The sequence below is a fragment of the Melanerpes formicivorus genome, unplaced genomic scaffold, assembly GCF_026170545.1.
Source record: "Melanerpes formicivorus ecotype bairdi unplaced genomic scaffold, bMelFor1.0.p_v2 SCAF_4, whole genome shotgun sequence".
Lineage (NCBI taxonomy): Eukaryota > Metazoa > Chordata > Aves > Piciformes > Picidae > Melanerpes > Melanerpes formicivorus.
The window spans coordinates 5,786,734-5,927,986 of NW_027142356.1; the positions used below are offsets into that span (position 1 = coordinate 5,786,734).

Below are 141,253 nucleotides of genomic sequence, written 5' to 3' on the forward strand. Positions count from 1 at the left end.
TAAGCAACTTGCCGTGCAGGAACTGTTCAAACATTTTAGTGCTGTAGTGTTGCCAACACAATTATCATTCAGCACAGCTCAACAATGCTGGGCAAATCCTCTGAATATAAAACAGGCAAAAATAAAGCCCTTCAAAATTGACACAACATAGGGCAGAAATCATGCTTTATAAGCCAGAAGTGTCTGTACAGAACTCCCTACAAATGCCCAGCATTGCAAGGCACAGCAGCTGGGAATGGGACAGCTGCAAACAGCTCACACTGCCAAAGCATTTTGTTCTCTCCTTGAGATGTGCCAATACTGCTGCAAAATTCCAGCAAGCGCTTCCTTCAGGAGCAGAAAGGCAGACCCAGGCTACAGTTAACACTTACCTATATCATAATGACTGTATACAAACACCACAGTATTGCAGAAAAGCCAGGTCTCTGCTCTTCAAACCTAGAGAAACTATAAAACAAAGTCAAGGAGCAGGACTGAGCTGCCTCATGGTAATTTCCCTATAGATGACCCTTAACTGTACTTCAGTGAGCTTAAGATGTAGCCTCAGGAGCATAAATAAGGCAAGGTTGGTTGGGTTGTGTTCGGTTCAGAATTAATCATTTTCAGACTGAACATCTAGAACTTCACATGAATACTCAATCCTGGATTGTATCACAGTATTAAAAACTCTGCAAGTCACAGGGTTAGAGCAAGAACACTAGCTGCACTAGAACCAGGAGCATGTAATACAAATATAGCTGGAAGAAACACCTTGAGAGGGCAGAAGTAAAAACATCATCTCTCAGTCCTGGAGCTCTCTGAAGGTTGCACTTGTAAGCAAAAACCTACAGAATAGAAGCAGCTTGCAGCTGATGAAAGCTGCCTTAGGGTATCCTCTCCACAATGACCACCATTCCCACTGCACACCTGCAGAGCAATGTCTGAACATCAACCAAAAAATAAATGTCCAAGAAAAAGCATCAAAACTGATTGAAAAATTACATTCTTCCTTTTTTCATCATTTTCACATTTCACTCAACTGTGACAGAAGCATGGGCTGGTTGAGAAGTCATCTACAATCCAAACAAGTGGGGGCTCTTGCAGTACCTTCCCATGACAGCTCACTGCTGTTGCAACTTATGACTTGTCTGCACCATGATTACAGACCCCAAAAGTATCACTAAACCTCCAGATTCATGAAGGTAAAATGAGACAAACCTATATGAACCCAAGTCACATTCACAAACTGGAGAGCATTGGAGGATTTGGGGCTCTTTTTGCAACAGTTAAATACCAGTTCCTTGCAACAAAGCAAATTGACCTTAAAATTACATTGCTCTTCAGCTAAACCTGTTGGTGCTTCAATCTCGCCTTCAATTTTTACTTCTCTTCAGAATACCTTGCAATAACCTTCATGGCCTGAAGAAAAACAAAATAAATCTCAGTTCTGCACTGCACTGCCCACCTCACCTCCCATCCCATTTCTGTATGCAAGGAAAATACACCTCTATTGATGAACTTAAGAGATAGTAAGCTTTGGGTTTATTTTCTTACCTCAATCAACCTCGAATGCATCTGTACCCCGCCAGCAGCCTCCATACATTTCTCCCTTGTCTTTAGGGAATTAAGGATGAAATTTTGCAAGTCCAAGGAAACTTTGAAGTGGTATCTCCACCTCTGGAAGTCAGTTCCTCACTATACAGGAACACTCTGATTTCAAATGCATGAGGTTAACTGAGGCCATGTAGTGCAGTGAGTTTACAGCAGTCAAGTGTCTGCTCTTCTATAAAAGACCTCCCGTGCAGAGCTGTACAATGATATAGCTACAGAGCTCCTTTCTGGCCCCAAGTCCGTAACAGACTGCACAGATGAAATGCTTCCTGCAAGGTCAAGGTAGTTTCCAGCTGCTAAGCATCAACGTCGTGGCACAGCTGAAACAGTTGCTCCCATCTGGAGACTATCTGCCATCTTCTGCTAGCTGGTACCACTGCATAGACACTGCTCATTCCTGCTGGGGAAGCTGAGGTAAACAAAGGAAGAGCAGCCACCAGTATTTTTGCAATCATTACAGAAGCTTTGTTGAGGGCAAAGCTGATCTGTAGGGGAGCTATACAAACTCCAAACAAAGCAAACATTTCAAACCAGTTCCGTACTCATTTCTTTTTGATTTGCATTTCTCTACATCCCATAGAGAGAGTCAAGAAGCTGAGACATTCGGTTCCTTCGAAGCTTTATTTTCATTCAAGCTACAGAAATGAAGTAGTACCTTCCAATTTCCCATTGTACTTTCTGCACATTTGCATGGCTCAGGGTCAGATGCACTAAGATCACTACCCTGTGGAGGAAGATAAGGCTCAAAAACTAGCTTTACTTCAAAGAATGCCAAACCTTACCTAGGAGGTTGGCTCCAATACCTAGAGATAACATTAACAGGCACAATGTAAGTAAAAAGGGATTGATCTAAACTACCTACTGTAAGCAAAAAAAAACCCCAGTAATTCATTACAGAAAGTCAAAGAAAACCTTTTTGAAATAACAAAACAGTTGTTTTCTACTTTGAAAAAATAGATGAGTAATTTTTGCTATATTTATATATGATATATTCACACATACTTTCAAGTATAGTTTTCACTATTATCATACTTACATGGCTAGAGATTAAAAAAAAGTGAAAATCCCATAAGCAGATTATATCACAGAAGAGTAACACACAGTCATTATCTGAGGATCAGCAACACCTGGAATTCTCCATGGCATCACAGTGACCAAAAAACAAAAAAGCAGTGACTAGACTCAGTGTTATTTTTCCCCCTTTATTCAACACATCTTAATAAGGCTTGTAAAGTATCAGGATTTAGGAAAATGAAGATGGGAAAAGCACAGGCAGTCCTAAACCTCACAAATTCATAGCTAAGCTTGTCACACACCAGCTACCAGCAGAAAATTAAAATCAAATGAAAAACAAAAGTCTGAGTTCTGTTTTGTTAGCAGGCAAACCATCACCAACCCACTGACCTCAGCAAGGAGGTTTTTACATTTAAGGCATCACACAACATAAGTTAATGCTAGGAAGCGTAACAATCATCCTGTGCTCAGCCACAACTCACATTTAGCTCTGCACACCAAAACCTGCTTTATTTTCAGAATAGGAAGGCTAGCAGGGCATCCCAGAGTCATTTGGGAAAGGGCCAAGCCATCCACCAAGCAAAGAGCAGAAATGACTGAGTTTTATCACAGGGGAAGGATTTAAGTGCTTCTTCAAAAGGCTTTGCTGCAGTGCCAGAGCTGGACACCTGCAAACAAATTCTGGTGGAATACGAAATTAAGAGCCAAAAGGCAGAAAGTCTCTTCAAGCAGCTACAGTGATGTGTCCTGCAAAGAGATCAAAATGGAAAGTCTTCCAAGATTTAACAGCTTCTGGAGCATTGAAATGAAGAGATGCATTTGACAGGACTGAGACTGGTTCCACACCGCTTGCTAACAGCTCTGCATGCCTGGTCTCCAGGTTTAGCTCAGATAGTTTATACACTAAGACATTTCATATCTGTATTTCCCTACTGGTGATGTAACTCCTGTCTGTTTCTTGCCCAGTATGAAAAGGCACAAATCCTGCATAAATTGTTGTAAGACTACTAAAACCCTCTCAAAAAAAAATACGTAAGCTACTGACTGTTTGTAAGAGGGCGATGCCACCTAAAAGTTAAGTGCTAGGCAGCCTGAAAACTCTATGGGTTTAACTGTTAAGCTCAACTGTTTGGTTTAGTAGTCCAGTGCAGGATGTTCTTAGAATCCAGTTTTAAAACCAAAAGGCTCAGCCCTAAAAGTAAACCTTCTTGAAACAAGGAGGTCATATATCTTAAAGGAAAGATCCAGTCACTTTACTAGGCTGAAATGCAGTGGTTTTTTGCTTTTAGTATGGATTCCAGGGAGACCAGAATGTGTTTTTCCCCAAGCCTTTCTGTAGGAAATCATTCCTTTAGATAGGATGGAAGTTTTAAGCTCAGTCCAAGCTTTGCTAAAAGCTACTGTTCCATTGAGTTACATGAAAAGTTAAGTTTCCTGAGCTAGAGACAGCCTGAAACACAAGACGGTGATGACACCGCAGGGCAAAGTGACAATGGAAAGCATTGCACAGTCTGAGATCTACAGGACATCCAGAAGCTGTTAATTCACAGCTATTCCTCATCTGTTAACCCTTCTTCCCAGGCCATATTTTGGCACATTCTTGCCCCTCTTTGAACACAGCAAGTTTCTGCTTTCTTTCCTTGTTCAGCTGGTTTTGTAACAAAAACTGCCTCCAAATGGATGCTTCAGACTTTAGTGTTCTCAGGCTTACTAAAGCACCACCTTGACAATGGCTACCTATTCAGCTGGCAGTTGGACACTAAATATTTTGTACCAGAACTACCTGAATTTAAACATTTACTGGTTTTTCCCCTCTTCTGAGCCTGTGACTGTTCTATTAATACACAGTATAGAGCTCTCAGCTTTCTTCCATAGTAGAACTAAGAACACAAACTACAGCACTTTAATCACAAGAACATTAGTATGCAGCACAAAGTCATCTGCAAATTGGAGTACACTAAGTTATGGTTACTTGCTTCTTCAATCTGTCAAAGACATAGGCTATATACTTGATACAGCAAGTATGCCTTTTAACTTTTACTAAAGTCTCCTAGAAGCATAACAATTTTGATTTGAGAGGCTCAAATCAACCTATTTGAAGTTTACATATTACAATGCAAGTCAGTTGGCTGCTTAAATGGGCTCAAAATCCTGAGCCATACCAAAAACTGTCAATCACACAAAATGCTGCTATACCCTGAACAATATTCTAGTCAGTCATGTAGTGAAGTTAAACAAAACCAAAATTAAGTACTTCTTACAACAGCACTTGGGTTAATCTTAACGCTCACTTCAGTGAACCTTGCCTTAGTGCTCCCAAATTAGGTATACAAAACCAGTCCCCACACAGGAAACTGATTCACTTTTACCTTTCCATGCATACAAGCATTACTGGTTTACTCAAATATCAAAGCCTTTGTAAACATTACTCAGCTTGAGGTTGGTGTTACTTCAAAAAGTTTAATTGTGAAGATGATTAGCTGAAGCAGTAAGCTGGGAGACAGGCAGAGACTGCTATATCCTGCTATGAATGGTCCTATTAAACAAACCCAACTCGCCCTGCAAGCCTGCAGATTCAGGGCAGGCAACCAGTTACACCAGAGTCCAGAGAAACCAGCACACAATCAGCCTAATAGCTCTCTCCACATCCACTGACCAAAAGCATAGTATCCTTAGATATAGATGCCTGTTGTAAATGTTTCTATTAGACATAATAATGATCCAGAAGTTAACATAATACCTTTTTGGTATAGCCTGGTATACTATTTACAACACACATTTGTTATAAAATGTGCAAGGAAGTGTTCAAGTCTATCTTAGGACACAGGAACACTTCAGTGCCTCCATCAGGCAGATTTAAAAGCCTGATGCAGCTGAAGCTTCACTGTGCAGTGACTAAACCTGCTTCTAGGATTTATCACAGAAGATCAAAACCCCAGTAAGCATCTGCATTTACATGTAGTTGAAGAAAGGCTATAGCCGTGGCAAGATCTTAGAAGCACATCACACTAAAACATAAGAAATCAGCAATAAAGCATGGGTTTTTGCTACATGCTCTACTTCTCAAAGACTGGAAAAGCCTCTCATGTTGTGCTCAAAACAAGAAGTCAGTGACCTTCAAACTTCTCCCCCAATCCTGCAAGTGAAGCAAGCTTACAGCTTGCAGAGTAACTTTAAAGCCAATGAAAATGTCATTTCCTTCTAAGGCATTACTTAATAGCAGGCTATCTAGATCCTCTCATACTTTTATTTTGTAGCCATGTCGCTAACATGCTTTACTTGCTGTTCTCAAAGGAATTCTATATTTGAAGTACAATCACTCAGGCACTTCTAGTGCAGCTCCTACCTGGATCTAGACAGCTTTCTCTGTACCTTTGACTTTCTTGATTGGCATAAGCAAAAGTCAAAAGAGAAGCAACACAACCCATCATCAGTTAGACCAACCACTAAGAACAGAAAACAAACAAGCATTAGCCACATCAATAGTTTCACTTTGACTTAGGGCACTATCTAACAGATTTATTAAAAGCTTCAACAGACTCAACTCCAGGCTTCGTCTTTCTTGCACGACACTACAACAGAAGCCACAGCAGACTGCCTTGTCACAAGAGGTACAAAATACTTGCTGTGTAGATGGAGAAATAAAAAGGACAAATCTAGTTGTCTAAAAGACAATTCACTGTACACATTTTATTTACAGTTTTGTACACTGTCTTAATACGAAGGGGACCGCTTTTCTACTTGAGCCATTTTAACCAAAGCAAAATCACCTAAGTTATACAAAGTGTTAAAATACAGCGTAAGGTTAAAAAAAAAAAAACAGACATACTATTTCTAGTAAGGAATGTAAATTATGGTGTTACATTTAAGAAAAAAAAAATAATAAAAAATCCACAATTATGTTTAGGAAATCACACCAACAGATCACTGATTCGACTTGAAATGCATAAGTCTGAGGCAAAGCTTTTGATGTTACCCAAAAAACCACCGAAAAGAATGCACAAAATTCATGTTTATTCCACCTTTGTCATATTCCCAGATTCTTCACCAAATGTTACAGGAGCAAAAAAAAAAAAAAAACAAAACCAAAAAACCAACCCCAAAAAACCCAACTGAGATCAAAACATCACTAATGTTATCAAATAGGGAAAACAAATAAATTAATCTAGCAGCCACCAGCATAGGTTTACAGCAAAGAGGATGCTGTATAAAAAAAATTGCTAGAAAACTGTATGCACCATACTAATTTCCAAACCAGCAAAATGTTACTGCATACAATGCAAATGTAAAACAGAGCAATTTCCTGCAGGTACAGAAATGCAACTTCTTTTCTGAATACTGTGGACAAAAAAAATTTATTATTATTATTTCTTTTTTAATCCTCTTAATAGTAAATGTTTCTATTGAGCTATTACAGAGTGGGCCAGAAAAGCATGTATGGATTCAGAGGGTGAAGTGTACTAATGTTCTGATTGGTAATGGTTACTTCAGCCAAAATAGGGGGGGGAAAAAATAAAATTGAACACAGAAGTACAAGACAAAGGCGAATAAGACTTCCCACAAATCTTAGCAACACTTAGATGGAAATCAAATTTAAATGTAGTCCACTCTGCTTTTGAAGAGGCTTTGGTTCAGCTCCCAAATCTCGATTGCTTGACGCAGTCTCCTAAGAAAGAATACTCAGAAGGTGTCTTCTTAAACAACAAACCTATTTTTAGTGGTGGAGCCGCTCTTAGTAGCTGTGTCTGCGTGGGACTGATAACCAATCACTATCTTTGGAGGAAGTCCTAATCTTTCCTTGTATACTCTCCTAGAGAAAAGAAATAAGAACAACAGTTTAAGCAAAGCCCTTAGGAAGGAATTAGGAGCAGGAGGAGGGTTCTCAAGCATTGCAGCAGACTGCCCAGGGCAGTGGTACAGTCACTATCCCCAGGGGGATTTAACAAGTGTGTAGCTGTGGTGCTTAGAGACATGGTTTACTGGGCGGGCCTGGCAGTGTTAATGGTTGGACTCAATCTTAAGGGTCTTTACCACCCAAAACGGTTGACTGATTCTATGATACCTGCTTTTAAAAATCTGCTGACATCTTCATGAAAAATAGTTGCCTGTTTAGAAACAATTTCTCATGTACTAACAAAAGACTTATTCTAAGATTTTCCTGATTTATTGCACCTAAAGTCAGCTTGTAGTTCTGTATTAACAATGGCATACCATATAAAATAGGACAAGCCCTTGCCAAAAAGTATTTAACAGGCCTACATAAATATGGAGCATAGGTATTCTACTTCATTAATGTAATTAATGTAATGTCATTAATATCAGTAAGCTATACTAGCACATATGGAAGCAAAACAGTTATGAAGAAGTCATGGTCCACAACTGCAGAACTACTGAGATAAAGTCTTTTGAACCAAATAAAACAGCAGTCCCTGAACCAGTCACTCTATTTTTATTACTACACATCAGCTGCACAGACTTGCTGTCTAACGACGGATAGAAAGCAGACCCCATCCCCTGAATTCATCATGGTACTGGTCACAGGCAGCTATCCAACTGAAGCTCTAAGAAAACTCAGCTTGGGTTGTACCCTTTAAGAAACAGCAGTACCTGCTTTACACACCATGTTCCTTAGAACAGTGAGATGCAAACCACTAATGGCATTAGGCTACAAGCTGTGACTAAACCACAAAACAAGCCTGTCCAACTGTGCTTCTTAACTACATAAACCTGGGGGTTTAACTTAATCATAAGGGAGAAGTTTAAAGGACTGCAGCCTGTCTCCATTGTAACTGTTAAATAAAAGCTTGATGAAAGCCTTTGGAGTTATGGCAATAAGACAACTACCTGCTGTCAACATAATTTTCCTTAATCATTGTGTTAGTTTGCTAAAGTCTTAACTCTTCTACAGTTATCTAATGGATCTATCTTACCTCCTTAGTTACTGGTTACTACCATTCTAAAACCGCTCTCTGATGCATACTAGCTTCAATGTAAGATTGTTTTCTACTAGCAAATGTGTACCAAAGTTCTGTTTCTTGTTAAACATCTTTCAAGTCTGAGCATGACTGTATAATAAAATTGCTAGAGTAAGGCAGACCTCATTAGATTCTTAAAGGTCCAAATGAGGACTATCAAGAGAGCTACCCAGGAAGTGAAAAATGTTAGCATGCTACTATACCTGACAGTTAAATTTGTCCTAAGATATGCTAAGCTTGAAAGACAAGCCATGTAAATATACGTGGGCTAAAATAAATGAATTCAACAGCAAGCAATTTTGAAGCATCAATACTGCTTCAGCATAAAGGACCCACCATCTTTAGCAATACTTGCTGAAAGGCAGAGCATGACATACATTTTCCATGAGACAGACTCATGATAATCTGGGATGATTAGCATTCCTTGCTGGAGTGGAGACGACATGCTACTACATACCTCACCTCATAAGCATTATTTTGATTTGTACCCAAGACAAAAAGGTAGCAAAACATCTCTGGAGTTTCGCAGCACATCGCTGTCCAACTTTTTTCAAGTATATGAATTGTTGTCAAGCTCCCATTTGTGAATTTAAGATTTGCAGTGCCTTCCCTCTTATTTGTAAGCATCACTCTCCTGAGAAAAGTCTTAGTAATGCTCTACTCTTACTGGTTGCCTGCCTTTACGAAGTGGCATGCTGCGACACAATATAATCCACAGGTCGTAACTACAATGCCTCCCTCACTGTGAAATTAAAAACTTTTGCCAACATTTGTGTTCATTGTTTTTGTTATTTCTAAGCAGCAAAGGTAGTGCAGTAACATGATAAAGTTACTAACAGAAGCTCATGAAAATACTACACAATGCTGCAAATAACCGGGCACTGAACACCTCAAACCTGACATACAGCTCTGCACAGGCTGCATTTGCCTGAAGCAGGGTCTCCATTCACTTGGCCTGCTTTAAGTACATTGTTGCACTGCATATCATCAAGATGCCCCCCATGTCACTTACCCTATATGCGTAACAGCATCCCTGTTTTCACATTCAGTTGTCCATATTGCTATTTTGTCACCCTTAGTTCTAACGTTAACAACAGCACCGCATACGTCATCACTGTAGTCATCGAATGACTCCCCGATAAGGCACAGCAGCTACAAAACAGAGAGTAACCATCAGAAGTGGCAGTTCAAAGGCAAACATTCACCACACTCAAAGGACAGAAATACTACCTTTTACTGGCTATAGCCCCATGCCATATAGTTTCCTGTTTATTGCAGTACCTTCTTGTAATTCCAAATGTTACAAGTGAATGTAAGCTCAGTAAGAGTTTTTCATCTCTTCTCCTGTCCCAGCAGCTGTAAATTATGACAATTATCTGTTCCTCCTACCCCATCTTCCCGATCCAAAACCAGTTAAGAATTAAAGAAATTTATTCTTCTTTTTCAAGTGCATTTATCACAAGTAGACAAATCCAAAAGTTTTTGCATTAAGTATCTAGAAGAACCTGGGAAGAACCATTTGGGCAATACATCAACTACATAAGGTCCAACTTCAATTCTTAAGTATATCAATTTAATGTCAAATTAAGGCTGCATTGAGTCCATCATCAGTAAATTTGTTGACAACATCAAGCTGGGGGCAGGAGTTGATCTGCTGGAGGGTAGAGAGGCTCTGCAGAGGGACCTCCACAGGCTGGACAGATGGATAGAATCCAAGGGCATGAGATTTAACACATCCGAGTGCCAGGTTCTGTACATTAGCCACAACAACCCCATGCAGTGCTACAGGCTGGGGTCAGAGTGGCTGGAGAGTGGCCAGGCAGAGAGGGACCGGGGGACACTGGTCGATGGTAGGCTGAACATGAGCCTGCAGTGTGCCCAGGCAGCCAAGAGGGCCAATGGCATCCTGGCCTGCATCAGGAACAGTGTGGCCAGCAGGAGCAGGGAGGTCATTCTGCACTGGTTAGGCCACACCAAGTCCTGTGTCCAGTTCTGGGCCCCTCAGTTTAGGAAGGATGTTGACTTGCTGGAACAAGTCCAGAGAAGGGCAACAAAGTTGGTGAGGGGTTTGGAACACAAGCCCTATGAGGAGACACTGAGGTAGCTGGGGCTGCTTAACCTGGAGAGGAGACTCAGGGGTGACCTTATCACTCTCTACAACTACCTGAAGGGAGGTTGTAGACAGGCTGATGATGGTCTCTTCTCCCAGGCAACCAGCACCAGAACAAGAGGACAGTCTCAGGCTGCACCAGGGGAGGTTTAGGTTGGATGTTAGGAAGAAGTTCTGTACAGAGAGAGTGATTGCCCATTGGAATGGGCTGCCCAGGGAGGTGGTGGAGTCACCATCACTGGGGGTGTTCAGGAGGAGACTTGATAGGGTGCTTGGTGCCATGGGTTAGTTGTTTAGCTGTACAGAACCCTGTCAAGCCTCACCTTGAGTATCTCCAGGGATGGGACCCCAAACACCTCCCCAGACAACCTGTTCCAGTCTTCCACCACCATTTTGCTAAAGAGCTTGTTCTTAACATCCAATCTAAATCTGCTCTCCTCTAGTTTGAAGCCATTGCCCCTCATCCTATGACTACAGGCCTTTGTAAACAGTTTCTCTCCATCCTTCTTGTAGGCCCCCTTCAGGTACAGGAATGTCACCATTAGGTCTCCCCAGAACCTCCTCTTCTCCAGGCTGAACCACCCCAGCTCCCTCAACTTGAACAGTGTGCAATGCAGGTGCAACAATCCAAGTATACAAGATTCTTCCCACAAAGATTTTTTAATGGTGAAACTGGAAATGTGCCAAAGCAGCACACTTCAGGAACATGAGATTCAGTTAGGTCATATCTCCTTACAACACAAAATCTCCAACTTGTAAACCAAGCAATTTTCAGATATTCAAAACTGAGAATTTCCTGTAATTAAGAGAGATCCATCTAGTCCATGCAGAATTAAAGAGATCCTTCTGCACACTGAAGTATTAGCCTCCAAATGGAGGCTGGATGACTCTACACTGTCATTATATTAGCTTTCTAGAATCACTTATGATGTTTGGAAATCAAACACACTTAACTTTGAGCAAAGCAGGTCTTTCAGTACTCATGAGAGCTGCAAGGCCTGACTTAAGGAGATGCAAAAAGGAAACAGTGTGCTACTGAGTAAATAACTATAACTGCACATACTTTAAATATTACACCCAATTGGAGGCTGCACACAGTCTTTAACAAAAGCTGTAAATAAGCTTAAATAAGCTTCAACCACTGGCAAACATTCTAAATACTGACCAACAGTTCAAATACAAGCAAAGATGACTACCATGCTCAAAGAAACACTAGCCAGGTACATTCTTCATGAATGCTGCACAACATGGGAAGAGAGCTGTCTCAAATGAAGTTCAGTTCACAATTAAGAACACTAAAGATAGATAGAACATAATAGCAATTTGTTTCAAAGAGGAGTGATAAAGGAAGAGGCTTTGAGTTTTAGTGGAGAAACTTGGTTAAAAATAATTACTGGAGGCTGGTTTAGAGCATGTATCCCAGTCACTGGGGTATTTGGGCTCTGTGTGACTGCTTGCTGCTGGACAAAATGCAGAGCCCTATCCACATGTTTCCAATCCAAATGTAATGACTGCTAAGAATGAGGACGACTCATACAGGAGGCATCTGGGTGGAGAGGTCAAATGCACACAGTAAGACTCATATGCAGTTGTACATCCTACAGGTATTATGCTCACAATCCTTTCTTCAAATCTCTACTACAATGATTAGAAAGGTCCTATTAGCTCTGGTATTTTGCTGACATCTGCTTTGATCTTGAAGGCCATTTCTCCTTTTCAAAGGGGTGCAATACTTCTTGGTTCTCACATAAACAGAGAAAGAGAGATCAGAGATTTGGTAAGAATCTTCTGCATTGTACTGTTTGCAATCTACGCCCCTAAAACCCAGGCTATGCTAGACTGTTTGAGGCTATTCAGAGTCAGCTTCTAGAGAGTAGTTGTATCCTTTTCTACAACACATTTACCTCAACCCACCACCTTTAGGAATGTATTTAAGAGTTAAAAAATCCAAGAGGTAATAGCCATGGAAAAAAGTATCTTTACAGCATACATATAAGGAAGACTGCTATTACTGGCCAACCCTACCTAGTGTTAAGTACAGGGGGAAAAAAAATCTGAAGCTTTTTTCAGCCAGACCAAAACATTAGAACTACTCACCTTTAATAAGAGCATTCCAGAAAAATTATTGTTACATTTCAGCAGTTAAATTTGGGAATTACATTCAAGACATTACTACTTTTCCCAGCAGCTCAACAGCTGTTCTGTATATTTCACAATAAAAGGTTAACCTGTCCTGGAGATTTACCTCTACTGCTGCCCATTGTAAGAAAGTACTGAACAGAATACAACTACATTGAGCATCACTAGTGAAGAAAAATCACGCTTCAAATACAGCCTGTTGATAAAAAACTTAAAAGGACACTACTTCCAGGAAGTTAGAAGAGGTACACCAAGAACCTATCAGTTAATGTATTAAAAACAAATGCAAGATTATTCAGTTGTAATTTGTAAGGCCATAGTGCTTACTGTCTCTAGCCAGAAGCGATCGAGGTCACTTCGTCTCTGCTGTTTGTTTAGTGTAATTAACCATCGTCCTCCTCGCTTGTTTTTTTCGTCTTCCCACATGGGTTCAATTCCATCCTGTAAAGAACAGCCAGAAGTTAAATCAGACTTGATCTATGGTTTTCCCCTTAATAGCCAGAAGGTCAGTGATAACTGAAATAGCAGCTAAGGGAAGTAGTGCATAGTTTAAGATCTGTACCTGTCTAAAAATACTGTCTCTCACCCAAGTTCCAGAACAGCCAAAGGTACCTTCTCTCATTTTCATTTCTACAGAATAATCACAGCTCAGGCAAGCCTTGGCTATACAACACTACAGAAAATAAAATCCTGGGGGAACAGGCAATGCCAACCATCCACTTCGCCCAGTGCAAAACCAGTTAAAGTAAGGGTTCCAGAATGTAGCTGCTAATTTTAAGTGTTGGACTCAGTGCAGCCATTGGCAGAGTGCTTTGCTTATGCATGAGGATTACTTTTGCTGAAACAGACACCCTGGCAGTCCCACTTGCTGACTTCCTGCACGCACAAGGTGAGAATATGAGGCCTTTAATTGTCAGTGCCACAAAAATCAACACATCATTTAGAAACCAGCTGCATTCTGATTCACCCTTTACCAATGGCCCTGCATTGAAACAAATGACCCTGGGCACACTGATACAGCCAAGCAGCCAGCTGCCACTCCCCTACCCACCAGCCATGCTGCACTTCAAAGTCAGTCATTACAAAAGCAGGTAACTGCCTAGACAAATTCAGTTAAGAACTGTCTATTAGAAGTCACACTACAGAAGTTTGTCTGAAAACTAATTAAGGGTTCAATGTGCAGGACAGAGCCATGTCAGCTCACTTTAACACCCTCACGGCAGCTGCAGAGCTCAAACTACATCACCTTTAAGAGGCACTCTTACAAGGTCACTATTGAAGGACAACAGCAGGAGACTGCTCAGAGGTCTGAAACAGTTGCCAATTCTGTACCTGTTCCATGTGTTTTTATTATTGCTGACTGATAAGCAACTGACAGAACACATACACATACTTACAACACAAATTTAGGATCCACGCACAAAACAAGTATGACCCACAGATATCCTGGAAGGCCTACAGCAATTTACTAGTAAGGTTTCTCAGTCACCTGTCATTACCTTCCCCAACACAAGCACCACCACCTCTCCACTGACTTAAGCTGCTGGGGTTTACAAACAGTCTAGTGAGGAGTCCTTGCCAGTAGCTGTTTCATGAGCAAAGGAACCAAGCATCAGTACTTAATGGACTACCTATGTATTTGAATCTAGAAAGGAAGCTGTATGTTAAAGCACTTTGGAGAGGTGAGGATTTCATGTAGAGCTCCACCCCAGATCACCACTCCAGCCGAGAGAGAATTTCACATACGCTTTCATCAGCATTTCCTATTCACTAGTTTGAACAATTCCTCATCGTGTTTTGTGAGTCAGTGTTGGGTACAATTTTCTGTTTCATACATAAATAATACAAGATTTAATTGGTGGTGTGAAAATTACTTGTACGAGCACTGTACACCTGGCTAGTTAGTAGCCCTCAAAGAATACTGGAGAACATTGCAGCCTCCCCCAGAACTTGGGCAATTTAACTCGTTTCATGTCACACCAAATGGCAGACATGGAAAAATTTTCCCATTATAAAAATTAAGGCTATTGCTTGCACAAAGATCTCAAGCAGAGAACAAAGGCAAACATAGTAACATATTAAAGCATACTGTCTGTGAACTGTGTTAAAGCAAGTACTTGCATTTTCAGAACTAGAAACCACCTCACTTTGAGGGCATGTGCTTGGGACTCCCTAAAAAGCCAAAATTAACACCTTCAAGTCATTCCCAACTATGTTCCTAAAGATCTGAAGTGAAGTATTTGGGCAGTGTCTTGCTTAGTCAGGAAACTATCAACATCCATAACTAAAGTAAATAATAAAATGTTAGCAAGCATACCTTAAAGAGCGAGTAGTCACAGCCAGGCATTAAATTACTAGAGAGCTGGATATGGTTGTATAAACTATGGGAGGGAAAAAAAAAGCAGGATTAAAAACTAAGCATTACTTTGAGGTACAAAATTCTTAAAGGATTTAAGACATATGACCAAAACACAAAAATGAAAAAGCATTGAAGTTCTCTCAGAAGCAATCCTATTTAAAGAATATTTTTCAGCAGTATCCAAGGTGTTCAGGCCTTAAAGCAGCAGAATAGACACTGGTTTATGAACACTTGCTGGGTTCCTAAATCAATGCTTCTTTTATATCTAGTATCATAGTATCAGTCAGGGTTGGAAGGGACCACAAGGATCATCTAGTTCCAACCCCCCTGCCATGGGCAGGGACACCCCACACTAGATCAGGCTGGACAGAGCCTCATCCATTCCAGGCTTAAACACCTCCAGGGACGGGGCCATAACCACCTCCCTGGACAACACATTCCAGGGTTTCACCACTCTCATGGGGAAGAACTTCCTCCTCACATCCAGCCTGAATCTCCCCGCCTCCAGCTTCATTCCATTCCCCCTAGTCCTATCACTACCTGAGATCCTGAGCAGTCCCTCCCCAGCCTTCCTGTAGGCCCCCTTCAGATACTGGAAGGCCACAATTAGGTCACCTCAGAGCCTTCTCTTCTCCAGACTGAACAGCCCCAACTCCTTCAGTCTGTCCTTGTAGGAGAGGTGCTCCAGCCCTCTGATCATCCTCATGGCCCTTCTCTGGACACTTCCAGCACATCCAGATCCCTCTTGTAATAGGGGCTCCAGAACTGGAGCCAGTACTCCAGGTGGGGTCTCACCAGAGCTGAGTAGAGGAGGAGGATCACCTCCCTCGACCTGCTGGCCACACTTCTCCTGATGCAGCCCAGTTACTAACAGTTACTAAAAACAGGTCTCATGGAACTCTTCATGGCAACATGCTCTGGGAGTGTGCTGTACATAAACATACACAGAGCAAGGGTAATTGTTGATATTTCTAAGGCTGTCCCCTCTGCAGAAAGAGGCTTTAGGGGAAAAAAACATTCAACTTTGCTCTTAAAACTTTCATCCCTGAAATCAAGTCTGACAATGCAAATTGAAATAAGGACTCAAAAGGCAAGAACAGATCACTGAAACAAAATATAAAATACACACTCCAAACTGAATTTACAAATATGCAATTCAGAGCAAGAACATAAAAATCAAGTATGTACACACTGTCTCCTCTAGCAAGAGAGAGGTTTTTTCCCTGCACTCTTATTTTCAGACTTCAGAAAAGGCCTGCAAATACTACACTAACCTTCACTTCAAGGCCAACTAACATTGGTTGGTTCAGCATTACAAAATGAAAGGAATTACTGGCATGTTCTAACAATTGGAAATGGAGTGTAGGAATTGACACAGCCAGGTACAGGTTTACCCACTTCCCTCCATTAAATTTACCTTAATATGCCTTAACAGAATAACACACTTATTCCCATCTGGACCACAATGGAGGGATAACTTCTCAATTGCTTGTGACTTATATTATACCTACACTGCAGACATCTGGATTAAGCATTTTTAATTACCCAGATCCTCCTGGTTATAGGAGCTGAAAACAATTTAGCCTCCCATTACACACACAGATGCAAACTATTGTTCAGTCATTGGTCACCCCTACAGTAAGAATGGGAAAGCTGGTTACAAGCACAGAATTCTATGAGGATTGTACTGAAAATACTTCAACATTTCAGTACATTTTTATCATCTCTGCTGGTGCTAATGGGTCCCTGATGGGTCTCATTCTCATTTGCTGATGAGGGTACACACCAAAACCCCCCAAAATCCTACCTCTCAATGTAGCACATAACACTAAGAAAGATCAACTATATAATGCAGCCAAACAGAAAAGGACCTGAGGGTACTGATTGACAGATGGCTGAACATGAGCCAGCAGTGTGCATCAAGAATAGTGTGGCCAGCAGGAGCAGGGAAGTCATTGTGCCCCTGTACTCAGCACTGGTTAGGCCACACCTTGAGTACTGTGTCCACTTCTCAGTCCCTCAGTTTAAGGAGGACATTGAGACACTTGAACATGTCCAGAGAAGGGCAACGAGGTTGGGGAGAGGCCTTGAGCGCAGCCCTATGAGGAGAGGCTGAGGGAGCTGGGAGTGTTTAGCCTGGAGAAGAGGAGGCTCAGGGGAGACCTTCTTGCTGTCTACAACCACCTGAAGGATGATTGTGGCCAGGAGGGGGTTGGTCTCTTCTCCCAGGCAACCAGCACCAGAACAAGAGGGGACAGTCTCAAGCTGCACCAGGGGAAGTTTAGGCTCCAAGTAAGGAGAAAGTTCTTCAGAGTCGTTCACCATTGGAATGTGCTGCCCAAGGAAGGTGGTGGAGTCACCGTCCCTGGAGGTGTTCAAAAGGGGATTGGTGCCATGGTTTAGTAGTAATAATAAAAAAACAGGTTGGAAGAGACCTCCAAGATCGTGTCCAACCCATCAACCAATCCAACCCACCTAAACAACTAACCCATGGCACCAAGCACCCCATCAAGTCTCCTCCTGAACACTTCCAATGATGGTGACTCCACCACCTCCCCAGGCAGCCCATTCCAATGGGCAATCACTCTCTCTGTATAGAACTTCTTCCTAACATCCAACCTAAACCTCCCCTGGTGCTGCCTGTGTCCTCTAGTCACGAGGTCTTGGGTGACAGGTTGGACTTCATAATCTTTGAGGTCTCTTCCAACCTTACTGATTCTATGATTCTCATGTACTTGCTATTTCCTCCATATTTCATTATTATGGCAGGCCAAAATCTTCCAAGTAAGCTTCTTGAATTCAACCACAGGGTACAGGCCTCCAAAAAGGCTTTTTTTCTTGTTGTTTGAACCTAACTGCTTTTGCAGACCTTCCTTTCAGAAGAAGGCAGTTTCCTCTATAACCTCTAATGAACTTCTTTCAAGGCTGCCACTAACCTGCATCAACGACCTAAGTACTTTGCTTCAGATTCAGGCAGTTGTGCATATCTGAGTGGGTCAGCTCTGAGAATTTAATGAAAGAGCCAAAGTTGGGGCTGCCAAAATGACAGCCAGCTGACTCCAAGAATTTACAAATCCATGTTACTAGTAAGATAGCTACTGCACAAATACAGTTCTCTAATTGCCTGCCACATACATATAAGCAGTGTTTCAGCGTTAGCACCAAGACAATGTGTATTTAAAGGATGAAGAACTTACCCAACCGCACTCTCAAAGGTTACATGCTACCACTACATTTTGATTCTCCAAACATTTTCAGATTACAACCAAAAAGTTGCAAAGCACTCCCTTTTTTTGACTTTGGCATTAGCCCTGCCAAGACATGCCAGGATTATTGGGGAGACTGAAAAAAAGAATCTTTACTTACGCCCAGAAATCTTCCACAGTATCAAACTTTGAGATAAGACGGAGATTTGCTTGCCAAGTTTTGCTCTTGTCATTTTTAAAAAACCAGAGTGCCCATCTAAAGGAAAACAAAAGAACAGCATATAGAATTTACAGCATATTATAAATAGAGTCAGTGGCATTGTTACACGCGAGCTAATTGCAAACCTTGCAGTAGCTATTAGCATGTAAGTCAGTTTTCATCCATAAGACATCCATCCCCCCAGCAGCTGGGACCAACCCAAACAGATTGAGGAAGAGATTTATTCCTGGCTTTGAGCCTGATGCCACCAGCGTAACTCTGGGGTTTTTGATCATAGGTGGGTTTACATGATGCTAGGCTTGCTGGCAGCAAATGGGGCACACCTCACCCTAAAGGGAAGAAGGGTTTTATCATGGGAATTGGCTGGACTCATTGACAGGGCTTTAAACTACATTGGCAGGTGTAAAGGGGAAGGACCAGGCTCTCTGGAGACAAGCTTGGAACACCTGTAGGATGCTGTGATGGCTCCACTGCTATCTCAGGGGAGGCAGGGGATAGTATGCCATGAGATAAGGAAGATGTAAGGGCCATTGATGAGCTATGACTCATAATAGTGTCAGGGAGTAGTATTCTACCCCACAAAAAGACATCAACTGAAGTATATCTGTGTCAATGCACACAGCATGGGGAACAAGCAAGAGCAACTCAAAGCTATCATCCAGGAGGAAAACTATGAAAACTTGCCCTGATGGAAACATGGTGGGATTAATCCCTTATCTGGAGTGCTGTGCTGGATGGCTATAGGCTCTTCAGAAAGGATAGGCCCAGAAGGAGAGGTGGTGGGGTGGCTCTCTATGTCAGGGAAGGCCTCAACTGTCTCAAGCATGACAATGATGACAGGTTGAATGCTTGTGGGTAAGAATCAGGGGAATGGCAAACAAGGTACACATCATGATGGGAGTGGGATTGAGTACCCCTTCAGTAAAATTGCAGATTACACCAAGATGGGTGGCTGTGTTGATCTGCTAGAGGGTAGGGAAGCTTTACAACAGGATCTGAACAGGTTAGATCAATGGGCCAAGGCTAACTGTATGAAGTTCAACAAGGCCAAGTGCCAGGTCCTACACCTGGGTCACAACAACCCCATGGTGAACTACAGACTTGGCAACATGTGGCTGGAAAGCTGCATCTTGGAGAGGGACCGGGGGGTACTGGTTGACAGTCTATTGAATGCAAGTCAGCAGTGTGCCCAGGTGGCCAAGAAAGCCAATAGCATCCTGGCTTGTATTAGAAACAGTGGCCATCAGGAGCAGGGACTTGATTGTCCCTCTGCTCAGCACTGCTGAGGCCACACCTTGAGTACTGTGTTAAATTCTGGGCCCCTCACAGGGTGAAGGACATTGAAGTGTCAGGACATGCCCAGAGAAGGGCATCAAGGCTGGTGAAGGGCCTGGAGCACATGGCCTACAAGGAAAATCTGAGGGAGCTGGGGTTGTTCCGTCTGGAGAAGAGGAGGCTGAGGGGACACCTCATCACTCTCTACAACTAGCTGAAGGGAGGCTGGAGTGACAAGGGGGCAGCCTCTTCTCCTTGGTGTTAAACAACAGAACTAGAGGAAATGGTTTCAAGCTGCACCAGGGGAGGTTCAGGCTGGATGCTAGGAAATACTTCTTCACAGAGGGTTATCAAGCATTGTAATGGCATGCCCAGGGCAGTGGTGGAGTCACTGTTCCTGGAAGTGTTTAAGCAGCATGTAGACCTGGTGCTTGGGGACATGGTTTAGTGTGGACCCCTTAGTGATGGGTCAAGAGTTGGACTGGATGATCTTTGAGGTCACTTCTAACCAGAAGCCTTCTGTGATACATGAGAAACCCAGCTTTCAAATCCAGCTCTTTGCAGATCAACATTTCTGTTCCCATTACAAGAATCACAGCAGATGTGATCAAACCATTTATATATTTCAAATACTTTGGGATCATTTCTAAGACTCTAAACCTTAAGTTTCAGATGTTTCTCCTTGCTGCCACTGCTAAGCTCCGATTCCCTACCACAAATAACTGCTTATGGACTAAAACACCACCAACTATTCAAGCTAGAAGCACAGCTCCCTTTCCAGAATTTTCCTTGTAAGGGTTACAAAAGCTGATTACATCAATCCAAAGCCACATAACATGAAAGCTTCCCAAGCACTTGCATTGTAAAAGGAAAGCCGTTTTAAGCTTACAAATGGCAACAATCTTAAACACCAAGTAACTGCTTCAAGTTTTAAACCTGTATACATGAAAACAAGACAAAATGAAAACATTTCCATCCAATAGTCTTCATCTCCACCAACTGTATCTTATCTTTACACACAATGCTGCTCTTTCTGAATCTAAAAAGCACTGGTTAAATTGATCAACAGGACATTTGATGAGGCATTTCACAAAACAGCCCTACTGCCACTTGTACAGGAGTGTCAGAAGCAGTTTAAACAAAGTGTTAAAAAGGTGGAAGTTGAAAGACAAGGGAAAATGGGATGCAGAGTATCTACAGTGCAGAATTGTTTTCCACACTTACTCAAAAGAAAAAAAGACCAAAGTGCAACTTGGTAAAAGATTCACTTTGGGGCAGTACCTACCTACCAATATTAAGTACTAAGCACTCCAACTCTTCAGTTCACTTTGAGAAAATGACTTCCTAGTTGCAATTTTTTCTGCATATGTATCCTGCTGCACTGACTTGTGTGCACTTGAAGGAACTCAACCTGTAAGCTCATAGCATTTTAGTGCAAGAAGGTAGTTCCAGTGCAGACTTTCAAGTAAAGCTTCCCAGTAAAGTCCTTATGTCTCTGTAGATCAGGAAAGTTTAGCAGCTTTAAAAGCTACTATTTGTTTCTGCTCAAACACAGAACTCACTGAGAGGCTTTTGATTTTTTTGTAACTTAACTATATTACTGTTGCATGTTTTTCTCATCCATCAAGAAAAGCAAAGTGCCTTACAGCGTTTTCTCCCAGTGACAGGCTGGTACAGATACGTGCATTAGCACTTTACAGGATTTCTTCTGCTGTGTTTCCTACAGATAAAGGAAACCAGCACTACTGTAGATAGCAATGTCATCAAGTCTAAAACTCTTTGGCTGATTAATGAAGCTTCTACCACTTTCAGTTCCAAATAGCAGAGGGAAAAAATGTAAGATATGAAGAAGTAAGACTGATTAAAAAGGTGCCCAAAGTACAAAGCAGAATGGAAGGTTCCCCAGTTCTGCTTGGCAGAAACTGGATCTGAGTGTCAGTATCTTAAAACACACCAGAGCAGTAAAAGCTCTGCTTGCCTCTGATAATTGCCTGCAATTACCTCGCAGCATTATGAAAAGTTGCAAAGATTTCCAGCTTCACTATGTGAAAAGCCTCTGAACTACAATAGGCTCCAATTCCATTTCCTCTAGAACCTAGCTGAAAAAAATCCTCAAAACCAGGACTCTCAAAATGTTGCTAGAAAACAAAGTATACAAGAACTGTAAAGCCACAAGCATTCTTCCATCTTTGGCAAAATCACAATCATGCTTCAGGAGTATTTACCTGTTTTGTAGTGGATGCTTAATGTACTGCTCAGGGCTGGCAACCTCCTGGCTAGGTGCTGGCTCAGTTTTCTCCTCTTCTGAAGGCTGAGGGTTGGGAGTGGTTTCCTGTTTGAAGAAAGGAGTTATTAATAGGTACCCTCTCAATTTTTATTGAAGTTATTTAGTTCTTTGAAGTAACTTTAAGAAATCTGAAGCAAAGAGTTCCTCTAATTCATCTTGGATTAGGGACTCAAAACACATCATGGAAGCACAAACTGTGTTCCTTTGTTCTTCAACACCTGAACAGGTCCTACAAGAAATACTAACTGCAGGAAATCACATCCTGCTGTTCAGTGATTTGCTTCTGTCATTCGTTTCCAGAATGCTTTACTTAACATATTTGTCTTATTTTGAAACAGTTCTGAGTTAAGAAATATACAGCATGCTGTGTTGTCTAGAATGTGCACCTCTAAAAATTGACTGCCAGAATAGTAATTTCAGAATCACAGAAGAAAGATTGTTTAAAAAACCAGTTTCTGACAAAGTCTCATTGGAAACTGATGGAATAACAGATTTGCCTAAATGCACAAGTAGGAGACGTGCCTACAGTTCTCAGGTCTGGAATCGGCAGTTAGAAACCAAACCAGTAAGTAGTTAGATGTGTAATATCACTACCCAAACTTCAGACACCTAACAGCACTATTGAAACTCATACCCATTCTCAAATTCCAAACTCAATGCAATTACCCCTTTTCCACAGATTAGACTGATTCCAAGTACTCTTTCAAATCATCTACAGAGATCAAATACACAAACACAAAGAAGGGATATCTACTCCCCCCGAATGCAAACCCCCTCAAGCTTGTAATTCAATTTGAGAAGCCACTGTGTCAGGTTTGAAATTCTAATGTCATTCCCTCAAACCATGGGACACAAAGATTTATTGTGAGGCCAACTGTCCCCACCAGTTACCATTGCTTTTCCCTAATCTGCAATCCATGCTAGAATACTAGAAACATGGGAGGGAGAACTACAGCTCATCCCCTAAAACTCAAACATACATGCAGCTGACCCCAAGAAAAGAAAAAGCACTTCAGTAATATAAAGAAATACTAACTTAAGCAGATATAAAACTCCAGACATTCCTATAGGCAGCAATACAGAGCACATCCAAGTGATGGGTTCTACACATTGGCTGCCACAACCCCATGCAGTGCTACAGGCTGGGGTCAGAGTGGATGGAGAGCGGCCAGGTAGAAAGGGACCTGGGGGTACTGGTCAATAGCAGGCTGAACATGAGCCAGCAGAGTGCCCAGGTGGCCAAGAAGGCCAATGGCATCCTGGCCTTGATCAAGAATAGTGTGGCCAGCAGGAGCAGGAAGGTCATTCTCCCCTGTACTCAGCACTGGTTAGGCCACATCTTGAGTCCTGTGTCCAGTTCTGGGCCCCTCAGTTTAGGAAAGATGTTGACTTGCTGGAACATGTCCAGAAAAGGGCAACAAAGTTGGTGAGGCATTTGGAGCACAGCCCTGGGAGGAGAGGCTGAGGGAGCTGGGGTTGCTTAGCCAGGAGAGGAGGAGTCTCAGGAGAGACCTTCTTGCTCTCTACAACTCCCTGAAGGGAGGTTGTAGACAGGTGGATGTTGGTCTCTTCTCCCAGGCAACCAGCACCAGAACCAGAGGACATAGTCTTAAACTGTGCCCAGGGAGGTTTAGGCTGGAGGTTAGGAAGGTATTCTTCATAGAGAGAGTGATTTGCCATTGGAATGTGCTGCCCAGGGAGGTGGTGGAGTCACCATCACTGGAGGTGTTTAGGAAGGGACTGGATGAGGCACTTGGTGCCATGGTTTAGTTGATTAGATGGTGTTGGATGATAGCTTGGACTCAAGGATCTTGAAGGTCTCTTCCAACCTGGTTTATACTATTCTACACTACTTAAATGTTAAACTTTGTAGTTTTCAGCGAACAAAGCACTTGGGGGGGTGGATTAAGTATAGTAAATCATCTAAATGAAACAGCTTACTCCAGACTTGCACTTTACTCAGTTTATCAAAGCTGCTGAAAATTGGAGTGGATTTAAAGTGATTACAAACACTGTTTAACCTTCACAGCCCCAGCTGGCAAGCTTCAGGTAACACCTAAAGATCTGTCTTAATAGATAGTATCTTTTCATTATCACTGTGTTTAGCATTATCACGTATTTCTGATTGGAAATAAGTAGTTTAACAGCTCACCTAAAAATCTTCTTTATATTCTGGAAGTAAACCAAGCAGTAGGTTTTGTGCTAAAGCCTGCTCTCAATTCACAGGACTCCACAGTTGAAATGTAATATATACAACTGATTTACAATTGATTTGCAAATGCTATTACAGTAAAGATTTTTACCGTTGAATAGACTCACTTGCCAAATGCAGAGTATCTTCCAAAAGAATTTCATTTGAGAATATCACTCATGTTTGCTCAGCAAATCACTTTCAATATACAAAGATCTAATTCTAGTCTCCCTGGGCAGTCTTCCAGGTGTACTCTAACTACAGCTGGAAGAATCAATGCAAAACTACTGAGCACATGCAGGGCTATGCCATTTCATAACTTCTAGCAGAAGACAACAGCAGAAAGGATTACGGTAGCACATCCAGACATTAAAGCAATGCAGTAAGCCTCAATACCTGCTAATGGCTGAAGTTCACATTAACTACATCAAAGTCCATTTCTGGACAAACGAAAGATACCCGACGCTGCACTAATGCTTTAGTTAAGCAGTCACAAGAAGAAGTGCCTTAAGATACTGAAAATTACCTAGCATCAATAAAATTCAGACTAACCATTATTTCAAGCTCCTATCCAAAGCAATACCTGAAAACTCGCCTCCAAGGCCCAGATAACTATGACTTTGACCCAGAATTATGCCACTCCCCTCAAAAACTAACCCAACCAGAAGAGTTGGTTTGGTTTTTTTGTTTTGTTCTGTTTTCCAACATCAGGCTGTCCATCAAGGACAGGCACAGCTGTACACACCAGAACAAACCTGGAAAAGGTGTAAAGTTGGAAGCAGAGCTTATTACCACAAGTGTTTTTCCTGGTCTTAGAAGGCTAAAGCAGCTTTCTTTCACTACCTTTTATTTCTGATTTCCACCAAGGAAAACAGGAAAAGCACTATTAATTTTTGGCTAGCTGTTCCTACCAACTCCTATTTTTATTCATCTTACCTTTATCTCACCACTCTGACCATTAAGCTGAAGTATTTGTGTCCCAAAGCACTTTTCAATGGCATGCTGTGATAGGACTAGGGGCAACAGATACAAACTTGAACACAGGATGTTCCACCCCAAAATGAGGAGAAGCTTCTTCATTGTGAGAGTGACAGATCACTGGAACAGACTGCCCAGAAAAATTATGGAGTCTCCTTCTCCAGGGACTTTTAAGACCCATTTGTATGTGTTCCCATGTGACCTGCCCTAAGTGATGCTGGTTTGACAAGGAGGTTGGACTTGTCTTTGGAGGTCCCATCCAACCCCTACCAATCTACAATTCTAGTATTTGACTAAAAATGAAAATCATAAGTACCCAAATTTACTAATTTTTATTACAAGCCTATTTCTTGCATGCAACCTCTATCCAGATACTGAAATTCTACCCTAGAACACAAGTATGCAGGTTTTAGATGATTATAAAGACATCACCAGTTAAAGTTATATTGTCCTCATTTTACCAGTTCACACCTTGAAATCTTGCAATTGCTACACTGGAGTCTGATTATCTCTACCAGCAGTTTTTGGACTACTAAGCTGAAAATACTTCATCATACTTTACTATCATTCATAATTAATGTGTTCTTTAACCTAAAATTGACTTGGTGTCAGTTTGACTAAGCCATCACTGGTTTTGCTGCTTTTAAAATAGATGTAATAAAATAGAGCAGTATTACCAGATAAACTGGAAAACTTTATATGGCTGATCCTATTCCTCACACACAAGACAGCAGGTAATTAAGTGACATTTATTCACTACCCACATTTTTGACGTAGGAATCAGCTTCCAGAAGTCCATGAAGCATTTGCCTACTCAGCACTTAATGACTGGGCACATCTGCATATTGCTTGCTGACATTTCTAGATTTAATTGGTGTTATTTACTCTTTCTTCACCACACATAACCAATGTAAAGAAAGGTCTGCGTGTCACCAGGACACAAACCAAACAGCAGTTACAGTAAAAAATGCTTAATCAAGTTTGTCTGTTAAAGAGAACAAGCAGCTTCACTAGGTTTCACTGAGTGTTTTCAGGTGCAGCCCAGACCACATTCATGTCATCTAATTGTGTGCAGAACTTGTTTAGGAAGTCCAGTTGGGGAGCATGCAACACTTATGTCTCAAAAGACCACAGCACTACCATACAATCTTGGTCAAAGTTAAAAGGATTAGAAGTGGCTTCCAAAAGATTCTTGCAAATGAAGTTACACTTGAGTTTCTACCTTCTTGTTTAGGGTTTCCACCAGAATGAGAAAACTGCATGATCCGGTTCTCAAATATCTAGGGAAAAAGCTTGTCAACTATCTGCTGGTCTTCATGCTTCTTGCAGAAAAATCCCATTACACTACAGTCAGAATGAACTCCTCACAGGCACAAAAAGAACCATTTATTTATGGACTGGAAAAAAGAGAATTAAGCCCAGCCACAAGCAAGCATTAGGTGCTGTGACAAACAAAAGCAATAATCTGATACACAGCTGAGGGATGAGCACACAAGTAAAAATTGTATGTAGTATGTGCAATACCAACTGAAAAAAGAGGTACCACCAGCCACCTGTTACCAATTAGCATTAAAGTCTTCCAGACAGGAGGACAGAAAAATTTTTCTGGACATGACATAGCTTAATACAGAGTAACCATCCTAACTGCATACATTATTACTTAGAACATCACAGGATTTTAGAAAGGCATTCACTATCAGAACACAAACATGGGGCATGATTTTGAACTGAGTGACCAAATTAGAAGTGCAACACATGTACAGGAGGACAGGAAGAAGACTGAAGTGGATGAGCCACACGCTTACTCAAGGGTCAGAGGGGTAACATTTGGTTTGGTACGTTTAATCTCAGTGTTTAAAAGATGCAAAGAGTATTTACAGCCCTTTTAGCTCCTGAAAAATGGGTCACGTCCACTTGAAAGTACCCATTAGATTTTCACCATTTAACTCAAAGGTATGACTGGAATTAGCAAACAGGTTACAAAGTACATGAAAATGTTTCAGTATCTTTATGGTTTGTGCTGAGCTGCCCACACAGGCTGCTCTTGTGCTACCACTTCTCACCGCAGTGTGCATCCAACTCCTGCCTTTGCTACTGGAACACCAATCTACCTGTGACATAAGACGACTTTCTACGTCCAACATTGTTAGTTCTAAGGCACTTGGACAAGTAAACAGACTTCCCAAAACTGCTGAGGCTACTTCAGATAACACAAAGAACAAAACTCTGACCTCCCTGCATACTTCTACAGAACCGAAATAAAAACACTTACACTGAGCCAGCAACAGCAACAAATACTAAGCCAGCAAGAAATTCTACCCCTGAAGACACATTCAATCTTCAGAAAACAATTAAAAGCAGAAGTGTACCATGTATAGATATGCAATATGCTAGTCTTCAAACAAAAAGATAAAGTCCTGTACATATTACTTGCACACCCCATTACTATAAAGCATGCAATGTATACAAGCTACTTTGATAAACAGCACTGAACATGGGGGAAAACTGACCACCATTTAGAAGATTAATTGATGCAACTGCTCTGCACCTTTAGGAAAAAACCCTTTTACACAGTTAAAATTTTTCTGCCCTACCTCACTGTAAAAGAATCACTGCCACTTGTTGGCAGCTAACTCAATGTTCATTGTGCACAGTTCAATCTGTAGATCACACTTAGTACCTTCCTAAGGTGAACATTTTAAAGAGGAATCGGTTTTAGGACTTTAAGAATTGGGTGACTGCTTCAAGTTTCGAGGTTGCAAATAGTCTTTACAAAGTTTAAGCTATACATAACTGAGGTTTTACTGATGTATCTTAAAATGTGACTTTAAATTCACAGGAATTGCATTTGTGTAATAGCTGTCATGAAGTATAAAAAAACAAAATGTGATGCCTACTTCCTATTTGAATGATGAGGGATTGGATGCTCACATCTAAGTTACTTGCTTCCACATGACATTATACAGATGTACAAGTACTTTATGTGTCTATATTTTAAAGTCACCTTTGGTAAACTATTGTTTACTAAAGCATTACTGCTGGCTTTGTTGTTGACACTGTGGACTTTTGCATAGTGTTATCTGATCACATTTAATCCTCAAAGGATACAGTATGAGCACACTAATAGAACAGAACACACTTCCAGATTAATTTGTGAGAAGAGGCAGAACATTCTTAAAATAGAATCAATCCAGCTAGGACAAAAAAGAGGAGATCTTTAATTGTCTGTGCTGCAGAGGGTTAAGTTTTCCCTGCAATGAAGAAGTAGAACACCATACAACAGGTCTGTATTTACTTAAAATACTCCTACTTTTCTTAGCAACTTCCATGGGACTCTTTACAAAACTCTGAATTCAAGTTTCAATATGCCTAAAGAGGCTGGAAAAAATGCTTCAAACTAGCAATTCTTAAAACCTATGTTACCTTTTAGAACACAAAGTACCAGAAATATCGCTGATTTTGTAGAATTCTAAGAAAAATGCACATTCAGTCATGGTTCACCTTTCCTGAGGCACATTTTCACACTGGGGAAGCATAATAGATGACACCTCTACAAACCTAGGCCCAGATTTTGAAAGTCAGCAACAGAAAGCCTTTGCTATAATAAAGATGTAACCTAATCCCTAACCACACATACAATTAAATTGTTCTATTGAAAAGCATGCAGTTATTTCCACCAAATTAAGAATCTATGACCTCAGCCATTACACAAGTGACTGTGTAGTGAGAAACGTGAGCCACCTTAAAGGACAAACAAAAATTCCACTATTGAAATAAATTTGAAAATAACAAGAAAATGTGTCTTCTGAAGTGAAGCACACTTCAACTATGGCAGAACATTCAACAGCAGCAGTACTTAAGCTGTTGTGAGCAGTACCCTACCTTCCACTTCTACTGGCCCAACACAACTGTTTGCCACTACATAGTGAGCTGGATCTGGGAAATCAATCTTGCTGGCAGAAACAACTATTTACTTTTGTCTAAATTAAGCAACAACCAAAGCCAGCACCACAGCCAAGGTACCACAAAACCATGCCTTTAGAGTGATTTTAATTTCCAGTTGCCACGAGTACAATAAATAACTTATTACAACCCCTGCTAAGCTAGCTCCACAGTCATCACCAAACACTGAGTTGGCAAGAAGCTCTCACCCTCAGATATGTGGTCTACAGCTCAGAAAGATCAGCTTCTGTATGGAGAAAAAAGTGGATGGAGAACATGGGATGGGTGCTGCTGGGGGTACAGCTCACTGTGTTAACTTACGTTCTTCCTATTCAGAACTGCTTTAGATCAAGTGATCTATAGATGCTGATCAGTTTCAATCTCCTCCTTGTAAGTAAAGGGATGTTTATTGCTTTTGTTGTTGTTCACATAAGAAAATCTTACAAGGAGGATCAATGTCCCTTACTAAAAAGGGTAAAAATAATCCTTAAAAACAAAGTGATTTTCAAACTTAAATACTTTGTCTAAGTGTTATAAAGCCTCTCCAAAGTACATGTCGATCATTTATTCGGTTGTCAAGCAGCAACCAGAAACCAGCCTTTAAGTGATTCACTTCCTTGAAGCCAAAATAGTCTTCTGCTGTCCACCCCGCATGATACACAAGCACGCAAGATCAGAATAACAATTACACTTGGACCACTTCCAGCTGACTTAGTTCTTTGTAGAAATACAGACTGAGACAATCTATAAAACAGAGCATAAGATATTAAAGAAAGTAATGCCTAGAAAACAGAAAAAAATATTCAATTGTCACGAAAAATTATTTTTAAAAAGTGTCCTAAAAATACCTTTTTGGCCCAGAGAGATGACATGACCGGAAAAAGCCAATTTGGTTTGCAACACGCCTCGAGCCTTACCAGTCACAGTGTTTTCTTGTTTCAGCTGCCAAACTCTCCAGCAGCGCAACTGCTAACTTAAGAGATCCTCATCCCGGGTTAGCGACTCCGCGCCTCCTAGTCTCAAAGCCTCTCGGGCAGCCCATCTGCCTTGGAAACACACTTTCACGGCTCCCCGCCTGCCAGGAGGGCGCTCGCCGGCCGGCGAGGAAGAGCCGGCCCCTCGGTGACCGGCAAGTCTAATCCACCGGCCTCTACAGGCGGAGACCAACATGGCCACCTCCACCGCGCCACATGCGCCAAGGAGCCAACCGCCAGGCGGCCGGGCCGGCCCGCCGCGCCGCCGCTCAGGGCTGTTCTTCCTCGCCGCGCCTTCCGGCCCCGTCGTCCCCCTTGCCACCGTGCCGCAGGGCGGCGGGGGCCGCAGGCGGGGCGCGGCACAATGGGCAGGCAGCGACACCGGCCCTCGGGCCTCACTCCCGCCGACCCGGCGGGCCCTGCCCCCACCTTTCTCGCAGCCGGCCCGGCGCCCCCCGCAGCGGTGTGGTGAGCGGCGGTGCCGGCACAGCCCTCGGGCCCCCGCCTCTCCCTCCCCCCGCGCAGGCCGGCGCCTCCCGCTCCCCCTCCCCCAGCTCCGTCCCCCTGCGTGCGTGCGTTCCTCGCCGGCCTCGCCGCCCGCGCCCCGGAGCCCATCCACCTCCTGCCCGGCCCAGCGCCCACCATCTCCTCACCCGCCGCAGCTGAGGGAGCCGCGGCTCTAAAAGGAGACGGTGGCGGCAGACAAGTAAGAAAGAAGGAAGAAAAACGGCCGGGAGAAGGGAATGAAACACTCACCGGTTCCACCGTCGCCATCTTAGATCGATCTGATCGCAGAAGTGCTCGGGGGCGGAGAAGGGGCGGATAAGAAATCCAGGTTCAAACGCAGTTGGCCGCTCGGCGGTCACGTGGGCCCGGCAGCCGTTTGGGCAGGAGGAGGGGAGGTGCCGGCCCTCGGGCCCCGGGCAGTGCGCGGTGCCTACCGGGAGCTAGAGTCGCGGGCGACGCCGGGACGTGGTGAGGAAGAGAAGGGCAGCGCCGAGGGAGCGCGGACCTCTGGCGGCCGCAGCGAGGAGGTGCCGCCTGCCCAGAGTGTCCGAGTTGGGCGTGTGTGAGCACCGGGAGGATTCCGGGCGGTTTATAGCTCATTTTTGACCCCAGACGTGGGTCTTGGGGCCTGTTTAGTTCATCCATCCAGGAAGAGGCGGCTCAAGAGAGGAGGCTTCAGCTGGCTGCTGTTCCTCAAGGAAAAGCTGCCGGTGACCGAGTGCCGCTGAAACGCGTCACGGCTGACAATGACCGCAGGCGAGTCCGGTGTGTCAGATCACGCGCCTTATTCGTTTCATTTAACTCGATCTTTTGCCGATTCCGTATTTAAATGGCTTGGCTCTCAGACTGGACTGACACACAGCCGGTGATCTCGGATCACCAAGCAAGAAAAGGCAGTCACGGAGAAACCTGCTGCTTCTCGGCCCCGATGGCCAGCAGGCAGCTGCGGGTCGGTGTCGGGAACGCCAGCGCATCCAGAACGTCCGATTGCCCACCCCTGTGGAAAGGCTTCTGTCAGCAGAGGTATGCCCAGCCCATCGTAAGACTGCCTTTTTCTTGTGAAAGAATGCAAACATCGAAACCCATGCTACCCTCAGCCACCATGTCTGATTTCTAGGGTCAGCAGAGCTGGTTTGAGGCACCTAAAAGGGAGAGGTGTTCTCAGCCAAAGAAAGATTAGGCAGCTTTGATGATTAAGGGTGCTGAAGCTTTGAATGTTATGAGCAAACTGCCAAACACTTGAGACCTGGTCCAATCATCTCTATCAGAAACTTGGTTAAAATGTGCTGTAGATCACTCTTAGTGCAAGGGCATCAATTTTCTTCTTGTACCAGGGAAAGCAGTGAAAGTAATGCTTCCCAGCATGGATGCAACACCACCCGTGTGCACAGGCTGAGCAGGCATACAGCCCTACCACACACATGCTTTGGTTGTTGGGAAACACCGTATTCCTAAGCCTATCTGGCAGTTTAAATCACTGTGAATCTCACCTGGGCACACTGCCCTCTAGCCACAACACTCCTAATTCACAAAAAGGGTCTGAAAATTAAATGAAGCTATTTTAAGAAATAAGCTCTTCAAGCAGTACAGCAGAGATGATAGACTGCTATTCAAGCATATTCAAGTGTAGCACTATGCATAAGCTTTAAGCCAGTTCCAAGAGAAAAGGCTGTAGCAGTGCAGAATTCCTGCTTCTAGAGATAGGCGTTTCATTTTCCTTCTGAAATACTCCTGGCACAGGAAGTCTCATAGGGGTTCCACATGCAGACTCATTCTGTTTTACCTGCTAAAGAGATCATCAGCAAGCTGGGTGTTTTCAGCTCAGGTTTCAGTTCTCAGCTTTGAGACCAAGTTCATTCCTGCATTTATACAACATGATCTCTTCAGGGTGATCTAGAAATGGAGGCACAGCATGAAGAATGGAGGATTTGTAATATAGTGATTAAAATGCTTTCAATTTTCCACACAAATCTTCCTGGTAAAGTTCTCTCCCTGAGAGTACTTTCCAGAAGCATGACAGTATTGCTCATCTCATGACAGAAAGTCAAAGTTACATTCCTGAGAACCATGCACATTCTTGGACTGCCTGCTTTAATCCTGCCTTTAAATCTCTTAACATAAATAAAGATAATCCATGCAGAATCCTCTTCCTCTCTGGTCAATTTATCTTCAGCTTCTTATTGTCAATGAGCCAAGTGTGCACACCTACATTTTAGGGCTTTAAATGTCATTTTACTGAGAAAAACTGTGAGTAAGTGCTAACACCAAATGATAATGTCATATAGCATTTGGCTGGATTCTCATTTTTCTTGTGCAGCAGAGGGATAATTTCATAAAGTCCCCTCTAAAATGTGTACATTTACTGTTTAATAAGAGATGAACATACTACATCTGAGTTCTGAGCAGCGCCTACCTTATTACTGTACAAATAGGAAGTAAGCATGTATTGTGATTTAGTACACATTGCTCTTTGATTTGTTGAGTTACACAGGCACAAAGCCTCTAAAGATGACATCAGAAGTTACCCAACAACTTATAATAGCAATGAGAGGATTATGAGCTATGGTAATCTTTGAGTCACTGACAGGTAAGAAGGATCCTCAGAAATGAATGTGGCTGCCTTGGACATGGCATCATCTTCAAACCATCTCAAAAGAAAAGATAGAAAGAAAAGAGGTATCATTGATATATCCACAAACCCACAACTTTCAAAGTTATAGTGTGGGGATAAAAAAAGTATGGGATATGAAGTAAAGAAATTATGAATATCTCATCTTCAGTAATCCTTGCAAGCTTTAGAGCTCCATCAGTTTTCCGTGTGAATTTAAGATGATGTTAGGAACATCTTTCATTCTGTAAAGTGCAGCATCAGAGATGTGCAAATATAAGACCTAATTTATCTGCACAACTGCATCTCCCTGTTTTGAGGGGAAACAAAACAGGTTGTTCATATCAGTGACAGAACATTTAGAATCACTGTGGTTTATACAATTAAAAAATCTCATCATCTTAGTTTGATTTTGAGCCCTGAGTTAGTATTTTGCCAGCAGTAAGTCAGTTTTTGTTATGGCCTTTATTTTGCTGACAAAATCTGCATGAAGTCCCTGTTGATATCAGTAACATTCCCATGGAATTCACTGGGCCAGAAATTCACTCCGTTGACCTTTGTTGTGGTTCCATAGTAAAAAAGTTTTTTCACCTTAAGACACATTCATGGATTCTTTCAAATATTACAAGCTATGGAGTTTCTCTCTTTAAAGCTTGCAACTTAACTGGTTAAATATAATATTCATCACTTTGTTTAAAAAGACGCAGCTTGTTTTCTTTTGTTCTCATCCCATGATAAACAACCAGTTCCACAAGCATATATTGGAAAATGCTAAGATTTTTGGATACTGGAAGAGTACTTTTGCATCCAGAGAGAATTGTTCTTAAATCATAGCAGATATTTTGATCCACTGTATCAAGATGTATGCTACAAGAGGCAGAGCAGCTTGCACAAGCAAAACAAAATGAAAGAATGTGCAGGATCTTCCTTTCCACCACAACTAGAGAAAGCATGCTTGGAACCAGCTTTCAGTAAGCCTGCTCCAGTCTGGAGCTCCTGTGGCCTTAGCAGGCCTTTCAAGTTTAGTTTGTATGTCCACCTATGGGAGGAGTGATGTGAGTGGCTTACAATATATTGCAACCTCTCTTCACTCACAGAATCAGACTTTGAAATCTCATGGGGGTTTTTGTTTGTTTTAATAAAAAATGGAGACAGGTATTTCTTTAATGCAACTCTGCTCATTTACAAAGAATGTTTATAAAGTCTTCCTTGTCTTCCCCTGCTCCCTCCCTGTTCCCTCCCCCCCCCGCTCTTTTTTCCTTTGGCCATAGTAAGACTATTTTGCTTTGACCACAGATTTGTCTTTTTTTCTGGTTACTGTTTCCTACAAGGGCTCTCTTTCACTCTTATTATTAAGATCATGCTACTTTTTGTGCGTGTGGCCATGTTGGAGATGTTTGTCTTTGTGTGCATTTGTGATGGTTTTGTAGTTTAGCTTTTTTACATGCAGATGCAGACACACACAACCTACATAACTGTTGCATTTGGCATGAGGACCTCAGAATCTTGGCCATCTGGCCAAGCCATAATAGTGCACATTTACATGTGGTCCAGCTCCTGGGTGGTATTTTTGCATTGTTTCAGCTATTGCTAAACAAAGAGACATTTAATTGTGTCTTCAATGAGCCTGAACAGAAGACAGCTACTATATCCAAGAGCTTCACTGGGAAAGTGTGATTACTTGACCCCCACTGCTGCAATATACAGAAGCAAAGAAAGGAGAGGGACCATGAGCTAAGGCACTGTTAATTAAGTAATGTCAAATTCAGTGGCCATTTTCTTCCCAAACAGCAGCTGTCTTAGCTGCCAGCTGCTCTAGCCATTTTGCAGCAGCAGCTATCTGACCCGTGAGACACTGCTAATCTCACACACCCCCAGCCTTGCATCACTTTGGAGAAGTTGGGAGGACAGCAGGAACACAGCATTGACATAAATCAAGGATCATGAATGGGCTATAAAATTTCTGACTCATGCGACTCTCTGTGTGCATTTGTCTGTGATACAAGAGGACAGGCAGCTAGAAAGTGACATGAAAAGCCTGACAGAGAAAAAAGAGCTCTGCTCAGGGAAGGTCACAGCAAAGGTCAGTGAACTTCCCTGGTGAGCATGATTGAGCCACCAGATAATGGGAAATGTCAGTGCATGGACCTCCAGGAGGTGTGAATTGGTTCACTTATCAAATCAGAAAATCAAGGCCATACTGGGAAACATAAATATTGAAATACCACAGAATCCACAACATTTTTACTATGTGGATGATAATATAGGGCTGTTTAAAAGTGAAAACCATCACAACAACAACAATCTTAGGTCAAATCATGTAGTTTGTTTCTAGGTTGATCCACAAATGCAGTCTGTGTGGTTTCCAAATGCTGAGGACAAGTATGTTTGTTAATTCCTCAGTTAGAAGTTACATGTACTTTTAAATTGTTTAATTAATAGATGCATCATTTGCTTCTCCAAGTAAACATGGAAACAGTGTGGGTTTGTTTTGCACTTCAGAAATGGAGCGAATAAACAAAACTGAGTAGCAGAAGGAACCCTGTCATCTAGTTAGACTGGGAGTCTTCTTTTTTCTGGCCTGCATCATTGTCAACACTACAAAATGAGGACAAACATACACCAACATTGTCCCAGTAAGGATACTGAAAGACACACAGAGGAATAGCAGTGTGCCCAGGTGGCCAAGAAGGCCAAAGACATCCTGGCATGCATCAAGAATAGTGTGGCCAGCAGGAGCAGGGAAGTCATTGTGCCCATGCACTCAGCACTGGTTAGGCCACACCTTGAGTCCTGTGTCCAGTTCTGGGCCCCTCAGTTTAAGAAGGACATTGAGATACTTCAGTGTGTCCAGAGAAGGGCAACAAGGCTGGGGAGAGGCCTCCAGCACAAGCCCTACGAAGAGAGGCTGAGGGAGCTGGGATTGTTTAGCCTGGAGAAGAGGAGGCTCAGGGGAGACCTTATTGCCATCTACAACTACCTGAAGGGTGGTTGTAGCCAGAAGGGGGCTGGTCTCTTCTCTCTAGCAACCAGCACCAGAACAAGAGGGGACAGTCTCAAGCTGCGCCAGGGGAAGTTTAGGCTCGAGGTGAGGAGAAAGTTCTTTGCAGAAAGAGTTGTTAGCCATTGGAATATGCTGCCCAGGGAGGTGGTGGAGTCATCATCCCTGGAGGTGTTCAAGAGGCGACTGGATGTGGCACTTGGTGCCATGGTTTAGTCATGAGGTCTTCGGTGACAGGTTGTACTCGATGATCTTTGAGGTCTCTTCCAACCTTGGTGATTCTGTGAATAAATTGTAAAGTTATACTCAGACATGAAATTAAATGTGAATTAAATACTCATAACATTAAGTAAAGTATCCTAAATTATTAATGATGATTATTCTGAGAACTCATCAAGAGCGGATGATGACATTTGAGCAGGAGATACTGGACTAGATCAAGCAGTATGCTTCAGGGGTTTTTATACCATGGCAGTGACACCAAATACTTTGTAAACTCTGCTTAACCAGGTAAATGATGCCTGCAACTCCTTATGATTCTTTAAATGCCACAAAACAGCAGCTAAAGTGTATGAAGGTACCTGTCCTGCTCTGCTTGATGGCTTGATTTGTTGGTTACTTAGAGAAGGAGCAGATTTTCATGAGCTAGACACAGTGCAATACCTGCTAGCAGCATGAATCATTCAAGATTGATTCTGCCCATCCACTAACCTTTTGCTTTATGAAGGTTAAACCAAGCCTTTATTAATGACTTCGAATTGGAATAATGTAGAATCACAACCTCTAAATTTTACAATCTTCTAAAGATATTTCACAATGCTGTTTGGCAATTGGCTGCCTATCTTCAGAATTTTGACCTAAATGCTGTCACAGCATCAGGTACATGAATCAATATGTTGCTATTTCCACTCATTGAAGAAAACAATATTTGTAATCTTTCTATTTTCCAAGCATCCTAAAAACGTTGCCTAATTCACTCTCACAAGCGTTCTCCTTCTATGAACAATAGGCAGATACAAGTATTATTAACACTAGAAAACTGTCAGATAGGTAGCCACATGCAATGGCACCTCATCAAATTCCTTTGGTTGTTTGACCCTGCTAGTAAGTGTCTTTATTACACATGAAAACAGGACCAGATACTTTGTCATCTGTTGCCTTGGTCTCAGAATCACCTGGGCTACTAAGTTTTTACCAACTATCTTGTCAGAAGATTAGAATAGAATAGAATAGAATAGGTTGGAAGAGACCTTCTAGATCATCGCGTCCAACCTATGATCCAACACCACCTAATCAACTAAACCATGCAACCAAGCACTCTATCAAGTCTCCTCCTGAACACCTCCAGTGATGGTGACTCCACCACCTCTGCAGGCAGCCCATTCCAATAGGCAATCACTCTCTCTGTGTAGAACTTCCTCCTAACCTCCAGCCTAAACCTCCCCTGCTGCAGCTTGAGGCTGTGTCCTCTTGTTCTGGTGCTGGTTGCCTGGGAGAAGAGACCAGCCCCCACCTGGCTACAACCTCCCTTAAGGTAGTTGTCGACATCGATAAGGTCACCCCCGAGTCTCCTCTTCTCCAGGCTAAGCAACCCCAGCTCCCTCAGTCTTTCCTCATAGGGCTTGTGTTCCAAGCCCCTCACCAACTTTGTTGCCCTTCTCTGGACACGCTCCAGCAAGTCAACCTCCTTCCTAAACTGAGGGGCCCAGAACTGGACACAGGACTCAAGGTGTGCCCTAACCAGTGCAGTGTACAGGGGCAGAATGACCTCCCTGTTCCTGCTGGCCACACTGTTCCTGATGCAGGCCAGGATGCCATTGGCCCTCTTGGCTGCCTGGGCACACTGCAGACTCATGTTCAGCCTACCATCGACCAGCACCCCCAGGTCCCTCTCTGCATGACCGCTCTCCATCCACTCTGACTCCAGCCTGTAGCACTGCATGGGGATGTTATGAGAGTGTACTTGGTATTAGTCTGACAAGAATAGGGTTTATACTTTTCTGTTCTGAAGCTAGTAAGTGGAAAATTTCACTTAACATGTAAGTTTCGGAGATATTTAAATATTTTTGTAATTAAAGAAGACCATAGGGAATAGAACACAGTTGCAGAAAATGCTGACATTATCATTTGGATTTTGAACCCTGCTTTCTGCAGAGTTATCTGGATGCTAGGAAATGAGAATATTTTGTGTACTAAGATCAGAATGATGATTGGTGTAGTTTTACTGAAATCAATGACATTGAAGCATTAAGAGAGAATCTGATCCTGCAAAGTTTTGACTAAAATTATAGGCTGTGCCTGCCAGGTAGTGGGAAAGCAACTGAAATTTAAAGGAGTGGGATCTCAGCAATAATGGCTGGATCTAGCACATAGCTCTGAAATCTTTTGCAGCTATTCTCTTACACAATAGGCTTCTCTCCATGTTCTTTTAAAAATTTACTTCCTCCATTTGTAAACCAGTAAAAAGTGTCTTACAGTGATAATAAGTTAGAGATCTTTCAATACATATTTACAACAGCTTTGGCACTCGGAGAATATAAGCAGTTAGATTTATGGGCACAGGTATCTTTTTCATAGTCAACCCATGCAAACGGGAGGCATACAATGCATGTAATGATCACACTTATTTTTACAACGAAGCACCAGGATCTGATCTCTCTCTTTCCAAGGAGAAAACTAGTATCCTTCCCATGATAATGCCACTGTCAGTCTGCAGCCTATTTTTCTTATTTTAGTAACTGCCTTACTGACTATTGAATTTGGCATGGCTTTTTACCTCCTCCTCTATACGAGAAGTAAAAACAGAGCAAAAGAATTACTGTGAACTACATAGCTCTACAGGCCAACAGTGCACTTCACAATAAACAAGATATGCTTGAAAAATATGGGGTAATGATGAAAAAATGGAGTGAAGACCATGAACTTCTTCTGCAGAAGGTGGAAAGGTGTGCAGTTCAGCGCACATTCCAGGCAAAAAACCCACCGAGAATGTAACAGAATCATAGAAGGGTAAGGGCTTGGAAGGAACTTCTGAGATCATCTAGTCCATCACCCCTGTGCAGGATCACAGAATCACAGAATGTTAGAGGTTGGAAGGGACCTCCAGAGACCACCGAGTTCAACCTCCCTGCCAAAAGCAGGATCACCCAGGGTAGTCTGCACAGGAATGCATCCAGGTGGGTTTGGGAAGTCTGCAGAGAAGGAGACTCCACAACTCCCCTGGGCAGCCTCTTCCAGTGCTCTGTCACCCTCACTGTAATGAAGTTTCTCCCCATGTTGAAGTGAAACCTGTGTTCAAGTTTGAACCAGTTGTTCCTTGTCTTACTACTGTGCACCACCGAAAAGAGCTTGCCCCCCTCCACTTGACACCCACCCCTCAGGTATTTACAGACATCGATACGGTAAATAACACAGGAACACGTCCAGGTGAGTTTTGACCATCTCCAGAGATGGAAAATCCACAACCTCCCCTGCACAGCCTGTTCCAGGGCTCTGCCACCCTCGAAGTGAAGATGTTTTCCTCATGTGCACGTGGACCCTCCAGTTCTTGTCCATTGCCCTGTCACTAGACAGCACTGGGAAGGGTCTGGCTCCATGCGTGCATATTAGGACCTTGCTGAGTAACACGAGAACAAAAATGATCTTAAACACCTTTAACAAAGTAATTAATTGACAGCACGCCACAACGGCTTGAAGTAGGAAGACAGTGAATGAGGAGCTTGGTTTCGCCCCTTACCTCTGCCGCACGCCGGCCGGGTTGTCCTTTTGCCAGGCCGCTCCCGTTCCCAACCTCTCCTCCCTGCTCTCGCTGGGAAGTTACGGTCCTCAAGGACACCTACGGACCGTGGCCACCCCTCCGGGGCGTCAGCGGGCAGGGGAGCGCAGGGCACGGGCGCGGCGACGCGGTGGAAGGGCCGCTCCTCCCCTCCTCTCTCCTCGCCGGCCGGCCCGCCCGCCTCAGCCAGCGGCGCCTCCGGGCGGCGGCTCCTCCCCCGCCGCTCGCCGTGCCGCGCCTGTGGCAGCCGGGCAGCATGGCGGCGGTGGAGACGCGCGTCTGCGAGACGGCCGGCTGCAGCAGCGAGGCCAAACTGCAGTGCCCGACCTGCCTCAAGCTGGGTATCCAGGGTTCCTACTTCTGCTCTCAGGTGAGGCCACACAACCGCCTCCTCTCTGCTGCCCGGCGCCTCGGCTCGGCTCCTCTTCCCTTCCCCGCTCCCAGCCGCACGCCGCGGGCCGGGTTTTCGCTCGCAGCGCCGGCATATCGCTGTTCTTTCGCAGGGAGGAAATATGGGAGGGGTGGCGGGCGAGCCGTAATGAGGTTTCCAGTCAGCAAGTGGGACCGGGTGTGCGAGCGCGGGGTTCCGGTGGAGAAGTCAGCTCCCCTCGCATGCTCCCGGCCGCCCGGGCCCGGCCCTTTGCTCCCGGGTTCACTGCCCAGCCCGGCGAGATCCCTGCGAGCTTGGGCGAATAGGGTTCGCTGATTGTCCCCCCAGAAAGTTCGCCTGCGTAGGGTGTGGGAGGAAGGGGGAGTTGGAGCCTGAGGGGTGCCAGGCCTGTGGCCGCGGGGCGGGAGCCCCTCCGCTCCTCGTGGTTAGAGGTAACGCGGGAGGCTTCAGCGCTGAGGAGCGGCCGTCGCTTTCGTGAGGGGGTGCACGTTTTTCTCTCTGCCTGAAGGTTTAGTGGTCCGCTCTCCGCCTCCCCCCCACCCCCCCCCCCGCCACCTTTAAAATAAGGGCTTAGTGGGACTTAGTGAGACGTGCTCATCAAATTCCAGCATGTGCGTTTCAGAGTTTGCATCAGCTCTGCCTCTGGAGTTGCATGGTTGTGGCAAATGCCAGGAGACTTGTTGCTCTGAAAGCAGATTTACTGTTTCCTTTAAATACAAGCTTGTGGGGAAATTATTTGATGCTATTTTATATATATATGTATATACATATATATATATATATATTTAACACCCTATTTTCCAATGTAGATTCATAGAATGGCTTTCTTATGTATCACCTTATCTTTAGATATTTTAATTTAAAGGTACCAAACAAGAAGATTCAGGTTAGGCCAGTTGTCATGCAACCCTCAATTCCTGTCAAACCCATTCTGTAGGCCTTGCATATCCCCACTTAGTACCACAGTGGTAAGTAACACAGATTGGTCCTTGAATAGGAAGGACTGTCTGATAGCTGTCAATGGCCTAATGCTTTGCATTTTTTGTAGGTGTAAGTTCTGTCAGCATCAGTGAGGAAGTACCTGTTTAATTCTGAGGTTATCCTAGGATTTAATGGTGAGAATTATAATCCAGGGTAAAATCAATGAAGTTCTGTAGACAAAATCATTCAGTCACATCAGCTAGATTAATTTACTGATCAGACAGTGGTGTTTTTCTGAGCCAGAATGTAAACTGGTAGTTACAGTTCACATAGGACTAGGGAAAAACTTTCAAGGTGCATTAACACACTCGTTGCATGGTTTCTGGTACTTTCCTGTCAATTCTCTGGTGACAGATGCAGAGAGTTAATGCAAAATTAGATCAACTGCAACTCAAAATCACTTTGACAATTCTGTATCTCTAGTTTCCATGTGGTGCTTACAGCTGTTTTGGAGGACTGACTGCATTTTATTACCCATTTTGACACATCTGATATAAAACTCACCATAAATGAGTTCAGCATCTACAAATATTAGTTGACGGTGATTGGTTTGGTTAACAGACCAAAAATGCTTATGTGAGTAGCTCTAGTACATCACCACTGGCTTGATGGCCGCACCCAAAGAGTGGCTGTCAATGGCTCCATGTCCCAGTGGAGGCCAGTGACAAGCGGAGTCCCTCAGGGATCAGTCCTGGGACCTGTCTTGTTCAACATCTTTGTGGGGGACATGGACAGTGGCATTGAGTGCACCCTCAGCAAGTTTGCTGAGGACACCAAGCTGTGTGGTGCAGCAGACACGCTGGAGGGAAGGGAGGCCATCCAGAGGGACCTTGACAGGCTGGAGAGGTGGGCACAAGCCAACCTCATGAGGTTCAACAAGAGCAAGTGCAGGGTCCTGCATCTGGGTCGAGGCAATCCCAGGCACAAATCCAGGCTGGGCAGTGACTGGCTGGAAAGTAGCCCTGAGGAGAGAGACTTGGGGGTGCTGGTGGACAAAAAGCTCAACGTGAGCTCTCAATGTGCACTTGCAGCCCGCAAAGCCAATCAGATCCTGGGCTGCATGAGGAGAAGTGTGGCCAGCAGGTCGAGGGAGGTGATCCTCCCCCTCTACTCAGCCCTGGTGAGACCCCACCTGGAGTACTGTGTCCAGTTCTGGAGCCCCTATTACAAGAGGGATGTGGAGGTGCTGGAGCGTGTCCAGAGAAGGGCCACGAGGATGATCAGAGGGCTGGAGCACCTCTCCTATGAGGACAGACTGAAGGAGTTGGGGCTGTTCAGTCTGCAGAAGAGAAGGCTCCAAGGTGACCTAATTGTGGCCTTCCAGTATCTGAAGGGGGCCTACAGGAAGGCTGGGGAAGGACTTCTCAGGATCTCAGGTAGTGATAGAACTAGGGGGAATGGAATGAAGCTGGAGGTGGGGAGATTCAGGCTAGATGTGAGGAGGAGGTTCTTCACCATGAGAGTGGTGAAACCCTGGAATGGGTTGTCCAGGGAGGTGGTCGAGGCCCCATCCCTGGGGGTGTTTAAGCCCAGGCTGGATGAGGCTCTGCCCAGCCTGATCTAGTGTGGGGTGTCCCTGCCCATGGCAGGGGGGTTGGAACTAGATGATCCTTGTGGTCCCTTCCAACCCCGAATGAAACTATGAAACTATGAAACCACTCTCCTCTGTCCACCCTCAATTCAGCTAGTTTTATATAGGATAGAGATTCATGTTATCTATACATTAATTCTTTTGAAATGTCTGCTACTGTTGGAAGGTAAAAGGGGGAATACTAGAAATATTTATTAGTCTGTCAAAGTAGGCTTCTGGGTAACTGACTACACCCTTGTTAAGCTGTCCTGCCTAGAAAATAAAATACTGACCTGGGAATCCCAGTCATCTTACTTCTGAGTGACCTTGGATGTGTTGTTCTTCCTCACTGTATCTTGTGTCCTCTACAGTAGGTGAGTATAGTTATTCCCCATGTGAAAGGTGCTTTCAAGACTTTGGGGCACATGTGTTAAAGGAAAGGAAATTAACAGCTGCCCGTTCTCAAGACCTGCAAAAAACAGTGAGAGAAGAGTCCCTGTGTTCAGCCTGCAGTGAGGACCTTTAGCCACCCGTAGTACCTTCTGTGGGGCCCAGCACAGGCTGCCCTGAGGTTGCAGATCTCCTTATCATCAGGTATGCGCAGTGGAGGAGACTTGCTGCAGTGCATCACTGGTATCTTGCAAGCATGGTCAAGAGCGTAGGTGAGGTGCCCCTGACAACCTGACTGTGTTCAGATAGGCACACGATAGACAAAGTCTTAGAAACCAGGGAATTTTCTCTGAACTTGAGCAAGTTTCAGCTGTCAGTGCCAAAGTGGTTAGCATTTGTGAATCTTCCCCAAAGTTTGGTGATTTGGATACCATTGTGGTATTACATACATAAGCAGCTGTTAGATAAGCTAGTGGACCCTAGGATGTTATTCCACTTCACAACACAACCTGCATTACAGCTGGCAAGGTTGTCTTCCTCCCCTCCAAGGATGAAGGTTTCTACCCCTTCCATTAAGCTGGCCCCTGTGAGTCACTTCTGGGATTTTTAGGGTTTTCTTTTAATGGAGGAAAAGCAGTTGTGTTGCATTTTCTGCTTGTTGTTTCCCTCAAAAGCTGTGTGCTGCAGGATAAGAACACAGTGCTTCAGGAGCGCATGGCCAAAGAGCACTTGCCTGTTGTGGCCCAGTTTGGTATAGCCATAAAGTCAGCCTGTCCTTGGTGAGCACAGCAGTGTTAGTTGTGGGTATGCAGGCACCAGCCTGAGTGCAGGATGGGAGTGATGAGCTGACTGGTGTCTCTTTGAGGGGTAAGAGCATCTCTACAGATAGGCATTCTAGGTTAATTAATTTGTTTGGAAGCATATAATGACTTTTCATACAGCCAAAACTCCAGCCAAAAATAAAACCAAATTTCTCCAATGCTAAGAGAAAACAATAGGAAAGTGTGAACTGCTGTAGAAGGATAACCAGTATGGAGTAATGTATTTGGATTATAAACAGTAACATGCAATCCTTTGAGAAATACTAATGCAGGTAGTATAGGACTGAGAATCTCAGTGTAGTGAGGAGGTTGATTAAACGTTGGGTTTTGTCATTGCACATGGGGAACTGAACTTTTCAAGCAGATTGTATCATAGTATCAGTCAGGGTTGGAAGGGACCGCAAGGATCATCTAGTTCCAACCCCCCTGCTGTGGGCAGGGACACCCCACACTAGATCAGGATGGCCAGAGCCTCATCCAGCCTGGTCTTAAACACCCCCAGGGACAGGGCCCCAACCCCCTCCCTGGACAACCCATTCCAGGGCTTCACCACTCATGGTGAAGAACTTCCTCCTCACATCCAGCCTGAATCTCCCCACTTCCAGCTTCATTCCATTCCCCCTAGTCCTATCACTACCTGATATCCTGTATCAAGACAGCAATTTTCCCAGTAGATTTATTGTTTGTATTTCTCTTTTCCTTGAGAAAAGGTGGTGTTATTCTGGTCATTGCTTTTTCTTTTCCCCTGCTTTCTGCAGTACCAAGAGTACATCTCAACAATATGGCCTGAAAATGCTTATTCTGAAGTAATTTGACATCCTTTGAAATTCTTCTGAGCCAACACTGTTTCATTTCTGGGTGTTGTGCACCTTGGAAACTGGGTACAGCTGCTATTGAGTAACAGTTGTGCTTGTGGATCATGTGTAAAAATGGAGCCAAGGCGGAGCCAAGGCAAACCCGAGGCCTAGCATGGAGGGTTTGAACTAATAATGGAGATGGAGTAAGGATGGGTTTTAGTGGTGAAAGAGCTCTGAGGTGGTGTGTTGACTTCTACCCTGCCCCAGCAGTTTTTTGTATTTATTATTTCTTTCAGTCCAAGGTTTAATGAGAGGAGAATATTCTGTTAGGGGTTCTGCCTGCTTGTGCCCTTTAATAATATATTAATTTGGGCTAGTAAATCAGATACCGTCACTGCCAGCTACCTTCTTGCACTGTCTCACTTTTTCTTTTGCAGAGACTTCATAGACATATGTATGTCTATTATCTTTGACCAAATTACTGTATTTCACTTTATCCTGTGAGTGTGGAAATAACACAGATGCCCAGCATCACATCTCAATCACATTGTTCCTCTTACTAAGATGAATTTGCTGTTGTGAAATCTGCCTTTATAGATACCCTTCACTTGTGTGTAAATTCTATGTAGTATACATAATTAGTGTATTTAAACACACAATTTACATTTCTTCTATGACTTCTGCAAGCTGATGAATGATGAGCAGAGGGAAAGTAGTAACCGTTGTTGATATTTGCACTTACCACTTTTATATGAGCCTTCTAATTGTAACTCTCTATATTAATAATTTTGTGTTGCTGGCATGAAAACTTCCTCTCCTTATACTATTTATATCTGTAGAACAGAATAGAATAGAATAAACCAGGTTGAAAGAGACTCTCAAGATCATCGTGTCCAACCCATAATCCAACACCACCTAATCAACTAAACCATGCAACCAAGCACCCTATCAAGTCTCCTCCTAAACACCTCCAATGGTTGCAACTCCACCACCTCCCTGAGCAGCCCATTACAATGGGCAATCACTCTCTCTATGAGAATTTCTTCCTAACATCCAGTCTAAACCTCCCCTGGCACAGCTTGAGGCTGTGTCCTCTTGTTCTGGTGCTGGTTGCCTGGGAGAAGAGACCAGCCCCCACACGGCTACAACCTCCCTTCAGGTAGTTGTAGAGGGCAATAAGGTCTCCCCTGAGCCTCCTCTTCTCCAGGCTAAGCAACCCAGCTCCCTCAGTCTCTCCTCATAGGGCTTGTGTTCCAAACCCCTCACCAACTTCATTGCCCTTCTCTGGAATCGTTCCAGCAAGTCAACCTCCTTCCTAAAACTGAGAGGCCCAGAACTGGACACAGTACTCGAGGTGTGGCCTAACCAGTGCAGTGTATAAGTGTCTTGGACAAAAGAGAGTCTGGGGTTTTCTGTGGTGTGGGCTGGATGCTGGTGTAGAGGCATTTCTCTAGCCAGATTCAGAAATACTGATTTCTAGCCACATACTGGAGACATTTGCTTTTTATAAAGTCAGTGGCCTGGGCTGCATTATTTTCTCTGAAAAACAGAGGCCACAGATTGCTACGATAATAATCCTGAGTTACTTGAAGAGCGTGGTTGTTCCTTCTTGCTTTCTGTACCCACATGTTGTCAGTTTCAAAGAGGCCCATGTATATAGAATGATTGGGTTAGAGAGTCAAAAGTGAGGATTGTAACACGGTGTGACTGCCACAGATGAGCAGTGGTTGAACGTGTGGTTTACATATTTGAAGGGAAAACATTTCTCTGAATTGTATAGTAGGCAGCAGGCTCTCTCTTACAACAGTGGGTACCCACTGATGAGGCTCTTTCCATTTTAGGGTGGGATAACAACTGCTGCTCTGCTTCCTCGGTGGGTTTGTGTGCTGATGTACTTCTTTTTGTGAGACATATGTTCCTTGATACTCAGCCCTGGGCACTTGGCAGTTTTGGATACTCAAGGTCACAGGAATTTGTGAAAAACTGTGATCCTGGAACAAAAAATACTCTGTTGGCTCATGTCCCACTTTGTTTCCTTTCACCTTCAGTGTGTTGGAGGTGTGGAACAGGGAGCAGTAGACCTGGGTGAAATTATTTTTTGCCCTCTGTGGTGTCAGGCTGTAGGACATAAGTGCTATATTTCATTCTTAGTTTGCTGTTCTTTGCTGTGCCTAAAATAGGCTAAAAACACGCTGCTTGGATCCAACTGCAACACTTGAGGGTTTCTTTTGGTATAAGTGGCATTCTGCAGATACTGCCTTCTAGAAGATCTTTTGACAGATTCTCTTCACCAAAAGCTTGCATTTTTAATTGCCTATAAATGCTGTAAATACCTGTGTCAGTGGTAAATGCCTGGTTATTGCTGAGGCACAAAATCCAAATCCTTTGCTTCTGAAAGTAAAACTTCAGGTTCCTATAGGCAAGCTTTCTGAGCTAGTTTTCAATATACCTAAAGGATGGTCCAGTTTGAATTTTCCTGGTGTGTTGCTCTCTTGCTGCTCTCAGAAACTGCTTGTGTGTCTTTGCAAATCTTAATAGCTGCAAAGTGCAGTCCCTTGCTCAAAGGAAGGGCTCAGTCTTGTGGGACCCAGGAGTCTCTGAGCAAGAGGAGAAAACCAGTGTTGCTGGTACTAAGGTGCTGCATGTAGTTGGCTCTCTGGGATTTGAACCTGAAAATGCATCTTCAGCTCTTCAGAAGATCTGACTAGTCTGGTATGCTGCTGAGGCTACTTGGGAATTTTCTACTGTTTTACAGGCCAGAGGCTGCCTCTATGGGCTTGTACCACACCTGGGACAGGGTTCAACATGCTAAAAGGAGGCAATTGTTTTATTTCAACATCAAATACATTAACAGTTGCATTTCATAACATACTTGTATTTATGGATAAAATGTACAGTTAATTTATATTGTATTAAATATATCACTGACAACTTGGTGTTTTTCTTAAGCTAAGTGCTGTACTTAAGGGTTTTTATCTTCTCTCTTGCATACCTTCAGAATGGTTTGGCTAAAAAAAGTTTTCATTAAGCAAAACTACCTGATCTCAGATTAACCCCAGGACAATTTTACATTCCAAAGGATGTTTTTATATTTCATTTTAAAGATTGCCTAGAATGTTTTTAACTACAGTGTACTGTTTGGTACTGTTTCCTAGATGTTTGCTTATTACAATTCATGCAAAGAAACTGCCAGTCTGTCCCCACTATCTAGATTCCAACAGTCCTTCCCCCCCCCCCCCCTTTTTTTTTTCTGTAGAATATGTATTTTTGGAAACTCCTCAGAGTGGCTCTAAATTGCTGGGGTCGGAGTGGCTGGAGAGCTTCCATACAGAGAAGGACCTGGGGGTACTGATCAACAGCCGCCTGAATATGAGCCAGCAGTGTGCCCAGGTGGCCAAGAAGGCCAATGGCATCCTGGCCTGCATTAGGAATAGTGTGGCCAGCAGGAGAAGGGAGGTCATTGTGCCCCTGTACTCAGCACTGGTTAGGCCACAACTTGAGTCCTGTGTCCAGTTCTGGGCCCCTCAGTTTAAGAAAGGCATTGAGATACTTCAGTGTGTCCAGAGAAGGGCAACAAGGCTGGGGAGAGGCCTTGAACACAAGCCCTATGAGGAGAGGCTGAGGGAGCTGGGATTGTTTAGCCTGGAGAAGAGGAGGCTCAGGGGTGACCTTATCATTGCCCTCTACAACTACCTGAAAGGTGGTTGTAGCCAGGAAGGGGTTGGTCTCTTCTCCCAGGCAACCAGCACCAGAACAAGGGGCCACAGTCTCAAGCTGTGCCAGGGGAGGTTTAGACTTGAGGTGAGGAGAAAGTTCTTCACAGAGGGAGTCGTTCACCACTGGAATGTGCTGCCCAGGGAGGTGGTGGAGTCACTATCCCTGGAGGTGTTCAAGAGGGGATTGGATGTGGCACTTGGTGCCGTGGTCTAGTCATGGGGTCTGTGTTGATAGGTTGGAGTCGATGATCCTCGAGGTCTCTTATACTGTGATACTGTGATAAATTATGAGCAGGGTGAATGGAGGAGGGGTGGTTTTGTGGAAGTTGGACATGAATTTGAGTTCTCAGTAGCTGTACAGTGGGGTGGTTTTTGTATACCTGCTGATAGGTGTATTTGCAATGTTGAATGCCAGGTAGTATAAAGCAGCAGTAGGCAAAAGTGAAGGCAAGCCTGAGGAAGAGTGTCAGCCTTAAGACTGGAAATCACTGGCAGAGCTAGTTGTAAATGAGCATGCAAAGACAGTTGAGAAATACAATCAATGAGTGTGTTTGAACTTGATGTTGTGGTGCCTGCATAGGTTCCTCTACTAGGGTAGGTTATTTAATGCTGTGTTGGTTATATCAGTGCTCTACAGAGGTTTGCAGTGTAGTATTATTGTAATCTTAGTTGATTTGGCACCCTTCTGCTCCTCTAGAATTTGTAGCTGGCTGTGCTTTCCTACCTTTTATTCAGGTTGCATGGATAAACGAATTCAAAGAATAAGGAGTTCCCTGTTATTACTGTAAAGATGAGAATGAATACAGGAAAATAAAAATCCTTTGCTAAGTAGCTCAGTAACTGTTCTAAAGGGTTTGGTTTTGTTCTTTCAATGGCAGATCTAAAAAAAAAAGGCTAAGCTATTTGGTGTTGATTGCTGTGCTCATAGCATAAATGCAGCCTGCTGTAAAACAGTTTCTGCTGTCCTGCATAATTCTGTCAATATTCCAACCTGTAAAGAGATGTTGGGCTGAATCCTTAAGGTACAAATCATTTACAGAAATAACAGGGCTTACATGAGGTGATCCAAGAGGAATCTTTCCAATAAATGCAGAGGTTCTGATGAGCACTGTGTTGACCATGCTTGTAACAGAGGAAGAGGGCAATTGTCTTAGGGATGGCTTGAGGCCAGAAATGTTGTTAAAGATTTAAATATGCTGATGGCCTCTGCCTAAAAATCACAACTTTTTCTTGCAGACAGAGTAGTTGTACCCAAGATTGCTCTAAACAAATTGAGGATTACTCCTCCACCCTCTTTTTTTGCGTGTGTGATACATTTCACCTCTTCTTGAACAGCCCTCTTCATTGTTTCCAAGTCTGTCTTGATTGCTCCTTAAAACCACGTGCAATAAAAAGAAAAGTGCTTTAGGTGAGAAGGGTAGGAGTAGGAATGTCAGATACACTAATGGATAACCTGAAAGACATTGTAGAGAGGCTGGTGCTGGTGTCTTCTCACAGGTAATTAGTGATAGAACAAGAAGGAATGGCCTCAAGCTACGACTGAGTAGGTTTAGACTGGACATTAGGGAAAAAATGTTCACAGAGTGGTCAGGCATTGCCCAGGGAGGTGGTTGAGTCAGCAACCCTGGATGTGTTTAAAGGTTGTTTGGATGTGGTGCCTGGGAATATGGTTTAGGAGTGGACCCTATAGAGTAGGGTTAATGGTTGGACTTGGTGATCCTGAGGGTCTTTTCCATCCTGGATTCTTCTGTGATTATGTATTGTTTGAACTTAAATCATAGAACCAGTCATAGAATGGCTCAGGTTGGAAGGGGCCTCAGAGATAATGTTCTCCAACCTCCTCTGCCACGGTTTGGGATACCTCTCAGATAGACTTGGTTGCCCAGGGCCGTATCCAGTCTGGCCTTAAACACCTCCAGAAAGTCTTCCAAGAAACTTGAACCTAAATGCACATTATTCCTGTGTACTGGAGCTAGTTAATGTTTTCAAATGTAGCTGTGTAGGTCATGTATTTCTTTTTTAACTGTATCTGGAAGAAAAGAAAACAACTAACTCAAAACACCAACAAACCCTTTAATTTCTTAATTTTAATATTAAAAATCTCCTTTTATAATTTTTTCCTGGATTTTGTTTATTTAATAATCAGAAATTTTCTGTCCTGATCTGTACATGGCATAGAAACATGGAAGAATCATTAGAGGCGTGAATGATAATAGGAAGATTAAATGTCTCAGCACACAAAATCACAGAATTGTCAGGGTAGAAAGGGACCTCGAGGATCATCCAGTTCCAGCCCCCTGCCATGGGCATGGACACCTCACACTACATCAGGTTGCTCAGAGCCACATCCAACCTGGCCTTAAAAACCTCCAGGGATGAGGCTTCCACCACCTCCCTGGGCAACCTGTGCCAGTTTATAGAACTCTAGGGTTTTTACCCCAAACCACATTTCCCTTTGTACTTGCTATACACCCCCATGACTGTCCTGGATTTGGATGTGTCCTGGGGCTGCAGCAGCACTGATGGGCTGGGGGAGGCTTTGGTGCTGCTAACAGCAGAATATCTTCTTCTTTTGCTTGTGATGGCCCTGTGGGTCGTGCAGCCGCAAATCCTGCCCCAGTCTCCCTCCCCACCTAATGTACAGTAGTACAGCAGTAGGCTGAGAAGAGAAGGCTCAGTGACAAGCAGAATTTTCTCTGCAAAACTCTCCACAAAGGGGCACAGATGGAGAGAAAGAGTGGCTTTCTCCCATGGCTTGTCAGGAAGCATGCTGTACAGAAGGTGAGGCTGTTCAGTCTGCAGTAGTACATTGGTAGCATTTTGCCAGCAGAGCTGATTCTCCAACCTGTGAGATGACAGCTGCTGTGTTTTCCTGTGGAACTGCCAAGGCAGAGCTCTGCAGGCACCTGTAGTGAGGGGGGTGTGTACCTGATCAGTCCAGTGCTTACTGGAAGCATAGGACTGATCCTACACAAAAGACATGTTAGAGGTGGATGTGCAGCATATCCCTTGAGTGCCTTCCAAAAGTCTCAGCCTGAGAAATACCAATTGATTGTACACTGCATGTGCAACAGCCTGTGCTTACGGAAACACTTTGGACTTGCTGCGTGTGCTTGCTGCAGCTGATGGATGTGCATGTAGTTCACGTGTCTGGGGTGTCTCTGTACAGCTTCCAAGCTATGCTGCAGTAGTCCTGATGGAGCTGCTGTTCCTCTAGAAACAGGGGGCAAGTAAAATCTGGGAAACTTACTTGGGAAAACTCAGACACGTGGCAGCATTATGAAGGATCCTCTGGAGTTGTTTACAACTGCAGCGAATAAGAAGCCAAAATGGAGCCTGTCAGGTTACAATTCCATCAGCAGTGTGGTGTTTGCCTGGTGTTTTCTGCTTATGGGCTGGCAAAGAAGAAAGACTGGTGTTAGAGAAAGGAATGGTATGGGAGAATACATCCCAAAATTTCATGGGGAAGGAGAGAGTGAATTCCAATCAGTAATTCCCCCAGCGAATAGAATAGAATAGAATAGGCCAGACCAGACCAGACCAGACCAGGTTGGAAGAGACCTTCAAGATCATCATCTTCATTCCCCAAATGCTCCTTTATATCCTGAGAAGTGCATTCTACGTTTGCAGACTTGGTAGTTGCTCCTACTAAGTCCTTAGTTGAGTAATCCTTCTGCATTAGAACAGAGGACCGGTGTGTAAAAGGGGATAAAAGCCAGACTGGTGTTTCTAGTGCCCTTGAAATGGTTTTTTTAGCTTTTTTGTATTTTCTTAAAATCAGCCTCAATTGAAACCCATTCCTTTTCCCTCAGCTCTCGTGATGGTGCAGCACCAAGGCCTGAGTATCAGTGGGTTTTACAAGTGACAGTAAAACCTTCTCTCTAGTAATCTAAAGTGCTGGTTTCAAAGCCTTTCTTTGCCCTGGCCATTATGTAGCACCATGGCATGTCAAATGCCAGTCCAGAGAATGTGACAGTTTCAAGTATAGGGAGTAGGAGAGGAGACTGGGTTTGGTATTGAGGGAAATAACACACAACAGGGTCTCTTTAAATGTAGGCATACTTGTGCACCACTTCACTGTGGGTTTATGCATACAATCTGATAGCTGCTGGGTGCAAGACAAATGAGAAAATGGGGAGAGTATGACTCTACAGACGTAGAGAGTTAAGACTGCTCAGTAGCAACCCTGAAGCTGATTTACCCATCTGTCGTCTTGGACTGGGTTGGGTGTTGTACACATTAAGTTGAATGAGTCGTTGGCTTTGGATGGTAGTTTTACTATGATGATTCAGCATTAGTATTGTCTGTCCTTGTAAAGGAAAACAGTTTGCTTCCTGCCTCTTTCTTCAGAAACTCAGCTGGTATTGTAAATGATTGGAATTAGCTGTTTACTAATGGCTGTTTTCGGTGCACATAGACATTGAATTAGACTTTTTGCTACCAAACCCAAGTAATTGTGTAATCAGCACCTTAAAGGATCACCTCTAATGCTACCTCCTGCAGCTTTTCTACTGAAATCTCTCCTTTTCCCATGTCTTTCCTTCACCTTTCCTCTTCATCTCTCATCTGTTTCCTTCTTCCACTTTGTTGATTCATTGTTTGTTGCCTGAGCTGCCCTATTTGTGCTTGGGAAGAAGAGAACAAGACAAACTTCCTCTTCATAGTCATGCTGTTCTTGAGTTTCCATTTCTTTTTCTTTTGTGTGTGTGTGTCCTCATTTCCTATTTCCATTCCATAGCCCCTGCACCCTTTTGTTTAATTTGTTCACCTCTGGCTGTGCCAGTTGGCCTCTGTTGGAGGTCAGGAGGAAGTTTTACACAGAGAGAGTGATTGCCCATTGGAATGGGCTGCCCGGGGAGGTGGTGGAGTCGCCGTCACTGGAGGTGTTCAGGAGGAGACTTGACAGGGTGCTTGGTTACATGGGTTAGTTGATTAGGTGGTGTTGGATGATAAGTTGGGCGCAATGATCTTGAAGGTCTCTTCCAACCTGGTCTGGTCTGGTCTGGTCTGGTCTATTCTATTCTATTCTATTCTAGAGAAGGAGGTAGAAAGGACACAATTAGCAGGAGGAGATGGCTTCTTGTAGGAGCTAAGGGAGGACTACCCTGCCCACTGCAATGCTGTAAGATCTGGTATGGAGATAGACTGCATTTGAGCCAGCCTGCAGCAGCCATGGCATTTAGTTACTCATTAAAATCATAAGGGAACAATATTTACTAATATTAGATCAGTATGTTTCACTGAGATGGGTGCATCTGGCTATGCTCTCTGTTGTCTTCTGGCTCATCAGCTGTTGAATGTGGTGTTTCCTATTATGAAGACCAGCAGTTACAGTAGCATTTACAGTGTGTTGTTGCAAGGGTTAATTAAAGCAGCCTTCTGGTTTTCTTTTAAAAGACAGTTGTTTCTCCTGTCTTGTGGGGATGGCACGTCTGTCCAAGATCATGCTATTTAAATGCTGTTTTGCTTGCATTTCTAGGAATGCTTTAAGGGAAGCTGGGCCACTCACAAGTTACTACACAAGAAAGCAAGTAAGTATATTTTTAAAAATACATTTTAATATACTTTTGAATTTATTTTGTGCTGTGCAGACAGCTCTAGATGGCCTTGCTTGAGATGGAGATTGATTCAGATGACCTCCCAGAGGTCCCTTCCAGCCTCAGCTGTTCTGTGATTTTTATGTTTCTTTGATTCTGCGATAGAAAGCTAGGAGGAGTGGCTGACACACCATCAGGCTGTGCTGCCATTCAGCAAGACCTGGACGGCTGGAGAGTTGGTCAGAAGAGAACTAGTTCAGTTCAGTTAGGGCAAGTGTAGAGGTCTGTACCTGGGTACCTGGGGAGGAGTAACTCCATGCAGCAGTAAAAGCTGGGGATTGACTTGCTGGAAAGAAACTCTACAAGAAGGACCTGGGAGTCCTGCATGAGCCATCAGTGTGCTCCTGTGGCAAGAAGGCCAGTGGTCCCCTGGGATGCATCAAGAAGAGTGTGACCAGCAGGTCAAGGGAGGTTTTCCTCACTCTCTGCTCTGCCCTGATGACGTCAGACTTGGAGTATTGTGTCCAGTTCTGGGCTCCTTAGTTAAAAACAGACAGGGAACTACTGGAGAGAGTCTAACAGAGGGCTATAAATACAATTAGGGGACTGGAGTATCTCTCTTAGGAGGAGTGGCTGAGAGACCTGGGGCACTTTAGCCCAGAGAAGACTAAGAAGGATTCTTCTCAGTGCTTGTAAGTATCTAAAGGGCAAGGATGGGGCCATTCTCTTTTCGTTGGTGCCCAGTGACAGGACAAGGGATAACGGATACCAACTTGAACACAGGAAGTTCCACCTTAACATAAGGAAAAACTTAGTTACTTCAAGGGTGCCTGGAGCACTGGAACAGGCTGCCCAGAGAGATTGTTGTAATGGGTTGGGGCAAACCCCCTCCCCACCACGGGCAGAAATAACAACTCAGACAAACGGATTGCAGAAGTGATGGAAAGTTTAAATGAGAAAACAAAAACAACAGTGAAAGTTTTACAGAGAAACACAAGCACCATGACAAAAGGGAGAGAGATCCCAGAACATACCCAAGAATGCCCATCCCCACCTGGGGGTACACCCAAACCCCCCCAGGGTTCTTTCTCCCCCCCCAACCCAGCCTTTTTACCTAGGCAGCAGCAGGGGACGAATGAGGACGTGAAGACCCCACGCTGATGTATTATAGGGGAGCAGGGCATTATGGGAATGGAATACCTGGTTTCCTGTGACCACCCCCCCTGGGCTGGGCCCACCCCTTGGGACCTCCCAGGTGTGGTCTGTGCAGTGGCATCTGGGCCAACACGCAGCCTTAACCACCACAACTGTGGAGTCGTCTTTTCTGTAGTCTTTCAAAACTCACCTGGATGTGTTCCTGTGTGACCTGCCCTAGGTGATCCTGCTTTGGTGAGGACATTGGACGTGATCTCCAGAGGTCCCTCCAATTCCTACCATTCTGTGATTCTGTCTGAGAATGGTGCAGGTTTTTCCAAGATACCCGGTACGGGATTCCATGTATTTGGAGCTTTGTTCAGTTCCTGGTCATCTAAAGACCTGTGTAAAATTTCAGAGGCAGTGGTACAGAATTCTCTCATTCTGTTGTTTTCTGGTTGTGTGACACAGTCCTTGAGCAGTATTGCCAGGTATATGAATGTGGAAAGAGGTGTGCTGAAATAAAGGCCAAGAAAATGAATAAACTGTTATTAGAATTACGAGCATTGCCAGGCTTAGAATCATAGAATGGCAGGGGTTGGAATCCATGGATCACTGAGTCCATGTTCTGTCATTGCATTGTGGTGTCTGATGTAATGAAAGGCATTGAAGTAGGAAAGGTTCTTGTGAAGTCCCTGTGATTGGACACTTGCTGGAAGGCAGGTTAGGCAGTCGAGAGTGCAGCTGTTCTGTACGGTTAGGGTGTATTACTTGTGGGGGGAATAAATCTTTTGTACACTGATCCAGCCTTTGATAGCAGGTTATATCATAGCTAGGATTTTGCTGAGTTTAGTTGAAGGCAGTATGAGTATCTGAATGCCTTAGGTACAGCTGGTAGAGCTGGCACAGCTCTCGCAAAAAGAGAGCAGACTCGAGCTCTGCCCTTCTTGCCTCCTCCCTTCATGCTTCTGCTTATCTTCATCAAGCCCTGCTTAAAAAGGAGATAGGATAGAAAAGTAAATGGCATGGTAGAAAGTCCAATCCTCAAGTAATTTAGTTCTTCCTTTCCTAAAATCTAATACAATTCCCTTTTCCATGATAAATGTTTCATGGTCAGTTGGTTGGGGTAGCACAGACAATTAAAAATACTTTTCTCCTTTGTGCCTTCTCAGTACAAGGGTCTGGCATTCTCTATCCTATTACTTCAGAACTGCATGGATGTGAAACTAACTTTGTTAGCAGTTAAGTAATCCTGGTACAGTCTTCTAATGCCTTTGTTTATCTGACAGCAAATAGTTTTTTCACTATTCCACTAAATCCATGATCTTGTTGGCTTCCTGGATAAGTGCTGAGCTGGCTTGGTTTTGATAGCCCTCAAGACCTCATTGCAACAAACTGCTGAAGCATTTCGGGAGAATCCAAGACACCTGGCACTGGATTCCACATATTTGGAACTTTGTTAAAACTTTGGATTTTTAAATCCTTACCTGTCAGTAGTTCACCTGAACTGAGTGTCATGTGAGCAGATGGCTCAGATGTCGGCCACAGAGACTTTGGGGAACTCTGCTATGGCAGACCTTCTGCCACCTCTTCATTCTTGTGAGATTATAAAATGAGAAAGCAATCTTAGGTTATCAGCCTATGGGTTAAAGATTAATGCTGCTCTGTTGTTCTTAACCTTTGCATCTTCTTTCCAAGTAAGTATTTTTGCTTTTGGGGTAATGCTCATGATCTACTTGCTACAATCCATTATGTGAAACACTTCAAATCTGCCCTGTTAGGACAGTGTTACTTGTGAATGAAGTCGGTCACTGGACCACAGCAGACATGAATTTCACAAGGTTGAGAGAGCTGAGAACCTCCAGCAGTTTGGGACCATCTTGTCAGGTGCACACACTGCCTGTCCTGAAATGCACAAATGGGAGTGCTTGCAGTCTCTCTATCAGTTCTGGAAGGGTAGAAGGCTCCATATTATTGAAGCTTGGATGTATCTTGAAAGTTTGATACCCTCCTTCTCAGCTCAGGTCGAGTATGTCACTGAGTGCTAAGAGAAATTACAGAAAAGGAACATTCACCTAGAGTGCCAGAGTGTTAATAGAAGGGATAATGAGTGTTTCTGTAGAGATAAGCTTTTTTAAGAGAATGAAAACAAACACCTAACTATGTTTTAGAATTACTAATGAAGAGCAATTTGAACAATTACTACACTTGATCTGTGCATTCGGTAATGCTGCCCTGGCTCTCCTCAGTTCACTATTAAATAAAATTTGACAGAGTTGCCAGAAAGTGAATTTTGAATGGAAAAAACTGGAGGGCAATACAAAATGATAATTGCTACTTAACACTTTGATACATCAGTAGCTCAAACACTAGAAAGAGTTCAAATCTAGACTTAGCTTCTCAGTCAGTTTCTGGAACCCGCAGTTTTTTAGTCTTAATAGGACAGATTTTACTGCAGCCATTTAAAAAAATTACTTTTTTACAATTATTATTATTACAATTTTTATTTTTTCTTTTCAGAAGATGAAAAAGCTAAGCGAGAAGCTTCCTCCTTGGCCCTAGAAGGTTACGTTAACACAAATCCCTGGTCTGGTTATCGATATACTGGTAAACTCAGGCCACACTATCCACTGGTAAGCAAGAGGTGCCACTCTGTCCTCCAGTGCTGCTGCATTCTGTAGCAACTAATGGACCCATCCTGACTTGATTTTAGCTGAGGGAGGGAAGCTTCTCAATCTGAACCTGATTACAAGGTCATGTATGACTGTGTCCTTATTATAGTTCATTTTGATTTAACTGGATTTATCTCGTGGTATCATTAAGATAGTGCCTGTGGGGTAACATGCATCAGTAACAGGTTGAAGCCTTTGCCTTTTGGCTGTATGTTTTGATACTTACTCTGGAAAAATAGCTGCTTGTAGTTCAGGTGATGTTTTCTCCTAGCTTTTTACCGTTCTCACTGATAATCATAGAATCATAGAATTGTTTTGGTTGCAGCAGTCTGTTTCAGAAAAGCTCAGGTGAATTAATGTATAATTTAAGTAGATGCATTTATGTTATTTTATGTAAATGATTCGAAATAACCTGGTAAGTAAGCCGGTGAGCAGCTTGGCTGAAGGAACAGAAGGTGTAGTAACCTCCAGCACTGGGGTGAGGAATACTGAGGCCAGTAACATATTCAGATGAGAAAGGTAGATTTAGAAGATTACCTCAGTATAGCTGTATTTTAAAATTTGCATTGTATTTACATGTATCTTTTTCTAACTGGCCTGTGCTAGAAATGTCCCTGTGGCTTCCTCTATATAGCCTTCTCCATCTGTTACAGGCCCATCAGAGAACAGACTAACAAAGCCTGAGCCGCCTGTGTTTCTTAGTATCTTTGGAGAAGGGGTGTTTTACTATGTCACTGGCCAAGTAATTTAGTGGTGTTATCACTGAACACTTGCTTTTTGTCTTCTGACTGCTGTAGCATTGATGCAAATGAAGCTATAATAAAAAGTGCTAATGACTAGGATGATGATTAGAAATAACAATCTTGCTAATAGATGCTAATAAGCAGAGAGAGGAAGAATGTATTTGGAGCCCAGTGCATTCCCAGTCTGGAGAGCAGCAGGATAAACACTACAATGTAAGAGAGATAATATGTTATAATACCAGTTTAATTTACTTGACACATAGAAATTTAATCTTTACAAGGCCAAGAGGCTTTTAGAGGTTGTATAAAATGAAAGCCATCAAGACTAACAGGAAAATCGTGGTGAAATGAAAATTGTTTTGGAGGGTTTGTATACTTCATAACTTTTTGTAGGTGGAATTAAACACTGTGTTTAATTTTGCTTCATGAGTTTGTGTTTCTGTAACTATAATGATTATTCTTGCAACCTAACCAGCTTTGACTGTGATTTATTTAGACACCAACAAGACCTGTCCCAAGTTACATTCAGAGACCGGATTATGCTGACCACCCACTAGGTAACTTGAAACCAATCACAATTATGGACTCATGTTTGCATTTTATTTTTCTTTTCATTGAAAAAGCCCTTAAAGCATGAAGAATATGCTGGAGAAAGGAACCTCTTTTTTTATCTTTTCTTCTTGCTCTACCTTTTCTTCACCCACATTAACTTGCTGATGTTTTCAGAAGCAGCTTGTAACGTGTTACTTTTTAAAGGTGTTCAGGGAAGAAAAGAAAAATGACATGCAAGTCCTAGTCTTGTGGTTAACTACACAGCAAACAGCAGCAGGTTGGCTGTCTTGGGTGAATTCTACTAAGGGTTCCCAAACATTGGAATGATCTGTCCTGGGCAGTGGTGGAGTCACTATCCCTGGAGGAGAATAGAATAGAATAGAATAGAATAGAATAGAATAGAATAGAATAGAATAGAATAGAATAGAATAGAATAGAATAGAATAGAATAGAATAGAATAGAACCGGAAGAGACCTTGGAGATCATCATGTCCAACCTATCATCCAACACCATCTAATGAACTAAACCATGGCACCAAGCACCCCATCAAGTCTCCTCCTAAACACCTCCAGTGATGGTGACTCCACCACCTCCCCGGGCAGCCCATTCTAATGGGCAATCACTCGTTCTATGAAGAAGGCAATCACTCTCTCTATGAAGAATTTCTTCCTAACCTCCAGCCTAAACCTCCCCTGGCACAGCTTAAGCAGTGTGTAGGCCTGGCTCTTAGGGACATGGTTTAGTATTGACCCTTCAGTGCTGGGTCAAAGGTAAGACTGGATGATCTTTCTGAGGTCTCTTCCAACTGGATGTTGTCTGATTCTATGACTTCAGTGTATCTGTTGGATATGTACTGTAAAATAACAACCCAAACAAAACTGCATTAAGTGACACCCAACAGAAAACTGATACATGAGTTCTAGCTGGTTTTGGACACAAAGGGAATACATTCAAAATTACTTTCTTGCTGATTTATTTTGGTATTTTTGCCTTTTTATATCAGTATTGGTACTTTGCATTTCCCAGAAAAAGCAGCTACATAGTCTGTTAGAATGATTTTTAAATTTTCAGCCATTCTTTTATTTATTCTTTAGAGACTATAAATATTTAAACCATACAAAAGTACTGTCTTTTAGGGAGTCATTCAGCTGCAGAACTGAATTTGCACAGGATTTTTTGAAGACAAATTTATGTGTTTTCATCAGCAGATTATTGCAGCAGTACAGCCAGAGATACTCACAAGCTTATATAATCCTTTGTCTCCTTTGGAATATTTTTTTATTAGTGTTTATTATCCCCAAAGCACAACCAAACCCCCAGAAAAACCACAAACAAACCAAAATTTTACATGAATATAATAATTTCCTTGCAAATCACAGTATCACAGTATCACCAAGGTTGGAAGAGACCTCAAAGATCATTGAGTCCAACCTGTCACCACAGAACTCATGACTAAACCATGGCACCAAGTGCCACATCCAATCCCCTCTTGAACACCTCCAGGGATGGTGACTCCACCACCTCCCTGGGCAGCACATTCCAGTGGCGAACGACTCTCTCAGTGAAGAACTTTCTCCTCACCTCCAGCCTAAACTTGCCCTGGTGCAGCTTGAGACTGTGTCCTCTTGTTCTGGTGCTGGTTGCTAGAGAGAAGAGACCAACTCCCTCCTGGCTACAGCCACCCTTCAGGTAGTTGTAGAGAGCAATGAGGTCTCCCCTGAGCCTCCTCTTCTCCAGGCTAAACAATCCCAGCTCCCTCAGCCTCTCCTCGTAGGGCTTGTGCTCGAGGTCTCTCCCCAGCCTTGTTGCCCTTCTCTGGACATGTTCAAGTGTTTCGGTGTCCTTCCTAAACTGAGGGGCCCACAACTGGACACAGGACTCAAGGTGTGGCCTAACCAGTGCTGAGTACAGGGGCACAATGACTTCCCTGCTCCTGCTGGCCACACTATTCCTGATGCAGGCCAGGATGCCATTGGCCTTCTTGGCCACCTGGGCACACTGCTGGCTCATGTTTAGGCAGCTGTCAATCAGCCCCCCCAGGTCCCTCTCTGTTTGGGATCTCTCCAGCCACTCTGGCCCCAGCCTGTAGCTGTGCATGGGGTTGCTATGGCCAAGGTGCAGCACCTGGCACTTGGACTTGTTGAATGCCATCCTGTTGGACTCTGCCCATCTGTCTAGTCGGTCGAGGTCCCTCTGGAGAGCCCTTCTGCCCTCTAGCTGACCAACATCTGCTCCCAACTTGGTGATGACTGATAATTGCTGATGACTGACTCAATCCCCTCATCCAGATCATCATTGGAGATACTAAATGGATGGGGCCCAGCAGTGATCTGTTGTTTAAAGTTGTGCTTCTGGCAAACTGGGCATGATGGCTCCATGCAGTGAACAGGCATCCTGAGCACATGTAGGCATTACATTATGTGGAGGGCTAATGAATTAAAATTGATCTGGACAATGATGATAATTCTATGACTTGATGGTCTCATTACTGAAGTTGGGAATGAGACGCAGCGTGTACTTTTACTGCCATTGGTAAGCGGAGCAGGTTTCTTGATTGGACAGATGTACCAATCACTGATCAATATAACACACCTTTTCCCTTTCATCTTTTTTTTCACCTCTCCCTTTTTTTTCTTTTCAGGAATGTCTGAATCAGAACAGGCTTTAAAAGGAACCTCTCAAATAAAAATACTCTCATCTGAGGATATAGAAGGGATGCGAGTAGTGTGTAGGGTAAGGGGGTTTAGTTTTCATTATCCCGTGCTTTTATTCTTTGAAAGTAGTGGGTTTGCCAGTTTGTGACAGCACATTCAGGAGCAAACTTCCAAACCACTTGTGAGTGCTGAAATGCAGTTTGTGGAGTCTTGTATTTTCTTGCCTTTTTGCCTTGTGACTCCCAATTCCCAATAAAGTATTTCACAGGAGGAAAGGTGACTTCTATCTGTTTTGGGACTTTTTTGTTTCTAGTGGGATAATAATCTGTGGCTGAAATGTTGTTACTGTGAATAATATACAGTGCATAAATGAGAACAGACCTTTTGCTTTTCCTAGAGCTAGCACTAAGTAAAAACTAAAACACAAAGCAGAACAGATCTCCATCCCTAAGTACTTTTGCAAAAGATGCATTTCAGTTATAATTGCTTCTTTGTGCAGGAAGTCAAACTTCAAAATGTATTTAGGTAGTCTGGTTATGGTATTCAGGGAAATTGTGTTCCAAATCTTAATCAGCTGTTTCATGGGTGGTTTTGTTTTTAACAGATTTCACAGAAGTAGCTTAATATTGTGACCTGTAGACATCTCACATTCTTTCTAGGATCCAAGCCTACTGAGCTTTCCTAGCAATCTTGGTGCAGCTGTAGAAAATGGGTTGCTAATCTTCTAGGGCATAGTCCTGGTTGCATTTTAAATCTTTTGTACTAACACTAGTGCAAATTAATACAAAAATGTTAACAAATGTTACTTCTGTTTTATTTGTAGCTTGCTAGAGAGGTGTTGGATGTTGCTGCCATGATGGTGAAAGCAGGCATAACTACTGAAGAAATTGATCATGCTGTCCATTTAGTAAGATTATTTTCTTGGTTTTCTTGGTGTTCATAGGTGCTTTCTTCTGTCTGTTTTTGAATGATTGTTGTGTGGTTTTCTTTGCTGTTGCATGAATTCAGTTTTCTTTATTTTGAGCTGTTTCCCAATTGGCTGGTAGTGAGTAGTGCAGAAGATGTTAGAAGAACATTGCAACACAATGTTCAGAAGGAGTAGAAACTCCTGGGCCTTCATCTGTATCAGCTCCTTCCATGATTTCCAGCTTCAGATTGCCTCTTGAGTGTCTTGGCCTGTTTTCTCAGTTACCATCATACAGTTTTCTTTCTTCTAAACCATTTTTGCTCCACAGATACCATTATGTACAAAACATCACAGGGAAGCTGTGGACATTTTGTGCTCTGTGCTGTTAATTAAGACTTAATTATTTGTGAGTGGGAATATGAACTGAGGAGCCTGGGACAGAACTAAAAAGAGAAGATTGATGCAATGAGACTAACTAAAGCCACAGTCCAGTAAAATATTTAAAATACATATTCAAGTATTTTCCTGCTTTGACTAGTCATAGATACTTGAATTGTGTAATTTTATTTATGTGTTTTTTTTCCTCTGTCTTCTGTGTAAAACATCTAAACTGATAATTGAGGGTACGTGTGTGCGCTGCAGGGAAGGCAAGGATTTAGGCCTGCTTAAAGTTTGTTAGCTTTCTGGTTGATGGTCTTTAGATGTACACATGCAGCTTTTGAGCCAAGATTGTATGAAACTTACTCTGGCTCGATGAGGCCAGAGATTTCTGATGAACTTCATTAAATACTCAATGATTTGCTTATGCATAATGTCTACTATTGACAACTAATAGTTGAAAGGGCGTTGACCCTCCTCAGCAGTTTTTGGAAACACTTGTATGGCATTGTCGATGCTGATTGACCCATATCCCTAATTGTTACTTTGCAGTTCTAAAACTGGTTTGGGTTTTTTTTTTTAAGTTGAAAAGTTAACACAGTATTATTTTTCCAGAATTGCTTAGTATGTCACATAGTGTGCAGGGGTATGCACGTGTAAGTATGTAGGAAATGTGTGTGTCAGTTTTGCAAAAATCCCAATAAGATTGTTGGAGTGAGCACAAAAGGAGCAGCTTAAGGTTTTAAAGCTAAGGCTGTAAGAGTGGCACTAAGATCTAATTGTGGCCTTCCAGTATCTGAAGGGGGCCTACAAAAGGCTGGGGAGGGACTTCTCAGGATCTCAGGTAGTGATAGGACTAGGGGGAATGGAATGAAGCTGCAGGTGGGGAGATTCAGGCTGGATGTGAGGAGGAAGTTCTTCACCATGAGAGTGGTGAAGCCCTGGAATGGGTTGTCCAGGGGGGTGCTTGAGGCCCTGTCCCTGGAGGGGTTTAAGAGCAGGCTGGATGAGGCTCTGGCTATACTGATCTAGTGTGGGGTATGGGGTTGGAACTAGGTGATCCTTGTGGTCCCTTCCAACCCTGACTGATACTACGATACTAAGTCTTATTTCATCTAGCTTGTGTGTTTTGCAAAAATACTTTAAGTAGGTTCTTAAAACTAGTCATTGAAAAGGGCTGGGGGTTTTAAACTGAATAAATATTACCATGCATTGTTTTTACACCTGCATGTTTAAGCATTGGTAGTTGAACATAGAAGTGAGTAGAAAGAAAAATAGCTTTACTTCCTTCCTGCTAAGACATGCAAAGCACAACGGGATACCCTAATGCTAAAAAATGCTTGAAGAATCTTACTTTCAAGAGTCACTGCTTTTTAACCTATCATTCTGATTGTAAAGCTGTTGTGCATATGTTGGTTTTCTTTTCCTTTGTGCCAAACATACTAATGTAAAGTGTAAATTGTATTTTCTAAATTAGGCCTGTATTGCAAGGAATTGCTATCCTTCCCCTCTGAATTATTATAATTTCCCTAAGTCGTGTTGTACGTCAGTGAATGAAGTGATCTGTCATGGAATTCCTGACAGGAGGCCGTTGCAGGAGGGAGATATCGTTAATGGTAAGTGCTATGAAAATTAACTTTCAACATCTTTTACCTTCTATCAAATTAAACCTTCTATCCAGAGGAGGAGACCTCATTCATGTTTATAAATATGTAAAGGGTGACTACCAAGAGGATGGAGCCAGGCTCTGCTCAGTGGTGCCCAATGACAAGACAAGGGGCAATGGGTGGAAGTTGAGACAGAGGAAGTTCCATGGCAACAGGAGAAAAATTTGTTCACTGTGAGGGTGACACAACACTGGAACACGCTGCCCAAGTGTGTTGTGGAGTCTCCCTCTCTGGAGATATTCAAGACCTGCTTGGATGTGTTCCTGTGTGATCTGGTCTAGGTGATCCTGCTCTGGCAGGGGGCTTGGACTGATGATCTTTTGAGGTCCCTTCCAGCCCCTAACATTCTGTGATTCTGTGGTGTAGTAAGATGAGGTTTCACAAGCAGGCAACATGATTAGAATCTTTTGTTCTCATGTACCAATTAACCCCCTGCTCTTTACATATTTAAATTAATTAGCTTATTTAATAAAATAATTTCAGAAGTTCAGTCTATGTTAAGAACCTTATAAATATTCTTCTACCCTGGTTTGTGCTTTAGTATAGTGCCTGAGTATTCCACTGGTGGACTACATTCCAGTTCTTCCAGACTCTATAAATAGTGATTACAATATTTTGTGTTTGGCTTTTTTTTTTAATTAATCAACTGGATTAGTTCTGTGTGAATTCTTATTTAGCTGGCTCTAGAGCCTTAAGTTTTGCTACAGACATGATGGTTATGGTGCCCATAAAGGATCCTAACGGTGAGGTTTTGCATAGATGGGTGCAGCACTCTAGTGCCTGAAGGGCACCTACAGGAAAGCTGGGAAGGGACTTTTTACAAGGGCTTGTAGTGATAGGACGAGAGGGAATGAATTGGAGCTTGGGGAGGGTAGATTTGGACTAGATATTAGAAATAAATGCTTTACAGTAAAGTTGGTGAGACACTGGAACAGGCTGCCCAGGGAGGTCTTGTTTTTATTTCCTCTCCTTTTCCTGCCTAGGGTGTACTGGGCACTTTAAACGGATCATGTTATTGCTCAGTACAGTTTGCTTCATGGCTCTTGACCTGTGAGAGGGTCTGCAGTGGGTTTCTTCATGAATAGCAGTTCAGTAGTTGTTGTAGTGTCTTCAGTACTTAGAGACCTACCAGACTACTGACAAAGTCTGTTAAACACAAAAATATCCATTCTAGTACAGGACAGCAACCTGATGACACAAATCTAGAACATTTTGCCTGTGTTTGCTATGTATAATGAGTATATGATGGCAGGCTTTGGTTTTTTATTCATCTGTAATGAGAGACATGATACTAGAATAGATGACAGCTATGTCTAAACAGGTAGGTCTGCTCCCATGTTTTGTACAAGAAGTATTTGCAACAAGCATCTTGTCTGGATGTTCTTAATCCAAAAAGGCATATCTTTCTTTGGATGAGTTAAACTGCAAATTGATACTATTTTTTTTCCTCATTAAAACTACTCAGGCTGCTTTTTTTTCAATAACAAGTTCTCTCACTTTTAGTTTACAACCAACTTCATACACAAAGCTGCAATGTAATTCTAAATTCATATGTTCTTCTAAACTTCAGTTATCTAAGCCTGCCTTTCTCATTATTGCTTTTTTGACTGATACCAAATCATAGAATCATAGAATGGCCTGGGTTGGAGGGGACCGCCAAAGGTCATCTAGTCCAATCCCCTCTGCAGTCAGCAGTGGCATCCTCAACTACATCAGGTTGCCCAGAGCCTTGTCGAGCCTCACATTGAGTATCTCCTGGAATGGGGCTCAAATCACCTCCCCAGGCACTCTGTTCCTAACATCCAATCTAAAGCTGCTCTTCTCTAGTTTGAAGCCATTGCCCCTCGTCCTGTCACTGCAGGCCTTTGCAAACAGTCTTTCTCCATCCTTGTAGGCTGCCTTCAGGTACTGGCAGGCTGCTATTAGGTCTCCCCAGAGCCACCTCTTCTTCAGGCTGAACAACCCCAGCTCCCTCAGCCTGTCCTGAATACCAGAGATGCTCCAATACCCTGATCATTTTCGTGGCCTTCATCTGGAGCCACTCCATCAGGTTCATGTCCTTCCTATACTGAGGGCTCCAGACCTGGACACAGTACTCCAGGTCAGGTCTCATCAGAGCAGAGTGAAGTAACTGAATCACTTCTCTGGATCTGCTTGCAACACATCTTTTGATGCAGCCCAGGATGCCATTGGTCTTCTGGGCTGCAAGCTCACACTTCCTGCTCATGTCCAGTTTCTTACCCATCAGTACCCCCAAGTCTTTTTCCCACAGGGCTACTTTCTATCACCTTTATGGAATGAAGCTGGAGGTGGGGAGATTCAGGCTAGATGTGAGGAGGAGGTTCTTCACCATGAGAGTGGTGAAGCCCTGGAATGGGTTGTCCAGGGAAGTGGTCAAGGCGCCGTCCCTGGGGGTGTTTAAGAGCAGGCTGGATGAGGCTCTGGCCAGCCTGATCTAGTGTGGGGTGTCCCTGCCCATGGCAGGGGGGTTGGAACTTGATGATCCTTGTGGTCCCTTCCAACCCTGAATGAAACTATGAAACCTCATCCCCCAGCCTGTACTGATAGTGACGGTTGTTCTGGCCCAGGTGCAGTACCCTGTACTTGCTCTTGTTGAACCTCATGAGGTTCACCTCATGTTTCAATTCTTTCATTTGAAAGAAGAAAAAAATAATTAAGTAATTTGATGTAATTTTCTTAGTCAGGAATACTATTGGAAAGCTGCTGTGTATTTTATGTTCAATAAAGTTTACCTTTTTGGCTGGAAGCAATTAGTTTTGGCATTACAAATTTTGCAAAGCTGTGATTTATTATTCTGAAAGACCATAGACATCACTGAACTAAAATTATGGGTTAAAACATGATTATATACCTTCTAAAAATCAGTTTCTCCTATTAGTGCTGGAATGAATCCTAGGAAAATATTTTAATGAGGTAAATCACCATGGGGAAAAGAGCTTCTCTCTCCTTTTTTTGTATTTGCCTAGAAAATCAATCATCAGCTTGCTGTATCTGTGTTGTACTGGTGTGGGGGTTTTTAATAGTCACTTAAACCATTGAGCAGTGAAACACTATCTTATTAATGAATTCTATAGAGCCTGCAAGATAAGCATGGGAGAACTGATTGTACTGGAAGAGTTTACATCTGGAATTCTTCCAAAGGAATCTTCTAACTTGACAGTTGCAATGCTACATTCTTACGTGTGTGCTTTTGTCTTTCCACAAAGCAAGAGGCATGAAGTGGGAAATGCAGTGCTAACATTGCCCTGTGTCTGGTGTTCTTCGCAGTGGATATTACTGTCTATCGTAATGGCTACCATGGAGATCTGAACGAGACCTTTTATGTCGGAGAAGTTGACGAGGGTGCAAGGAGGCTTGTCCAAACAACTTACGAGTGCCTAATGCAAGCCATCGATGCAGGTAAACCCTTTGGCTAGGGCATGAAGCATTTTGGGTTTGGCTCTTAAACATGGGGGCCCATATCTGCTCCTACCTGGGTGTGACGCCTGTTGTAGACCACAGAAGCGTTAGTGTGTCACCAGCTGATGATGTGTATTACATAATACAGGGATTCTTCTGTGGGTGGTGGATGGAAGTTTCCAACCTAAGTTGCCCTCTACAACTACCTGAAAGGTGGTTGTACACAGGAAGGGGTTGGCCTCTTCTCCCAGGCAACCAGCACCAGCACAAGGGGACACAGTCTCAAGCTGCACCAGGGGAGGTTTAGACTCGAGGTGAGGAGGAAGTTCTTCACCGAGCGAGAGCGAGTCATTCGTCATTGGAATGTGTTGCCCAGGGAAGTGGTTGAGTCATCATCCCTGGAGGCGTTCAAGAGGAGATTGGACGTGGCACTTGGTGCCATGGTCTAGTCATGGGGTCTGTGTTGATAGGTTGGACTCGATGATCCTCGAGGTCCTTTCCAACCTAGGTTATACTGTGATACTGTGATATTTCCAACCTAACCTATTTCAAACCTAAGTTGATAAGGAAAATGATGCTGAGCTCATCCACACATGATGATACTTACATGAACATGAAGAAGCAGCAGTGTTTCAGGAAACTAAAATAGGGTTTCCTCCTTTGGTAATTTGTGTGGTGTTGCACAATGAACTAATAAGGTGAAAGACTGAATACAGAAACATGTCTCTTTACCCCTGCAAAATCACTGATGGTTATTTCATAGAGCTAATTATGATTCTTAACTGTGGAACTTGCCGAAGAAGACAGGTCTGTATCCTTTGTGCCCATAGAACTTTAATTATGTTGCTTAGATATAACTCAGGACCAGCATCACTGAGACATACAATGAAATAGGTGGGTAGAAAACGTTGTGTTCAACTTCATTCACAAAGGAATATACTAAGTTGTCATAGAGAAACAGAGAAAACAAAATAGCTCCCAAACCCCTCTATTTGTATTGTCTGTACCTTTTATACCTGACAGCTTCTTAAAGTACTTAATAAAGTACTCTAAAGACTTAGAGTACTTTATTAAGTACTAATAGAATACTTTATTAAGTACTCTGAAGGCTTTACAGTACTTAATAGAGTACTTTAGAGTACTCTCAAGATTGAAGTTTAAGGTGCTCTAAACTTTCAGTTACAAAAAATATTATAAGGAACTTTCTTTGGTTAATAATTTGGAGCTGGCCAAATTGAAAAGACAAAAACCCTTACGACTGATGCCTTGCACACCCGTTGTGTGATGAAGAAAATGCTGCAGAGCTGAGCTGTGAGGAATATAGATTACTTATTTATGGGATTGCTATTGTGAAATGACCACTTGGCTTTTTAGAACTAAACCTGAATGTTTATCTTTGTTTCTGTGCTTTATTTTCATAATGTATGTTATGTGTGTTGTCTCATCTTTCCTATTCTGGCTTTGATGTATAAACTTTGACAGAAATTCACTTTTGTGTTTGTTGTAATGAAATTTAAATTCTCTCTGTTATTTTTTTACTAACTTTTTAGATGCTGTAACAGGTTTTAAGGGGTTTTAGACATCCCCTGTTAGCAGGAATTCTGGCAGCTGTTAAAAAGGGGTGTCTCTTCCCTGTTTAAATCACCTTAATTCTTTGGTGTTAGACCTGCAGAGCTCTAACTAGGAGAGTTGTGTGAGAGCAAGCAGCAGGGGGCTTCTAGCTGTGTTGAGAGGAATTGCTTGGTGGAGCTGACAGGACCGTTGGGAGATGGTCCTGCTTCACAACTATTTAGCACAAAACCAATGCATGTTTTCTGTTTTGTCTTGAGTTTGTTCCTCCCTCTTCCCATCTTGGTGCTTCCTCTTTATTTGTGTGCATTTATCACATAGAAGTAGAGAAATAAAGGCATATTAAATTACAGTTCACACATTCACTAAAAGAAGCACTGCAGCTCTAGCCATGGGAAGTTACCTAGCACTTTGGAAGTCATTTGCTGTCTTATTTAAGATTTCAGCATCCTTTTAATGTATGAGCACTTTTATCCACAGAAGAAAAAAGTAGTACTCTAGTAAAGGAGAGAATTTTTTTGTTCTCTTTTATATGAGCCTGTTTTCTCCCTCTCTCATGTTATTCCACTCACTTGTACACATGGAAGTTGCATATCGGAACAGGTGGCCATAAAAACCATGAGTGCCACAACAATGTTAGCCTGAATGATGTTTGCTGGTTAGCTATGTTGAAAGCAAGCTTTATGCATTTCAGTCTGTGTCTTTAATTTTGCAGTAAAACCTGGTGTTCGATACAGAGAACTGGGAAACATTATTCAGAAGCATGCTCAAGCAAATGGATTTTCAGTGGTTCGGAGCTACTGTGGCCATGGAATCCATAAACTTTTCCATACAGCTCCTAATGTGCCACACTATGCCAGTGAGTATTCCATTCCCTTTGGGTTGTCCTGTAGATAGGAAGTGGTTTGCAGTAAATGCACCAAATTTACTTCTTGCTCATATTCCAGAAGAGTAGGGTGTTGCCTGACAGCCCTCAGGTTAGCATGTTTGCACTTGTCAAGTAGATTTTCTAAACTCTGGACCGTAGCATGCTTTGTGATCCTAAATAAGGTAAATATTACATACTGAGACAATCCCTGAGGCATCCTTGTCTAATATGAATGGGCAAATGTTGCTATCCTTAAAAGGTCTAAGCAAATGGAAGGCTTTTTTGAATGATATAGATGGATGTTGTGTCTGAATCTGGGTCCCTTTACGTTTCATGTTCTTCATTTGAGTGTTGTGGTCTAATGTTCCTGGAAAGTTCTTTGTAATGTGTGGCAGGGAGGAACGACCCTTCCCCAGCAGGTTCTCACCTTCAGTTTTCTGAACTGACAGTGTCCCCATGACACTTTTTAGCAACAGGACTGAAAACAGCATCCACAGAGGCAAAGGCGAGAAGCTTAAGTGTCAGTGGACGTGTAAGGATAGATCTATCTAAATGTAATGAAGCAGTGATGAAACAGTTCATACCCGCTTCAGCTGCAGGGCTCCCCTGATAGAACATTTATTTCCTCAGACCTGGCAGATGCCTCCATCTTCCCTAAAGAGTTTTAACACAACCCCTGACTTTTTGTGTCATCACTTCCCTTCATGTCATCATTTCTCTGTATTCTCAAAGAAAATCTATTAATCACAGAGTAGAAGGTTATCATTTCCTGGTGTTTACATCTTGGTGTGTAAAATTAAGAACATCTGGATTCTTTGGAGGTGGAGGATATTTTATACCAGTTAAAATGCATGCTGAGAAAAAGGAAATTTCTATCTTTCCTGGCTGTCAGGAACTTGATTTTTTTTTTTTTTAAATTGAGCCAAAATGCTCCCAGAAAGGAAGAGTCTGAGGGTAAAAGCTCATTTTTGTAAGCCTTTAAATTATTTAGCAAATTCATGAAAACTACAGGGAATGAAGGATAACAGTTGTGCAGATGCACAAGACCAGAAACTTAAATGTGTTGAGAGCAAGAAATAACAGTACATGGCTAATGCCTTGATTTTTAAAGCGTGTAGGTGATTTAGACCATTGAATAAATCAGAGTTAGAAGAGATTGTGGGGTGTGGAATCTATGTAAGAGGTGATGCAAATTGTCCACAGCAGTGAAGGGACTGGGAGCTAACTGTTGGGTGCGGTACTGGAGTTTGAGCTCTCACGTGCTAGGCAGAGTCAGCTGCACTGCTATTCAGGGGGAAATAGGGCAGAGGAAAAGAACTGAAGCCTTTCCTCTGTCAAACTACACTCCTAGAGACGTGCTGTGCATCAGTTCACATGCCTCTACATAAACATTTTTGGTATTATATAGCATCCAAAAGTTCCACTCAGGGTGCCAGCTTTTTTGTTAGCTACAGAAAAGCAGCATTCTCTCCCTGACACTGCTGTGACCTCATTAGCTAGAGTAGTGAGGGGGGCAGCATGTCTTTCATAAATCAAATCACAGGATTACTTAACCACTGTTGTAGTTTCACCATTTATTGGGGCTAATAGTGGGGAAAAAACTATGAGGTTTCAAACCTGCTCTGAATATCTTAAGTGGTTCTTACTTTAGTTGATGTTTTTCATCATAGAAGCCTGCAGAAATTCCTGTTTTTATAGAATTGGAATGTTGCAGAGAAAGGTGGCGGTTAATTTTAAGCTCCTTGAGTAAATATTGTGGTGTTGGAGAGGGAGAAGAACTAAGGGAGATCTTAATGTAGAATAAAAAATGGACAAGTGAACAGGTCATCTCTAAAGGGCTTTTCTGACTCTAGTGTTCCTGCTGTATTCTTCTAGCACAAGAATTCATTCATTTACTCAGATGGGATCACTTTTGCTAACTTTAGGTAGGGAGGAGTTTGGAGCACAAGCCCTATGAGGAGGGACTGAGGGAGCTGGGGTTGTTTAGCCTGGAGAAGAGGAGGCTCAGGGGAGGTTGTAGCCAGGTGGGGGTTGGTCTCTTCTCCCAGGCAACCTGTGACAGAACAAATTACACAGTCTCGAGCTGTGCCAGGAGAGGTTTAGGCTGGATGTTAGGAAGAAATTCTTCACAGAAAGAGACATTGGCCATTGGAATGGGCTGCCCAGGGAGGTGGGAGAGTCACCATCATTGGAAGTGTTTAAAATCAGACTGGATGAGGGACTTGGTGCCATGGTTTAGTTGATTAAATGGTGTTGGGTGATAGGTTGAACTTGATGATCTCAAAGGTCTTTTCCAACCTGGTTACTTCTATATTCTGTAACTTGAGTGTTTGTTTTCTTGCAGAAAATAAGGCCGTTGGAGTCATGAAGCCAGGTCATGTATTTACAATTGAACCAATGATCTGTGAAGGTGAGCAATTTAGCAGTGGAGTGAAATGGTTACTCTTGTTTACTCCTAAGTAGTGGTAGGATATGATGGTGGTTCTCTTCTGTATAGTCGATAGATACTTTTCATTTTGGGTTGGGGAATTGACATTGTTACTGCAAACCAGTCCAAAAGTGTCATCATTTCTGTTTTCAGGTGGCTGGCAGGATGAGACGTGGCCTGATGGCTGGACTGCAGTAACAAGGGATGGGAAGCGATCTGCCCAGTTTGAGCACACGCTGCTGGTCACCGATACAGGCTGCGAGATCTTGACCCGGCGGCTGGATAGCATTCGCCCCCATTTCATGACTCAGTGATAGTCAGGACTGAGCAGGTGGACCTGAATGATACCTATTTTTTTTGGCCTCTGTACTATGCATTTTTTTAAGAGTACAGAATAGAGAGATTCCATCGTTTGCTTTGTTCTCAGTGATTGGTAGAGGGATATCCAGAAGAACCTGACCCAGTACCTGGAAAAGCAGAGAAGAAGTTAAAGAATTCCCTGCTTTCTGTCTACCTACAGCACTCATGCTATGGTTTTCTTCTTTCTTCAATTCTCTCTGTAGCACCTTTCTTTCAATTAGACCCACAGTTGCTTCTGTTGCTGCCATGGTATTAGCTAGAAAAGTTTGGATAACCTTTCCCACAGGGACTTGATATTTTGGGATCCAGGTTTTTTTCACCACTTCAGTGTGCCCTGTTGCTCTTGGTATGTGAGTGGCACCTGAGATTTTAAGCATTTCTAGTTCCAAAGACTTGCTCCTGCTTCTGCAGATATGGTTCTAATGGGCTGGGCCTTGTTTGTTTATCAGTTGAGAAGGGGGCAGAAAGGAGAAAGATATGCACGTTGCCAAGAATAGGCTGCCCTTCCCTTTAATTCTGTCCCCATCTCTTTGCTGGTGGCCTCCAGTGATGGTGACCATACGTGACACACTGTATTAATGGCAGGACTTGTTTCTTTTGCTGGAGATTTGATAGTATGGGCTTCCTGCAGGGAAAATTAATAATTTCTGTCTTATGTGCAGCTCCCTGGAATAAGCTGCTTCTTGGTGAAGCAGCTGTGCAGGCAGTCTCCTGCTCCAAAAGCTTGGTGAAGCTGGTGTATCGGAATTGCCTAGGTAAAGAAATGAAACAAGAACCAAAAAGATCCCATGATTCATGGGATCCCTGCATGTGTGAAGCGTGGGACATTTCTTAAAGGTACATCCACAGTACCTTTGTGGGGATCTGGATTTGCAAGACAGATAGAACTAAGTAGGTGTCTCAAAACAAGTCAGAGAGTGACAAAACAAAAACACCTGCAGTGCTGTCTGTAATCATTTTTACACAGGTAATTTCCTCTCCACCCTCTCCATCAGTTGAGCTTCACACTTTTGGAAGGTCATAGAGGGGTAGCTTTGGAAACTGATCTTTTTTTTCTCTGACTGGGTGTGGAATGGGCAGAATTAGTATGTATAGCCCTTTATTTTCTGTTAATGGGTCATGATAAGCTGGGAACTGTCACATTAAGGAGCATGAAGTGATTAAGCCTCTCTTCTCACTACCCTTTCTTTTCCCATGCCCACTTCCTTTCTATCATCCTTCAGTGTCTCTGCTGAGGGAATTTATTTTTTCTTCTGAATTGTAATGAAAAATTTTTCAGACTCCAGCACAGACTTAGTCTTACGTCACTGTAATGCAAGAAACAGTTAAAGCAATGCAGACATTAAATCATACAATCATGGGCATAAAACACACCTTTTACAAGGTGTCTGGTGAATTTGTTGCCACATTGGACCCCAAGCATATGAGGCACTGCATGCCCTTGTCTCCCCTTGGCACTGCAGAATTTAGGTGGGAGAAAGGGGTTAGTGCTTCACAGCACTGGACTCATGTATTACCAAATACCAAATTTGCCAGCAAATGTCTTCTGTGCCCTGAGTGCCTCAGACCTCCGTTGCTCAGAGAGTATCATTGCAATGTTTTCATTACCTTTATTATTATTTTTAATTATGCAGTAAAGTGACCTGAAGAGAGCATAGAGAAGTGTGTGTGTGTGTGTGTGAGAGAGAGAGAGAGTGTGAGTGTGTGCATAGATTTTAACAAACCAGACTGTAGTCCTGGAGTGGAATTGCCCATGCTGAATGAGATGTAATGTATTGAGGAGATGACTGTCCTGGAGATTTGCCCACCATATCATTCACTTGAATGGTTACAGCAGTCTTGCCTTTTCTCTATGTGTGTGTATGACTGGGGAGAGGGCTTCATTTTTGGTCTATGAAATAAAAGTTGCAGCTGCTTTTAACAGAAATAACCTTTTTTTTTTTTTTGGTGATCCAAAACCAAACATAGGCTTCTCTCAGTTATAATCCAGGTTTGTTTGCACCAGTGCAAGCCAACGTAGATGCATGCAGCCAGATTAAAAAAACCAACAAACCTCACCCTCAAACCTGTACATGTGCCACTTGAATACCTCTTTTGTCACTGCAGCAATACAGCCAGGTTTAACACTGCATGCTTTTAATATGGGTGATCAATGATGCTATGCACTCTTCCCTAGAAACAAATCACAGCATGAAAACTCTTTATACCAAGTTTGACGGTATTTTTAAACCAGTGGAAAGCTTAGTCAGCATCTACACCAGTTCTTTCAACCTGAGGTAGCACATCAGCCTGGAAAACCAAACTTACTTAATAAAAATACTGTGAAAGCCTGTTTCTCACCTATCTAGCTGGAAACTTTGCTTGAACACGACAATATGAGACTTGTGCTGACTGGATTTGGGGATTCATCTATTTTTTCACTCTTACAAAGGTTGCTATCTGCTTAAAAAGCCAAACTTTCACAAACCATATACACTTTTGCCAAAAACACAATCCTGAAACAGCTGTGAAATAATCCCTTATTCTCCCTTTAGAATCATGTAAGAGTGTGGAAACTTTTCATGCTGTTACTTCAAATTGACATTTGATAGCTAGTGTTCACTAGAAGTAACAGCATGAGGAGACATCTTTTGTGTGACAGCCAGTAGAGTACATACACAGTTCATGTATAGTCATTTGGTGGTATCTTTTTGTCTGCTATGTCCTGGGTGTTGTCAAGATGGTACAGTTCCACACACTTACCTTGATCACCAAGAATGGTATACAAGCTCTTGTGTCTCCAAGTCCCTTTGTTAGCTGAGCAGCTTCACAGACACTACTTCAAACATGATCTGTTCAAACACTGTGCAGGACAGAGCAGACTGAAAACTTACATAAGGGCTAGGAAATCAATTCTTCTAGCTGGGGAGAAGCTGTCTTTGACTCAAGATCCCTAGTGTTACAAAACTGGCTTTCCACAAGGTGCAGATTCTCTACAGTAATGATGTGATGCAGACAACATGACTGTCTTGATCTGGTCTGTGCAGCCTAGAGAAACTGTTAGTTCCAGTGACGGGGTAGTTTTGGTAAGTTGTGGGACTAGTAAGTTCACTATAACAGGTGGGCAGCAAGTTTTCTCCTGAATTCTCTAATGCCCAGCCAGTGTTTCTGGAGCTACAAGGTACTGAAAATCACTTCACTGCTGTGTTGGAGTGCTCACTTTCCAGGTAAAAATTCCATTTGTATTTCTTCCAGGTGCTCAAAATGGAATTCTTGTGACATCCACAGTCACTCTGTTTGCTCTGTCTGAAATGAAGCTGGGAATGCAGCTACCTCAACTATTTTCAGAATACTCTATCCAATTATAAATGGCAAAATAGGAGGAGTCCCAGTTGTGTCGCTGTATAGGGAGAGGGTGACAGCGATGGAAGTATACGCAAGCGGAGTACAGAGAAAGACAAAAGACTCCATTTATTCCAGTGAACAACACATATTTGTATGTGTGTTGTTAGTGTGGCTGTGTGTGATGGGTTAACAAACTTGGCTCAAGATTCTCACTGGCTGGTGGTAGCATTGCTATAGTTACTCATTGAGCTAGTCCAGGTGGCCTCCTGTCTCATCTTGCGGTTTCTCATCCTCAAACACCCAGTCCAGGGACGTTCCAGATTCTCATGGGAACACATTGATGTTTTCAATATTGAACTCCGCACCAGAGCTCTTCAGGAGGTCCACAGGTTCACCAGAGTCCCCCACACAGTTGTACAGTGATGTCATGAGTTAAGGTAGGTGTTAGTGGTGAGGAGGAATTTCTTCTACTGAGATTCCTGCTTGCATTCAGAGTTCCCTATAATAGTTGTTTTGACCAGGCTCCCTTAAAAGGTGAATTTTCTCTGTTACTCAGTGTCCTTGGTTTGTTGGAAAGCACTGACTTTCTATGTAGGTAATTTTTACTGAATACCCTTTCTGCCTCTGCCATGCAGTTTATTTTCTGCTGTTTGTCTGTGTTCTTCTGGGCCTGTGGCATTGCTTGTAAGTTTTAATTCAAATAAACATTATCCAGTCAGATAATTTCCAACCATATAGTTAAGACAAAACCCTGCATCTCCAAAATCAAGACTCAGGTAACCCCTCACTCCCCAACAAACAAAATCCCACAAAGCCCTGAAGCCTTCATAACAAAAATCTCTTTAGTGTTGTTCCCTTGCACCACTGAAGAGCAGGCTCTTGCTCTAATAGAGTTCCTCACTCAATGGCATGATCCCATTTCTGAGTAAACAGGTAACAACCCCATGCTGTTTATTTTTGCAGTGTTGGCTTCAAAGGCTACTTCAACTGCCAGTGAGTTTAAGGAAATGACAAACTTGTGCTACTGAAGCCTTGGATGACACCACTAGGGCAAGTGACTGGAATAACCCGCCCATAGCTACCGTCAAAGAGCAAGTAAGGTAAAGTGTAGACTTCCCAAGTGAACATGGGTACACCTGGACACTGGGGTCATACATCCAACAACACAGGATCACAGGATTTTAGAGGTTGGACGGGACCTTTGAAGATCATGAAGTCCAAACCCTCTGCCAGAGCAGGACTATAGAATCTAGCACAGGTTGCACAGGAACACATCCAGATGGGTCTGGGAAGTCTCCAGAGAAGGAGACTCTACCACCTTGCTGGGGACCCTGTTCCAGTGCTCTGTGACCCTCACACTGAGGAAGTTCCTCATGTTGAGGTGGAACTTGCTGTGCTGTAGTTTACATCCATTGCCCCATATCCTATCATAGGGTGCAATTGAGCAGAGCCTGTCCCCTCTCTCTTGACTCCCAGCCCTCAGATATTTAAAAATATTTATTAAATCCCCTCTCAGTCTTGTTTTCTCCAGACTAAACATCCCCAGGGCTCTCGGCCTCTCCTCCTAGGGCAGTGCTCCAGTCCCTTCATCACCCTGGTAGCTCTGTGGTGGACTCTCTCCAGCAGATCCCTGTCCCCCTTGAACTGGGGAGCCCAAAACTGGACACAATATTCCAGGTGAAGTGTCCTAGTGCAGAGTAGAGGGGGAGGAGAACCTCCCTCAATCTGCTGGACACACTCCTCTTAATGCACCCCAGGATCCTATTGGCCTTCTTGGCCACAAGGGCACTTTGCTGTTCCCTGCAGAACTTGTTATCCAACAGGACTCCCAGGTCCTTCTCCACAGGACTGCCCTCCAGCAGATCACCTCCTAACCTGTACTGGTGAAGTTTATTATTCCTTCCCAGATGCAGGACTCTGCCCTTATTCTTGTTGAACCTCACCAGGTTCCTCTCTGCCCAGCTCTGAGTCTGTGCAGGTCTTCCTGAATGGCAACACAGCCTTCAGGTGTATCAGCCAAGCCTCCCAGCTTGCTATCATCAGCAAACTTGTTGACCAGACACTCTGTCCCCTCATCAATGTCACACTCTGCTCTATAGTTGCCTTCAAGGTAGAGCTGGATGGTACATCCTTTGTAGTCCTAGAATAACCTTAGGGAACTTGACAGCTGTTGGGAGTTCTTGCACTCTCTCAGTACAGTTAAGGCACATCAGTGTTGCTGCTCAACTAAGCAGTGCTTAGCAAACTGCTATTGACTCTGAAGAATGCTTTTCCTCTTGTCATGTACACACATGCTGTATAAAGTCACTGAAGGAAAACAGACAGAGCAATCTTTGTCACATTCTTAATGCTCAATAATTCCACCACTGTTTAGAAAGAACCTTTTATTAAGTAGATTGAGTTAGGCACTACTGAAGTGAAGAACGAGTACAGAAAGAAGTTCCACCACAAGTGGTAATTATGTAACACTATTTAGTGGTTACTGAATTTTGTTATGCAGTATTCAGAATGTTCACCCTAAACACATCATCATCTTCGTCCCAGTGAGATTTCATTTGCTTGATTCTACCTTCTGTCAGGAATTCCATTGTAAGAGGACAGTTACCATATTGCTGGCCAACTGGAAGGTCTGCATTTGGCTCTAAAGCTTTAGGACAGTTCGAATGCTTAAAATGAGAAAGAAAGAAAGAAAAGAAGCAATTACCAGTAAGTCCATTTTCTCTTGACTCTCACCTCTTCCTTTCATTGCTGAAACATGTTTGTAACTTCCATCTCTTGTAAGAGCTAAGTTACACCTCTAGCATTTAATAAGGGTTACTAATGCCTGTTTCAGTTTCTTCTCCAGTAAGATACACTCAAAGTGGAAGCTTTTTCAAATTGCATATCAAGTTTTCAGCAGTCAGCCAATAATACTGATCAGGAACATTAATATTTACAATATTCAATCTTTTAGATTGGAATAGAATAAACCAGGTTGGAAGAGACCTTCAAGATCATCGTGTCCAACCTATCATCCAACACCACCTAATCGACTAACCCATGCAACCAAGCACCCTATCAAGTCCCCTCCTGAACACCTCCAGTGATGGTGACTCCACCATCTCCCCAGGCAGCCCATTCCAATGGGCAATCATTCTGCTTGGAGAGTTGTCCAGAACTTACATTATTACTTTCATAGGATGTATGTTCATGTAGGAATAAACCACTGAAATGATACAGAAGCTTGTAACTGGGAAGGAGGATCAACTGCTGGATTTGCAATGCTTCCAGTTGTAAAAAGTACAACTGCAGTTACTGTTAACTGACTTGTCTAAAACAGGAATACAGAAGATAAAGCCACTAATATTTTTTAGAAAGTTCTATACATCAGTATGGATTGAGATCAAAGACTGTACTGTTTTCTTGAGATGATGCTGGGAACTATGCATCTGCAAATGAACCCAAGTATGGATAAAGAGTTGCCTGCATCAGTGGAAATACACAGGCAAAGATGTACTTTATAACCAGAACATCACTCTTAATTTTTCTTCTTGTCTACCTGCTGATTCTTCCCTTCATCCAGAACATGTTCTTAAATAGTATGTGACCTAGTCTGCTAAGCAAGCTGGTTTCTACTTTTAAGAGGCACTGCTATAAATCTCATTCTGTAAATTCCCTTTCAGTCTTTTTTTGAGGAGGAATGTTTTAGCAGTGTTGGAAGCCTGAGACTGACTTGGGCCCTTGATCAACTTTTACATACTTCTGTGTTTCCTTAAACACTGAGAAACACTTTGAACTTTAAAAAGCCTTTTTAGAGGCTTTTTAGTCCTGCCTGTGATATGGCACACACCTAGAAGCTCAGAGAAAGGTTATTTATCTCTGAACATGTGTGGTATATGTCAGCCTTTATCCTCCCTGTTTAAAACATGACAGTGGGCAGAGAACCTGTATTTTGGCAGTGTCTTACCAAGAAATGTCTTCTACAGATCTTTCAGTATTATGAGCATTACCTCTTTCCTGTATGCATCAGCTCAAAAGCCTCATTAATTTTGTTGAAAGGCAGGGTGTGAGTCACAAATTCATCAACCTTGATCTTTTTGGACATGTAGTCAGTCACCAGTTTTGGGACACTGTCTACGCTCTTCCAACCTGAAACACAGAGAGCAGTCATTTGGTTTTCAAGTTTCCACCCACCTCAGAAAACAAACAAACAAATACAACCCTTACACAGGCACTTCTGTGATACAGGAAATGGAACTGAAAGCAGTGGCATATTTGTTTCCTCCTTTGGGCAGGCAGTGAGTGAGGAATGCATGAGGACACACTATCCAAACACATACGTGCACTGACATTTCACTAGGCCTTTCAGCATTCAACATCACAGCAGCCCTCAGGTAGGAAAGCATGCACAACTGTGGTGGGTTGAAAATTCCACCCAACAAAAAATTGCCAGACCAGCTCAGTTAGAAAGCAAATGATGCTACCACAACGCATCTCTTTCAGCCCCTCTATCTATCTTTATTACCTAAGCTTTGTATTAGAAAAAGAACAGTGTAATAATAATGTGAAGTTTGGATACATTAGAGAACTTAAGCAATTACTGAATCCCCAAGTTACCTGTAGCTGTAAAAGCCTCAGTGTGATTTGGGTCTGACAGCAGAAAACGTGTACTGAGCAACTGTTTTATTTGAAAGCTCTTCATAGCATGTTCCCATGTTAGTCCCCCACTGTGCTTAGCAATTAAGCAACATAAACATTTATGTGACCTCCCATCTCCCCAAAGACTAGGTCCTTTCACCAAACCAAACCTTCACTTGGTGATAAAGCAATCCCTCCATACCATTCCTTTAGCATATAGTTGTGTGCTCTCCCAAAATGCGTGATCTATCATACTGTGTTTATTTGTAGCCTGTGCGTAGGAGTATCTTGTATCTTAAAAGTCAACACAGCATTTATGAATAGCTTGTCAGTAGTACATTCCTTGTACAAGCAAAAGCAAGCTGGTATGTTCTTGCCAGCTTTCACCTGCAGTAAATTATTATCTCCATGCCAAAAGAGTTACCTCCAAATGCAGTTCCTTTCCATGTCCGCCCAGTTACCAGCTGGAATGGCCGTGTGGAAATCTCCTGACCAGCAGCAGCTACTCCGACTATGACACTCACTCCCCAGCCTTTGTGACAGGCTTCCAAGGCAGCCCTCTTCACAGATGGACAGAATAAAGCAGAGCATTTATTGCTAATGTTTAGCCTACCTAGACAGGCACAGCTTGCACTGCCTTTCCCCCAGTTACCATGTTGGTATATAGGGAACAAGAAATACACTAAAAAATGCATTTACTTGTCCATTGACTGTAAAATACTCGGTTTATCTCTCTTTTGACTTCTCAAGAAGTCACTCTGAACTTCCACTGGGAGCTGAGATAAACTGTAATCAGAGACAGTATAGACCATGTTACTGACAGGTAGTAATGCTGTTGTAATTCTTGGAAATCTATCCTTATGTTCAGTAATATTTCTGCCTTTCCAAAGGTTAAATTCATTATTTGAGGAATTAGGGAAGTACTGAGTGGTCCTTGAGATGTGACTGTTCATTGTACAATGCATTTTATGTTTGTGGGTTGTGGGGTTTTTATTTAAGTTTTCAAGAGTCAGCATATTAAAACTATTTCAAAGAATTCCCATTACAGGAAAAAGTTTCTAAGTTGTAAGTGCCATTTTCAGCCTGAGAAGTAGCATCTGCTTTCACTACATAATAAAGATTGGGTGTAAATTGGCCTTTTTGGTCATAGCAGTTATCATCACTATTTTAAATTAGTATGGTATGCCTTCTGTAACAAGAAAGCAGCTTGTTGTGCTATTGAGCTAAACAACTAAGTGGCAGGTACATATCCCCTCCCTCTAAGTACTACTGCTATGCAAACACTCACCATGACTCCAACATTACCAATGCACTCAAATGAGTAGTCTACACCACCATCGGTCATCTCAACCAGCACCTCCTGTATGGGCTTCTTGAAATCTTCAGGGCTAATGCACTCAGTAGCTCCAAACTCTTTGGCTTTGGCATACTTATCCTTGTTAATGTCAATGCCAATGATACGGGATGCTCCTGCTATTTTACAGCCCATAATAACAGCCAGGCCCACTCCTCCTAAACCAAAGACCGCACATGTAGAGCCAGGCTCCACCTAGGAACAAGAAAAGGGCCATGAGCAACACAGAAAACTCATCCTTCCACCTGAGTGGGAAACAGGTTAAGAAGTCTGCAGTGAAGGAAATGTGGAAGATAAATGGCTAGGAGATTTTATCCCTTGGATAAGAGAAACTCTACAGAAATTAAAGCCAAAACCTCTTCAGGCACTAAGCTTTTAATTTTGTTCAAAGACTTAATGCCCATAACCTGCCCCAGAGTTGTGCACACTCACCTGCCACCTCTGTCTCACTCTGAACTTCAAACTATCAGCAGGATTAAGATCAACTGGAAAACTAATTTCTATATAACTGGTATCAAAAGGGATGTGGAATCTTCTACCTGGATTTCCTCTAAAGGGGGATCAAGTTCTAAACTGATCTGGCCTTTATGAAGAAGTTAGAAATTTTTAGTTAAATTTCATCAGCTGAGGAAGAAGCAGCAGAAATTAGGTCAGCACAGTTACAGTCCTAAATCTGCGTCTAAGTTACCTGTGCACTCTGTCTCAGATAGTTAGAGGAAAGTTCAGAGGCAACCACAGTGTTACCTTAGCAGTGTTAACAGCAGCCCCATAGCCAGTAGAGATTCCACAGCCAAGCAGGCACACTTTATCGAGTGGTGCTGCAGCATCTATCTTGGCTACTGAGATGTCAGCCACCACAGTATACTCTGAGAAGGTGCTAGTTCCCATGAAGTGGTAAATCTGCTTTCCTTTGCAGGTGAATCTGCTGGTACCATCAGGCATGAGTCCTTTCCCTTGAGTAATTCTTGAGACAAAGATGGGAAAGTATAGTTAAGTGTCTTAAGCAGTAAATACTGTCACCAAAGTGTATCCATTAAGTAGCAACAAGACACAGTTGCATACTTGCACCATTATTTTTCAATCACTCCAGCAAACCCAGGAGTTCACAGAAATTAGGTGCTGAACTCCTGAAACTTCATGGTGGTAATTCCTCCATGGAAGCACTGAAAGAAACTGACTTTATCTTACACTGATGTTGTCAGCTACCACTCTTCTGTCTTCACTTCCTTCAGCACACTTCCCTTGAATAGCAGCTATCAGTTATGTCACTGGGATTTTTGTTTGGGAGAATTGTTTTCAGAACAGGAGCTGGAAGTTTAGCTAGGAAGCAGGTGCCAAGTGAAAAACAGCTTGATGTAATTTTGTACTGCTTGAGAGCTTTGGTATTGACTCCAAAGAGCTAAATTCCTTGAAGTGTTTCCTTTTAGTAGTAATTAAATATGTGGTTGGAGCATTTAGGTTTTCAAAACTATGGACACAAGCTAGCAGTTTACACCTACACATATAAGAAAATAGAAATAGACTTATTTAAAGGCAAAGGAAGGAAGAATTACAAAGTAGTCTGTAACTGACTCCATAAACCAAGTATTTTCCAAGTAATTAAATCACAGAATCAATACGGTTGGAAAAGACCTCAAAGGATCATCAAGTCCAACCTGTCACCCAACACCTCATGACTACTAAACTATGGCAGCAAGTGCCACGTCCAATCCTCTTGAACACCTCCAGGGACAGTGACTCCACCACCTCCCTGGGCAGCCCATTCCCAATGGCTAACAAGTCTCTGTGTGAAGAACTTTCTCCTCATCTCAAGCCTAAACCTCCCCTGGTGCAGCCTGAGACTGTGTCCTCTTGTTCTGGTGCTGATTACCTGGGAGAAGAGACCGACCCCCACATGGCTACAACCTCCCTTCAGGTAGTTGCAGACAGCAATAAGATCTCCCCTGAGCCTCCTCCAGGCTAAACAATCCCAGCTCCCTCAGCCTCTCCTCACAGGGCTGTGCTCGAGGCCTCTCCCCAGCCTCGTTGCCCTTCTCTGGACACATTCAAGTGTCTGAATGTCCTTCTTAAATTGCATCTTGAGATTTATTCTGTAAAGATAACTCTTATCAATTACTTTTGATGACTGGAACAGGTATACATTGAACAAATATAATGTGCGTCAAAAAGAAAACCATACTGACCTTATCTTCTGGCACAGATTTGTTTTAGGATTCTTACAGAACTTGCACTCTCTGCACTGGGGGATGTATAGAGGGATAACAGTGTCCCCTAAGAGGAAAATTTAAAGAAATATGTTGTGGTTAGTTATCAAGCCAGGAAAGGCAGCAGGAAAAAAACTAATGTTATTGAAGCCAATTTTCATGGCTTTCATGTGAGCTTTGTGTATGAAAAGATATTTATGATATAAAGTAGCATTGTTTAGAGGGAGGGATAGGTAAAACACTTTTCTCATGTTTGACCAGACAACCAATTAAAAGTTCATCATTCTAGAACAAATAAATGCCAGTGTAAAACAAACCAACCCCCAAGCAACAGTGAGAAACATGATTAAACATTTTTAAGCCCTTTGACAGGTAACAACTATCATGTGGAAAAAAAACAAACAAAAAACCAAAAGCAGCAACAATGTAATTATACTGATCCATTTCCAAGTGAGAAATTGGTATGCTGGGCTCTTACAAACATTAAACCAAGAGCACACTGAATAGATTAGTGTTGTACCTCACAGACATCCCAGAGTAAGACATTATATTCACTCCTGCTATACAGCATTGCGGTGGCCCCACTCGACAGTGAACCATGTAGTAAAATAACATTTCTTAGGAAGGCAGAAAACTTATATTATAATATTTCTTTTACCTGGCTTTACTTTGGTAACTCCTTCCCCAACACTTTCCACAATTCCTGCTCCTTCGTGACCCAAGATCACAGGGAAACATCCTTCAGGATCAGCACCACTCAGAGTATAGGCATCAGTGTGACAGACGGCAGTGGCGACTATCTGTGAAGAAATAGAAAACCTGAGGCATGCAGAGGAACAGAACAGTAGCACACATCTCATATTCTCCATGGTCAGACATTTGAAACCGACAAGACAAATTTGCCCATCCTGGCAGCATTTGTGATATGGCTAACCCACCTTCCACTCCCAGCAAGGCATGGGGGTGCCAAGGCAAGACACATTTTACTGCTTTGAAAAAGTCACGATAGTACATATTTTCTCATTTCCATCAACTCCATTCTGACACTGAGATGGGTAGAAGATGACATCTGGTTTCCCGAAGCTAGAAATCAGTACTCTTCATTATCTCAGAGTAGGTTGGCATTTTGGATTTGAAATAAGTTAGTCTCTCCAAGGTAAAATGATCAGAGAAACCACACAGAATTCTCAGTACTAAACAAATTAAGGCTTTAGCACCAAGGAGATAAATTTCATCTTAATGTACACTTCTCGGCAGATATGGGCTACTAGAAAGTCCTGACCAAATCAGGAGCTTGGGTATGGAGAATCCAAGAGACCACAGCTGAGCAGCCAGTAACTTGTGGCCTCACTGAAGTAAAACCCAGCTTGTCACACAGCTGCAGCACTTCACAAACTACTGGGCTTCAAACAAGACCAAGGTAGTTCTAGCTCAGATGTTTTGAGGGACCTTAATCAGTAATGACTGGAACCGATCCCCAAGACTAGTCATGACTGAAGGGAGACCAGTAGAAATTAATGTTTTTCATAAACAGATGATCTAAGTACCAAAGTTTTCTTCATTGTAAAGCCAGCTGAGATACTAATGAACTAGTACTGTCCATTCAGAAGACTGCTAGTAAACAAACTATTCAGCTTTAATACTTAAGTCTCCCAAAATACAATGCATACAGTCATACAGGTGTTTTAATTACCTTGATACGAACTTCATGAGCTTTTGGTGGAGCAACCTCCACCTCCTCAAGAGAGAGGGGTTTACCTGCTTCCCAGGCAACAGCAGCCTTGCATTTAATAACCTAAAAGAAAACAACAACAAAGAGGACATCTGTTGTATGGTTCATTAAAAGTAATTCTTGTTCAGCCAAATGAGAAAATGAGAGAAACACTACTGGCTTTTGGAAAGAATCCCAGATCTGAAATTCATCATTTCAACACAGAGCTTTAATTGCCCTACATTTGCTTTCAGGAAGTTAAATAACAGTAAATGGAGATCTAAAATTTGGATGCCATTATAAAAAAATGTAATAAAGGCAGGAGCGCTTAGGAGATACTCAAATACTGCAGTGAAATGAGCAACAGGAGGGAAAAGATTGCAAGACAAAAATAGTGGGTTTAAAACAAGAGATGGGTGCTCATCTGAGATGTGTTCCTTGAGCACAAGTTAACAGATAGCAAGCTGGAGGTCACATAATGGTCTGAGGCCCACATCAAGAGGGAATTTCTTGTTCCTTATCAGGATGGCTTCTAAGTATGATTTAGGCAAGGAGATGTGTGCTGTTGCACAAAGCTCTCCAGTGATGATGCACAGGGACCAGATAGGTTTTACTGTATGGTTATTATCTGTTGAGCGATTGTGCACTGACACTCTGGCAAAGCCTGTGTGCATTACAAAGTACTCATCCACTGCTCTCAGCAGCATGGCAAATTCTGCTTTGGAACCACACCTATATATCCCAGAAAGTTTTTCAAGGCAAATGGCGCAGAGCCTGGAGAGAGCAGCATTTGTGGAGCTGTAAACCCAATCCTAGCAACAGGTACCTCTGTGCAGCTGACTGGGGAAATCAGCTGACACTACAGCCACACAATCCAGAGCAGCTTCAGGTGCTGCAAGGCTAAGCATCTGGAGTAGCCTTCAAGTTCAGTTTTACAAAGCATGGCCTTCAGGAGAAACAGGGCATCAAATAATCTGAATTTTGTTTTCTGACAGACACAAGAGCTTTCAGCAAACGTGATATGGAATACCTGCCTGCAGGGCACACAGATGAGCTGTGAAATCAAATTCAAAACCTAATTACATAAAACCTGACAGGGAATGCTGTCACACACTAGATTGCTTTGGAAGACATCCTTTTGCAATCTACTCCAGAATAGTAACCGTGTATTTTGGTTTATATTTGGGTTATATTCAGTTACACTATACAAATTACACTGACTTTTTTTCTATGCAAACAAGGTCTAAGCCACTGCTATGACAGTTGGAGATAGTAAGCATTTCATAGCATGCACTATAAACCAATACAAGGAAATGATGAATTTTTTTTGTGTTCAAACTAGCTGTGGTGTTCCTGTGGAATCACTGCAATGGGATTAATGTAAATTCCCCAGAGCAGACGCAGTCACCCAGCCTTCCTGAAATTTCACTGCCTGGAAGGAAAAACAGCACCAAGACCACTTGTTAGGCTTGCCAACTCTGGTCACTCACCTGCATGTGTAGAGGGAAATAGTCTATGACTTTCTGCAGTACTTTTGTGCAATTAACAGTACTGGACTCAGCCAGAACCAGCTAACACCATCGCCGTACTGTAACAGCAGAACTGCAGATGCTCACCTCGGCTTAAACTTGCTAAAATAAATACTGCCAACCCTAAAAGCCCCGAAGCTGTCTAACAGGTAACAGGCCAGCAGGGTCCTAGATCAGGCAGAAACCACCTTAACCCAGAACCTCTTGCCTTGGTGTTTATTACCAGGCTAAAGATTGCAAAAATGCACTAAACGTAACATAGTAACTGACAGGAGCAGCAGTATGGGCATCCAGTCATGATTTCTAAAGGTACCAAAGATTTTGCAAGAAAATCTAAGTCGAGGCACAAAGTGCAAGTGAAGCCATCATTTTGATAAATCATTTACTGGTTTTCAATCCATCCCTCATCCTCCCACCATGAAGTCACTTGTTCTCACATAGGAGACTGAGCAATCTGGAAACTGATTTCCACAAGCTTGCTGAAGCACAGGATTAAAGAGGGGAGAAAAGTCTCCTTATGGGCTAAATTCTAATATTCCTAAAATTAATGTTATGCATCTGGGAGCATGTTTTGAAAGTGACTTCTGATTCTGCAGCTTTTAAAGCTGGCTTTTGAAATTGCAGTCAGCTCACGGAGCCACAAAAGCCCCTGGACTACTCAGAGGGTATCAGAAAAGCCCCATCTTCTGACCTTTCCACATCCTAAACCTTTTGCTATTGCTTTGCTTAAGATCCTATAGCTAACAGCCGGAAAAGAACCCCCAACTTTCACCAGTTCTTAATGCTCTATTAACAGATTAGCACAAGAACACAACTGCTGCCCTGCTTATTGCTGCACACTCAATCAGCCACCCCGTTCAAGACGAAATTAAGCAGCTGCTCCAAAACTGCTGCGGGCCTGGACCAGCCTAGATGCTGAAGGCAAAGTGAGACCACCCAACGTGGCTTGGACCCAGGGCCACTGAACAAATGCCCTGAAACTAACGCAGTATTACATAGCTTTGGACTATCCTGATGTTTTGAAAGTGATGCAGCTAACTTGCCGGACAATGGTTTTGAGAGCAATCAGAGTCCAGCTGTACTGAAAAGGCTGGCCAAGGTGCTGGACAGCAAGCCTCAAGGATCACGCTTTCTGCAGAGGCATCTTCCCAAACGCACCGATTCTTTCTTGCACCCCAGTCAGAGGGAGAAAATGCACAGGGTGAGCCGTCCTTGCCATTACCCTCTCCCCACCCATCCCTGCTGACAGCTCCTTACTGCCCTGCGGTAACGCAATATGCACCGAGGAGCCATCACCTTCCCAGCCCTCTGCCCTACGGACATCTGTTGGCCCCTTCTTCACGCTTATGAAGTCACATCTGCCTAAAGCCCGCAGGAACCACGCAAGCTCAAGGTCTCTTGCTCGTTCTTCCAGCACCGTGACCAAGAAGCGGTCTACGCACACAAACGGAACCTTCAGATTCAGAAAACGTGCGCGGACGGGGGGAGCACTGTAAGGCACGCCGGGGAGCCATGCATGTGGTTCTGTCCTGCTGCTGCAGATGCTTACAGCAGGGCTCCCATCCCCGTCAGTAAGGGCGCGGACTACCGCTGCACATCCTTACAGGAGTAAGGAGACCCCACGCCAACTCCTGCACCCCCACTTCCGCTACCGCCGAGCGCTCCCACTGCGGCGCTGAGAAGGGAGCAAACGAACCAACAAAGGCCCACAAGCGCTGGCTCCGAAATGCCTCCCACCACCTTCCGCCCACCCGGTCCGAGGGACAGCAGGGATCGCCTGCCTCAGCACCTCCCGCCCCATAGACCCCTCGGCGGGCCGCGGACCCCGCGCCCCCGCGGGACGGCCGCGCGCTGTGACGCCTCACCCCGCTCGCCATGGCGCAGGGATACCGCGGCCCGGCGCGTGCGCGCTGCGTCCCCGGACCGCGCGGGGGTGGAGCAGCCGTGAGGGGAAAGGGAGGCGGGGAGGGGTGGCGGGTTATAGAGGTGTTTGTAGAGGCTCTGTCCTGAGCGCTCTTGCTCCCCGCCGGGATGGCGGGGCCGGAGCGCCCGCAAGCAGGGGAAGGTGTCATTCTTCCCGCAAATGCCGGTGCGGGTGAAGGTGTGGGATAACGGTGAGCAGGTATCAGCAGCGGGTGCCTGAGTGTAGCGGTCTTCTCGTGGGGCATTGCTCTCAGAGAATCGCAGAAGGTAGGGGTTGAAAGGGCCTTCTGGATATCATCTAACCACCCTGCTGGAGCAGGATCGCTTACAGTAAATCACGCAAGATGGGTTTTGAATGTCGCCAGAGGTGGAGGCTCGAAAACGCCCTTTTGAATTCTGATTTGTTCCCTACATTTTCCTGTGAGGGACTAGAGGAAGCTACTGCTATAGCATTCAGGAGAGAGTCCTGTCGTGGCCCAAGTCAGCGTCAGTTAACTTCTGTAAATTACAAATACAGCTGTCTGGAGGGCGCAGGACTTTGAAAAGATGAAAACCCACGTAAAATGTTCAAAGCTGGTTGATATTTCCTTGGACAATTCTTAGTTAACATAATTGGGGGTTGTGAATAAAAATATACGGGTTGCCCAGGGAGGTGGTGGAGTCACCGTCCCTGGAGGCGTTCAAGAGGGGATTGGACGTGGCACTTGGTGCCATGGTCTAGTCATGCGGTCTGTGGTGACAGGTTGGACTCAATGATCCTCGAGGTCCCTTCCAACCTAAGTTATACTGTGATACACATTTAGAATATTATCTAGTAATTGAAGAAATGGTTGGTTCCAAAGGAAAAGCTTCAGAAATAATTTCCCTAATGAATCCTAGTGTAATACTGAAATATACCAAACCAAAATAACTTATCAAAACGAAGGCCTGTGTTGATTAGATGTGTTCAAAATAAGTATGAAAGTGACCATAGCAGTCAGCTATGGCATCAGGCATCAGGACTTGCTCCCTTAAAAAAAAGAGGAGGGTAATTGTTATTGGCAATTCCCTCCTGTGGGGAACAGAGGGCCCCATATGTCGGCCAGACCCTACTCACAGGGAGGTTTCTTGCCTTCCAGGAGCCATGGTTGGAGATGTTACCAGAAGACTGCCTGGTATGGTGCAGCCCTCTGACTATTATCCCTTGATAGTTATGCAGTTAGGGAATGATGATGTTGCAACCAGAACTCCCAGGGCTATCAAAGATGACTTCAGGGCCCTGGGAGATCTGGTTGAGGGGTCAGGTGCACAAATACTTTTTTCGTCTATACCCTTAGTTGCAGGAGGGAATACCATAAGGAACAGGTCAGCAGCTGTAGTCAACAGGTGGCTTAGAGGCTGGTGCAGGCAAAAGAATTTTGGGTTTTTCGATCTTGAAAAACTTTCTGCTGCACCAGGCCAGCTGGCAACAGATGGAGTACGTCTGTCCCAGAGGAGGGGTAAGATCAGAGTGTACGAGAATGGCCTATCCCTCAAAGGGAAAAAGATTCTAGGAAGGGAATTGGCAGGTCTCATAGATAGGGCTTTAAACTAGTTTCGAAGGGAGAAGGGGTTGAAACCAGGCCCCCCAGGCTGGGGTCTGGGGGAGATAAGCCAGAGCCAGAGGTGAAACCAGCAGCCCAGCTGAAGTGCATGTACACTAATGCACGAAGCATGGGCAACAAACAAGAGGAGCTGGAAGCCTTGCTGCAGCAGGAAAATTATGATGTAGTTGCCATCACAGAGACGTGGTGGGACGACTCACATGACTGGAGCGCTGCAATTGATGGCTACAGGCTCTTCAGGAGAGACAAGCAAGGAAGAAGGGGTGGAGGGGTGGCCCTGTACATCAGGGAGGCACTAGATGCCATTGAGCTGGAGATCAGGGACCATCAGGTTGAGTGCCTGTGGGTGAGAATTAGAGGGAAGGCCAACAGGGCTGACATCCTGGTTGGAGTCTGTTATAGACCACCCAACCAGGATGAAGATGTTGATGAGTCATTCTATAGGCAGCTTAAGGCTGTCTCAAGATCGCCTGACCTTGTTCTCATGGGTGACTTCAACTTGCCTGATATCTGCTGGGATCTTAACATAGCAGAGAGGAGGCAATCTAGGAGGTTCTTAGAATGCACAGAGGACAGCTTCTTATCCCAGGTGCTCCACGAGCCTACCAGGGGTAAGGCTATGCTTGACCTCCTCTTCACCAATAGGGAAGGGCTGGTGGGTGATGTGGTGGTCAGAGGGTGTTTAGGGGCCAGTGACCACGAGATAATTGAATTCTCAGTATTTGGTCAAGCTAAGAGGGGTAGCAAGAAGACCTCCACTCTGGACTGCCGGAGGGCGGACTTCAGGCTACTCAAGGAACTAATTCAGAGGGTTCCTTGGGATAAAGCCCTTAAAAACAAAGGGGTCCAGGAGAGCTGGTCCTACTTCAAGGAAGAACTGTTGAAGGCTCAGGGACAGGCTGTGCCAATGTGCCGGAAGATGAGCCGCCGGGGCAGACGGCCAGCCTGGATGGTTAATGAACTTTTAATGGAACTAAGGGAAAAAAAGAGGGTGTATCACCTTTGGAAGAGAGGGGAGGCAACCCATGAAAAATTTAAGGATGTTGCTAGGTCTTGCAGGAAGAAAATTAGGGAGGCAAAAGTGCACTTGGAGCTTAGTCTGGCCTCTGCTGTGATGGACAACAAAAAGTCCTTCTATAAATACATTAATAGCAAGAGGAAGGGCAAGGACAACCTCCACTCCTTGGCGGACACGGAGGGGAACGTTGTGATAAGGGATGAGGAAAAGGCAGAGATACTTAACAACTACTTTGCCTCAATTTTTACTAGCAGGACAGAATGTCTTCCAGACAGCTGGCCTCCAGAGCTGGCAGAAGGAGCCAGGGAGCAGCATAGTTTTCCACTGTTCCAAAATGGGGTAGTTGGTGATCTGCTCAGCCGCCTGGATCCCCACAAGTCCATGGGACCAGATGGGATCCATCCTAGGGTGCTGAGGGAGCTGTCAGAGGAGCTGGCCAAGCCACTTTCCATCATTTTTCAGCAGTCCTGCCTCACTGGAGAGGTCCCAGAGGACTGGAAGCTGGCCAACGTGGTGCCCATCCACAAGAAGGGCTGGTTGGATGAGCCAGGGAATTATAGGCCTGTCAGCCTGACCTCAGTGCCAGGCAAGATCATGGAACAGGTCATCCTGAGTGCAATCACACAGCACTTAGAGGATGGCCAAGGGATCAGGCTCAGCCAACATGGATTTAGGAAGGGCAGGTCCTGCCTGACCAACCTGATCTCCTTCTATGAGCAGGTGACTGCCTGGTGGATGTGGGGAGGCCTGTTGATGTAGTCTACCTGGACTTCAGCAAGGCCTTTGACACCGTCCCCCATAGCAAACTGCTGGCCAAGCTGTCAGCCCATGGCTTGGACAGCAGCACTCTGAGCTGGGTTAGGAACTGGCTGGATGGCCGAACCCAGAGAGTGGTGGTGAATGGTGTCACATCCAGCTGGCAGCCAGTCGGTAGTGGAGTCCCCCAGGGATCAGTGCTGGGCCCTGTGCTCTTTAACATCTTTATTGATGATCTGGATGAGGGCATTGAGTCTATCATCAGTAAATTTGCTGATGACACCAAGCTGGGGACAGGAGTTGATCTGCTAGAGGGTAGAGAGGCTTTGCAGAGAGACCTCGACAGGCTGGACAGATGGGCAGAGTCCAACGGCATGAGATTGAACACATCCAAGTGCTGGGTTCTGCACATTGGCCACAACAACCCCATGCAGTGCTACAGGCTGGGGTCAGAGTGGCTGGAGAGCGGCCAGGCAGAGAGGGACCTGGGGGTGCTGGTTGATGGTAGGATGAACATGAGCCTGCAGTATGCCCAGGTGGCCAGGAGGGCCAATGGCATCCTGGCCTGCATTAAGAACAGTGTGGCCAGCAGGAGCAGGGAGGTCATTCTGCCCCTGTACACTGCACTGGTTAGGCCACACCTTGAGTACTGTGTCCAGTTCTGGGCCCCTCAGTTTAGGAAGGATGTTGACTTGCTGGAACGAGTCCAGAGAATGGCAACGAAGTTAGTGAGGGGCTTGGAACACAAGCCCTATGAGGAGAGACTGAGGGAGTTGGGGCTCCTTAGCCTGGAGAGGAGGAGACTCAGGGGTGACCTTATTGCTCTCTACAACTACCTGAAGGGGGGTTGTAAACAGGCAGAGGTTGGTCTCTTCTCCCAGGCAGCCAGCACCAGAACAAGAGGACACAGTCTCAGGCTGCGCCAGGGGAAGTTCAGGCTGGAGGTCAGGAGGAAGTTTTACCCAGAGAGAGTGATTGCCCATTGGAATGGACTGCCTGGGGAGGTGGTGGAGTCGCCGTCACTGGAGGTGTTCAGGAGGAGACTTGACAGGGTGCTTGGTTAGATGGGTTAGTTGATTAGGTGGTGTTGGGTGATAGGTTGGACATGATGATCTTGAAGGTCTCTTCCAACCTGGTTTATTCTATTCTATTTTTACTGCAGCATTAAGTAATTTGCAGAATTTTGTGGTTGAAGTTCTCAGGTTTTTGCTTTCACTAAAAATCGAATAAACCACAAAAAGCTGATCTTTTATCACAGAAGCATAGAAATGTTCAGGTTGGAAAAGACCCTCAGGATCACCAAGTCCAACCCAGAACCCTACTCCACAAGGGTCGCGCCTAAACTATGCCCCCAAGCACCACATCCAAACCACCTTTAAACACACCCAGGCTTGGGGACTCCACCACCTCCCTGGGCAGCACTCTGTGAGAATTTTTTTCCTAGCGTCCAGTCTAAACCTACCCAGTTGCAGCTTGAGGCCATTCCCTCTTGTTTTATCACTACTTACCTGTTGAGACCAGCACCAACCTCTCCACAATGTCCTTTCAGGTGTAGAGAGTGATGAGGTCTCCCCTCAGCTTCCTCTCTTTCAAACTAAACAGTCCCAGCTCCTTCAGTTGCTCTTCCTAAGATTTATTCTCCAGGCCCTTCCCCAGCTCTGTTGCCCTCCTCTGCACTGGCTCTGTAATTATCTGCTGGCATTTGAAGTCCTGCCCAGTTAGTGATCATTATGGAAGAGACAGGAGAATCTTCCAAGTTTCTGGAAAGCTAGCAGTAACTCTTTGCCAGCTGGAGGAGAGGGCAGTTGAGCATCGCTCCACTGGCACTCACTGGGTTGTGGCTGGTAGCCGAGTGTAGCAATGAGGATGCAGAACGCCCTGCTGAGTTGGCAGCTGCACACATTGTGTGCCCATATGCAGTGCTGTGCACAGGGCAAACATACGCCATGGGTGTCTGCTGCAGGCCTGTGCTTGAGCACTGCAGGTCTGTGCTTGAGCCCTGCAGAAATCCAGCCCTTCCATCTTGTCCAGAAGCAGCTCGTCAGTGTGTTTAAAACAGTCTTTAAAGTGCAAGGACATTTGACTTAAGGCAGAGTTATTGTAGAACAAATTGTCTTTCATCTGGGGTTAGATTTTGTCCCAATCCTCCACAAATCTGTTACATTTGTTACGGAGTTATGAGGCTAATGGATTCCCTGTGTTGAGATTTGTTGTTAGTATGAAATTAAGGTTGTGCAGAAACACCTGCAATATTAGGGAAACAGATTGTTTATGGGGAGGAACTTCTTGTGGTGTTTCTCAGTAGGGAGGTGCTAGAGCTCAGTTCAGACATTTAGTGAGTAATTTTGGTGATTTCTCATAGCAGAGCAGCAGTCTGTTTGGTTTATGTTTACAGAGCAGACAAGAGCCACGTCAGTAACTTCTATAGCAGGGCACAGAGAGCCTGATGTGCAGAAACTATTGTAAATTGGCAGACAAAATAGAAGTTGTTAATCTTTGATAGCTCAGTTGTGTGTTCATGATATGCTGTGCAATTGTTGATTGTGATGAGAAGGTTGCAGAAGTTCAAAGGGCTATAGACTTGGGTAAGAGCTACCCAGAAGAGGTCAAAAGGCATTACAGTGCTATGAGTCCAATGTTCCAGACCACAAGAAGGGTCTGTTTAGCAGAAGGGCTGGCTCATGGTGGCAGTCCTGTTCTCTGGGGAAGATTATGCACAGTTGTGCAATAATGTTCTGTGGGACTTGGGTGATAGAAATAAGTTAAAAGTACACGAGCATTTGCAAAAATGGAACCACATCCATGTCTGTGTGTCTGAGCATTACATGAAGTTACAAGGAAACATAAGATGGAAGCGCATGGGGTATGAGAAAGAGCTCCTCCTGCCCCCTGGGGCCTCTGTCAGTTCAGAGCACTACATGGGACAAGTGGGACTGAAACCCTTTATTGGTTTAAAGCATTTTCCCAGGAGCGGTGTCTCTGTGTGTCTCCTCCAGGAACAGGAGCACTGGCAGTGGGATCAGTGTCAGCACATTCCTCACCCTCATCTCCTTGCACTCCACAAAATGATGTGCTGGCAAGAAGGGCCCAATCCAGGAGAGTGTCTGCTGCATTGGTGCCTGAACCTGGCCTCCCCTGGCTGCATCCTTCAGAAGAGCAGGACGGTGCGAATGCTGAAACATGGAGGGAAGAGGAGGGGATTTGAGGTGTAGTGGCTGGGAGTGTTCAGGAGCAGGCAGTAGGGCAGGCAGGTGTGCCTCAGGACAGGCCAACTTGTTTCTCATCCAGCCTCTCCCTGACTCAGCTGCATGGGTCATACAGCAATGGGGCAGACTCAAATCCTGCTGAAGGGAACACCTCAGCAGCTGAGCCTCCACAAAGCTCATGTGCTGCTGCTGCTTCCTTCCTTTGGCTTTTATGCTGTTGTTGCCAAGGCTGCCTCTTACTCCTTGACTCTGTTGCCTGTCCCGTGCTTTGAAACAGTGCCCTGCCTTGTGCTGCCTTTGGTGCAGTGCTGGGGCTGTGCTCTGCTGAGCTGAAACATGAGCAGGAACATTCCCTGTGCTGAGAGTGGGCTCTTTGCTCTGGGTTATGGCAGATCCTCCTTACACAGGGCTCTTGTTCCTGATTCCTCCCAAGGCTTGGATGCTTTCTGAGAAGGCATGCTGCATGGCCTGCCTTGCAGAGTGTTTGGGCTTTTTGAATTGTAGGTGGAGGTGGCCTTTGCTGTACCTCCCTCCTGCTGGTCAGGGTCTCACCTTTTTCCTGCACATAACAGCTCCAGTCCCTCATTGACTTTAGGGAAGGGCAGCGTGTGGGTGATTAGCACATCCAAGTTGAATTTCTTCTCCAAATAGCTGGAAACTAATTTGGAGGCAGAATCTCTCATCTTCCACCCTAGAAAGAGGAGAGAGCAGCTATGGTGCATAACAGGGGAAATGCTGTTTGGGTAAGGCAGTTTTGCTGTCAAAGTTGGGACTGATGAGCAGTTCATAGAATCATAAAATCATAGAATTGTCAGGGTTGGAAGGGACCTGAAGGATCATCCAGTTCCAACCCCCTGCCACAGGCAGGGACACCTCACACTACATCAGGATGCTTAGAGCCACATCCAGCCTGGCCTTAAAAACCTCCAGGGATGACGTTTCCACCACCTCCCTGGCAGCCTCTGCCAGTGTCTCACCACCCTCATGGGGAAGAACTTCTTCCTAACATCCAATCTGAATCTACCCACTTCTAGTTTATTCCATTCCCTCTAGTCCTACTACTACCTGACACCCTAAAAAGTCCCTCACCAGCTTCCCTGGAGGCCCCCTTCAGATACTGGAAGGCCACAATGAGGTCTCCTTAGAGCCTTCTGTCCTTAGAGCAACCTGTCTCAGTCTGTCTCCATAGGAAAGGAGCTCCAGCTCACTGATCATACTCGTGGCCCCTCTCTGGACACATTCCAGCACATCCATGTCTTTCTTGTCATAGGGGCTCCAGAACTGGACACAGTATGCTTGATCAGAAAAAGTACAATTATTTCTATTATTATAGCACTTGCACTAGCACCCACAGGAAACATAGGCCAGTGCAATCAGCCAAAGGAAGCTTCACAAAACTCAAAAATCTCATAATCAGCCTGTTTGAAAGCATGGCAATCACCTAGCACAGTGTTAGATGGACAAAGTAGCTTATGTTGTGAAAGGGCCATGCTAGCAAGCGGAAAAACTGTCAGCTGAGTCATATCAATATCAGTTCCCAGAATAATGAATTCTACACTGTAGCTACACACTCTCTGACACTGAGCTACTGCTAAGAGAGTCTCTTCAGCTCACAGACAGGGATCTCTAACAGAACCACATTGGTCATAACTGAGGGTGGAAAGAATATTGAATGAAAAAACCTCCAATGCTATTTCTGGAGTGTGGTGGTTGTGAGATGTATTCCTCTCCTTGGAATGAGAGTGGGTTAGCACAGACAATTGTGTGTGTGTTGCACTGTATGAAACAATAATAGGTTTATTAGCATGCTTCATGCCTGTACTATGGAAATGCAGTGCTTTTATTTGGTTTTGTTTGTCTTGAAAGCCCTCTCAAAGAGACTTCCTGGGACACTGGCAAACTGGAAGTATTCTTGCCAGAGCTTAGTGAGGTGTGACTATGGGGGAAAGTATCTTTTGTGCTAGAGTTGAGGATGCAGCTCAGATGGGAAAACTTGCTTTCAAGGGGTTAGTTATTCATGTGTTCCACAGATACTTGGAAATCAGAATCTGGAAAGGTAAAAGCTGAGATGCCAGAAAAGTTCTCCTGAGTTTCATACCTCCAAGCATAGACCCTTTCCATGCACGCCCACTCAGCAGAAGCATAGGATCGATCGTAAGCATTGAACCAGCTTTCTGTACCCCAACCATTATGCATGTGCCAGTGCTCACATTGCAGGAAGTCATGGCAGCAGCCTGATGGGACAGATAGGTGAGTTAGAGAAGGTGCTGTTGAATTTGTCAGGCAGGCATTCTTTCTGTGCAGGCATCTGCCCCTCCCGCAGGCAGCAGGCGAGGAACAGGCCACCCAGGTGAATTTTGCCCTGATGGGAGCCTGTGAAAGCAGTGGCAGGGAGGACACGTGCTGAAATGCCACCTACCAAGGTCTCTTGTTTCCCAACAGCCTCAAAGGTGTAGTCTGCACCATAGCCTGTCATCTCAATGACCACCTCATGGATGGGCTTCGTGAAGTCTTGAGGGCTGATGCAGTCAGTGGCTCCCAGCTCCTTGGCCTTCGCAAACTTGTCCTTGTTGATATCAATGGCAATGATGCGGGAAGCTCCAGCTGCCTTGCAGCCCATGACAACAGAGAGGCCAACTCCTCCCAGGCCAAAGACAGCACAGGTGGAGCCTGGTTTTACCTGCACAACATGGGGTCCTGTGAGTGTCCAGCAGGAGGAGGAGGAGGTTGGTGAGGATTGCACAGGGCTGGTGAGGGGGTGAGTGTGGCTGTGGGATGCTTTTACTGGTCATGCCCGAATACCAACCTTGGCAGTGTTGATGGCAGCCCCATATCCTGTGGAAAACCCACAAGCAAGCAAGCAGACTTTGTCTAGAGGTGCAGCAGCATCGATCTTGGCAACAGCATACTCTGGGACCACAGTGTATTCTGCAAAGGTGCTCACCCACAAGAAGTGGTGGATCTGCTTCCCTTTGCAAGTAAACCGAGTGGTCTTGTCAGGTAGCACACACTGTGATTCATGGAAGCTGTTGGGAGGTAGAAGCACTGCTTTTTCATCTAGGAAAGCACCTGTGGGGGTGTCAGACTTGCTGAGAGACAGCTGACCCAATTTAGGTGTAGGGGGAGGCAGAGCAAACTCACTGAGCCTTCAGGCAGAAGTTGGACTCAGGATTCAGGCAGAAGATGCATTTTCCACATTGAGGAACACAAAGGAGAATGACTTTGTCACCTGGAATGATGAACATGCTGCAGTAGGTCTCTGTCCCTTGGCAGACTCTGAACAGCTGTTGTAGAGCTGCATCCTGGGTGTGTATTTGTGCATGGTTCAGTTACCTGTTTTCACAGAGGTCACTCCTTCTCCAATGCTTTCCACAAGCCCTGCTCCTTCATGACCTGGGATAACTGGGAAATCTATATTGGCAATGCCACCTTCCCTAAGGAATTCATCTGAGTGACAGATGCCAGTTGCCACCATCTGTTTGGAGAGGAAAGAGGAGGTGATATCTGGCCTCTGCTGAGCTCACTTTGTGGCAGTAATTTTCACAGGGCTGTTATGATCCCCATCACCACTGGTTCTGCCACCCCATGCCAGTATAGTGTGCCCAGGACAGGCTTTCTGCTTCCACTCACACAGAATGCTTCTAGTGCCTTTCCTCTGAGCTGTGCTGTAGGAGCAGGAGATTAGTGTGTGGAGTGTCTCTGGCTCCCAGATTTCTGGGAAAGGAAAATCCCAGGTGCTTGTGCCTGAAAGAGCCTGACATAACATAGCAGGAGAGTCCATTGTTGTGCTGTGCTCAGGTGTGCCATAGAGTTTGTTAATCATGTGAAGACTGTCCTTTCTGATGACCTGAGCAGGGCCACTGCCAAGAGCTATGGGGTGTTTGGGATGAGTAGTTCAAGGGTATGACATGGCTGCTGGTGTGCAGCAGCAACAAGCTGTGTTAGAGCCCTGCAGTGCTATCCACAGGCTGGAATCCTTTTTTTCTAACAGCAATCTCAAAGTTTGAGTGCCAGGGATGATCTGATTTTGTTGTTGCCCAGGATCTAGTCATGTTACTGAAGGATGAGGTTCTCTAGAACTTCCCACTGCCTTAACATTGATGACAGGGTGAAATCTGCAGGTGAATGATGTGTGAGACCAAGAAGCATCATAAGCTATGAGCATTTACCATGGAAGGCTTCCTTCATAGGTTTAGATGGGTAGAGAAAGAGGGTTAGAAATGCTCTCACTGGTACTGAGAAACTGCTACCAATAGGCATTGGTAACACCAGTCCCTGCCAGGTGCATTCAAGGTCTAGCCACAAGAAGAGGAATTCCCACCAGGGAGACAAGAAACAGTGAAATCTGTTTTTACCTTGACACGGACTTCACCTGCCTTTGGGGGTGCAACCTCCACTTCCTCCACAGAGAGTGGTTTGCCCACGGCCCAAGCAACAGCAGCTTTGCATCTGATCACCTGGAAGCAACAGAGGCAATTACACTGCATGGCATGTTTGCCTGTGGAGCATGCTGAGGGACAGTCTGTTGCCTAACAGAGGGCTGCAGGAACTCAGTGGTTCTCAGGTGTTCACCAAGCCAAGTGATGTTCAGTAAACACTTGCCTGCTTGAAGGTGTGAGGAAACCCCAGCGGTGCTTTGTCACATAAAGAGTATGAGGTCATTTACCTGGACCTGAGCAAAGCCTTCGACACTGTCCCGCACCACATCCTGGTCTCCAAACTGGTGACACATGGGTTTGATGGGTGGACCACTAGATGGATAAGGAACTGGCTTGATGGCCGCACCCAAAGAGTGGCTGTCAATGGCTCCATGTCCCAGTGGAGGCCAGGGACAAGCGGAGTCCCTCAGGGATCAGTCCTGGGACCAGGCTTGTTCAGCATCTTTGTCAGTGACATGGACAATGGCATTGAGTGCACCCTCAGCAAGTTTGCTGATGACACCAAGCTGTGTGGTGCAGCAGACACGCTGGAGGGAAGGGAGGCCATCCAGAGGGACCTTGACAGGCTGGAGAGGTGGGCACAAGCCAGCCTCATGAAGTTCAATAAGAGCAAGTGCAGGGTCCTGCATCTGGGTCGAGGCAATCCCAGGCACAAATCCAGGCTGGGCAGTGACTGGCTGGAAAGTAGCCCTGAGGAGAGAGACTTGGGGGTGCTGGTGGACAAAAAGCTCAACATGAGCTCTCAGTGTGCACTTGCAGCCCAGAAAGCCAGTCAGATCCTGGGCTGCATCAGGAGAAGTGTGGCCAGCAGGTCGAGGGAGGTGATCTTCCCCCTCTACTCAGCCCTGGTGAGACCCCACCTGGAGTACTGGCTCCAGTTCTGGAGCCCCTATTACAAGAGGGATCTGGAGGTGCTGGAGTGTGTCCAGAGAAGGGCCACAAGGATGATCAGAGGGCTGGAGCACTTCTCCTATGAGGACAGACTGAAGGAGTTGGGGCTGTTCAGTCTGCAGAAGAGAAGGCTCCGAGGTGACCTAATTGTGGCCTTCCAGTATCTGAAGGGGGCCTACAGGAAGGCTGGGGAAGGACTTCTCAGGATCTCAGGTAGTGACAGGACTAGGGGGAATGGAATGAAGCTGGAGGTGGGGAGATTCAGGCTAGATGTGAGGAGGAGGTTCTTCACCATGAGAGTGGTGAAACCCTGGAATGTGTTGTCCAGGGAGGTGGTCGAGGCCCCATCCCTGGGGGTGTTTAAGAGCAGGCTGGATGAGGCTCTGTCCAGCCTGGTCTAGTGTGGGGTGTCCCTGCCCATGGCAGGGGGGTTGGAACTTGATGATCCTTGTGGTCCCTTCCAACCCTGAATGAATGAAACTATGAATGAATGAAACTATACCCTTAGGGGCTTTGAGGGTTTTCATGGCTGTGGGTTTTTCCTGATGTCATCACATGTTAATAGATAGATTGTGCTGTGATGGGCAACGTGGAGCCTACCTAGTGGCAAGGCCTAGTAAGAGCTTTGTTGTTGGTCTTGTAAGACAGTGGCCTGAGGTACCTAGGATGGGTTAAGGAATGCTTCCCATCTCTCTGACTGCTGAATAATGTTTCCCTTGCCAAAGAAAGAATTTGTGTGTGGCATGACCCAAACCATGATCCCATCAATCCAAAGCTGTTTTGACATCAGCAAAATTGTGCTTGCAGCTTGAAAAGGGACAAGAGGCAAGGAAGAACAGAGGAGGTGAATGGCCGCAAGAGGGCACCTGTGAAGAGCTGTGCTTCCCTGCCAAAGCAGGAGCACAGAGCAGGGCTGAGCAGGGGAGGCTCTCCAGAGCAGCAGGGTTTGGAATTTCCATTGCTGAGCTGAGAGGCAGAGCAGGAGAGGAATGCAGTGCCTAAGGCAGGTCCTGACAGGTGTGATGGTCTGGAAGCAGCAGCTGATGTAATTCAAAGGGGTTTGGTCAGCTGGGGAATGAGGTGAGAGGAAAGAGGGTGCACAGCAGAGGTGTGGAGGCTGAGCCATTTTCAGAACATTTGCCCAGGAGCAAGCAACCTTGAAAAAGAATAATGGGAACACCTTGTCCTTACTTTTCCAGAAGTGGCCATGTGGTCTCAGCCGAGCTTCTGCCGTTTCCACAGCAGGCTGGATGGAGGGAAGCTGTCGCTCGTCCGGCTGATACTCTGAGTTGCAAAACAGCACAGCTGTGGAGGTGGAGCACTCTGCCTACAGCTAAAGAGTGAGGCAGGGAGCATGAAGGGAGTCCTGCTGTGGAACTGTGACCAGAGAGCTCAGAGCTGCGGTTAATATCTGTGTTGAGAGTGGGGGAGTAGCAGGTTGAAGTCCACGAGGGAGGCTTTCATTGGTGGCTCTGCATTTAGGCCATGCCCTGCATGAAAAGCACAGAGAGCTCAGCCAGATCTCTCCTTGTTGCTTGCTTCTAGCATGTGTGGAAGGAGGCGAGTGGCATCACAGTGCTCTGCGATGTGGCTTCTGAGGGTCTGTGCTGGCTTCGGTGCAGTGCTGGGGCAGTGGAATCTCTGCTGGGCTGAACATACCTCATGAGTAGTGCAATGTAGATTTGATTACCTGATAAGTTATCTCTTTCTTGCAATGGTAAGGCTAAAAGCATCACAGATTTTGGTCACTCTTGTTTTCTAATAGAAGACTTTTGGACTGAGCAACAGTTACCTTGGAAAGACTACCTCTCAATTTTCATTTCTGAACATGACAATATATGGGACAGAACATCCCTCTGCTGAGCTGAACCATGAGCAGGTGGGTTCCCTGTGCTGAGCTGGGCTCATCCCTCTGGGTTATGACAGATCCTCCATGCACATTGGTCTTGTCTCCACTTCTCCAAAAGTCCTGGATTAATCTGGGGATAGAGTTTCTCATCTTACAACCTAGTAAGAGGAGAGAGCTCCTCAGTGAATTATACGGGAAATGTTGTTTTGGTAGCATAGTGTTCCTGGAATGTCAGGCCTGAGGACCAGTTTTGGTGCCTGGTTCTTGTGAGACATACTCATCTCCGTGGAATGAGAGTTGGGTTTGCATCAACAGTTGTGTGTATGGTATCTGTATGAAACAGTTACAGGCTTACTAGCATGTTTCATGCCTATGTAATACAATGAAAATGCCGTGCACTTGGTTTTGTTTGTCTTGAAAGCTTGCTGTTTCAAAGAGATTTCCCTGGGATGACAGCAAGCTGGAATGGGGCCAAAATATTAGTAAATTCCACCACCATCATAGTAAAGAACTTCTTCCTAATGTCCAGTCTAACTCTTCCCTTCCCTAGTTTAAAACCCGTTGTCCTGTGTCCTGTTTCCACATGCTCTTGTAAACAGTCCCTCAGCAGCTTTCTTGTATTAAAAAGAATTATGAAAGTGACCATGACAGTTTTGTTGTAGAGACACATGAAACTGGGATAATGAAATAGTTTTAATGTTTTAGGTATGGACATAAGTCACTCTGTGAATTTCACATGTAAAGTTATTAGGTATTTGCTTTCACTGAAAAGCAAGGAAACCACAAAAAGCTCATCTTTTATGTGCTGATTCAACTATGTTGGATGGCCAAGGGATCAGGCCCAGCCAGCATGGATTTAGGAAGGGCAGGTCCTGCCTGACCAACCTGATCTCCTTCTATGTTCAGGTGACTGCCTGGTGGATGTAGGGCAGGCTGTGGACGTAGTCTACCTGGACTTCAGCAAGGCCTTTGACACCGTGCTCCACAGCAAACTCCTGTCCAAGCTGTCAGCCCATGGCTTGGACAGGAGCACTCTGTGCTGGGTTAGGAACTGGCTGGAGGGCCAAGCCCAGAGAGTGGTGGTGAATCGTGCCACATCCAGCTGGCAGCCAGTCACTAGTGGTGTGCCTCAAGAATCAGTGCTGGGCCCCATGATCTTTAATATCTTTATTGATGATCTGGATGAGGGCATTGAGTCCATCATCAGTAAATTCGCAGATGACACCAAGCTGGGGGCAGGAGTTGATCTGCTGGAGGGTAGAGAGGCTCTGCAGAGGGACCTCAACAGGCTGGACAGATGGGCAGAGTCCAACGGCATGAGATTTAACACATCCTAGTTCTGGGTTCTGCACACTGACCACAACAACCCCATGCAGTGCTACAGGCTGGGGTCAGAGTGGCTGGAGAGCAGCCAGGCAGAGAGGGACCTGGGGGTGCTGGTTGATGGCAGGCTGAAGATGAGCCTGCAGTGTGCCCAGGCAGCCAAGAGGGCCAATGGCATCCTGGCCTGTATCAGGAATAGTTTGGCCAGCAGGAACAGGGAGGTCATTCTGCCCCTGTACACTGCACTGGTTAGGCCACACCTCGAGTCCTGTGTCCAGTTCTGGGCTCCTCAGTTTAGGAAGGAGGTTGACTTGCTGGAACGAGTCCAGAGAAGGGCAACAAAGTTGGTGAGGGGTTTGGAACACAAGCCCTATGAGGAGAGGCTGAGGGAGCTGGGGTTGCTTAGCCTGGAGAGGAGGAGACTCAGGGGTGACCTTATTGCTCTCTACAACTACCTGAAGGGAGGTTGTAGCCAGGTGGGGGCTGGTCTCTTCTCCCAGGCAAGCAGCACCAGAACAAGAGGACACAGTCTCAGACTGCACCAGAGGAGGTTCAGGCTGGATGTTAGGAAGAAATTCTACACAGAGAGAGTGATTGCCCATTGGAATGGGCTGCCCGGGGAGGTGGTGGAGTCACCATTGCTGGAGGTGTTTAGGAGGAGACTTGATAGGGTGCTGGTTGCATGGTTTAGTTGATTAGGTGGTGTTGGATGATAGGTTGGATGTGATGATCTTGAAGGTCTCTTCCAACCTGGTCTGGTCTGGTCTGGTCTATTCTATTCTATTCTATTCCAACAGTGCAATGGAAATTTTCAAGACACAAGTTAGGGATTGTTTGTGCTGGAAGCTCCTTGCTTGCACCTCAGAACATTGTCTTCTACTATCTATGCATGTCGTTGTTAGTCTTTAAAACATCATTAGTTGGTCAGCTCTCAAAGCAGTGGTGTTTCAGGACTTGGACAGCCATCTGGCCAGCAGAGGACGCTGTTGTCACGACAGAACTCGTTTTTCACATGGCAACTTGGGTGAAGTGTGAGGACAGTTGATTGAAGGCAGAGTTATTGTAAAACGATTGAATTGTGTTTCATCTAGATTTAGATGTTTTTCAAACCCGATTTTTTACCCCCAAATCTCACACAAATCTATTGATGTGTTTGGATTTTGGTGATATCCCACAGAGAGCAGCAGTCTGTTTGGTTTATGCAATTGTTGATTGTGATGAGAAGGTTGCAGAAGTTCAAAGGGCTACAGACTTGGGTAAGAGCTACCCAGAAGAGGTCAAAAGGCATTACAGTGCTATGAGTCCAATGTTCCAGACCACAAGAAGGGTCTGTTGAGCAGAAGGGCTGGCTCATGGTGGCAGTCCTGTTCTCTGGGGAAGATTACGCACAGTTGTGCAGTAATGTTCTGTGGGACTTGGGTGATAGAAATGAGTTAAAAGTACACCAGCATTTGCAAAAATGGAACCACATCCATGTCTGTGTGTCTGAGCATTACATGAAGTTACAAGGAAACATTAGAAACCAAGGGAACCAAGGGCAAATCCTGCCTGACCAACCTGGTGGCCTTCTCTGAACAGGTGACGAAATTAATAGATGAGGGGCGAGCTGTCCCGCACCACATCCTGGTCTCCAAGCTGGTGACACATGGGTTTGATGGGTGCACCACTAGATGGATAAGGAACTGGCTTAATGGCCACACCCAAAGAGTGGCTGTCAATGGCTCCATGTCCCAGTGGAGGCCAGTGACAAGCGGAGTCCCTCAAGGATCAGTCCTGGGACCAAGCTTGTTCTTTGTGGGTGCCATGGACAGTGGCATTGAGTGCATCCTCAGCATGTTTGCTGATGACACCAAGCTGTGTGGTGCAGCAGACATGCTGGAGGGAAGGGAGGCCCTCCAGAGGGACCTGGACAGGCTGGACAGGCGGGCACAAGCCAACCTCAGGAGGTTCAACAAGAGCAAGGGCAGGGTCCTGCATCTGGGTCGAGGCAATCCCAGGCACAAATCCAGGCTGGGCAGTGACTGGCTGGAAAGCAGCCCTGAGGAGAGAGACTTGGGGGTGCTGGTGGACGAGAAGCTCAACAGGAGCTCTCAGTGTGCACTTGCAGCCCGGAAAGCCAATCAGATCCTGGGCTGCATCAGGAGAAGTGTGGCCAGCAGGTCAAGGGAGGTGATCCTCCCCCTCTACTCAGCTCTGGTGAGGCCCCACCTGGAGTACTGGCTCCAGTTCTGGAGCCCCTATTACAAGAGGGATATGGAGGTGCTGGAAGGTGTCCAGAGAAGGGCCACAAGGATGATCAGAGGGCTGGAGCACCTCTCCTATGAGGACAGGATAGTGATAGGACTAGGGGGAATGGAATGAAGCTGGAGGTGGGGAGATTCAGGCTGGATGTGAGGAGGAAGTTCTTCACCGTGAGAGTGGTGAAGCCCTGGAATGGGTTGTCCAGGGAGGTGGTTGAGGCCCTGTCCCTGGAGATGTTTAAGACCAGGCTGATTGAGGCTCTGGTCAGCCTGATCTAGTGTGGGGTGACCCTGCCCATGGCAGGGGGGTTGGAACTAGATGATCCTCGTGGTCACTTCCAACCCTGACTGATACTATGATAGATGGAAGCACATGGGGTATGAGAGAGAGCTCCTCCTGCCCCCTGGGGCCTCTGTCAGTTCAGAGCACTACATGGGACAAGTGGGACTGAAACCCTTTATTGGTTTAAAGCATTTTCCCAGGAGCGGTGTCTCTGTGTGTCTCCTCCAGGAACAGGAGCACTGGCAGTGGGATCAGTGCCAGCACATTCCTCACCCTCATCTCCTTGCACCCCACAAAATGATGTGCTGGCAAGAAGGGCCCAATCCAGGAGAGTGTCTGCTGCATTGGTGCCTGAACCTGGCCTCCCCTGGCTGCATCCTTCAGAAGAGCAGGACAGTGCGAATGCTGAAACATGGAGGGAAGAGGAGGGGATTTGAGGTGTAGTGGCTGGGAGTGTTCAGGAGCAGGCAGTAGGGCAGGCAGGTGTGCCTCAGGACAGGCCAACTTGTTTCTCATCCAGCCTCTCCCTGACTCAGCTGCATGGGTCATACAGCAATGGGCAGACTCAAATCCTGCTGAAGGGAACACCTCAGCAGCTGAGCCTCCACAAAGCTCATGTGCTGCTGCTGCTTCCTTCCTTTGGCTTTTATGCTGTTGTTGCCAAGGCTGCCTCTTACTCCTTGACTCTGTTGCCTGTCCTGTGCTTTCAAACAGTGTCCTGCCATGTGGTACCTTTGGTGTAGTGCTGGGTCTGTGCTCTGCTGAGCTGAAACATGAGCAGGAACATTCCCTGTGCTGAGTGTGGGCTCTTTGCTCTGGGTTATGGCAGATCCTCCTTACACAGGGCTCTTGTTCCTGCTTCCTCCGAAGGCTTGGATGCTTTCTGAGAAGGCATGCTGCATGGCCTGCCTTGCAGAGTGTTTGGGCTTTTTGAATTGTAGGTGGAGGTGGCCTTTGCTGTACCTCCCTCCTGCTGGTCAGGGTCTCACCTTTTTCCTGCACGTAACAGCTCCAGTCCCTCATTGACTTTAGGGAAGGGCAGCGTGTGGGTGATTAGCACATCCAAGTTGAATTTCTTCTCCAAATAGCTGGAAACTAATTTGGAGGCAGAATCTCTCATCTTCCACCCTAGAAAGAGGAGAGAGCAGCTATGGTGCATAACAGGGGAAATGCTGTTTGGGTAAGGATGTGTTCCTGTCAAAGTTTGGACCGATGACCAATTGTGGTGTCTGGTGGTTGTGAGATGTATTCCTCTCCTTGGAATGAGAGTGGGTTAGCACAGACAGTTGTGTGTGTGTTGCACTGTAGGAAACAGTAACAGGTTTATTAGCATGCTTCATGCCTGTACTATGGAAATGCAGTGCTCTTATTTGGTTTTGTTTGTCTTGAAAGCCCTCTCAAAGAGACTTCCTGGGACACTGGCAAACTGGAAGTATTCTTGCCAGAGCTTAGTGAGGTGTGACTATGCGGGAAAGTATCTTTTGTGCTAGAGTTGAGGATGCAGCTCAGATGGGAAAACTTGCTTTCAAGGGGCTAGTTATTCATGTGTTCCACAGATATTTGGAAATCAGAATCTGGAAAGGTAAAAGTTGAGATGCCAGAAAAGTTCTCCTGAGTTTCATACCTCCAAGCATAGACCCTTTCCATGCACGCCCACTCAGCAGAAGCATAGGATCGATTGTAAGCATTGAACCAGCTTCTGGATCGCCAGCCATTATGCATGTGCCAGTGCTCACATTGCAGGAAGTCATGGCAGCAGCCTGATGGGACAGATAGGTGAGTTAGAGAAGGTGCTGTTGAATTTGTCAGGCAGGCATTCTTTCTGTGCAGGCATCTGCCCCTCCCGCAGGCATCTGAAGATGCATACTCCTTTGTGAAGGAGACATGGAGTGCTCAGTGTCTGTTTTGCAGCCTCTCTGTTGCTTCCTCCCAAAGACAACCTTTCCTTCCAAGCATGTGCCCAGCAGTGCAGGCAGCAGGCAAGGAACAGGCCACCCAGGTGAATTTTGCCCTGATGGGAGCCTGTGAAAGCAGTGGCAGGGAGGACACGTGCTGAAATGCCACCTACCAAGGTCTCTTGTTTCCCAACAGCCTCAAAGGTGTAGTCTGCACCATAGCCTGTCATCTCAATGACCACCTCATGGATGGGCTTCGTGAAGTCTTGAGGGCTGATGCAGTCGGTGGCTCCCAGCTCCTTGGCCTTGGCAAACTTGTCCTTGTTGATATCAATGGCAATGATGCGGGAAGCTCCGGCTGCCTTGCAGCCCATGACAACAGAGAGGCCAACTCCTCCCAGGCCAAAGACAGCACAGGTGGAGCCTGGTTTTACCTGCACAACATGGGGTCCTGTGAGTGTCCAGCAGGAGGAGGAGAAGGTTGGTGAGGATTGCACAGGGCTGGTGAGGGGGTGAGTGTGGCTGTGGGATGCTTTTCCTGGTCATGCCTGAATACCAACCTTGGCAGTGTTGATGGCAGCCCCATATCCTGTGGGAAACCCACAAGCAAGCAAGCAGACTTTGTCTAGAGGTGCAGCAGCATCGATCTTGGCAACAGCATACTCTGGGACCACAGTGTATTCTGCAAAGGTGCTGACCCACATGAAGTGGTGAATCTGCTTCCCTTTGCAAGTAAACCGAGTGGTCTTGTCAGGTAGCAAACACTGTGATTCATGGAAGCTGTTGGGAGGTAGAAGCACTGCTTTTTCATCTAGGAAAGCACCTGTGGGGGTGTCAGACTTGCTGAGAGACAGCTGACCCAATTTAGGTGTAGGGGGAGGCAGAGCAAACTCACTGAGCCTTCAGGCAGAAGTTAGACTCAGGATTCAGGCAGAAGATGCATTTTCCACATTGAGGAACACAAAGGAGAATGACTTTGTCACCTGGAATGATGAACATGCTGCAGTAGGTCTCTGTCCCTTGGCAGACTCTCAACAGCTGTTGTAGAGCTGAATCCTGGGTGTGTATTTGTGCATGGTTCTGTTACCTGTTTTCACAGAGGTCACTCCTTCTCCAATGCTTTCCACAAGCCCTGCTCCTTCGTGACCTGGGATAACTGGGAAATCTATATTAGGAAAGAGACCTTGCCGAAGGTTTTCATCTGTGCGACAGATGCCAGTTGCCACCATCTGTTTGGAGAGGAAAGAGGAGGTGATATCTGGCCTCTGCTGAGCTCACTTTGTAACAGTAATTTTCACAGGGCTGTTATGATCCCCACTACCACTGGTTCTGCCACCCCATGCCAGTATAGTGTGCCCAGGACAGGCTTTCTGCTTCCACTCACACAGAATGCTTCTAGTGCCTTTCCTCTGAGCTGTGCTGTAGGGGCAGGAGATTAGTGTGTGGAGTGTCTCTGGCTCCCAGATTTCTGGGAAAGGAAAATCCCAGGTGCTTGTGCCTGAAAGAGCCTGACATAACATAGCAGGAGAGTCCATTGTTGTGCTGTGCTCAGGTGTGCCACAGAGTTTGTTAATCATGTGAAGACTGTCCTTTCTGATGACCTGAGCAGGGCCACTGCCAAGAGCTATGGGATGTTTGGGATGAGTAGTTCAAGGGTATGACATGGCTGCTGGTGTGCAGCAGCAACAAGCTGTGTTAGAGCCCTGCAGTGCTATCCACAGGCTGGAATCCTTTTTTTCTAACAGCAATCTCAAAGTTTGAGTGCCAGGGATGATCTGATTTTGTTGTTGCCCAGGATCTAGTCATGTTACTGAAGGATGAGGTTCTCTAGAACTTCCCACTGCCTTAACATTGATGACAGGGTGAAATCTGCAGGTGAATGATGTGTGAGACCAAGAAGCATCATAAGCTATGAGCATTTACCATGGAAGGCTTCCTTCATAGGTTTAGATGGGTAGAGAAAGAGGGTTAGAAATGCTCTCACTGGTACTGAGAAACTGCTACCAATAGGCATTGGTAACACCAGTCCCTGCCAGGTGCATTCAAGGTCTAGCCACAAGAAGAGGAATTCCCACCAGGGAGACAAGAAACAGTGAAATCTGTTTTTACCTTGACACGGACTTCACCTGCCTTTGGGGGTGCAACCTCCACTTCCTCCACAGAGAGTGGTTTGCCCACGGCCCAAGCAACAGCAGCTTTGCATCTGATCACCTGGAAGCAACAGAGGCAATTACACTGCATGGCATGTTTGCCTGTGGAGCATGCTGAGGGACAGTCTGTTGCCTAACAGAGGGCTGCAGGAACTCAGTGGTTCTCAGGTGTTCACCAAGCCAAGTGATGTTCAGTAAACACTTGCCTGCTTGAAGGTGTGAGGAAACCCCAGTGGTGCTTTGTCACACAAAGAGTATGAGACATACCCTTAGGGGCTTTGAGGGTTTTCATGGCTGTGGGTTTTTCCTGATGTCATCACATGTTAATAGATAGATTGTGCTGTGATGGGCAACGTGGAGCCTACCTAGTGGCAAGGCCTAGTAAGAGCTTTGTTGTTGGTCTTGTAAGACAGTGGCCTGAGGTACCTAGGATGGGTTAAGGAATGCTTCCCATCTCTCTGACTGCTGAATAATGTTTCCCTTGCCAAAGAAAGAATTTGTGTGTGGCATGACCCAAACCATGATCCCATCAATCCAAAGCTGTTTTGACATCAGCAAAATTGTGCTTGCAGCTTGAAAAGGGACAAGAGGCAAGGAAGAACAGAGGAGGTGAATGGCCGCAAGAGGGCACCTGTGAAGAGCTGTGCTTCCCTGCCAAAGCAGGAGCACAGAGCAGGGCTGAGCAGGGGAGGCTCTCCAGAGCAGCAGGGTTTGGAATTTCCATTGCTGAGCTGAGAGGCAGAGCAGGAGAGGAATGCAGTGCCTAAGGCAGGTCCTGACAGGTGTGATGGTCTGGAAGCAGCAGCTGATGTAATTCAAAGGGGTTTGGTCAGCTGGGGAATGAGGTGAGAGGAAAGAGGGTGCACAGCAGAGGTGTGGAGGCTGAGCCATTTTCAGAACATTTGCCCAGGAGCAAGCAACCTTGAAAAAGAATAATGGAAACACCTTGTCCTTACTTTTCCAGAAGTGGCCATGTGGTCTCAGCCGAGCTTCTGCCGTTTCCACAGCAGGCTGGATGGAGGGAAGCTGTCGCTCGTCCGGCTGATGCTCCGAGTTGCAAAACAGCACAGCTGTGGAGGTGGAGCACTCTGCCTACAGCTAAAGAGTGAGGCAGGGAGCATGAAGGGAGTCCTGCTGTGGAACTGTGACCAGAGAGCTCAGAGCTGCGGTTAATATCTGTGTTGAGAGTGGGGGAGTAGCAGGTTGAAGTCCACGAGGGAGGCTTTCATTGGTGGCTCTGCATTTAGGCCATGCTTTGCCTTCCCTGCATGAAAAGCACAGAGAGCTCAGCCAGATCTCTCCTTGTTGCTTGCTTCTAGCATGTGTGGAAGGAGGCGAGTGGCGTCACAGTGCTCTGTGATGTGGCTTCTGAGGGTCTGTGCTGGCTTCGGTGCAGTGCTGGGGCAGTGGAATCTCTGCTGGGCTGAACATACCTCATGAGCAGTGCAATGTAGATTTGATTACCTGATAAGTTATCTCTTTCTTGCAATGGTAAGGCTAAAAGCATCACAGATTTTGGTCACTCTTGTTTTCTAATAGAAGACTTTTGGACTGAGCAACAGTTACCTTGGAAAGACTACCTCTCAATTTTCATTTCTGAACATGACAATATATGGGACAGAACATCCCTCTTGTCTATCCAGATCAACTGTCCCAGCAGGACTCCCTTCAAACCCTCTGTCCATCCCAGCTTGCTTGCTGCAAGATGAAGAGTGAGAAATGGAGAGTCCTTGATCCTCTTCAAGCACTGTTCAGCAATAGCTACAACAGTGCTGTCTTACCTGCACTCTCTTGGCCATGTGTGAAGCGCATGGGTGTGGATCCACCCAAACCAGGTTTGCTACAGCTCTGCAGGGCAGGGGCTGCCTTTCTGTATTGTATTCAGGGTGCTTAGCATGATTAGTGCTGGTCAGGGGGGACAGAGCGGGGAAAGCATCATTCATGAATCAGGCAGGCATTACTCTGTAGGCTCATGCTGCAGACGCCCAGCTCCACAGTTGATTCACGTGACCTTCTTTGTGCCTATTATCCTGTCAGTTCACTTGCCAGACTTAGTGGGCAAAGATGTGTTTCTTCTCCAGGATTAGTTGCTTTCACATGTTTGCAGTCTTTGATCCGCTTTGATAGTGGACTGCTGTTCCAGTGCTTCACTGAAGACTCACTTTGCACGGCTTCTGAGCCTTAGTGCTGCAAGAAGGGGCCGCTATACGATCAATGTGATCAGCGGAATCCAACTTTATTGAGCATCAGACACATCTTATATACAGTTTACTATAATTATGCCTACTTGGTAACATACTATTGGTTACAGATTACATGTCAACCCCACCTCTTGCGGTTTTAACATCCTGCTTTCCTGCCGGACGGGCCAACAGATGTCTCCTGTTTCAAGTCCCCTACTTGTTTACGACCCTCACGATTACACGACTACAGTGCCCTTGCAACACTTCTTGATGATTCAGCTAAATCCATTGTGTTCTGTGGCATTCCTTATCCTTATCAGAAGGCCAGACAGCCCTGCAGGCATTCCTTATCTTTATCAGAAGGCCAGATAGTCCTGCAGGCCTTTTTCCTTTGCCCATTCTACTACACCTTAGCATAGTTGGATTTGATTACCATTGAATTGCCTATATTCTGCAAGAGTTGGTGAGCAGTTCCAGGGGAGAAATGCTGCATGGCTGGTATCTTGTATGGTTGCTAGCATTTGAACTTTTAAACCACAGGTTTTTCAAATACTGTGAGTTGGTTGGGGCAATCCTCGATATCAATACAGGCTGGGGGCTGAGAGCAGCCCTGCAGAAAAGGACTTGGGGATACTGGTGGATGAGAAGATGGATGTGAGCCAACAATGCACACTTGCAGCCCAGAAGGCAGATAATATCCTGGGCTGCATCAAAAGGAGTGTGGCCAGCAGATTCTGTCCCTCTGCTGTGCTCTGGGGAGAACTGACGTGGAGTACCATGTCCAGCTCTGGGGCCCCCAACACAAGAAGGACACGGACCTGCTGGAGCAGGCCCAGAAGAGGGCCACAAAGATGATTAGAGGGCTGGGGCATCTCTCCTACAAAGTCTGGCTGAGTGAATTGGGACTGTTGAGCCTGGAGAAGAGAAGGCTCTGGGGAGACCTTATAGCTACATTTCAGTGTCTGAAGGGGACCCACAGGAAAGCTGGGGAGGGACTGTTTAGAAGGGCTTGTAGCAATAGGATGAGAAAGGTAGGCTTAGACTGGCCATAAGGATGAAATTCTTCACAGTGGGGGTGGTGAAACACTGGAGCAGGTTGCCCAGAGATGTGATGGAGGCTACATCCCTGGAGACCTGACAGGGCCTTGTGCAATCTGATCTAGTTGGAGATATCCCTGCTTGCTGCAGAGGGCTTGGACAAGATGATGTTCCAGAGTCCCTTCCAACTAGATGCAGTCTATGAGTCTATGTGTAAAATGACTTTTTGTCAAAACATCCCTGTGAAACTCTTCCCCATCAAATCTGCAAACCCAACACTGATACGAAGACAACAGAGATTTCAGAATTGCTGGCTGCCCTGCTTGCAGTTACAAAGTGCAATGGACAGCTGGCAGCCCTGCACAATCTTTGAAGTGCATGTGAGTAAGGGAGGGGGGAAGTTAATTCTGAGCTCCTGTTGCTGTGCAGCTTTGTGTGAAGCTGAAATGAGGAATATTTTCTTTCTTCATCAATGAGTAAAAGGCAAATTAAATCAAACTTGTATGTCAGTAGGCATTGAATGATTAACCTTTTAATGTCAGATTAAAATGTGATCTGTATCTGTATCCAACAATCTTTTATGTCCTGACATATCAGACAAGTTTTAATAACAAGTTTCAGTCAGTGTTCTGGCTCCCTTTGTGGGCTTTCCTATCTGTATGAAAGTGGTGGGAAATGGAAGAATATCTGTTACAAATGCCTTTGTGGAGTAGACTCTGAAATGCCCTTATGAGGGCTAAGTACAGGTCTTATCATTGCCCCTGCTTGCATTAGTTCAAACCCTTCAATATTTTTCAGCTATAAGATAAAGGCAAATATTAATTCTGTTATTGATGCTTCAGCAGAATTTACCCAAGGATAAGCTCATGCAGCAAACATGTATTCATGCCAAGTGACCCTGGAGAACAGTGGCAACAGCTGTCATTTCCTTGATGAACTTTGGTTGAGATTTCAGCCTGCACCCAGATGAGATGGAGCCAGAGAGAAGTGTGTAAGGCAAGTGAAGGTGAGAAACAGCAGCAGTGGAGGGGCCAAAGGCAGCTGATTGCAGTAGGGCAGGCAGGTGTGCCTCAGGACAGGCCAACTTGTTTCTCATCCAGCCTCTCCCTGACTCAGCTGCATGGGTCATACAGCAATGGGGTAGACTCAAATCCTGCTGAAGGGAACACCTCAGCAGCTGAGCCTCCACAAAGCTCATGTGCTGCTGCTGCCTCCACAAAGCTCATGTGCTGTTGCTGCTTCCTTCCTTTGGCTTTTATGCTGTTGTTGCCAAGGCTGCCTCTTACTCCTTGACTCTGTTGCCTGTCCTGTGCTTTGAAACAGTGCCCTGCCTTGTGCTGCCTTTGGTGCAGTGCTGGGGCTGTGCTGTGCTGAGCTGAGCTGAAACATGAGCAGGAGCGTTCCCTGTGCTGAGTGTGGGCTCTTTGCTCTGGGTTATGGCAGATCCTCCTTACACAGGGCTCTTGTTCCTGCTTCCTCCCAAGGCTTGGATGCTTTCTGAGAAGGCATGCTGCATGGCACAATCTATGCATGGCACTGTGCTGCATGCACAATCACACAAACAAATTAATCTTCAGCTGAATAGAATAGAATTAACCAGACTGGAAGAGACCTTTGAGATCATTGAGTCCAACCTATCATCCAACACTAATCAACTAAACCATGGCACCAAGCACCCTATCCAGTCTCTTTCTAAACACCTCCAGTGATGGTGACTCCACCACTTCCCTGGACAGCCCATTCCAATGTCCAATCACTCTTTCTATGAAGAACTTCTTGCTAACATCCAGCCTAAACCTCCCCTGGGGCAGCTTGAGACTGTGTCCTCTTGTTCTGGTGCTGGTTGTCTAGGAGAAGAGACCAGCCCCCACCTGGCTACAACCTCCCTTAAGGTAGTTGTGGACAGCAATAAGGTCTCTGCTGAGCCTCCTCTTCTACAGATGAAGCAACCCCAGCTCCCTCAGCCTCTCTTCATAGGGCTTGTGCTCCAAACCCCTCCCCAGCTTTGTTGCCCTTCTCTGGATACGTTCCAGCAAGTCAACATCCTTCCTAAACTGAGGGGCTCAGAACTGGACACAGGACTCAAGATGTGGCCTAACCAGTGCAGTGTACAGAGGCAGAATGACCTCCCTGCTCCTGCTGGCCACACTGTTCCTGATACAGGCCAGGATGCCATTGGCCTTCTTGGTCATCTGGTGTGACCGTTTGAGGCTGTCCCTTTAAGGAAGGGGACATTGTGGTGGAATGTTTGTAAACGAAAGACGGATCTAAACTAATTTCATTGGTAGATTGGCAGAAAGCACCCTTTGAACTGGGAGTACAGCAGCCTTCTGGTCAGTCTTGCTTTCTCTCCTTTGCAGCTCGCAGCTTACTGGGCTTTCGGCCAGACTTGACCTTGAAGCCGATAAAAGCGTGAGGCCTCTTCTAACATTCTAACCGCCTAACTGCTTTTTAACATTTGTAACATTTGCTCTCTTTCTCTCCTTCTAACCCTCTCTGGGGAAAAAGGGGAGAGAAGGGGGATACAGGGGTGGGGAGCCCTCCTCAGGAGAGGAGGGAACCCTCATTTCTGTGCTACTTTGTTGTATATTTCTGTCTATATTGTAAATACTGTAAATTCTGTACATAAACCTGCATTTCCTAAACTGCTTTGTAAATATATAGCGCCCACTCCTTCGCTAATCCAGCTGTGTGTTTTTCTTTCCCTTTCAATTTTTTTTTCTTCCCTTTACTTGTGGGAGGGGAGAAGGCCTTTCCCCCAACCCTACGACATCTGGGCACACTGCAGGCTCATGTTCAGCCTACTATTAGAATAGAATAGAATAGAATAAACCAGGTTGGAAGAGACCTTCAAGATCATCACGTCCAACCTATCATCCAACACCACCCAACCAACTAACCCATGCAACCAAGCACCCTGTCAAGTCTCCTCCTGAACACCTCCAGCGATGGCAACTCCACCACCTCCCCGGGCAGCCCATTCCAATGGGCAATCACTCTCTCTGTGTAAAACTTCCTCCTGACCTCCAGCCTGAACCTCCCCTGGCACAGCCTGAGACTGTGTCCTCTTGTTCTGGTCCTGGCTGCCTGGGAGAAGAGACCAACCTCTGCCTGTCTACAACCTCCCTTCAGGTAGTTGTAGAGAGCAATAAGGTCACCCCTGAGTCTCCTCTTCTCCAGGCTAAGCAACCCCAGCTCCCTCAGCCTCTCCTCATAGGGCTAGTGTTCCAAGCCCCTCACCAGCTTTGTTGCCATTCTCTGGACTCGTTCCAGCAAGTCAACATCCTTCCTAAACTGAGGGGCCCATAAATGGACACAGTACTCAAGGTGTGGCCTAACTAGTGCAGTGTACAGGGGCAGAATGACCTCCCTGTTCCTGCTGGCCACACTGTCCCTGATGCAGGCCAGGATGTCATTGGCCCTCTTGGCTGCCTGGGCACACTGCAGGCTCATGTTCAGCCTACCATCGACCAGCACCCCCAGGTCCCTCTCTGCCTGGCTGCTCTCCAGCCACTCTGACCCTAGCCTGTAGCACTGCATGGGGTTGTTGTGGCCAATGTGCAGAACCCAGCACTTGGATGTGTTCAATCTCATGCCGTTGGACTCTGCCCATCTGCCCAGCCTGTTGAGGTCCCTCTGCAGAGCCTCTCTACCCTCCAGCAGATCAACTCCTGCCCCCAGCTTGGTGTCCTCAGCAAATTTACTGATGATCGACTCAATGCCCTCATCCAGATCATCAATAAAGATATTAATGATCATGGGGCCCAGCACTGATCCCTGGGGGACTCCACTACTGACTGGCTGCCAGCTGGATGTGACACCATTCACCACCATTCTCTGGGCTCTGCCCTCCAGCCAGTTCCTAACCCATCGAAGTGTGCTCCCATTCAAGCCATGGGCCGACAGCTTGGCCAGGAGTTTGCTATGTGGGACAGTGTCAAAGGCCTTGCTGAAGTCCAGGTAGACTACATCCACAGGCCTCCCCACATCCACCAGGCGGGTCACCTGCTCGTAGAAGGAGATCAAGTTGGTCAGGCAGGACCTGCCCTTCCTAAATCCATGCTGGCTGGGCCTGATCCCTTGGCCATCCTCTAAGTGCTGTGTGATTGCACTCAGGATGACCTGTTCCATGATCTTGCCTGGCACTGAGGTCAGGCTGACAGGCCTATAATTCCCTGGCTCATCCAACCAGCCCTTCTTGTGGATAGGCACCATGTTGGCAGCTTCCAGTCCGCTGGGACCTCTCCAGTGAGCCAGGACTGCTGAAAAATGATGGATAGTGGCTTGACCAGCTCCTCTGACAGCTCTCTCAGCACCCTAGGATGGATTCCATCTGGTCCCATGGACTTGTGGGGATCCAAGCGGCTGAGCAGATCACCAACTACCCCATTCTGGAACAGAGGAAAACTATGCTCCTCTGTGGCTCCTTCTGCCAGCTCTGGAGGCCAGCTGTCTGGAAGACATTCTGTTCTTCTAGTAAAAATTGAGGCAAAGAAGGTGTTAAGTATCTCTGCCTTTTCCTCATCCTTTGTTACAACGTTCCCCTCCGTGTCCACCAAGGAGTGGAGGTTGTTCTTGCCCTTCCTCTTGCTATTAATGTATTTATAGGAGAACTTTTTGTTGTCCTTCACATCAGAGGCCAGTCTAAGCTCCAAATGTGCTTTTGCCACCTAATTTTCTTCCTGCAAGACCTAGCAACATCCTTAAATTTTTCATGGGTTGCCTCACCTTTCTTCCTAAGGTGATACACCCTCTTTTTTTCCCTTAGTTCCATTAAAAGTTCATTAACCATCCAGGCTGGCCATCTGCCCCGGCGGCTCACCTTCTGGCACATTGGCACAGCCTGTCCCTGTGCCTTTGTGACAGACTAAAAGTTTGTCTCTCTTGGTGTGAGTCAACAAAGATAAAATCACTTGCTGCTTGCGACAGAGCCACTGGAACGACTCTTGGAAGGTGCAAAGATAACATTGCTCACTGGGCCACAGCTGGCCTACAACAATGACCCAGCCATTCACGCCTTCAGGACAAGATAATCTCCACCCATCAAATACCCTGGAAAGGGTAGACAATGATGTGTAATGAGTGTGGGGGGTTTGTCTGGATGGAGGGCCCCCCTCCACCCCCCATCCAGATCTCTTGCCCAAACACACAGAAATACACAGAAAGATTTCAGGGGAAACGATACCTGGATATTTACCTAAGGATTATTTCCTGCCCCTGGAATTCCTGAGGGACAATATTTGAATACATACCTAAGGACTAAAAACTGTATAAAAGACTTGAGCAACTACTGGCTTGTTAGAGGAGAAAAACGTGGAGAAAAATGGAGATGCAGGAAAACACAGGAGACGGGCCATGCTGCTGAGAAGGGAAAGCCGGGACAATGCTGCTCCGGAGAAAAGAGGCTGCCCAGAGGACCACAGCTCTTCTCCAGCCAAAGCCTCAGCACCCTTTCTCTACAGACCCAGGCTGCCCAGAGGACCACATCTCTTCTCCAGCCAAAGCCTCAGCACCCTTTCTCTACAGACCCAGGCTGCTCAGAGGACCACATCTCTTCTCCAGCCAAAGCCTCAGCACTGTTTCTCTACGGACCCAACATCTCCTGCAGCACCTTTCCTCCACAGACTTTAACTGTCTTGGGGGGGATGAGGGGTGTGGTAATATAATTCCTTTCCTCTTCTCTCTCTCTTCTCTCTCTCCCTCTCTATTTTCTCCCTCTCTCCTTCTTATGTCCACTTTATTTGTGTAATAAATAGTCTAGCTCTTGATACTTTGGCCTCGTTTGTGCCTCTAATTTCACATCACGGGAATGTTCTAAAAGAACTTGAGTCTCTTTCCCTCTCCGGACCGAGACAGCCTTCAACAATTCTTCCTTGAAGTAGGTCCAGCTCTCCTGGACCCCTTTGTTTTTAAGGGCTTTATCCCAAGGAACCCTCTGAATTAGTTCCTTGAGTAGCCTGAAGTCCGCCCTCCGGCAGTCCAGAGTGGAGGTCTTCTTGCTACCCCTCTTAGCTTGACCAAATACTGAGAATTCAATTATCTCGTGGTCACTGGCCCCTAAACACCCTCTGACCACCACATCACCCACCAGCCCTTCCCTATTGGTGAAGAGGAGGTCAAGCATAGCCTTACCCCTGGTAGGCTCGTGGAGCACCTGGGATAAGAAGCTGTCCTCTGTGCATTCTAAGAACCTCCTAGATTGCCTCCTCTCTGCTATGTTAAGATCCCAGCAGATATCAGGCAAGTTGAAGTCACCCATGAGAACAAGGTCAGGCGATCTTGAGACAGCCTTAAGCTGCCTATAGAATGACTCATCAACATCTTCATCCTGGTTGGGTGGTCTATAACAGACTCCAACCAGGATGTCAGCCCTGTTGGCCTTCCCTCTAATTCTCACCCACAGGCACTCAACCTGATGGTCCCTGATCTCCAGCTCAATGGCATCTAGTGCCTTCCTGATGTAAAGGGCCACCCCTCCACCCCTTCTTCCTTGCCTGTCTCTCCTGAAGAGCCTGTAGCCATCAATTGCAGCACTCCAGTCATGTGAGTCGTCCCACCACGTCTCTGTGATGGCAACTACATCATAATTTTCCTGCTGCAGCAAGGCTTCCAGCTCCTCTTGTTTGTTGCCCATGCTTCGTGCATTAGTGTACATGCACTTCAGCCGGGCTGCTGGTTTCACCTCTGGCTCTGGCTTATCTCCCCCAGACTCCTGCCTGGGGGGACTGGTTTCAGCCCCTTCCCCCTTCGAAACTAGTTTAAAGCCCTATCTATTAGACCTGCCAATTCCCTTCCTAGAATCTTTTTCCCTTTGAGGGATAGGCCATTCTCGTACACTCTGATCTTACCCCTCCTCTGGGACAGACGTACTCCATCTGTTGCCAGCTCACCTGGTGCAGTAGAAAGTTTTTCAAGATCGAAAATCCCAAAATTCTTTTGCCTGCACCAGCCTCTAAGCCACTTGTTGACTACAGCTGCTGACCTGTTCCTTATGGTATTCCCTCCTGCAACTAAGGGTATAGATGAAAAAATTATTTGTGCACCTGATATTTACAGTTTGTGAGTAAAGTTCATAGTCCGTTCCGGCTATACTCAGATATAGATGATTCAACAGTCCAAGAAAATCAGAAAATGAGAAAAAATGGAAAGCAGTTTATTTCTTCGCCGACAAAGCGAAGAAAAGGGAAACAGGGATTCTCAGGGTCTCTTAGTTGACTCAGGGTTCTCAGGGATCTCATGCACTGTAGATTCCTCGTTGATTCTTCTTTTGGACGCGATGTAGCTGTACAACAGTTTGAAATTAAACTCTTTCAGCTAAAGTTAAATTTCTCTGTGGAATACACTGAATTTCACCATTCTCTTGCATTACCCAATAAGTGTGACCTGGACCTTCAGCTGAAACCACCCCTTGGACAGGTTTAGCCTCTCCTGAGGGAGAAAATACCCAAACAGTTTTACCTAACAGATTCTTTTCTCTAACAACAGGAACTCTGTCACCTTCCACTTTCTGTAGCAGATCCGAATGTGCAGGTCCAGCTCGGTTCACTGAACCTCTACTATTTACCAGCCAGGTTGCTTGTGCTAAATGTTTTTCCCAGTTTTTCAAAGATCCACCTCCCATGGCTTTGAGAGTGGTCTTCAACAAACCGTTGTAGCGTTCAATCTTCCCTGAAGCTGGTGCATAGTAGGGAATATGGGATATCCACTCAATACCGTGCTCTTTTGCCCAGTTCTTTACAAGGTTGTTCTTGAAATGAGTTCCGTTGTCTGACTCAATCCTCTCTGGAGTTCTGTGTCTCCACAGGATCTGTCTCTCCAGACCAAGAATGGTGTTGTGTGCAGTTGCATGTGGAACTGGATAAGTTTCCAACCATCCAGTGTTTGCCTCTACCATAGTAAGCACGTATTGCTTACCAGAACGAGAATGTGGTAGAGTGATGTAGTCAATCTGCCAAGCTTCACCATACTTGTACTTGGACCATCTGTCACCATACCACAAGGGCTTAAGTCGTTTTGCCTGCTTAATAGCAGCACAAATGTCACAGTCATGGATGACTTGTGTGATAGCATCCATGGAAATGTCTATGGATCTGTCACGAGCCCATTGGTATGTTGCATCTCTGCCTTGATGTCCTGACGAATCATGAGCCCACCGAGCTAAGAATATCTCACCTCGGTGTTTCCAGTCGAGATCAAGATTAGAGTCCATGTCTACTTGAGAAACTCTTGCAGCTAGATCTGCCTGATGGTTGTGTTGCTGTTCCTCAGTAGCTTTGCTCTTAGGAATGTGAGCATCGATGTGTCTCACTTTCACTGGAATTCTCTCGATTCGATCAGCAATGTCCTGCCACAGGTTGGCTGCCCAAATGGGTTTTCCTTTTCTCTGCCAACCACTCTTCTTCCAGTTCTTTAGCCAACCCCATAGAGCATTGGCTACCGTCCATGAGTCGGTGTAGAGATAAAGCTTTGGCCATCTCTCACGCTCAGCTACGTCGAGAGCTAACTGGACAGCTTTTACCTCTGCGAACTGACTGGATTCTCCTTCTCCATCTTTCGCCTCTGCAACTCGGCGTGTTGGACTCCACACTGCAGACTTCCACCTTTGCTTGTTTCCAACAAGACGACAGGAAGTCTGTGAACAAAGCATATTTCTTTTCATTACCAGAAAGGTCATTGTAAGGAGGAGCTTCCTCAGCATGAGTTACTTTCTCCTCTGGAGGTTTAGCACAGTTGATACCTTCAGGCCAACTTGAGATCACCTCCACTAGACCAGGTCTTTCAAGATTTCCCATTTGAGCTCTCTGTGTTATCAGAGCCATCCACTTAGACCATGTTGAGTCTGTGGCATGATGTGGTGTGGAGCCTTTGCCTTTGAAGATCCAATTCAAAACTGGTAATCTGGGAGCTAAGAGAAGTTGTGATTCAGTTCCAATTACTTCAGAAGATGCTTTTACTCCTTCATAGGCAGCTAGAATTTCTTTCTCTGTTGGAGTATAATTAGCCTCTGAACCTCTGTAACCTCAACTCCAGAAACCAAGAGGTCGTCCACATGTCTCACCTGGAGCTTTTTGACACAAGCACCAGGTTGGACCATTGTCACTTGCAGCCGTGTACAAAATGTTCTTAATGTCTGGACCATCTCGGACAGGTCCCAGACCCATTGCTTGAATCACCTCTTGCTTTATCTGGTCAAAGGCTGCTTGTTGTTCAGGTCCCCAGTGGAAATGGTTTCTCTTTCGAGTCACATCATACAGAGGTTTCACAATCTGACTGTATCCAGGAATGTGCAGTCTCCAAAATCCCACTATCCCCAAGAAACGTAGGGTCTCTTGCTTGTTTGTGGGATTTGCCATGGTGGAGACTCTGTTTACCACATCCACTGGAATGTGTCGGCGTCCATCCTGCCACCACACTCCCAGAAACTGAATCTCTGTGGTAGGTCCTTTCACCTTGTCTCGCTTGATGGCAAAACCTGCATTCAGAAGAATGTCAATGATTTTGTTACCTTTCTCGAAGACTTCCTCAGCAGTTTTACCCCAGACGATGATATCATCGATGAACTGGATGTGTTCTGGAGCACCTCCTTTCTCCAGAGCGTCGTGGATCACTGCATGACAGATGCTTGAGCTGTGGATCCAGCCCATTGGCAGTCCGTTGAAAGTGTACTGGATTCCTCTCCAGGTGAAAGCAAACTGAGGCCTGCATTCCTCTGCTATGGGAATAGAGAAAAATGCATTAGCACTGTCTATGGTAGCATACCATTTGGCCTCTTTGGATTCCAGCTCATACTGAAGTTCCATCATGTCTTGGCACTGCTGCACTCATAGGTGGTGTTACTTCATTCACGGCTCGGTAGTCGACCGTCAGACGCCAGTCTCCATTCTGCTTCCGCACAGGCCACACTGGACTGTTGAAAGGTGAATGAGTTTTGCTGACGACTTTCTGACTCTCCAACTGACGAATCAGATTCTGAATGGGCAACAAAGAGTCACGGTTGGTTCTGTATTGTCTGTGGTGCACAGTCTGAGAAGCAACTGGCAACTTAATGTCTTGTATCTCATGTTGTCCCACAACTGCAGATTCATCAGAAAGCTCAGGTCTAGCAGACAGCTTCAATTTTTGTCCATCAATTTCTACAGAAGCTACTCCAAAAGCCCATTTGTAACTCTAGGGTCTTTGAAACGCCCTTCTCTCAGAAAATCAATTCCCAAAATACAAGGTGTGTCAGGTCTGGTCACAACTGTATGCTTCCTCCATTGTTTACCAGTTAAACTTATATTAACCTCTACCTTACTTAACTCTTGAGATCCACCAGTGACTCCCAGAATAGTTATAGACTCTGATCCCTGATAATTTGATGTTATTATGGTGCACTGAGCTCCTGTGTCAACCAAGGCCCTGTACTTCTGAAATTGTGAAGTGCCAGGCCACTGGATGTACATATTCCAATAGATTCTATTATCTCTGTTATCCCTATCCTCCCCCTGGCAGGAGGCAGGGCACCCCTAGTTATGGGGAACATGCCCACATGTGCATTGAGCACAGTGTGCAGTGTAAGAACTGGAGCCACTGTTGGAGCTACTAGAGTTGTTCTGGGGAACTGTGGAAGTAACAGCTACCCTTCTGGTATTGCTACCTCGGGTTCTGCCACTTTGCAATTCCCTCAGTCTCCTGAAAAGATTAGAAGTTGGTTGGCCATCCCAGCGGTTCATGTTCTCACCAAACTGATCACGCAGAGTTATCCAAATAGTCCTACGTGACTGCCTTGGTGGTCTGTCTTGATTTGATCTGTTTTGGAATGATCTCCTTGGAGGACGTGTATTCCTCACAGATGAAACTTGTATCCACCTGGAGGAAGAACTGAAATTATCCCTTTGTGCCAATTGGGATATGGAATTTCTAAATTCATCCTTTAACTCTCTTATGCAATTTTGTATATCACCAGACAGAGTTTCAATGGCTGAAACCAAAGAAACACTTGTCATGCTATCCTCCAATTGTCTCATTTGATCAGTGAATTGGCCAACCGTAGGAGAAGCTCCACCATAATTTCTTGACACAATTCTGCTTGCCAGAATGTTTGCATAATTAGAAGGAGCAAGTTTGATGATCTTTTTAGCAAGACCAATACCCACAGGAATGTCATCAGGATTCAGAGTTTCATGTTCACCATAGAGTATCTCTCTAACAGCAAATTCTCTCAAGCACTTAATTCCCTCATCTATAGTAGTCCAGGGTTTAGGATTCCAGGGAAGATCATCTTGGGAAGGGTATCTCAGGGCAACTGCCATTAAAAGGTGTATCCACAGATTAACCTTACCGAGAGCCTTGCCTAGATGTCTATCTATTCCATTAACCCTCGAGACAGTTCCTAACTGAGCTGCTGACTTGTCTCCAACTGTTAGAGCTGGAGCACCAGTATCATAACATCTACTAAGCCAAGCTAGAACTGGCTCCTTATCTGCCCTGGTGTAGTCTTTACGGACATTTCGTAACTCTTCCCTTGGAGAGGAACACTCGAATATATCATCCTCTTCTTCCTCAACTTGTTGTCCTAATAATCCTCCTGCCATTTTCTCAAGGACCTCTTTAAGCTGAGAACCACCTTTGCCAGCTCCTGTCCTAGCTGCATCTCTATCCTGTTTTGCTCTCACTAAGTTAGCTAGATCTTTAAAACAAATCTTTTCTTCCTCCTCAGCAGGATCTTTTCTAGTAGAGGGTCCCTCACCAGGCTCAGTCTCCTGCTCTTCTCCTCTATTAGCTCCTGGATCAGCTTTGGTCTTTCCACTTCTAGTCTTTAAACCAGCCACCTTAACTGGAGCTGTGTTTGAATTTACAGCCACCTTAACAGAAGCTGACAGGTCCTGAGATAAATCAGCTGCTGGGGCAGTAGCTTCCGGTCCCACCGTGCAAGAAGTCAGAAATGACCTGGCTCCGTTAATGGCTGAAGAAGGAGCAGGAGGAGGAGAAGGGGGAGCCGCCATGTTGACACTTGCCGCCGCCCCTGGCAGCTTGCCAGAATCAGTGGCAAAGCTGTTCAGTGCAGCTTTTCCAATTAACTTTTTTCTGGGGACAACGGAGATTGGAATCAATATGGCTGATCAGTATGATCTAGTATTGTTCCTTTATTGCTTCACCATTGTTCCATTATAAAGCAAGCATAGTGCAAAGCAGACAGTAGAGCTGACAGGCTAGTAAGAAGTGCGCAGAAGAAGTGCGTATTAAGAAAAACTTTACAACTTACATAAGCTCGGGGGACATTGCTGGCATGGCTTCATTGGCCCCTCACGAGTGACCACACACTGTACTACTGTGGATTATTGGTTAACACGCGGGATTGTTGATATACGTGTGCATCCTGTTATTCCAAGATAACTCTCTATGTTTATGGCTACCAGTGTCCTGCTTTGGTTACACAGTGTGGGCACAGCACTGTTCTGCTATACTGCTAGCCACTTCCGCACTCATGCTGGGCACGGCCTACCACCATGTCAGGCTCTAGGCCTACGCTGCCAGATTGCTCACACTGCTTGTTACAACCATTACCACACTTTTTAGCTTTAACTGACACAGATTCTCCACACTCCTCATCACTAGACGTCTCTGGGACTGACCCAGAGCCACGCTGCCTCCTCTTTGATCTATTTTTAATAATAAAACACGCTCTGGATATCTTCCTCTCCCGACACAAAGAAAACAGTAAATATGCAATCACCATCACCAGCAGCAGATTCACACACATCACATAAATCACCTTTGGATCCCAGCCATCACTTAAAGTTACTCTTTCCTCCACTGGGATCTTAAACCCTTTTATCTCAATCGGGAGAGTGCTAGAGGTCACATTTCTGTATCTCGCTGGCCACAAGACATCCACACATTTTCCATACCATAGTCTAACTCTACACATAAACCACAAATAAATTGTCCGCACCAAATACTTACCCAGGTAATCCAGAATCAAACCCAAACAATATCTGTAAACCAGAGCCCCAAAAATTGAAAAAAATAAACGCTCTAATATCCACAGCACCTTCATGGTTTTGCTAATCCGGCTATAAAACACTAAATCAATAAAGCAATAAATTAAGCTAATTATCCGCCCCACATTGGGCGCCAAGAAAAAAAAATGTTGAGGGTTGAGGGGAAGGCCTCGAGCCTTCTCCCCCCACTGTAAGTGAAGTGAAGAAAAATGAAAGAAAGGAGAAAAAAAAACCCCACAGTCGGATTAGCAAGGGAATGTGCTATATTTACAAGCGGGGCTGCAGGATATATATATATGTACACAATTTAGTATTTACAATATATACAGAAATATACAAGAAAGTAACACAGGAATGAGATTCCCTTCCGCCTGTACCCCCTTCTCTCCCCCTTTTCCCCAGAGAGGGTTAGAAAGAGAGAAAAGGAATAATTGTTAATTAAAGCAGAATATGGTTAGAGCAAATGTGTTAGTGGAGGCCTTATCTGTTCAAGGTCAGTCTGGCCGAAAGCCCAGAAGCTGTGAGCTGCAGAAGGAGGGGGGAAGAGTGCAAGACTGAGTGAGACCAGTCTCATTTGGAATAAAAACTTAAGGCAGTGCCCTGCTTCTCCAGCAATGAAATTAGTTTAGACCTGTCTTGTTTATAAAACATTTGGCCATGGTGTCCCTTTGTTAAAGGCACCACCTCAAACGGTCACACCCCTCAACCAGATCTCCCAGGGCCCTGAAGTAATTTTTGATAGCCCTGGGAGTTCTGGTTGCAACATCATCATTACCTAACTGCGTAACTATCAAGGGATAGTAGTCAGAGGGCTGCACCAGACCAGGCAGTCTTCTGGTAACATCTCCAACCCTAGCTCCCGGAAGGCAAGAAACCTCCCTGTGAGTAGGGTCTGGCCGACATATGGGGCCCTCTGTTCCCCTCAGGAGGGAATCGCCAATAACAATTACCCTCCTCTTTTTTTTTAAGGGAGCAAGTCCTGGTGCTGGGGGAAGGCTGTTTAACCTTAGGCTGTTTAACCTTAGGCTGTTTTGCCACAGGGAAAACCCCAGATGGTGTGTCCTCCGGTATCAGGATCACCTCACCCTCGACCTCCAATGCCCTGTACTTGTTTTCCAAGGGCAGTGGGGAGGGTGAGGGGAGGCAAGGAGGTTTAACCTTGCGTCTTTTGAGAGGAACCTGCGTCCATTCCCCTCTGCTTTTTGGATAACCAGCCTCTGCTGGGGGGGCCTGCAGAGCCTGGTTACTCAGGTTCGTCACCCTTCTACAATTGCTTCCATCTCTAAGTTTAGCAACCTCGTCCTTCAGTCCGGCCACCAGGCTAAGCAGACAGTCGATCTGCTCACATGTTGTGCAGGAGTTGTCCCCACTACCCTGCCTCTCAAGTGCCAGGCTCTAGCACTGTCTGCAGCCAGATGCCTGAACACCTACCTCTTGCTTATGACACCTACCTACCTGCTTATATTCCCCCTCAGACTGAGTCGAGACTGACTTTTTAAAGGAGTTATTGCGGTGAGTTACCACCATGCCCAGCCCTGCCCATGGGACCTACTGGAGAAAGTTTTAGAAAAAGTGTGGTGGTGTGCGCGTCCGAGCAAGAACCCACGGGCTGAAATGGAACCACCTGCGAGCTGCCGCTGGCTATTAAAAGTGCCGCGGCATGCAGGGAGCCCAAACGATCCCGAGCACGTGGAGAAATGGCAAGAGCCAATCCTAGCCGAGTGTTGAGATTCCGCGCGGGTCCCGCAGGTTGAAAAGGGAGCAGTCCGTGCTTTTCCGAGGCTCCTGGTTTTGGTGTGTTCCTGATGGAGCTTACCGCTGAAATGGAAGCTGCTGCGGGCTTTTTAAAGTGCCGCGGCATGCAGGGAGCCCAAACAGTCCCAAGAACATGGAGAAACGGCAAGAGCTGATCCTAGCCGAGTGTCGAGATTCTGCGTGGGTCCTGCAGGTTGAAAAGGGAGCAGTTCATGCTTTTCCAAGGCTCCTGGTCTCGGTGTGCTCTCGATGGAGCTTACCGCTGAAACGGTACCCCCCAGGTCCCTTTCTGCCAGGCTGCTCTCCAGCCACTCTGACCCCAGCCTGTAGCACTGCATGGGGTGGTTGTGGCCAGTGTGTAGAACCCGGCACTTGGATGTGTTAAATCTCATGCCATTGGACTCTGCCCATCTGTCCCATCTGTCCCTCTGCAGAGCTCTCCTACCCTCCAGCAGATCAACTCCTGCCCCCAGCTTGGTGTCATCTGCAAACTTACTGATGATGGACTCAATACCCTCATCCAGATCATCGATAAAGATATTAAAGAGCATGGGGCCCAGCACTGATCCCTGGGGGACACCACTAGTGACTGAGAGTGGATGGGGATCTGCAGGGAGACATCCTCTAGGAGAATACAAACTATCTGTTGTTCCCCAGTCAGCAGCCACTTCATTCCTCCATGTGGAGACAAAACTAGATTGCTTATAAAAATAAGAATGATTTCATGTCTTTATTGTTCTGTACCCCAAACAACTATCCTAATAAACATAGCAACATATTTACTATGCTTGGCAGATAACAACAGAAATGGGCTTTGCATGATGCTCAGGAGTATAGAAGCCAGGGAGTTCATTGTACCTTACTCCCTAGCTGGTTTTATTGTTGTTGTTTGGTTAGTTTTTACTCTGCAAACTTCTTTTACATTCTGTATTCTACATGCAATAGGGAATGCCTTGGAAAAAACATGCAGCTGGCAGATGGAGGATACTTCACTTCTCTATGCTCCTTCCTTTCCTCACAAGCTTGGTTTATACAGGTCTTCTTTGGCTTCTGTTTAGGTAACAAGTTACAAGTACAATAAACTAGCTTGGCCTCTACAGAAAACAGTTTGTGAGAATAATCTGAGTACAGATATTATGCTTTTCTTCCTGCTAAATCCATTACTACAGATGAGATCTATTAATTGGAATTAAAGCCCATGTCCTTCTATTTTGAACAGCAATCCAGCGAACAGCGATTGTGTGTGAACAAGTGAACACTGCTGGTTCACGCACAATCTACCTGGAATGAGATTGGAACTCAACTGAACTACACCTGAAAAGAATTATTTTACGATTTAGACAAAACTTTCAGACCTGACTGCTCAGGTAACCTCACAGAAAGTAATTACTGAAGTTTGAGCCTTAATTGTTGTCTAAACTGAGTTTATTATACACATATTTAAGGATCTTTGTCTGTTAAAGTCTAATCTCATGGTAAATTTATCCTCAAATCATTGATCTATCTGGGCTACTTAAGGACGCTTTCTGCTGGCACAAAATCAGTAAGTTCTCTTTAGCGCAGAGGCCCCTTGCTCCACAGGCTCTCCCACCCGGCTACCCTGTGTGCACGTGCCTGTAAGCTCTGATTAGTGCTTTCAAACTATGAGTCAGTGCTGACCACATTTGCTAAGACAGAAATAGCCTCTGCTCCTGTTTTAGTGTTACAAACACAGCATGCAGGAAGATGCTTTATGTTTGATTTCTTGCAAACTGTTATCAGTGGCCTGTGACTTCTCATGTACTCTGGATTCCCACTTTAAGGTTAAGAAACCTCCCCTTTCATGGAAACAAAATACAATATTGGATGAATATTCCTATTTGGTGATACTGTTTCCCAGGCAGCAGATGCACTTGTATAAATTGGCCTAAAACAACTAAAACATTGCCATGAAAGAGGTACAAGGGTTAATAAAATAAACCAAACCCACAACACAGCAGTTTTATCTAGAATAGTTGGAAGTATTTATTTGGTGAAATAGCCAGTGGGTGAGATATTTTCCAGTATCTAGGTCTATAATTTACTTAGATCTCATTGACTGAAATGATTAATTCAAGCAATAGTCACCATACATTTTAATCTCTGCAGTAGCTTTCTTGCATGTCAGGTAATGGAATGCAAAAGTCATTCAAGATGGATACATAGTTCTGATAGAGTTTCACTGTGCTGAGCTGCACACACAAATCTGTTAAGCTTACAAGGCCCAAACAAAGAGTCTTCTATTAAAAGACTGCATATTAAAAGCCCTTTTAAAAAATCCTAACTTTCCTTCACACCTGTGACAGCAGCAAGTCCTGTAATTCACAACTGCCTACTAAAACAAAACTGCAGCACAATAGAGAATTTAAAGCAAGAATCAAGAGAAAGAGGTTGGAGGAAGATTATTTACTTTAAAAACTGTGCTTGAAGTTTGAGCTTTATCCTTTTATTCAAAGGTAGTGGTGCAAGATCTTTCAGAAATGTCTTGGCTTGTATTTCTTATCAGTTACACTGAACTTTGTGCTGGTGCTGAGCCATCTGCTGCTTAATGGTGGGGAGTCCTATAACATCAGGACAGTGCGAATACTGCAATAGAAAATGACAAGTTAATGACTGTAGAAAAGCCTCTTGGATAACATCAGCAAAACACTGCTCTTTTTTTCTGAAAATCTAGGCTACTGTAGCCAACAAGGGTACTTCCTCCCTGCCCCCCTCTCAGCCCCTGCTTGCAGCAAAATGACAGAGCCAGTGTCTTGCTGCAGAGAACAAAATTCGTGCAAGACTGCAAAGCCTTCACTCATCAAGCCCAGGACTTCTGGCAGTTAATCACCAAATTGTGACCGTTTGAGGCTGTGCCTTTAAGAAAGAGACAGTGCTGGGACACTATGGCTGAATGCTTTGGAACATTAACGAAAACAATCAGATATTCTAAACTAATTTCATTGGTGGATTGGTAGAATGCCGTTTTAAGCTTAGGTGCAGCTGGGACTTTGTTCAGTTCGCTCCTTTCCTTCTCCCTTTCCAGTTCGTCTGCTTCTGGGCTCCCTGCCAGAGTGACCCTGAACAGATAAGGCTGCTACTAACACTTTGCTTTAATTAATAACTGCTCTTTTTCTCTAACACTCTTTGGGGAAAAAGGGGAGAGAAGGGGGTACAGGGGGGGAACCCTCCTCCAGAGGAGGGAATTTCATTCCTGTATTATTGGGTTTTTTTACTTTGCTGTATATTTCTGTATATATATTGTAAATACTGTAAATTGTGGGGTAAAGCACAAGTATTCTGTATACAACAACCCCACCAAGTGCTTTACTAGTAGAATACCAGTAAAAATGGGAATCTTTACATAATCCAAGCTTCACTCACACTAAATGCTGTTTCAAATCATCCATTGCTATATTGCCCACTAAATCCCACATCACACAAAAGCCAGAGGGCTGACATCCATGTTGGTAAACTGGGGCAGTACATATCCTGCATTCCTCAAAATTGCTTGTAAATATAGCATTTTCCCTTTGCTCCTCCAGCTGGCTAGCTGTGGTTTCTTTCTTCCTCATTGTGGGGGAGAGGAGGCTAAGCCTTCTCTCTCAAACCCACCACACCAAATACAGACTAAGAAGTCTTTGGAAGCAAGCTTAGACACATCTTTCAAGTTACAAATGGCTCTAAGAGTAACCTCTGAAGGGTGCAGCTTATTCTGGGCTGAAACACTGAAGTGTTTCACTTAGTATAAATGCAGAAAGCCTCTGTCTTCAGGTTGACTGTCAGTATTTTAGCAAAGCTGATGGTGTCCCTGTTCTCAACAATTTCTCTGTTCACTAAAATTAACATTTATAGCAAATCTAAAATAAAGACAGTAAAAAAAAAAAAAAATAAAGGTGCATGCTGAATAGCTAGAACCTGAGAACAAACCTCAGGGGCTACATTTTTCTGTTTCATGCTCCTTATATTTAGAGCAAGTAACACCTACAATAACTGCTAGCAAATGACAATGACAGCATGCATGTAGCGCTCCAGAGTGGTTATGTTAGAATCAGCTATAGCTTTCAAAAAGGGTATTGCCTACAGATACTAAGTTCCACAAATGTATTTCTCACTTCCACCAAGGAGAATTTTCAGTTATTCCCATCTTGTCAAATGTCACCAACAAAAAATACCTCTCATTTCAACACCCTATGAAAAGTCTCTGAGCTGAACTGTCACAATATTTAAGGAATGCACGAGATATACACCAAGTACCTTCCATTTTGAAAAGCTCTGAGTTTCAAGGTAAACTTCTCTTAGAACTAATTGCACTGGGACTCTGTTCCCTAACTCACAGGAGGAATGGTGAGTTGCTCTTCCAGCAAACATCGTCTATTTCTGTGCTACTGCTCCTCATCCTAGAACACTTCTTGGAATGTCATGTAGCTGCCACTCTACAGCTTGGCATTCCCAGGCTCCCTTAGTTGTGTGCTCGTTTCCAATGGGTAGTGTGCAAAGACTTCCCCAGTTGTGTGGTCTTTTCTCCCTCTGCCACCTGTGGACACATGCTGGGCAAGATTAAGTGGCATAGTGGGTTGCCTTCTCTGGCATGAAGTCATACTCTGGGTTACTGTACACCTCTTTTATGTTACTTATATAGAACATTTACAATTAAACAATGTTTACCTCTTTCCTGTCCTTAGCAGATCAAATCCTTCATTGATTTTGGTGAAAGGAAGTGTGTGAGTTATTAACAGACCCAGATCAAATTTTTTCTTCATGTAGTCAGCAACCAATTGAGGAACAGAATCTTTACTCTTCCAGCCTGAAAAACCCCACAGACAATGGATAATGAAACATGAAATGCTTGTGAAAATAGATGAAGCCCATGGCAGCTTAAATTTGCAGATGAAGTTTCTTTGGCAGAGTAGCACTATGGGATGTTGCAGCACGTTTTTGTAACACAGAGTGCCAGCAGGAAACATGGGGTGAAGCACAAGTATTCTGCATACAACCACCCCACCAAGTGCTTTACTAGTAGAATACCAGTAAAAATGGGAATCTTCACAAAATCCAAGCTTCACTCACACTAAATGCTGTTTCAAATCATCCGTTGCTATATTGCCCACTAAGTCCCACATCACACAAAAGCCAGAGGGCTGACATCCATGTTGGTAAACTGGGGCAGTACTAGACAAAGCTCTCTGAAATAGTAGGATGCACTCCCAGTGGAATTTAATTCGTCTCCGCTACTGTATTCAGGTATCCATTGAATACAGCAGCGGAGCTGGCTGTGAGAAGTGCTGTTATTGGAAACAACTGCTCTGTAGCCTTCAGCTTTGTGCTGAGCGGGCTAGGGCTTCCTGACTGTGGGACTCTGTCTGCTAGATGAGCTCAGAAAAGAGGAAGAACTGGAAAAGACTGACAGCAGCTGGCAAGGGGCTGAGCTGAGCTCTGACTTACATGGAAATCAGGTGGGACTGACCCTTAATATCCTTTAGGGTCCTGACTCTTCATCTCTCCCACTCTTTCTTTCCCTCTCTCTCTATCTGCCTCATTCTGCTTTTCACTCTTGATCTTCCCCACTCCCCCTCATCTTCTCCTTATTTTCTCTTTTTCTTCATTGTTTCCTTTTCCCCCTCTATCTGTTTTTATCCCCTTTTCTCTCTTCTTTCCATCTCCCTTTCTTTCTCTCTTCTACCTTTTTTCTGTCTTTCTCTCCCTTTGAATCATTTTTTCTTTCATTTTCCATCTCCGGTTTTTTCCTATTTCTGTATATTTTGGTCTTTTTACCTCTTTGTTTCTTTGCCTCTCCTTCTCTCTCCCTTCTTCCCCACTCCTTCCCTCTTAATTTTGTCTCTCTCTTTCTGTCACCATTAAGTGCATTTCCCCTAATTAATTCCCTTTGTGCTGCTTTGTCAGCAAAATAACTGTCACTATTACTTCCAACAGAACAACTTAACCAGTTAGTTTAGATATACCTTTACAAGTCCTTACCTCCAAAGACAGACCCTTTCCAGTTGCGACCAGTGAAAAGGAGCATGGGGTCAAAAGTGATATTCTGTGCTGCAGGGGGCACTCCCACAATCACACTGACTCCATAATTGTACTGGCAGGAGGCCAAGGCTGCAGTCTGCATTTGAAAGAGAGAGCAGCCAGCGTCATGCAGAGTTTGCTGCCAGGACACAAAAGTTTGATTGTCTTCTTCTCAGGGCCCAGCTTGCAATTAATTTTTGGCAACTGAAACCACATCAGATAATTTCCATTGTATCTGCTCACACCACTGTATCTGCTGTCATGGGTTAGGTGTGTCCTAGCTTTGCTCTTCCCCATTTTGTCTCAGCGATTGGTGACAAGCCACGGCTGGAAAGCTGATAGTGGCCTATGTGAAATGTAACCATCTTGGAGAGGCCGGGGGTTACATTGAAGTTCCCTTTCCTCAGTTTCTGAGTGTGCTTCTGTCCCTGCCTCTCACTGGCAGATACCTGGACTGAAGAGGTTTGAAGTTAGCTTGACACTTTACCAGTGGCTCTCAAGTTTCTCACTCTTGGTGCTTAGTGGTTTAGTGAAGAGAGAGCTAAGAAGCCAACGCTTTATTTGACCAAAGCTTTTAGTTGCATACCATGGTTTCAATACGGCCTATGACCTCAAAGGAGTAGTCCACACCCTGGCCAGTCATTTCAATCAACACCTCGTGGATGGGCTTCTTGAAATCTTTAGGGTTGACACAGTCGGTGGCTCCCAGCTCCTTGGCCTTGGCAAACTTGTCGCTATTGATATCAACGGCAATGATGCGGGAAGCTCCGGCTGCCTTGCAGCCCATGACAACAGAGAGGCCAACTCCTCCCAGGCCAAAGACAGCACAGGTGGAGCCTGGTTCCACCTATAAAACCAGATACATATAGCATAGTGTTACAGTGTAGGTAAAGAACAATGTATTACCAAGAAATTTTCACTTAAGCCACTGGTACTTTAGAGTAAAAGGAATTTGCACATGTACCTACCAGCACAATAGCCAAATGCACTGTTGTAATTCTACCCCTGATTAAGAGATGCTGTCTCTAAAATACACTTCTGAGACCAGATCTTCATGGCACATCTCATCTCCAGGTTTTTTAATGACGCTTTCTATTCCCTTGGTGTTAAGATCTGTGGTGTCACTCTACTGGAGAAAGTACCAGCTTTGTAAAAGCCACACTCATGTATTTCTACTAATTAGGAGTGCTGCAGACATATATTCCTTCCATATATTCCTAGACTTAAGTTACAAAAAAAAATCACTGCTGTTGCTAGGAGTGATAAAGTTGTGAGAAAAAAAAACCAAACTTAAGATGGATTTTGAATTGAAGACTTCTTAGTACTTTAGAGACACAGAAACTGAAGCAGGCTGCCATGCTGATGAACAGCTTGCAGGCCACACAATCCTGAGCAGACCCCATAAGACACCAGGAACACCTGCCACAATACTTACCTTGGCAGTCTGCACAGCAGCCCCATAACCAGTTGAAAATCCACAGCCAATTAGACAAACTTTTTCCAGAGGAGCACTAGAATCAATTTTGGCTACAGCAGATTCTTGCACTACTGTGTATTCAGTGAAGGTACTCGTACCAAGAAAATGGTGAATTGCTTTTCCTTTACAGGTGAATCTAGAGGTGCCATCTGGCATTAATCCAGTAGGTGAACCAAGGCTGTTTGAAAGATGACCAGAAATAATGGCAAGTGAAATGTCTTGAAGATGATCAGTTAAGCATTAATTACAATCGAATATGGATTGTTAGTATAGAAAACTCACTCTGTTTTACAGCATACATTCCCCTTGGCATTTAAGCAAACGCTGCACTCCCCACACTGTGGAATAAAGAGTGGAATAACCTTGTCTCCTAGAGATGAAACAGTGATGACAGGGGATTAAAAGAGGCAAACATGAAGCATACAGGTAAAAACATGAAGTAAGTGTATATAATCCCCAGCAAACACATACTAACAATGCAGTGCTGATTTGATCTCTTTGTGCTGCCCTGGGAACATGAATCATCTCTCTCTATTATAAAGGACATCATTAGGGCAAAGTTGTGACAATTAATTTCAATATACAAAATTCCTGGTGTCTGGCATAAAATTGAGTCTGAGCTATGCCATAAAGCTGTGCTAGCTAAAGGAATTAATTCAGCCCTTTATTACATCTTCCACTTAGAAGGAAAATAGTAATACACAGGTGAAGAAACTGAGATAGCAATTGGCATCCACTGGGACAGCAGATTGGAGGAGGAATGTAACAGGGTTTGAAACTGCATTCAAAGAATGGGAAACTACGCAGCATTTTGCCAGCCCTCTTGAGACTCTTTCCTTATTTGTATACAGTCCTATTACTGTTTACATTGGAATAAAGGTAAAAGCCTTTCTCAGAGAAGCAGTGATGCAAGCTAAGGCAACAACTCTAACTCTCTGTTAATTATATAATTGCTGTGCTAAACTAGCACATAGCTTCCCAGTGATTTCTCTTTTTTTACTGCTATACATTTTCCACGTCAACAATGTATGGCAGATCTCTAATAATCTCTAAACATGTAACCCCTAATACAGATGCATTTGTCATTAGCCAGTTCTAAAATGTGGCTAACCTCTGATGTGCGAAAAATCAAATGAACTCTTTGATTTGCTCTAAAAAATAGAAAAATGCAGACTTTCTTACTGCACAATTTGTCCGAGCAATTTAGCCCATGTTAGAATTTGGTCAGTCTCTTAAGTGTGTATTGAAATCCCATCTCATCTTGCAGCAATGGCAGGAAAATCAGCATCCTTCACTGACTTTTTGGTCTACACACTGAAGTTCAAAGGCAGTGTGGTGGAGAAGGAGCTGGTCCAGATCAGTGTCCTCAGAGCAACCCAAGCCTCATGATCAGTGCACTGGTGTTGCACACACACAAAGCCTGCAGCAGAGTGGACGCCTGAGTCCTACCCTGGTACTTTTAAAGTGATGTAACTGAACACAGACCTAAATTCGGATCTACTGAAGTCAATGGATTATTTAGCTGTTACGTGTGCTACAAGTTGCTTTCAGAAGCTGCCTAGTGTGTTGCTTTGCCCTGTTCTTCAGAAAGGTTCGCTGTGTAAACTAGAACCTGATTTCTATGACCAACAGCAAAGAATCTGTAAGCCTGTGACAGGAAAAGCATGATGTAGGTGGAAAGCAAGCTGCAGCTGCTCTTGTCAAAACCCCAAAGAAATTGAACAGAAAACCTGAAAATAAATCAGGACTGGAACCACAGAAAGATGTGAGCAGCACATAGGGCCTTTTAAGACACCCTGGAAAAACCTCAAAGTTGGAACTTCTCCTCTGCAGGACAAGCACATCATTTTTGACTTACATAGAGCCTGGAAACTGAGCACAGGGCTTGTGTCCACTGCTGTTTCGTACCTGGTTTGACAGAAGTTACTCCTTGCCCAACACTCTCCACAATACCTGCTGCTTCATGCCCAAGAATTACTGGGAAATGTGCAGGCAGTACGCCAGATACCACATGGTCATCAGAGCGACAGATCCCTGTGGCCACGATCTGAGTTAGAGGAAAGACAGACTGTTTCAGCATGTAACTATGCCATGTCATAGACAGAAGTGAAAAGATACCACACACTGTGTCCCTTGCTTCCCTCCACAGTCACACATGCACACACTTCTGCTGTTGTGATTCATGACATGTCTTTAGTCTAAAAAAGGAGGGTCCTTTGTGAATGTTTGCCAAGCATTACTGAGCTCCACAGGGAGTCTCACATCATCTGGCAGAAGCAATGTTCTAGCAATACAAGTATGTCTGAAGAACAGGCTAAAAGAAACAATTCCTTGTATTTTTACATGAATGCATAACAAGGAAAAGGTAAAGTTAAGCAAAAATCAAGTAACTATCACAGATTCTTTACAAACAGAAATATTCTATGTATTTTATATCCCTTCCATTTGGATTCGATTACAATATGTAAGAGATGTTCTTATGAATGTGAATCATAGCATGGTATTATATACCATGTCCTTATGAAACTATGAATCATAGCATGGCATTATATAGAATTAAATTGCAATCATTATATACTAGTTATACACTTTAAGTATGTGTGTGTATTATATACACAAACATTTAAGCTGCCTATAGTATTTTTGATCACATTTTGCCTTTTCTTTCAGGTAGCAAGACATTATTTCTTTGGAAATGTTCAGGTATCTCTTCACAACTTCTATTCTGACAAAGGTCCAGTTCTGGAGCCCCTATGACAAGAAAGATCTGAACATGCTGGAACATCTCCAAAGAAAGGCCACGAGGATGATACAGACTGAGAGAGTTGGGGATGTTCAGTCTGGAGAGAAGGCTCTGAGGAGACCTTATTGTGGCCTTCCAGTATCTGAAGGGGGCTACAAGAAGGCTGGTGAGGGACTTTTCAGGGTGTCAGGTAGTGATAGAACTAGGGGGAATGGATCCAAGCTAGAGGAGGGGAGATTTAGGTTAGACATTAGGAAGAAGTTCTTCACTGTAAAGGTGGTGAGACACTGGAACAGGTTGCCCAAAGAGGTGGTGGAAGCCGCATCCCTGGATGGGGCCAGGCTGGATGTGGCTCTGAGCAACCTGATCTAGTGTGAGGAGTCCTTGCCCACGACAGGGGGGTTGGAATGAGATGATCCCTGAGGTCCCTTCCAACCCTGACAATTCTGTGATTCTATGATTCTAAATAGAGTTGAGAGGTATCCCTCCCCATGGCAGGGTGGTTGAAGTAGATGATCTCTAAGGTCCCTTCCAGCCTAAGGCATTCTGTGGTTCTGTGAAATAGTGTTGTCAATCTCCTGAGAGGATTCTTCTCACTCATGTAACACTTGAAACTGCTCTAAAATGAAAACAGCTGCTGAATTTCACCAAGAAAATTGCTGAACTGTAACAAAAATGCTCAATCCTAGGTTGCCAAAGGAAGCTCCCAGCCCTACTGAGTTACTTCCTAGCACAGATTCAAAAAAAGCAGAAAGAGAATTTCTTGTTCCACGCTATAGAAAATTTAGATTTTTGCCTTGTACTGTATTTTTTTTACTGTATTAAGAGGAAAGGTAAACACAAAACACAACCTCAACAAACTGTTTGGGTTGTTTTTTAGAGCCTCATGATCAAATTTAGACTTTGAAGTCTATTCCACGGAAGCTCACTATATAGTAACTAGTGAACATTTTCTGACTGGATCCTAAAGCTCTATAGAAACAGTTTTGGTAAACAGCAAGATAGAATGCAAGTCATTAAGGTTGTTTTAATTATTTGGAGTACCTTTATGCGAACT

The 141,253-nt window shown here is 44.8% G+C and overlaps 6 protein-coding genes across 10 annotated transcripts in view; 1 reads left to right on the top strand and 5 right to left on the bottom strand.

The window, feature by feature from the left end:
• Positions 1–2,767: 2,767 nt before the first annotated feature.
• On the bottom strand, positions 2,768–31,114 carry EIF4E (eukaryotic translation initiation factor 4E). 2 transcript variants are annotated; one of them, XM_068136796.1, is made up of 7 exons: positions 31,017–31,114; positions 22,114–22,220; positions 18,554–18,649; positions 15,146–15,209; positions 13,156–13,269; positions 9,592–9,731; positions 2,768–7,414 (listed from the first exon to the last, which is right to left on the bottom strand). In XM_068136796.1, the coding sequence occupies exons 1-7, from the start codon at positions 31,032–31,034 to the stop codon at positions 7,300–7,302; spliced, it is 654 nt and encodes a 217-aa protein (XP_067992897.1). In that variant the 5' UTR covers positions 31,035–31,114; the 3' UTR covers positions 2,768–7,299. The 2 variants fall into 2 exon arrangements, with proteins under 2 accessions (XP_067992897.1, XP_067992896.1); XM_068136795.1 differs by lacking the exon at positions 31,017–31,114 and adding an exon at positions 25,303–25,461.
• A 9,269-nt stretch (positions 31,115–40,383) lies between these two features.
• On the top strand, positions 40,384–75,637 carry METAP1 (methionyl aminopeptidase 1). 2 transcript variants are annotated; one of them, XM_068136798.1, is made up of 11 exons: positions 40,384–40,521; positions 54,297–54,348; positions 58,009–58,121; positions 59,400–59,460; positions 62,098–62,189; positions 62,934–63,017; positions 64,873–65,011; positions 68,351–68,482; positions 70,767–70,910; positions 73,264–73,329; positions 73,501–75,637. In XM_068136798.1, the coding sequence occupies exons 1-11, from the start codon at positions 40,408–40,410 to the stop codon at positions 73,659–73,661; spliced, it is 1,158 nt and encodes a 385-aa protein (XP_067992899.1). In that variant the 5' UTR covers positions 40,384–40,407; the 3' UTR covers positions 73,662–75,637. The 2 variants fall into 2 exon arrangements, with proteins under 2 accessions (XP_067992899.1, XP_067992900.1); XM_068136799.1 differs by lacking the exons at positions 58,009–58,121; positions 59,400–59,460.
• Positions 75,638–79,400: 3,763 nt separating this feature from the next.
• On the bottom strand, positions 79,401–90,360 carry LOC137440561 (alcohol dehydrogenase class-3). Of its 2 annotated transcripts, none has more exons than XM_068136800.1 (9): positions 90,312–90,360; positions 86,900–87,001; positions 85,865–86,006; positions 85,186–85,273; positions 83,747–83,966; positions 82,937–83,197; positions 82,073–82,208; positions 81,021–81,159; positions 79,401–79,697 (listed from the first exon to the last, which is right to left on the bottom strand). In XM_068136800.1, exons 1-9 carry the CDS (start codon positions 90,321–90,323, stop codon positions 79,673–79,675), a joined length of 1,125 nt encoding a protein of 374 aa, XP_067992901.1. In that variant the 5' UTR covers positions 90,324–90,360; the 3' UTR covers positions 79,401–79,672. The 2 variants fall into 2 exon arrangements, with proteins under 2 accessions (XP_067992901.1, XP_067992902.1); XM_068136801.1 differs by lacking the exon at positions 90,312–90,360 and adding an exon at positions 88,408–88,428.
• Positions 90,361–95,839: 5,479 nt separating this feature from the next.
• Positions 95,840–103,638, bottom strand: LOC137440562 (alcohol dehydrogenase 1-like). Of its 2 annotated transcripts, none has more exons than XM_068136802.1 (9): positions 101,599–101,679; positions 101,288–101,389; positions 100,266–100,407; positions 100,074–100,161; positions 99,739–99,958; positions 99,352–99,612; positions 99,031–99,166; positions 97,485–97,623; positions 95,840–96,899 (listed from the first exon to the last, which is right to left on the bottom strand). In XM_068136802.1, exons 1-9 carry the CDS (start codon positions 101,662–101,664, stop codon positions 96,875–96,877), a joined length of 1,179 nt encoding a protein of 392 aa, XP_067992903.1. In that variant the 5' UTR covers positions 101,665–101,679; the 3' UTR covers positions 95,840–96,874. The 2 variants fall into 2 exon arrangements, with proteins under 2 accessions (XP_067992903.1, XP_067992904.1); XM_068136803.1 differs by lacking the exon at positions 101,599–101,679 and adding an exon at positions 103,454–103,638 and having other exon boundaries at positions 95,842–96,899.
• A 4,479-nt stretch (positions 103,639–108,117) lies between these two features.
• Positions 108,118–113,163, bottom strand: LOC137440563 (alcohol dehydrogenase 1-like). The gene is made up of 9 exons (XM_068136804.1): positions 112,959–113,163; positions 111,962–112,063; positions 110,940–111,081; positions 110,748–110,835; positions 110,413–110,632; positions 110,026–110,286; positions 109,582–109,717; positions 108,947–109,085; positions 108,118–108,362 (listed from the first exon to the last, which is right to left on the bottom strand). Exons 1-9 carry the CDS (start codon positions 112,974–112,976, stop codon positions 108,338–108,340), a joined length of 1,131 nt encoding a protein of 376 aa, XP_067992905.1. The 5' UTR covers positions 112,977–113,163; the 3' UTR covers positions 108,118–108,337.
• Positions 113,164–131,940: 18,777 nt separating this feature from the next.
• The window catches only part of LOC137440564 (alcohol dehydrogenase 1), an 11,946-nt gene continuing 2,633 nt past the window's right edge, over positions 131,941–141,253 (bottom strand). The window contains exons 2-9 of the mRNA XM_068136805.1: positions 141,241–141,253; positions 139,362–139,500; positions 137,736–137,823; positions 137,412–137,631; positions 136,563–136,823; positions 135,938–136,073; positions 134,627–134,765; positions 131,941–132,565 (exon numbers count right to left, since the gene is read on the bottom strand). The exon at positions 141,241–141,253 is cut by the window's right edge and continues 89 nt beyond it. Of these exons, the coding sequence (XP_067992906.1) occupies positions 132,541–132,565; positions 134,627–134,765; positions 135,938–136,073; positions 136,563–136,823; positions 137,412–137,631; positions 137,736–137,823; positions 139,362–139,500; positions 141,241–141,253 (1,021 nt within the window). The 3' untranslated portion in view covers positions 131,941–132,540. The remainder of the gene's footprint in view (positions 132,566–134,626; positions 134,766–135,937; positions 136,074–136,562; positions 136,824–137,411; positions 137,632–137,735; positions 137,824–139,361; positions 139,501–141,240) is intronic.

Bases quoted from the DNA above. Each gene is read 5' to 3' on its own strand.
- EIF4E (XM_068136795.1), bottom strand. From the start codon at position 25,446: ATGAAGAAGCTTCTCCTCATTTTGGGGTGGAACATCCTGTGTTCAAGT. The intron at 18,650-22,113 runs GTAAATACTCCT...GTTTTCCTTTAG, and splicing joins AAGCATCCACTACAAAACAG to ATGGGCACTCTGGTTTTTTA. The intron at 7,415-9,591 runs GTAAGTGACATG...TCTTTTCTCTAG, and splicing joins GATGCTGTTACGCATATAGG to GAGAGTATACAAGGAAAGAT.
- METAP1 (XM_068136798.1), top strand. From the start codon at position 40,408: ATGGCGGCGGTGGAGACGCGCGTCTGCGAGACGGCCGGCTGCAGCAGC. The intron at 40,522-54,296 runs GTGAGGCCACAC...TTGCATTTCTAG, and splicing joins GTTCCTACTTCTGCTCTCAG to GAATGCTTTAAGGGAAGCTG. The intron at 54,349-58,008 runs GTAAGTATATTT...TTTTCTTTTCAG, and splicing joins GTTACTACACAAGAAAGCAA to AAGATGAAAAAGCTAAGCGA.
- LOC137440561 (XM_068136800.1), bottom strand. The intron at 83,967-85,185 runs GTCAGTATGGTT...CTTTGTCTCAAG, and splicing joins AATCTGTGCCAGAAGATAAG to AATTACTCAAGGGAAAGGAC. The intron at 83,198-83,746 runs GTAACACTGTGG...TCTTGTTCCTAG, and splicing joins CTGCTGTTAACACTGCTAAG to GTGGAGCCTGGCTCTACATG.
- LOC137440562 (XM_068136802.1), bottom strand. From the start codon at position 101,664: ATGTGTCACCAGTTTGGAGACCAGGATGTGGTGCGGGACAGTGTCGAA. The intron at 100,162-100,265 runs GTAACTGAACCA...TCATCATTCCAG, and splicing joins AGTGACCTCTGTGAAAACAG to GTGACAAAGTCATTCTCCTT. The intron at 99,613-99,738 runs GTTGGTATTCGG...CATGTTGTGCAG, and splicing joins CTGCCATCAACACTGCCAAG to GTAAAACCAGGCTCCACCTG.
- LOC137440563 (XM_068136804.1), bottom strand. The intron at 111,082-111,961 runs GTAAAAACAGAT...CTCTCCAAACAG, and splicing joins CAGGTGAAGTCCGTGTCAAG to ATGGTGGCAACTGGCATCTG. The intron at 109,086-109,581 runs GTATGAAACTCA...TCCTCTTTCTAG, and splicing joins GAAAGGGTCTATGCTTGGAG to GGTGGAAGATGAGAGATTCT.